Source organism: Centropristis striata, chromosome 14, assembly GCF_030273125.1.
Source record: "Centropristis striata isolate RG_2023a ecotype Rhode Island chromosome 14, C.striata_1.0, whole genome shotgun sequence".
Lineage (NCBI taxonomy): Eukaryota > Metazoa > Chordata > Actinopteri > Perciformes > Serranidae > Centropristis > Centropristis striata.
The window spans coordinates 28,573,455-28,698,777 of NC_081530.1; the positions used below are offsets into that span (position 1 = coordinate 28,573,455).

Genomic DNA, 125,323 nt, shown 5'->3' on the forward strand with positions numbered 1-125,323 from the left:
ATTTTACTGTAGTAGCTGGTCAGGGTGGAAGTCATTTTGAGCTCATAACTGATGATACATTTTTTTTATTGCAGATTCATCCATTGATTATTTCTACAATAATTGATTGATTGATTGATTGATTGATTGATTGATTGATTGATTGATTGATTGATTGATTGATTGATTGATTGATTGATTGATTGATTGATTGATTGATTGGGCTGTAAAAAATAGTGAAAATAGGGAGGAATACTGTCAAAAGAACCCAAACTGGCCCCTTTACAGTGGTTGTTTTGTACAACTAACAGTACAAATCCAAAATATTTAAACAACAACAACAACAACAACAACAACAACAACAACTGCATTAAAGTAATTAAAAGGAAATTAGAAAATATTTGCACTTGAGAAGTGGGAACCGAGAAATGTTTTATATTTCTATGTATGAAAAAGTAATTCGTTTGACCATACATTGGCTACATTTTTGCAGTTAAAATTTTCACATTTTCTGTGCAAAAAAATCTTTAATTTGTAACGTTTCTGGTAGCTAAAGCCGTCAGATAAATGTCATGAAGTAAAAAGTACAATATTTCCCTCTCAAATATAATGGAGTAGAAGTAGAAAGCTGCATGAAAAGAAAAGACTAATATAAGTACCTTAAAATTGTACTTAGCACTATGAAAGAGCACATTACAGTACTGTTCTTAAGAACAATTTTGAGGTACTTTGAGTATTTCCATTTTTAGCTACATTTTGAGGCAAATGTACTTTTTGGTGGACATTATTTTAATAACTTTAGTTTATTTTATGGATTAAGTTAAATACCAAATATATTAGAACTAAAACTTATTTATCCATAAGTGAAATTCTTTAGCTACCAGTTAGTATATTCAGAAAAAAAACACACTTATAGCAGGTGCAACATTAAAGTAACAAACATTATTAGTCAGTAATATACTTTATTCTAAAACAGGCCATTCTGAGTACTTTTACTTAATCCACTTAAAGTATATTTAGATAATATTTACTTAAGGAACAGTTTAAATTGCAGGATTTTGACTAAGTTTTGCATATAAATTAATTTGTATTTTATTTTATTTTACTCTGTAGATATTTTTAATGTTATATCAATGGTGCAAATATTTGTTGGTCGGTCTGTTGGTGTAAAGACTCCTGGCATAGAACAACCTCAGTGAATACAGCTGGATTAATGACATATTTCACATCTATATCTGACATGGACATTGAAATCTGCAAGACTAAAGTTGCAGCATACATATTTTTCAAGCATTCATTTCAGAGAAAGTAAGAATAAAGAGCAGAGGTTAATGGACTGAAAAGGTTTTATTTCAGAGAATCACATCGTAGGTGGAATAGAAATGTGAGGTATTTCAGATTTTGAACACATACTGTACATTGGACAGCTAATGGAAAACAGGCAGTACAAAACACAGCACATATATATTTAAAGTCCTGCTCTTGACAAAAAGTTGAAAAGTAACCTTTTAAAAACATATAGCCAGAGAAAGTATGAAAAGAAAATGTTAAGTCTTTCTGTACAGGTGTTCGGCAGAAGTGCCCCTTCAATGTAAACAGCAGCTGATGAGTCCCATTTTAGATGATAAATGCAAATATCATATCATATTCACTGTGCACAGTTTAAAAAAACATTTGCATGCACGTACAAAAATGACATATATACACCGTCAATCTGGACATGTTCAGCCAATGCCATACAAATTAATTTACACAGACACGTCTCCCCAGTGGAGAGGGCCAAAAAGTAAAGACATTAAATACATCAAATACAAAAGCGTACACATCAAGTAATACGAAATAGTTTCACAAGTATAATATAAGTGTATACATGTTGCTTTAGAAAAAAAATCCAAAATGGAGAAGGATATCGGCATGTAAACTAGATTGTCACGCCACAAACGCCGCCACAGGACACAGCTGGGTTTCCTGCCATGTTTCAGCCATTTGATAAATACTGAGTAATTCCTCAAACATTCCGCTTTAAATAACCACCCCAGTAGAGGAGATTACACGAGGCTTGTGCTAAAGTAGACAAAGAAACATTCTCCTCTCCAACTGGCTCAGCAGAAGATACCTGATTAATAGTTGGAATAGCGAGCCCCAGTGCTCCCAGTTGTTGCATTCAGAATAGCGGGAGTGCCATTCCAAACAGCCCGCCAATAGCTGTGTTGGTGGGCAAACTGTAACCCTTTCCACACCAGCTCGGAAACAAAAGTTTCCACTTAAGCCTTTGGTATGAACAGGTTACAAACATGGGTCTAAACCCTTGTATTTTTTTTTAAGAATTGACATACAGAGATACTCAAAGAGAGGAGAGAAAGTCTTTCAAGCCCCCCTTCTTGCTGCCCGGGCTGTCCTCTCGCATGAGGATCTTGCTGAGACGCTGGACGACCCAATTTTTAGCTTTGGGGGGGGGCTTGGAGGAAGATGGGCTCGACCCTGAAGTGTTGGAGGAGGTGGAGGACCTGAAGGGGCAAAGTTGGGAAAGGAGGAGACAGAGAGAGATGGATGAATATGCAGTAATTTGAGATTTTGTTGGGAGGCAGAACATTTTAAAAGTGTGCTATCAAGAAGTGTACGGTCCGTGAAGCATGGATACCAGCACGTAGCACTTATAAGAATTCAAACGCTGACATAACATCCTCTCGGATGTCTGTGACAAGTTTAGTCGAGGGAGGTTATATCTTACATTTTAGCTGAGGGGATATTAATACCAGCCACCTTAAAATAACTTACCTAGGTGCATGAGCAGGTGTCTTGTCCTTCCCAGGAGTCTTGGGGGTTGTCATGTTGGCTCTGTGGGCTGACTGTGGGGTCTTGTGTTTCCCGGCGCTCCCCGGTGTGCTGTGGGTCTTGCCGAAGGTAGCTATAAACTCCCTGTTCATTCCTTTATGTCTGGATGTCTTACTGCAAGTGTGGCAGGTGGCCATCTGGGATAGAGAGGCGAAAGGAACATATTCATTAATATTTCATGGCCTGCATCTATATTCCTCTCATACATAATGAGGTTTTGAGGTGAAGGCATGCAAGGTATCCTCCCCTGGGGATATTTTGCAACAAAAAGAACCTGCGGGTTCTCTAAAAGGTCCTTGAAACTCCTGATGTATAACACCCAATCTGTCTACCGGCTAATGTAAACCTGAATTAGGGAGGGTGAAGCTTTTGACATTTCAGTTATTATTTTCCATCAAACAGAGTATAGCCACAGATGTCTGAGTTTCTCTGGGACACACAGGAGTTTGTTGTGACTCAGTCAGGACATCGATTGCAGTGACAGAATGCCTCCAGGGACACGGGGAGCAGGAGTAGCCGCGGTGGTGGCAGGCAAGGGGGGCTGTAATGAGAGGTGCTCACATGCACTGGGTGACACCAGCCAGCCCAGAGCCTCACAGACACCAGACACATCTAATGACGTCTCACAGCGGAGGGGAAGTTCACAAAGGGGTCCGGGAAGCAAATTCATGACAGTGTGTGACAGTGATTCACTTAACAGCTGAGGATCTTCCTATTAGCCCTTCAAACATCCCCTAGATTACTGTACCCTTCGATGTTTGTGCAGACATGAAAATAACCGCATTAGTTAAAGCAGGAAGGGAAACATTGACTTAGCCTATGAGAGGGGAAGGTGGGGCTGTTGCCATGCAGTGCAGCAGCGTATGGGCACCCTACATACATCCATTCTCATTCAATCTCTATAAACAAATACTGTCGACTTTACTGTCCCATACATGACAAATTCTGAATTCCTGACACAGATTACACAAGAGCCTATATTAGGCAGACACTGAGAGTTACGAGACCCAGCTGCTGGCTCATAAGATCCACATGATTCAAGACAACAATTGGCAACTGCTGACTATGACTGTCCTATGTCCCAGTGAAAAGATGTAGTGCATGTGTGAGTGGAACAAGATAAGGAGCCGGCTGTCACGAGGTTAATGACGGACATTAGATGAAAAATTAGCAGCTAGGTTAACAGCCACAATCGGTCTTTTGCAATTTAAACACTTGGCTGATGCTTTTATACAGTATTCACAAGAAAGACACCACTATAAGATGATGACATACTTAGCACATCAGGAAATGTACTTAGTTACAATCCACCACTGAATATGACAGAGCACATAGTCCAGTACTTTTCTTAAGAACAATTTGAAGGTACTTTAGTTGAATATTTCCATTTTTAGCTACATTTTGAGGCAAATATTGTATTTTGTGCTGCACTACATTATTTTTCGATAACTTTAGTTTCTAGTTATTTTACAGATTTAGTTAAATAATGCATCACCAAATATATTAAAACCAAAACTTTATTTACCCATTAGTGGAATTCTTTAGCTGCCAGTTAGTATATACAGAAAAAAGCACACTTATAGCAGGTGCAACATTAGAGTAATGTACATTATTATGCAGTAATATAAATTATTCTTAAATGAGCCATTCCGGGTACTTTTACTTTATGCACTTTAAGTACATTTAGATGCTTATTTACTTAAGTAACACCTTGAATGCAGGACTTTGACTAACTAACTAACAGAATATGTTTAAAGTGAGGTAGTGCTGCTTTTTCTAAATTAAATTCTTTCACCTCTGCATTCCTGCTTTGCGCGGCCATTTCTTACAGCCTTTAAATCACTTAGTTTTACATATAAACGATAATGAAACTCTTGACAGACAGTTATACTTCACTATTTTAAAAAATTGTGTGAAATTTTGCGGCTGTAACAAAGAAATTTCCCCACTGTGGGATTAATAAAGTCTAATCTAATCTAATATCACTCTAGATAAGAAAGTACAAGAGTTAACTGCTTTTTAGTGTCGATTGAGGACTCTTCTTCAAATATTTCTCCCAACCTTCAACACCTTAAATCCCATTAATGACACGAGCCATCCAGAGTTACACAAACTGGTCAGAACAGACCACCACTGCAGAGGTCAGCAAGTCTGAGCCGAGCTGCTGACAGTCCTGAATGCTGAGGAGGTGGAAAACTCACCGACACGAAGGTAGCCATTTCAGATTCTGACAGGTGTCTGTTGGAGGGCGACGGAGAGTTGGGTTTCGATGCACCAGGAGTACAGAGTTCCTCTTTCTTTCTACGTGAGAAGTGTTTACAACGTGAGCCTGTATGTCCAGCTTTTTATACAGACCGGCTCAGCAGCTGACCCACCCATCTCTGCACAGGGGTGTGGCTCAAAGGAGGGCCGGCCAACGCACTGTCAACAGGGTGGTCTGCTCTGTGGGACAGCCAGCACTCTGCTGCTGCTTCGTCAGTGGTGACGCTTCAACACACACTGGACTCATATAGAAACATGACTGTTTGCAAACAAACCTTACAGGATAAAAGGTCAGACTTTATCGAAGCAGCTTCAAACATAGGAAGGTATGGCTGGAAGATAATGTTGGAATTTAGAAAGAAAAAACAAATTTTCCTATGCAGAGGATAATATGATATTGTCTCTGTATGCAAAATCATGTGATAAATGATTCCTATTGTACACAAAATGTACAAAGAGGATATTATTAATGGTGCAGCATGCAAACAAAAGATAATATTAAAAGCTGTGAGAAAATTGTCATCATGATGACAAATGACTGCTGGTGATAGTGTTGATTTACAGGTAGAGCTGCAATGATTCATCAGTTAGTTGTCAATTATTTCATTCAATTTTGATAATTCATTAATATGAAAGTTCTGATTCCAGCTTCTTAAATGTGATTATTTTCTGGTTTCTTTTCTCCTATAGGACAGTAAATTGAATATCTTTGAGTTATGGGCAAAACAAAACATTGGAGAACATCATCTTGGACTTTAGGAAACACTGATTGACATTTTTTAACCATTTTCTGACATTTTATAGACCAAACATTGAATCAATTATTATATAAATAATTGAAAAAGGGAAAAAACAAAAACACAAGCACTATTTGCAATCTCCTTATACACTGCCTGATAGCACCTACATCCTACTGGACTCAAACTTAACCCAGGGCACTTACACATGTGTTGTCTTTTGACTTGATCTTTGCTTGTGTTGTACAACCTCTCAAATGTATATTGATCTGGGTAAAAGCATCTGCTAAAAGACATTATGGAATTGTAGGAAATTATTGTTCCTTGCAGCCTTACTGCCAGTATATTTGAAATATTTTGTTCATGTTGTAAAGGTGAAGCTGAATATAAAAGTCATCACAAATACAGGCCAGTATGATGTAGCTCTCAATACCACCTATACAGGAGTTTCAGCAAAACAACAGTATGGATCATTAAAAAGCACTTTTTGTAACATAATTTGTGTTCCACAATCTAAACATCAAAGCATTTACTCTACACTGCAAAAAAGCTAACTTGTATTTTTTGGCCTAAAACAGTGATTTCAGTTGGTAAAACTTGGAAATATAAATTATTGACATTTAGGGCAATAATGTAAGTTAGCACAACAAAGGAAGCCAGTTGTCTGCTCAAAAACAAGTTGGTGAGTTGTTGTTGCTTATATCTTTAAGTTGGGGTTCACAACAAGGGACAATAGTTCTGCTAACTCTTATTTCTTTGTTGTGAAATGCGGGAAATCGGTGAAATTCGGTCATTAGCGAAAGCTAGCGGCTAACTGATGCTAGCGGCTAACCGATGCTAGCGGCTAACTGATGCTAGCGGCTAACCGATGCTAGCGGCGCTGCTTGTTACAGCTACAAGAGTAGCCATTAGCGTATCAATGCTAACTCAAAATTGTGGTCGCAACATTAGCTCACATCTAATAGCGGCGTTACAATGTCAATTCAGCACATTGCAGAAGTAAGGATTAAAAGTTATTACAATGTAAAATTATAAGTTAGTACAACTTACAGTTGAGTTGACATAAATCTGAATTCAGACTTGAGCAAACTCAAAAACAAAACTTAAAATATTTAGTTAAATTGTCCAACTTAAAATTTTATTTAAGTTTGTTGCTTTGAAATTTTGAGTTCACCCAACTTTTCTTTTCTTTTCTTTTTGCACTGTATGAATAACATGAATATTTTCTGTCTCCTGTATTGTTTCAGACTTATTGTGATCATACAAGTGGTTAAAAAAGTTCTCTTTCACTCCTAAATAGGCGACCCTGTATTTCAGCAGCTGAAGCTTCACATTAAACAGTAAAACGCCTTTAAATCAAACTGATTATCTCCCTGAAGTTGAAATAACTGGCACACTTCTAAACTTAGCAAAGCTCAAACCAAATGTGATAACAATCATCCTATAAAAAATAAGTCGTAATAACTCAGCTCTGTTGATGGTGCAGATAAAGCTGGAGCAGCTGTTTTTAATCCACTGAGGATGAATTTAGCTGGAGATCATAAAGCTGTTCTAACTTATCATTCAGGAGCACACTGTCTGCAGGCTCGTCTACACTCTTGATAACAATGATGATGATGTCTTCAGTGGAGGTTTCTGGGTTCACACATATAAGAGGAAATATCTACTTTGCTGCATCATCGAGTTTCTTATGCTTTCAGGATGTTCCAGCACTTACCTGGAGGATTAGTGAAGAATTAATACAACACGGTTCAATTACAGATAGAATAACATTTGGAAGTCGCAATCAGCTGGGGGAAAAGTTAATATTGTCATTTCTTTCATTGTGAAAATCTGAAACTGAGTCCCTGCATAGAACAACTTGAAGTTCAGAAATATTATTGCAGCCTGACAAAACTGACAAAAGTAATAATAATAATAATAATAATAATACTAATATATATAACATAAATTATAAAAATTACTTCAAATGTGATGGATAAATACTTACACATCTTGAGTAACTTTAAAAAAAAAAAGAAAAGAAAAAAAAATCAATGCAAGATGATTCCCAAGCTGCATTGAAATGAATGGAAACTCGTGACTCCAATGAAGAAACTTCAAACAATAATATGCTTTGGAAGTTTACTATTATTGTGGAAAGTAAAATGTATAGGTTACAAACTCAAATGCATGACTTGCGACATTAAACTTCTCAACACTGGAGTTTTTGTTTTAGAAAAGCTGACACCTGCCTCTTGCTCACATTTCATTTTTTAGCAGAGTCAGCAAAAAACAATGGGATACAGAACCACTAAATTCAAAGTTACATGCAAGTAATTTGCAAAACTGCACAGTGGAAGTGGAAAAAAAATACCTGCACTGAAAAGCGACATTTGTCATGCAAGCACATTTTTTGCACATGTATCATTCAATCAATTTTACCTTATCTTGTTTACATCTATCTATCTGTCCATCGCAACATATTTTAAAGTGTTATGATGAGCATTCTGATTATAACGTGCGCCTTTCACTTTATCACTACCGCCTGTCATATCCTGCTGCAATTATCCAATTTCCTGCTGTTGATCATTAAAGTTTCACCTAATGAATCGCAACAGGAACTTGTTTCGACTACTCAAACAAAAAACAGTCATAAATTGTGCTGTAGCCACGAGTGTAACGCATACTGTAGGTGATATGGGTTGTGGACAATTCAGACTGATGTCAAGGGGGAAAAAAAATATGTTGGCTCACAGTGAAGGGGCTCAAACGCAGACAGACAGCTGGCTGCAGAGGGATGTTTACAACTAGAGTGACCTGCTGCTGTTTATCCTCATGTCCTCTAGTTACCACCTTTGGCCTCGCTATCATCAGCTGCAGCACTGGTACAGCATGCTCTAAGAAAAGAAACCAGTGAAGGTGTGTGTGTACAGTAGATTGTATAAATTATATGTTGATTGTAATTCAATGATTGTAAATATTGCTTTCTTTTATTGTTATTAGTTTTTCTTTTCTTTTAAAATGAATAACAGAATTATAATAATTTATTGTAAATATTGCTTTCCTTATCTTGTTATCTTTTTTTCTGATGCTTGCTTTGGCAATATACACTTTGTTACGTCATGCCAATAAAGCCAATTGAATTGAATTGAATTGAATTGAATTGAATTGAATTGAATTGAATTGAATTGAATTGAATTGAATTGAATTGAATTGAATTGAATTGAATTGAATTGAATTGAATTGAAATGAATTGAATTGAATTGAATTGGAAATATATATATATACATTGTTACGTCATGCCAATAAAGCCAATTGAATTGAATTGAATTGAATTGAATTGGAAAAAAAAAGTGTGTGTGCACAAGAAAAGCAGTGGAGAGACTCAATAATACGAAGGTGCCACTCCAAAACAACGACAGTATGGCGGCTGTAGAGTGATGAAATCCCACCCATCACGTGTACTCGTCTAATTGCAGCTAAGCCTCAGACATGTAGTGTATGCACTTGGAAGGACACACGTGACTCGCTGCCACAGAGAGATTTGATTTCTTCTCTGTTGATCCTGCGAGCAGACAGCAGACAGTCCAGCATATGGTCAAAGCATCATGTTGGCGCTTCAGGCTAAGAAGAGAAACAATAAACACCTATACACAGCTGGGCGAATATTAAGGACAATGTTTTTTGTTGTTGCAGAAAGTTACATTTCTGCTTCTGAAAATCTAGGTTCACCATATGGTCACAGGAAGAAAGCACGGCTCGAATATTAAAATTAAATCCACCATACAGGACACATCCAACCCTCTAGCCTCTAAATATACTGAGACTGCACTGTAGCTTTTCACACTGCACCAACCTTGACATTTCCTCCCATCCAAACAAAAAGAAGAGCCCTTTGGTGTGTGCTATACACCTTATGCATGCTTGTTTTTAACATGAACTGACAGCCACAGTCACACATACACTTAACCTTTATGCCTTACACACATATCACAGCTATTTAGCTCTGGAAAATAATTCACGGTGCATGAAATATCAGTGCTGTTTAGCCTTTATATCATATATAAGTGTGCAATCATAATGACCCCACTAAGAGCACTTAAATAGCCATTATGAAGAATAATAATAAACTAATGTGCTTATTCCCATGGTGTCTGTCCAGTGAAGGGTTTGAAGGCAGTCAGAGATTCAATGCCAGCATGCTGACAACACATTAATCTATGAGCTTTGACCTGAGACAAGCATTCTGTGTAAGTTTACATCAATATATAGGAATAAAAGTGTGTTTAAATGAGCAAAACACTCAAAACATAACAGCTCTCTATGAGCTTTTGCAGCTTTGTGTCATGCAACTGAAGCTGTGTCCAGTTGTAACCTGATATTGTGGCAAATGAGAAGTCAGGAGTCATGGGTTTAACACTTCTGAGGTTGTGTTGAGGATAAAGCTGAACCTAATCAACACAAAATTTATTGTGTCTGCTGACAGGGACCTGCTGTGTTTCCCCCTCACATATAGAGTAGCAATCAAAATTTTGGCCAAGCCTTCTCAATCAGTGGTTTTTCTGTAGTTTTATTATTTTTAACATTGTAGATTTATATTGAAGCCATCAGAACTATGATGGAACAAAGAAGAGGATCAGGGCCAGGTAGGAGAAAAAAAATAATGAGAGGAGGAAAAACAAAATCTGTTATGCACTTTGAGAAAAAAAAGTCGAAATTACGAGAATAAAGTCAACTTTTTTAGTTAAAGTAGACTGCAACTACAACCTGATTTTCCTCAATATGTTTAATATATGCCAAAAAAATTCACACAAATTACATAAAAGCAGAATTTCCCAAAACCATAGTTGTGGTAGCCTACTACCAAGACTATCAGCTACACCCTTAAATATTGTGGTTATTTTTCAGTTTATGACATTGATGAAAATCAGGCTGTAGCTCGCAGTAAATGTTCGGATAGACACGTTGTTTCTCCTCTGGCGACTTAGTGACACAAGAACAACCAATCTGTGAATATCTTTCCAACTTTACCAAACTTTATTCTCAACATTTCAACTTAAAAAAAAAAAAATAATATATATATATATATATATATATATATTATCCTCCTCTCATTTTTTTTTCTACATGGCCCCATTTCTCTTCTGTATGGAAAACAAATGGAATTATGTAGTAAAAAAGTGTTAAACAAACCAGCATAATGTTTTTTATTTTAGATTCTTAAAAGTAGCCACCTTATGCTTTGATGGTGGGTGCACCTGTTAACTGAAAACCATCCAGGCGAGCAGCTCATGAATCTGACGTGTGCCAGAAGTGTGCGAAGCTGTCATCAAAACAAGAGGTGGATACTTCGAAGTATTTAAAATATGAAACACAATCTGTTCTGTTTCACATTTTTTTGTTTACCACATACTTCTATATGTGTTCCATCAAAGTTTTGATGTCTTGTATATGAATATACAATTTTAAAAAATAATAAAAATAAAGAAAAACCATAGCATGAGAAGGTGAGTCCAAACTTTTGACTGGTACTGAATCTATACTTCTGCCGCCATGTGACATGAATGCTTATATCCTGGGATTACTCAAACATCTACTATTGATTCTGGGAATTAGAAGTAAAATTGCATGTGAAATTGTGACACACAAACACATACAGACCCACATAAATCAATTCAACAGATGGACCCTTCCTTCTATTAATAGCCCCTGCTCCATAAATACCTCCCTTCCTGCCTTTCTCTCTCTGCTGCTAGAGGTCAACATGGGTGTGATTAATTCGACCTAGGCAGAAGGACACCACCCAAGAGGGAAAGATGAGTAGAGTGGCAGATGAGCGGCAGAGTTTGGTGCCTTTAAGCGTCTTTGAATTGAATATAAACCTGACAAAAGTGCTGAATGCTCATTGCGTGACAGCCTTTTTAAAATGCCTGTGTGTGTGTGTGTGTGTGTGTGTGTGTGCACTCGAAAGCACAAATATGTGAGCGCACTGTGTGTGAAAGTCATTTGAGAGCACATCAATACAACACAATAAAGCCGAAAGCAGAAGAGCAGTTGGGGGATCAATACGAGGCAGGCTGTGATGTTGCAGGCAGCCACTTAGTCACACTGTCTGGAGGCAGGCTGCCCGGTAAATACGGAGACACTCGATCTGAATGCAGAGGTACTGCCATTTTTAAAAAAAAAACAACATAATATCAGTTTCTCGCCCCCTTTCTGTCTTTGTTGTTGGTGATAAAGGTCACATTTTATCCTGCATCACACCAACAGGTTTGCTTCAAAACAAACTAGAGCAACATTTTAAATGATTTATCCTAAAGTCAAGGAGGATTTATCCAGTTAGTCAGATATTAAATTATATTATTCATGATGCTTAAGCAATTCGCATATGAATGAATTAAATGTTGAATGAGCATCTGGAACCCAAAGAATCAGCGATAACTCACTGTGTTCCTTCAGATAAAACATAAAAAATGTTTTAAGATATACTGAGAACAAATGCTTCTTGATATTATCTGTGGAACTTTCTCCAGGGGACGCTGTGATGGTTTGTTTTAAATCTGGCTTAAAGGCCAAGTAGTGTATTTTGCATTTATGACATTTCAAAATGCGAAGTTTAATGTTTCCAGTGACAAAATCTTTACATCCTATTTATTATGAGCAGAGAGACCACAGAGACTTCGGGCCTGAAGGTGAAGCCTGTGCAAAAGTGCTTTAACTCTGCATTCTTTCTAATGGCCAACACAGGGCGACTCCCCGTGACTGTATAGAAGTTGGGGACACTTTGGAAAATGTAAAGAAAAACAAAAAACAGAATGCATTAAATTCAGAATTTGCTAAAGAAAAAAAGTTTGCCAGTTTAAGCATTAGATAGCTTGTCTTTGTACTGTGTTAAATTGAACGAAGTCATTTCATTCTGTTTATATAACATTTCTCACAACGTTCCAATTTTTTGGGAATCTGGGTTGCAGTGTGGGAGTAGAAATAAGGCTTGTGCACATGCACGCAGTTCCACAATGAGTGAGATTTATAAAACAGAAGCAGGTGTATGTTTGGCTTTACAAATCTGACAATAGTCACAAATAAATCATGCATATGCATGTCTTTGTCTTTTTGCATACACACACATGCATACTGATGACTCTACACATAGTTTTGGACCAGCTGTGCTTCAGGATGTAGCTTCTCTGAGTGTATTTTTTTTTGTTTTGCGACTGAGGAATAAAATTATACAGTGTAAGAGACAGATCTGGATTAGGGATTTCACTGTTTCCAATATAAAACTTGAGTGATGGTGCATGTGGCTTTCTAACAGACATGCAGTGAATGCCATTAAAGTGCATGTGTTCTGTCAGAATCGGTTGCAATGTGCTGGCGGATCAAAAACAGAACAGTGGCTGTTTCCAAACCTTGACACTCGTGCCAACTTACAGTTGAGCCCCCAGTGGGGATTGCCAAGCACCAGAGTAGGCTTTTAATAGTGGTGAGGAAATGAAGAGTGCAACAGAGGCTCTGAGGCTAATTGACAGATGACATGTTGTTATGAAGCAGCATCAAGTTCTCTATACACTGCAAAAAAGGCAACTTGTATTTGCTGGCCTAAAACAGTGATTTAATTTGGTAAAAATTGGAAATATAAATTACTAACATTTAGGGCAATAATGTAAGTTAGCACAACAAATGAAGCCAGTTGTCTGCTCAAAAACAAGTTGGTGAGTTGTTGTTACTTATATATTTAAGTTGGGGTTCAAAACAAGGGACAATAGTTCTGCTAACTCTTATTTCTTTGTTGTGAAATTCGGTCATTAGCGAAAGCTAGCGGCTAACTGATGCTAGCCGTGCTGCTTGTTACAGCTACAAGAGTAGCCATTAGCGTATCAATGCTAACTCAAAATTGTGGTCGCAACATTGACATTTCATAGCGGCGTTACAATCGTGCCAGAGAAATTCAGAGTTGAGCAAACTCAAAAACAAAACTTAAAATATTTAGTTGAATTGTCCAACTTAAAATTTTATCGAAGTTTGTTGCCTTGAAATTTTGAGTTCAGCCAACTTTTCTTTTTTTGCAGTGTATGGAGTTGATCCTGTAAGCTGGCCTTCAAACATGGTGACACTGATCCTATCCGTGCCAGCAAAACAAACCAACATGCATGCATTCTGGATATGTGTGTGTTTCACTATGCAGGTATTCATGTGTGTATGGGTCCTCCAAGGTTTCCTGAGGACGTCAGTCACAAACTCAGCTGGCACCGACTCGCCGTGACTGCTGCTACATGTGTGTTAACTTGCTTAAAATACTTCACTCCACACTAAATCCCTCCACACGTGAGGCATGAGTGAGTGTTTCCCTTCCCCAGCACGTCTCCTGTGTTTGTATCTAAAAAGCTCAGAGCCACAACCAGTGTTGCTGCGGCAGAATCCCTCCTGGCCTTTCTCTTCCCAAACACGTCCCCCTCTTGTCATCCTGTCACTCGCTGCCCGACCACGAGGTGTCAAAACCCTCCGTGGAGCTTTTCTTGTTCCTTGAGAGCAAACAAAGGCAAAGCAGCAGCCAGACATCTCTGAGTTCTGTTTCCTGTCATCTCCTTATGAGGCACATTTTCCAGCGACGTTACTCTGGTTAAGATAAATACGAAAGAAGGATGTGGTGAAGAAATGGCCAGGAATGGAAAGGGGGTAAGAAGATGACGATAATGAGAGGGGGCAGGGGTGGTCAGGTAGAAGTGTTGAGGTAAAACACAAGAGAAAAAGAAGGGAAGGGCAAACAGAAGAATAGGGGATGAGAGGCCAGTGAGGTCAAGAAGAAGTGGTGACATAAATTACAAAGAGAGGCTGAACTCTTGTCAGATGGAAGTGGTCCTTCTGGGAAAAGGGAAAGATTTTTCAACCACTTATGTTCTGTCACTTTGTTTTTTTTATGCCTGGCTCATGTTTTATTCTGAAAGCAAGTGTTGTTCTCAGCATAAAAAAGTGTTACTTTCAGAGTAAAACAAGTGTTGTTCTACAACAAGTGTTGTTTTACAACAGAATCGTGACTCATCATTGACTAAAAGTTGCATATCTTGGAAAAAAAAAAGAGTAATTCTTTGAGTGAACTACGAGGTAGAATCACTTTATATTGTTCTCGTAAGTAACTGTTGAGTTTAGGCCCAAGGCATAAATTCACTGCACAAAACAAAATTAATGTACATGGCCAAGAAAAGCCTGATCTGAATTTTTTTTTCTTGTAACAAACAACTCTGCTGGGGAGTATAAATCTGGGCTCAAGGAGGCAGAACAGAAAAACGGAGGAGGAGGGGGAGGAGAATGCGTTATCCTTCGCTCCATTTAGGGTCTCTGCTTCTCTTGTAGGGCTACAATCCAACTTATTTCCATATCCATTGCAAGATAACCTGCCCAGCATGCATAAACATACCTGATTTATAACACCTATAAGACGCAGCCTCACAGAGCTAGGAAGCATATCATGCACTGGCATCCACCCACAGGGCGACACATAAATACATCCTGAAGGGAGAGCTATATGGTGTGAAATGAAGGGGACTTACACCCTGGGGTACAAATAATGTGCACCATCCATGTGTATGATTGTGAATATGAATCTACTGGTCATGTGAATGCCTGTGTTTTTGTCAAGACAGGGACATGTGTCCCTCTGAACCCTGTCTGGCAGGTTTGAAAGGCATGTTTTTTTTTTAATCACCAAAATTACATTAAATATAATACCAAGAAAGTATAAAAACTGAAAATATATTTAGGTTTTCAAATTTCCTATGATCCTAGAATGAATCATATGTGACATCATAGGTCGTATCAGGTTTTCATCAGGCAAAATGACCAAATCTAAGATTAAAATTGTGATACTTCATTAAAATCACTTTATTTCTACATGTGTCATTTAAAATTTCATAAGAATAAATGAAAACTGTTTGCACTAGCCAGATCCTTTAAAAAAATTCTGCGATCTTCAGCACAACTGGGAAGCTGACTGAGACCAACAGTCAGGTGACAAAAAATCAGCAAATCATTGACTGAGCTGCAGGCTGTTTACACAGAGCAGAGGGAAGAGGACAAGAGAGGTTGGAAGTCAAGTTGGTAAACATGTAAACAGTTCAATATGTAAAACTTGTAGAGCAACATATTTATTTTCCAATATTGGTTAACACTTGTTGGCATTAGAAGGATGTTGCATGTATATATTGCATTTTTCACAATTTTTGTAAAATAAAATTCAACTTGTTTTTTTCTCTCTTTTTTTTTAATCATGATTGTGTTTTACGGCACCACAGACATTTTTATGTTGTTCCTTCTTTTCCCACGTTTGTGCTGTTTCCATAAAGGTGATAGACTTATGTATTGCAGTAAATAAAGAGGCCACAGTGAGTAAAATTGTGACAGAAGCAAAAATGCCTGAAACTGCTCGAGGTTGTAGAGCTGGAAAGATTTTATGAATGTAATTTAGCCTGGAGAAATCACTTAAACAAATATAAATATAAGATTAAAAAAAAAGCAGTCATAAAACCAGTTAGTGCTACAAAATGTTACACAACACCAATCATCCAGAGCAAGATCCGGGAATAGATCTGACTGAGAACATAAGCAAATATAGATTTCTGCGTCTGCAAACACTCTCACCTTGTTTTAAAAGTCTGTTTAAAGCTGCACGCGAGAAGCACCGTGTGACAATAAATTTATACGACAGCATGTTTTGATTATTCCTCCGATAAATCCTCCGCTTCTTCCTGTGGGTGTCACACGACTTACAGGAAGAAGAGCAGAATACACAGAGCAAATGGTCATAACACTCGACTCGGCCGACTGAAATAAAACAATAAAATGATGGAACACTAACAAAAAGCAAATTAAGGCTTCATGGTCACTGTGGCACATTATCTCACTCTGTCTGTGGACATTGTTTCCAAAATAAACAGCAGCATCTTCTGAAAAGTGTAAAAAAACGCTTCTTCTATTCCATCTATTTATCCTGTTATCCTAACTACGCCTTGCTCCTATCTTTAAAGAGGAGACGAGTGGATGCTAATCTCATTATTCAGGCTCTCATGCTGAGCCCCTCTGTTCATCAGCATGGAGACAGGGAGGCAAAGACAGACAGCAGTCCACATTCCTCCTCTTATCTCTCCGCTCCACCACTCTGCATTTTAAGGGTATCGACTCGCTATCGCCCCTCTGCCAAGCACAGGTGTCTGCTGTCTCGCAAATGAGCCCCGACTTGTCGCCCCTTGAACCGCCGCTATATGACAGGGCGAGTGGCCATGAAAACAGAGGGTAAAAATACCTTGGAGGACACGCTTGCGGCGCATTGCTTTACGAGGAAGTCACGAGATGAACGAGCATCAACATTCCCCATCTGACCAAAACATTGTTCACAAAATGAGTGAGAGTAGAGGTAGTCACGGCTGAGGCCTTCACTGCAAAAAAAGAAAAGTTGGGTGAACTCAAAATTTCAAGGCAACAAACTTCGATAAAATTTTAAGTTGGACGATTAAACTAAATATTTTAAGTTTTGTTTTTGAGTTTGCTCAACTCTGAATTTCTCTGGCACGATTGTAACGCCGCTATGAAATGTCAGCTAATGTTGTGACCACAATTTTGAGTTAGCATTGATACGCTAATGGCTACTCTAGTAGCTGTAACAAGCAGCGCCGCTAGCGTCAGTTAGCCACTAGCGTCAGTTAGCCACTAGCGTCAGTTAGCCACTAGCGTCAGTTAGCCGCTAGCATCAGTTAGCCGCTAGCTTTCGCTAATGACCAAATTTCACATCAAAGAAATAAGAGTTAGCAGAACTATTGTCCCTTGTTTTGAACCCCAACATAAAGACATCAGTAACAACAACTCACCAACTTGTTTTTGAGCATACAACTGGCTTCCTTTGTTGTGCTAACTTACATTATTGCCCTAAATGTCAATAATTTATATTTCCAAGTTTTACCAAATTAAATCACTGTTTTAGGCAAAAAAAATACAAGTTGGCTTTTTTTGCAGTGTTCAGGGGACAACACAAAACATGGTTACGTTTGAGTAAAAGTGTGTGTGATGAGGTTCAAACCCCCTGTCCAGTCAGTATTACCTCCTCTTTAAGGGGCTTTTTTTTTTTCAGAGAATGGTGGTGTGATTAATAGTAACAGGTAATCCACTACTAATTGTCAAAATGAAAAGAAAAAAGTAAAAGTCACATGAAAAGAGTCAAAATGACAAAAAAAGTCTAAATCATGAAAAAAAGGCCAAAATGAGAAAAAAAAAGTTGGAGTCACTTGATAACAGTAAAAATCGCGTAAAAAGGTTGTAATCATGAAAAAAGGTAAAAATGACAAAAATGTTGAAATCACTTTTTCCAACCAACCAGCTAACTTGTTGGAAAACAGCGATATGACACTTGTAATTTCATTTAAAGTGACATATATCGCCTCCTGGAGAGGAGAAGCATCGCTGCACGCCCCTGTACAGTGCACAGCAGGACGGATACACATGTTGCTGAGGTCAGCTGCTTGAAATGTGATTTTGAAAAGTTTTGAAGGGTTTACACCGTCTACCAACAATTTAATTCTCTGTTTTGCACCATTTTCCTGGTCGTCTTTGCAAATGTTTAATTCATCTGCAAATTATTTTCGTTTAATTTCCTGCAAATGTTTAATTTCACAGTAATGTTTAAATATTTTAGCCTAGGTTTTAATGTAAATTCGTATTTATCATAGGTTATTTATAGGTTTTATTTTTATTTTATTATTTTATAGTTTATTTTTAATCTATGTATCGTGCATGTTCATTGTATGTTTGAATGCTGCTACTGGATGCTTGAATTTCCCTCTGGATAAATAAAGTCTCTAACAGGACTTTTCTCTTGTCATTGGACAGAAGTTGTACGCCCAAAGCCGTTGTGTCCTGGTAAAGACTGGTCGTTGACTGTATGACACTAACAGGCTCGGATGATGAATACATGTAGAAGTATTGTGGTCAAGCGTCCTCTTCCCGTTTTGCAATAACCATCTTTTTGCAACTTTGAGCACAAAATGAAGTTATTAAGAGGAAAAAAAATTGGCAAACAGTGTGGCTTGTCAACATTGTAAGGAAGGGACTCAGTAAAAAAGGAAATATCCTCAAAATTAAAAAAAAAAACGGTCGCCCAATAAAGTTGGAGTATTTTTCTACCTCTTACCATGCAATGATTGTGACAATGTGATTTATTATTGGCAGATAAAGTGTATATTTTCTCAAACCATTTTCAATCAATCTCTTCCAAACATATCACAATGAAAATAAAACCACCATTAACAGAGGATTGTCTGAAAACAAAATTATTCCAACTTTATGGGCAACCATGTACACTGAAGGGGGGCTTTAAGTTTACTAATTTAAAGTCCATCATCAAGTCGGTGTGTAAAGTCCTACACAAGACTTAGGCCCCGTTCACACGAGGACGCTTGCGGGTAAAAACGACAAAATATTTTATCGGAAGTGCCTTTCGTTTAGACGGTGACGGCGTTTTGGGGGCTTAAAGACGCAAAAATCTGAAACCACCTTCCAAAGTGGAAAAGTTAAATCCGCTCCGCCGTAGCGTGTCCGTCTACACTGACAAGATGCAAAACTCTGCTCAGATCTGCTCACGTCACGTATGTGTTTACGTCACATACATGCTCCAGTAGAGGAAAATAAACAAACGTGGGATTATTTCCATGCCTCGGACCTTCAAGCTGCTCTGGCAGCTCTAATAAACTTACAGGAGTCTTTCCACCAAATGTTCAGGATATGTACAGATAGTATTAGTGAACAGAGAAGGATCTGGAATTACCTCTATCACATTTTGGATGCAGCAATTCGTCGGAGGCGAGCCAGACGGCTGTGAACGAGACCTGGGAGATCTAGTGATGGTGGAGAACTTTGTGGAAGAAGCTGATGAAAATGTGTGGCGTGAAAACTTCTGCATGCCCAAAGATGCTCTTATGGCTTTAAGTGATGCTGCCTGGCTGCATACAATCGAATTTCACACACTTTTGCGTCATCGTATGCAGCAGATTTCCTCCCGAAAATGCTCGTCCAAACGAGGAATAAAAAGTGAAGACGCGTCGCCACTTTTGCGTCTTCTGTTGAGACCGTCCTCGTGTGAACGGGGCCTTAGAAGCTACTAGCTAGTTATGAACTAGTGATCTGAGTGGGGCTTTTTCTAATGAAGTGTTTCCACTCTATGTGCGGCTCTGCTCGAACTATATATTTTTCCCACAAAATGGATCAAATGCAGGTATTGTGTGACTGGGGAAGTTTCAGCACTGATTGGTATCGAGTTATTTGAATCCTTCAGGCATTGAGCACTGATATCCAACCCTAATTATTAATAAAATCACTGAAAAACCACAATAACATACTTCTAGAGTTTCACAAGTCTCCCTCTCTTTTGCCATAAACTTCCCTGTCAGGCCCTGATTGTGACCTTCCCCACAGTCCACAGAGGTAGAACAGAAAGGAGCTCACAGCTTCTTTATGTTACAAGATGACAACTTTTTCCTCTTGCAGTCCATCATTTGACTTGTTCACCTTCCTTACTTATCTGCCTTCCACCGTCTTACTTTTATCCACCTTTTCTGTTGTTCTCTCCTGTGTTTTTCTCTCGCTAACCTTTTTATTACCGCTCTCTCTATCCATCTCTGTCTTCCTCTTTGCCCTCAGAGTCAAATGATATAGGGATACAGTGGGTTCAGAGTGCTTTGCGCGGTGAATACCTGCATATTAAATGAACGCGACCACATTTTAATGAGGCTGCAGCATTTCCACCAGAGCTGCTCTTCATCATGGCTGCTGTCAGATCACCAGAGGGGCTCTCTGATGCAGGAGGGAGATGACCCTTTAGCAACAAGCCCCACCAGCGGTTTCCTCTTCTAAATGGGCTTATTAGTAGAGTGGGAGGGTGCTGGCCAAAATAAGATTTCCATTCTGTCTATGCCTGGTGCCGTCCATTACGAGCAAAGTTAAAGGGCCACTATGACAGTTTAGGGGGGCCGTGGGAGGGAACAGGGCAAGTGTTGACAAGCACTGTCTGGCTACATTAGTTCTCTTACAGTTAAGCTTAATGGGAGCACTGTAACGTCTGTAATGATGAGTGCAGGACCATAATGAAACCTGACACTTTCTGTGGAATGACTACAAATGACTTCATAAATCTTAATGGCAACAACTGCTGGAGACAATACATTAAGAGACAACGCAGGGCTTGTCATGTTATCATAAATGATGATGTAATACATTTTAACGTCCCTGGGAAGTCCTTTTGTGTCTCTCCTACTTCATAGATCAGAGGTCAACACCAGTGACAGAATAATGCAACATTGGGTCTGTGATTTCCACACTTCTCATTCATTGTGTATGTGAGCAGCCGCGCAATGCATTCTGGTAGTGCTGCAGTAGGACTGGACAATATGCCCAAAAGTTTCTATCCTGATATCAGTCATTTCACATCTTGATTATGATATATATCATGATAATGCATTTTTCTGGTAATTCAATAAATATAGTCTATATCAGGCATGTCCAAACTATTCCACAAAGGGCCGTGTGGCTGCAGGTTTTTGTCCCTGGTCTATATGAAAGAATCAAGCCTATTTTAGTATACTCCATACTACATTTTAGCCTGTTATGGCTCTCTCTAGCCTCACTCCCACATGCAGGATCAAAATGTAAAATGTAGGGTTAAAAGACATTTATATTGACGTAAAGCAGTTCTGCTACTTTTTCTTTTTGATATCACAATTGAGAAAAACATAGAAATATACGGTCATGGAAAAAATTATTAGACCACCCTTATTCCGGAATGATATAATATAAGAGAAAGTCTCCTAATGAGTCTCTGTATTGGTCTGGTTTGTAATTCTGGAGCACACAGCCTTAAGTGAAAGTGTTTTTCCAATCAGGTGCAGCTATGCTAGCTAAGTGTTTGCATTGTTGTGTTAGAGTGTTGCCTGTATGTTTAATGTTTTAGTCAGAAATCACAGAAGAGAAATGAAGAACTAAATTTAAAATGCTTCAAATAAAGCCAGGAAAACACTTCGGTGCCTATAATGCACATAAAAATCAACTGTGACATTACAGTTTTCGGTAACGCTTTATAATAAGGTCCTTAATAACCATTAATTAACAAGTAATAAGGCATTGTTCTCACTTTAGATCCGGTAGTTGCAAAAAGCATAGTTAACTTATAGTTAACTTATAATAGATGAGCAATAAAGTATATTTTAATATCAATAAGCAAACAAAATAAGATTAATAAAGAAATGGCAAAGACATAATGGGTGGGTCATAGGCGTTTGTAATGCCATTATTAACACTTATATAAGCTTATATACACACAATAATGTTAATAAGCATCTTGTAAGGACTTACAAGGGCCTTATTACTTGTTAATTAATGGTTATTACAAGGACTTTAATATAAAGCATTACCCAGTTTTCCAGCAGACATTATCCCTAAATAATAATATCAGCATCTGTCCCGCTATCGTAAAAAACAACCCCTTAGTTTAACCCCACTTTAGCTGAGGACACAGTCCAGGTGTATGCCCCTGGTGTTTTTTTTCTGCAAGGACAATATACTGCAGTGCAGTACAATACATAACCAGTCTGTGGGGTTGTAGTGTTTCATCTTCTCACCAGTACGGAGGAGGACTTTTGGAAGCGCTGCAGCAGTTTTTTCTGCACCAGGCTGAGTCGTTTGCCCCTGGCCTGCCGGCGCAGGACACTCTGCACCCGCGCTGATGGTCGCTGCTTTGGACGCAGCCTCATCCGGTGATTGCCGGGCTGCAGCCACTGATAACAGTACGGACACATCAAGGCGCTCTGCAGCGGACTGGAGGATTTCTGATTCGCTGGTGATGAGAATGGGAGAGAGACAGTGAGAATACTGAATGGCACCACTAACTATTGATGTGGTTTTGGCTGGCATGGACCTGTGTGTGTGTGTGTGTGTGTGTGTGTGTGTGTGTGTGTGTGTGTTTGATCCCACCAGGCAGTCTGCTGCACACAGCTGGCTGGCTCGGTGTGTTTGGCTGAGGGTTTAGTGAGGTTTATCAACCTTGACAAGCCTGTGACAAGGTCCTACTTACTACTGCATTCAACTCTTTGTGGCTATTACACTCTAGGACATCACTGATGAAAACATGAAGAAATTAAAGTAGAACAAAAACCTGCCATCCAAAAATTACAATTTGTCAAGGATGTGCAACTCACCCTTAGCCGTCATCGGCCGCTGCCTGTGAACGAGAAAGAGGAGACAGGATCAGACATTTTGAACAGATACTTATATCAGATTATAATGAAATCAAACAGTAACTGAGTTTAATGTTAAAAAACCATTAGCGCAAGATAATAACAAAGCAAAACTTTAATGATTACAGCCTCTTTTGAATAGATAACATTTGTGGTTCTCTGAAGTCATTTTCATTTATTTCAAAGTGCCCTTTTCAGTCTGCATTAGAACAGCTCATTTCACACTGCAACAATGTAGCTGATAGGGAAAGGACAATCTGAATAATTATGCTCCACATACATAGTTTTCAATTTAATTGATTCGGTAAAAGAAACTGTCAGTTAACCGTTCTGTCAAAATGCATGCAAATAGACACATTACACAATGGAAACACCAGTTCGGAAAAAGAAAAGTTGGTCACCGAGGGCTTTTCCCTTTATGCATATTGGAAAATGTGCAAGCGGAAAACAGTTGCATGTTTTCCAATATGCATACAAGGCTCTTCCAAACAATATAGGGCAAATCTCCACATGATTTAAATGCCTCCCCCTCCTCTGTGACCGCTCGGCTTCTTCCAACTTTGGAACGCTCGCAATGAGATATTTGAGCAAACATTTTAACTAAGCCACTGTAAAGTCCAACTAAAATTAGCCTTGGGCTTAAATTGATGAAGGGGAAATTTACTGTCCAGCTGCACGTGCGGCAGGGCGAGTTATAAACAGAGCTGGCTGTTTGAGGGAGAGGAGGAGGGGTCGCGGGGCCGACTGTAATCTGGAGCTGACCCGCCGGCTGCTGCTGCGTCTGGCGGTTTGTTGACGCTCTCCGCTTGCATTCTTAGATGGTGCATTATGTTGCTGAATGCGAAGAGAGATTTGCAACATATCTGCCACCACTCATCCCACATCTGAGTCACTGTCCCCTGCCCCTCCCACCCCACTACGCCCAATTTAATAATCAGGGACTGGATTAAAGTGTCAGATTATAAAGAAGCCCTGTCATAAAATACTGGAAATGAGGAGAAGTTGCTTGAGGCCGGCGTGGCGGATTGTGACTCTGCAGAGGACGGATAATGACTCACAGGGCTGGACTGAATAGTCTGAAGTTTCATTCATAATGTTCACATTCAAATCCTAAAATCAACATTTGAATGCTGGCCAGATTTTTGACTCATTTCTGCCCAGTTGCAGATAAAGATTTGGTGACACTAATAGTATTACTATGATACTATTTGTAGAATAAATGAACAGTGATGGCATTATAGGATTGTTTCTGACTCAAGTGATCCAAACATTTGGAACAAAACTCCACATTTATTGAAAAAAAGATAAATGTTATCATGCCCGCAACACAGATGTTTTTATCTCATGAAATATTCTGCTCTTTTCTGTATTTGTTGGTGTTTGGACTTTCAAAAAAAACAACACATTTTCACTGTGGTCAAGAAACTGTTTGCTCCCCTGCTTACTGCACACAAAGGGACCATGCACCCTTATTAACAATCTAACAGCACCATAAATTACATCAGAGAAAAATCAATTTAGACTCCAACACTATTACAGCAAATTATGTCAGTCATGACAAAGAAGGGAAATACTATGTTTCTGCATTCATAGTTATATTCAGTGTTCATAACGCTTTTTAAGAGTAAAACTCAATAACTTTTTAAGCACCTTCAAGTAGAGATGTGAACCAGCAGAGGCCCCACGATTTGATTTTATCCCGATACTTGAGTCACGATATGATATATTTGAAGCATTTTTTACGATATGGTGAGCATTGCGATACAATATATTGCAATTTTACTGTTTAACTGCATTTTGTGTCCACAAAGTTAAATTCAATCAAGAATTTTTTTGTCAAATGAGAGATAATTCTCAGTCTCTTCATCTCACTTCAGCCTTTTTATTTCTCCACAATGAGACTGACCAACAAAGTATTCAGTCAAACTGAACTGAACTGATATCAAACATGTATGGACGACAACAACTGCAGCATTGTCTCAAACTTTCCTCAACTTTAAGATTCACTGCTCTGAACTTTTTTTTTGAAAGAAACATAAAAAAGCCTTACTTTGCAGCGTTATTTCAACAACTTCCCGACATGATATCCTGGCGTATATGGTGCTTATAGATTCTTTCGATCTTCCAGTTTCATATGATACCAGTAGTATCTCCAGTATATTCCTAAATAGCGATAGTTGGCGGCCACGAATCGATATAATATTGACACGCAAAATATCGCGATACTATGCTGTATCGATTTCCCCCCCACCTCAACCTTCAAGGTACATAAACCAAACATTTCCCGACTCTTAACTCTTTATCAGGCAAAGAACTATATTTGGTAACTTCAGGTAATATTTCGAGAAAAAAGTTGCAAATTTACTAGATTAAAGTGGCAAATCTACAAGAAAAAAAGTCGCAAATTTAAGAGATTTAAAGTGGCCAATCTGTGTGAAAAAAGTCGCAGATTTACGAGAAAAAAGTGAGAAAAAAGCAACTTTTTTCTCCCAGATTCACCACTTTAACCCTTAATAGGACACTCATTGAAATACTTGCAAATTCCAAATTTCAACCCTAGAGAATATTGGAGGATATTACATACTGCCAGAATGTTTAAAAAAAAACATACAAAAATAATATTTTGAGAAAAAAGTTTACGAGATTAAAGTGGCAAATCCACGGGAAAAAAATGCGTAGATTTATGAGATTTAAAGTGGTGAATCTGGGAGAAAAAAGTAGCTTTTTTCCCACTTTTTTCTCGTAAATCTGCAACTTTTTTTTGCACAGATTTGCCACTTTAAATCTCTTAAATCTGCGACTTTTTTCCTTGTAGATTTGCCACTTAAATCTAGTAAATTTGCAATTTTTTTCTCGAAATATTACCTGAAGTTACCAAATATAGTTCTTTGCCTGATAAAGGGTTAAACCTTTATAATCACATCTAAATTGTTATGCAGGTTTATTTAATTCCTTTATACCCACAGCGATCACTGTATACTGTCATTTTGTTTATTTCACCAGCTGTTCATGTTAACTTTGATTGTATGTTTGACGTCATAAAATGTGCCGACAGACATTCAAGGTTCATTCAAAAAGATTGAAATGAATTTAATAACTGACATTTTTGTACATACAGCCCTACGCTCAATGTCCTTGAATGACTCCCCCAAAAACAATTTTGTTAGTTGCTTAAAAAGCCTTTTATTTTCATTCTCAGCTGATATAAAAGTCCTCTTTTGAAAGTTAGCAGGTTTGGAATGCATTTCATGACTCAGTGATCGTTAGATGTACTTGAAACCACTGTCAAATACATTCTGGCTAAATAAAACGACACATTCTTCGAGCACATTCTTTGACTATGAACGGATTCTCAATCTCTCTTCCCACTGCTCCCTGATGAGCCAGCTCTGAGAAATGGCACACCACAGAAAGACCTCTACCACTGCACTAATCTTATTATCATACTTGTCATGCATCTCCTTTTAAGTGCACTCTTGGTTGTGGTGATGAACACTGAAGATATCGAGCCCTACACATGAACTGCTGACAACTGGGAGATGCAATCAAGATGCAAAGGGTTGGCTATACTGTAATAATGTAATTAGAGACAGAAGTGCTGGCTGAGGCAAGGCGCATAAAATGAAAAGCGCTGTGAACATTTTATTGCTACCGTCAGGGGAAACGGTGCTTGTAACTCATAGATATTTAGACACAACAGTCTCAAGTAGCGATGTGGTCAGCGTTCATTAAGGAACACTTCAGATATTGTCTCCTTCTACAGAGGCTGCTGCTTGCTAGAGACACTAAACATCATTGCCAGTTAGTGGTGATGTTGAAGTTATGTGGCCGTGGTGTAGTTCGTTTATAGCCTATAACGTAGGGCTGGGCGATATGGCCCTAAAAGAATATCACGATATTGCAGGCTTTTTTTGCGATAACGATATTCGTGACGATATTAGGAAATACTTAAAAGATAAAAAAAATATGATTTTTTTTGTAGTCTGTATAAATCATTAAAAATCTAAAATGTAGTGTAAAGTGCAAATCTCAACAGTTGCCAAATACAAAAAAATGTACTCTTGACTCTTGAGTATGAGCAAATAATAAAAATAACCATTTAGGGGTTCCGGGGGCATATTCTAATGACATTTTGTAAAGAAGAATAAAGGTTTTTGTATGTTTTATTTTAGACATCTTATTTTGACAGTCTTCTTGTAAATTCTGTGGTGGATTCTGTTAACACACTGTGCTCTTATTTTGAAAGCTGCATGTGTTTAGTGACAGGGAGTAAGTAGCTTTTTGTGATTAAAACAACTTTAACCACTACATCAAGAAGTAGGAACGTTGCCAATATCATGATATGCATTTTTTTTTAACCATAAAAAAAATATACCGATATTATTGTGAACGATATGATATGGCACACCCCTACTATAACGGCAGCTTTTTAACACTGGTGAATGCATTTACGCTTCAAAAATCACATAAGTGGTGTTCACTTGAGAAGATTATCCTGCTGAACAAATTATTAAAGTATGATTGGCCCATTGGCTCTTTGTCCAAGGTACAAAACACGTCATCCCTTCAGCACTCTGGAAGGGTTCCCATTTATCAGCCGGACATGACACAGAAGGAGGCCAGCAGGTGCTTCCTCGTCTACAGCTCACTTATATGTGGAGACGTCTGCCGGCTCCTGCTGAGAGGGGCCGTAAGACGAGAGATATAGTAGAGGGGGAGATGAGAGCAAGTAGATCATGGGTGAGGGCAAAGAGGCTTCAACAGGAGGTGACAGTAGGACGGAAATATGAAGTCACTGATATGGACAAAAAAATCACAAAGTTAGTAACAATGACTGCCCCACTAAGGATGAGGTCTTTCAGGTCAAATATTGAATTGGTTCAATACTGAAACAAAACAAAAACCTAATTAGGGCCTCGGGGCAATCGCACCGAGCACTGGTCCCATACAGCAATAGCTGTTATACTGTGGATTTCTTCTTCTTCCTCTTCCGGACGCAATTTCGTCCCGCTACTAGTCCTACAACTTGAAGAGTTGCAGGATAAATTATATATCAAAAAGTGCGGTTTGATCAGGATCGGTGTGCTATTACTTTTCTCTACAGATCATGAATTTTTCGCGACGTAAGTCTACTACGTCTACTTCTCCGGCAAAATTTCACCTAGAGACTCCATTTAAACTTTAAACAGTAGACACAAGTCTTGTGTATCGGTGTATTAATCCACGTTTCGATAGGTCATATAGTTTTTTATCAATCCCTGTTCAATGACCATGATCACTTTTGGAGAAATTCTGAGATTATAATGGGTGTGTATTGCACGTAATGTTCGTGTCACAGTGTGTGACATCATCGCCAGAGTGTAGAGGGAGAGAAAAAACTGTCAGAAAATAAATTTGAAAACTGCGCTCCAGGCCGCAAATTCCACTCTACAGAAATAATTTATACATAGAAACGTAGGAAAATTTGTCTTCTCACTCACAATCCTCTGGTAAAGCTGTCAGAGTTATAGTTTGGGCGTAGGACGCACAGATGCACCACCAACACGCACCAACAGACTCATTGGCTCCCATTTTAAAAACGCAGGGAGATTTCTAAAAGAAGGGAGATGTAACAGTTTTTTTTAGATCGCTCTAACAAAGCTATTTTTTAATTTTTCTTAAAAAGAACACGTAGACGTTCAGGAAGAACTCAGGACGCTCAAAGTGAAGTCGGATCAATGATAGGTATTATGGTTCTGCCAAAAATGCTTTCTGTTCAAGGCCAGAAATTCCAGTCCACCTCTGGCTGCTGTCACTCTTTCATTAACAGCTGTCAGTTAATTCAGTTGATTGCTTTGATCTGATTGCCTTTGATCTTTGATGTGATTACAGTTACAGATACACACACACATGCACGTAAGCACGAACACTCCTCACACATGCATACACATGCTTCAAACACACACACACACACACACACACACACACACACACATATTTTGAGGTTAAAGGGCATAGTTTGAAATCTCTGAAGAATCTCATCATAGTGTACACACACCGGCAGTAGCCCCCGTGGCCCTTTCAGAATTTCCCCAGAGGAAATTTTCTAGTTATTATATACTGTCTAGTCACTATAGCATTGTTGCCATCATATCATCAGTATAATTACCATCATCTTGCCAACCTACCAACTGATCTTCTTTTTTTTAACTTCTTAAGTGTCCTTGTTCTATTCTGTGTTTTTTTCTATTTATGCTACCTCAGTATTTTATTCTATTGTATTTTATTGTACTTGAATACCGGACTGTTGTGACAACCGAATTTCCCTTCGGGGATGAATGAGGTAATCAATCAATCAATCAATCAATCAATCAATCAATCAATCAATCAATCTATCTATCTATCTATCTATCTATCTATCTATCTATCTATCTATCTATCTATCTATCTATCTATCTATCTATCTATCTATCTAATTACATTCTCATTGACCTTAGTTAATTATAGCATGCTAACACACTAAACCAAGATGCTAAACCATAAACTGTATAAAAGGATGGATAACAGGGTTAGGCAGATGAACGATGGCTGACAGTCATCAACCACTGCAACCAACATCACGATTTAAAAACCCTCACAACTCGTTCACACCAACACCTGGACGCAGGTTTGCTTCCATTTCGTGTTTAAAAAGTACCAAATTCTGATTAACCAGCAGCGCACAGATTGATTTTGTGAACACAACTGAAGGTGAAAACTAAGTTTCAACAAATCCAAATTAAAACTGAAATTGCTCAAACTAATTCAAACTCACAAACTAACTTGTTTTTAAGGTCTACAGTTACAGGTTTTGGCTTCACTTTTGTAAAGCTGTCATGTTGTCCATCTTTATATACAGTCAATGTGGTACACACGCTAAACATTATACCTAAACATAAGCCGTGTTTTCGTTAAAGTTGAAGCGAATGGTATAGAGCGAATCAAAGCTGCATGAACATACTTTGGTCAGAAGCAGTGTAATGTATTGCTGAATGGTAATTATTAAACAGTAGAAGAAGCAGAGATATCGCAAGAGAGAAAAAACGACAAAAAATAGGTTGTTTATCAGACAACTTTGGCCACGCACTAGAGAGTCTTCAGGAATTGGATTCAATTTAATTAAACTGGACACAGCAGAAACTGCTGATCAGTCATGTGAGTTAAATGTTCGCTACGGCAGAATCAAGAGAAAAAACGTTTTCATCTCTTGTTTAGCCCATAAACTATTGAAAAAACAACACCTCAAGCAAACATAAAAAACGCACATTTTCAAAACTTTAATCGAATTCTGTTGTTTCCATCAAGCTTTTCTCATGCAAATCTTCAAAATGTAAATAGAAATTTGTTGATGGAAACACAGCTATGGTCATGTTTGCATTGCTGCTGCATGCTAATGAATAAAAAGAAACACTGTACCAGCCTAACAGAGCTATTAGCCCTTGGACATTCTTTTGGATAAACAAGCTGTTTCAACAGGTCTTCTTAGGGTCATAATCATGGAGGTATTTTTTCAGCATTTTAGAAAAACTTAAATTGATTAATTGAGAAAGAAGTGTTGCCAAATAATGAAAATGTTATTTGCAGCCTTACTTGCCTGCCCAACACAGACCTCAAGTGATACATCAAATATCCATTACCACTGGCTGATATTTGATTATCACTGATATATTGCCATCAACATAAACTGTTCATCTCCTGGTCATCTCTCTTTTTTTTAGCAGCTCTTATTTATACGTTTTATTGATTGATTTTATATGTTGCGCAGATGAGATGGCATTTTTAAATCTCATTGTACTTGTTGTACATTGTACAATGACAATAAAGATATACTATTATATTCGTCTATTCTATTAGAAGAGAAAAACAATGCAGAACACATGACGTTATTTACCAGCAGAGTCACTGTGTCACTGTTTATCCGGCAGACATCCTGCATATTTTGGTTATCAGAACAATCAGTCAGGCTCCAGTTACCAAACACACAACTATGACTATGGACTTACTGGAAAACGGCTTCACTAGTGCGGCAACATGAGCCCCAATTAAATGACGTCAGTTTACATTGAAGAACAACAACACAGATGAAACGAGCCACATTCACTGAACACATTCCTAGAAACACAAACAAATAAACCGCTATTATTTGACTGGAATAAGTGCGTGAAAGCCTTTTCTACAAGCCAATACTGATCAAATTGTACTGAAAGCAAAAGTGACAACACTGTCACATTCAGTCATCATCATCCTGACAGAAGGTGAAGACAGTGGCAGGAGGCGGTAACACGATCACCAACAAACGTGTAGTAGTATGTATGAGCACTGACACAAACACTCCAGTGACGCATGGGCCAAAACCAGAACTGGAGAAAGCGAAGAAACTGGAAACCCCGAGATAATATAGAGAGTCAGTTGTGGTTCATTTGGACTAGAAACATCATCAGCACACACTGACCACCACTGAATGCCAGCTATGTGAGTGGATGCTGACAAAAACATTTTAATTTCCTCTCAGTTATAACTGATAAACTGGGTCCAAGATCTCGATCTGAGACATTAACTCTTAGCAGTAATTTCCCTCCTGATATGCCATCCATATTATCACTCTGGCCGAAGATCAAATTCAGTAGTCAATTAGCTCATCAGGGTGAGTTTTGGCTGTGGCCGCTAATTGTGTCTTCTCTGCCAGCCACTTTGGCACCAAACCAGCCAGGTCTTTCAGACAGTGCTCCACACATTCAGATCCGTGTCTCGACTGCAGGACAGCTGGTCATAGTTAAATGCGGTCAAATTGTTCTCTGCAACCACTGCTCATCATAGCCAGGGAATCTGTGGAACAGATCAATGTATTAAAATAGCAGTGGGCTTACACACATCCGTAAAACGACCGTGACTTGGGGTTTTCACTATTAAAACCCATGTTTTGATTTCCATTCATGGTTCTGCCCACAGATTTCCTGGCTCAGGTGAAAGTGAAAACAAGCTGGAGGATACGGGGACATGGCTGCATCCCAACTCAAACACGAGCCACAAGAGTCCACACACACACACACACACACACACACACACACACACACACACATCACTGACACACTTTAAATGCATTAATACCAGTATAAACTATGAGTGAGAAAATGTGAGCACACAGAGGGTACACCTGTAAGTGTGCAGGGCTACACACACACACACACACACACACACACACACACTAAAGCTTAAGAGGATTTCTCCTAAAATGATTTTCAGCTTTCTCTTTCCACACAATAAGGCAATCACCACCGTGTGGGACACGCCATCAGAGGAGAATGGAATAAATTCCTCTGTTGGCAAAAGCAACAAAACCGAAGCAGTGAACTGTAAATGAGGATGCAAATTAGACACTGGCATTAATTACTATTGTGTTTTATTCTAATCGGGATGAAAAGACTTTGTCTACCGGAGGCTAATTAGATAAAGACAGTTGGGAAATACTCTGTATGAGCCCTTTTGACAACCCTGCAAAAGATACAAGAAACAAGGCGAGGTTTACAGACAGTCTGGCTCTCCTTCCACATGATTAGAGGGATCGTCTTTAGTTGCAGTACTCTGTGTTGTTCTGCTTGTTAGGGAAGTGCTGCGACCTCACCAACGAAATCTACTTCACTCTGCAAATGCATACGACTGTGTGAGGACTGTATGAAGTTTGAATGAAGTTAAACTGAATTAATTAGTTGCAGTAGCCAGGATTCGTACAGCTTTATTTCAAACACTTCTGAAGCCCTTTCATACCCAAGCCAAACATTTCCACACTCTCGAAGCCTTTATCAACACATCTAAATCTACAGCAATCAAGCATTTTACCATCTGTTTATATAAACTTTGATTCTATGTTTTGATCATGATTTTTTAATTCTTGCTAATTTGCAGCATTGGGATCAACAGAGGGCTATTAACCAGCTTAGCTCGTCTGAGGATGGGACTGATTCATTTCAAATATAAAATGAATATGTTTTACATGAGTGATTTTAGAGGTGAATACATAATGGCCAAAATTAAATACTTTCCAATATTTTAAAGACTTTGTACAATCCTGATTAGCTCTCACTTGCTGCACAAACTCTCCCACTACACCTGCACATGAGCAGAGCAGCCACTGGACACAGCTAGCTCATGTAATAGGACTGGAACTATCCAAACCGTCATGCTTCTCAATAAGAAGCACAATTCAATGTTCAAATAAACAACATGATTGTGATCGTGTCATCACTGAAAACACAAGCAAGCAGCAGCCAACTCTTACTCATAGACTCGGTTGTTGTCGGGTTTGTTTTTTTTTAGGTACAAACACAATGATAATCCAAGCTGTGAATGTACATCAGTCACTGATGATCTGTCAACAAGATGGATATAACACATCCTCATATGGGCACATTTACAAAAGGAGTGAAAATATGAGCGTGAGCAACACTGTAAACAACTACAGCCAAATCTCAAACAACAATATGCAGCCATTTGAACAGTGGCTCAATGCTAAAAGAACAATCTCATAAACAAGAGCCTATTTATGGCTGAGACCTTAACCTTTAATTTGCTGCTACTAAGAATCATGCATCCTGGTTTATATTATATTTTTGATTTTTGATTCAGAATTTATATCGTGACACCCCTTTTTTGCAATTTATATAAATTACTGACTGGGTCATTAACAACTGTACTACTACTGTATGCCACTAGAGAATTTAAGCATTGTTGCTGTCATATTTCAGCACTAACGCCAATATCGGCAAAGCTAGTATTTATTGTTTAATGGAAAAATTCAATAAAGCTCCCTGTAGGCACAGGAAAGGAATCAAAAGTGAAATCTGAGCAGTCTTTTTTCCCCCCACTGCCTCTTTGTACTAACATCTATAGAATGTGTCTAAAAAATGTGTTTTTTATTATTATTGGACTATTGAAATTAAGTGGACACCACTCTGGGACAAACTAATGTTAGAAAATAAAGTTTTAGAATATTGTTACTACCATCAGTCTGCTATATAAAGACAGTCATAAGTCAACAGCTAACACTGGTCGAGCTCCGCCACCTGGCGTCCACACGCTGCTATTACAACAATAAAGACACTCTGCTGTAAAAGTGAAATTCATGAAGGGTTTTAAGAAAATTTTCTTACAGTAGGAATCGTGATAGCTCCGGGCACGTTTCTTTATACAACAAGGAAGCGTCCATCAGAAAGTTGGCTGCGTTTCCTTGAACGTAGCTCTTCATTTTCACACAAGATAGCAGGCTACTGGAGAGACTGGTGGGAAATTGGACTTCCGCAGAACCACGATGCTAAAACTTCTTCCGGAAATATCAAAGTGGCCTGTGAGGTGGAAATGGGAGTTGAAAGAGCGTTCGCACACGCAATGCTGTAGCAGGAGCGGCAAATAAGTGACGAAAAGGCGCTAATTTTAATCTAGATAAAGCTATTGCTGCTGCGCTGCTGCAAATCCACGTTTTGTCGCAAGATTCTGACGATGGTCGCAATGCATTGTGGGAGTTTGAGTAAATCAGAGGTACACTGCGGAGCGGCTCTAGTGTTCGGTAGCATACTGGTATTTGCTGTAACAGATCCGTAGTCTTTAAAAATGGACTACAATAAGATAAAAAATAAAATAAAATAATTGAAAATAAATTCTGCTTTTAGGCCTTTTCCTTCATAAATCAAATGAATCAAATTTAACATTAACTTAAAAAAATGTATCAGGAATCAGGTTCCAAACAGCCCCAGTCTGGAGTCTATATATATATATATATATATATATATATATATAGAAGTAATGTTACCTACAGCCAAAGTTAAAGTTAAATATTCTACTCACACAATCACTGCATTTCTGAGATACCTTAAGTTATTAATTTACCGCAATCTAGCTCTATTGAACAGATACCCTTTGATGTCATCATTCCTTAGATCTTATTGGACAATAAGAATTACCTATGTTCGACGACAGCGGGCTATATTGACATCATTATTGCTGTATCCTGCGCACTAACAACCACGTTTCTTCCAAGTCCAAGAGCACATAACTTAGCCGTGCCACTCGAGTTATCACACGAGTGTATAAACTCCTGCAGGATTCTGTGTATTTATTGCATCGGGGCTAAAAGGGGGGATTCTTCTGGGAGGAAAAAAGAGCTACAATGTGAAATTGTATATCTTGAAGCAGCAGCAGCAGCAGCAGCAGCACGGAGAGACAGCCTCCTGAGTGCGCATCGATGGGTACCCTCTGGGGTGCGGATATCAAATGAAGCAACCCGGTCAGACACACGCCCGGCGAATAGAGACGTGAGATGACAAGACACAAGTTCCAAAGAGGTTTTGCTCGACACAAAGAGGTGATTTCATTCAGCACCAGCGACCAATGCATACAGCTCCTGCTCTGCTCGTCTCAGGGTGCCCAAGGAGGGATCGATGGACCGGTGCGTTTTACGCACATCTTTTTCCCGGAATACCCACCCTTCCCTAACGGTAGGTTAATCGCATCCATTTATGAAAATGCTCCAATTTTATACAAATGCAGACAATAAAGCATAATCATAACCCTTTTTAATTTATCAGGGAAAACAAAAATAGCATCTGATGCCATCATTTCAATTGTTAAGTGATCGTTTTCATCACATTGTATTCCTTTTGGAACTTTGGCACACTAAAGTACAGGTAATTATAATATAATAATACAAACTGTACAGTATGCCCTTTTGATAGTTGATTTATAAATTAATGAGCATTTATGGTTCATATATTTGCATCCAATATGGTTTGATTATATTAATATGTAGTTTTATATACAAGGTTTTGCTTCTGAGGAACCTGAAGAATTCTAAATATTAGTTTTTCACAGGTTATACTTATATCTTTGTAATGCGTGTGTGCTTGTGTGTGTGTGTGTGTGTGTGTCCGTTTATGGATGGAAGGAGGGGCTGCCACTAGACACTGAGGAGATATTAAATCACCGGGCCAGTATAGAGCGCACAGAAACTGATGGAGTAAGCTAAAGTGTGAGGGATTGCTCCTCACTTTGTCCGCGAGTAAATCTTCACTTTATCAGGCGCTGTCAGGCAGCCGCTTCCTCACAAGATTGAAATAGCCGAGCGGTGCAGCTCCTCGTGTAGTGTAGTCCGCGGATAAACGGATTTACCCTCACTACCAGGACTAAATTGACTCGCGATTCCCAAGGAAAGTCAGACAGAGGGGACAGACAGACAGATAGACAGACAGGCAGACAGGCGGAGAGGTTGATATTGTGCTGAAAGTGCGACCACATCCTCATCCCGTCGTGCTGCTGCTGCTGCTGCTGAAATGAAAAAGAGCCAGGACAGTGATGGAAAGGTAGGCTGACTATTATTCACTCGTCCAGAGGTCTCACAGTAAATTGGCACAAATGAATGTTGTTGTGGTGGTGAGATGATGAAAATGCATGATCAAAGACTTGTAGTATACTTCTCCACTGATCTGTGCAGTTATAAATTAACCTAATTTCCCTGCAGGGCACAGGAACTCTGCAGCCCATGGAGATCAATCATTTAACTGTTAGGCAGGATTGTAACGTTAGGAAGTCTTTGAAGGCTATGTGGAGATGTGAGGAAATCCACTGGAAATTCAATGCATGCCTTTGAGTCCACATTTTTTTACATTTACCAGTGGGACCCTAAAATTGCCGTGCTCTGCACTGACTCACAGATGATGGAACCTGCAGCCCTGACTGTAATAATGCACCACTTATTGAGCCAAGGACCACACTTGTCTCCATTGTGCCGCGGTGAGACAGGTGTGGTGCCAAGCAGGATTCTTCTTTCACCTATGGAGGACCTCACAAGGGAGCAGAGACATCCCCAAAGTGTCATGTCAGCATCTGCAGGGAAAAGCCAATCCCAGCAGGGAGAAGCCAATCCCAGCAGCCATCGAGCCAGCTATCACTTCTGAAACGCAACACCAACTCCAATACTGCTGAGAAAGCTCAGGAGAAAAAGGCACAATGCCCTGTATTGCTGTATGTGTGTGTGTGCACGCTCAAGTGTATGATTACAGTGGGTTGTGTGTGCGCTGTACATCTTTGTGATGACTTTTCGTTGTCGTGCAGCTATAACAACTCGAGGGTCCACTTCAATCAGTTTCCTCCTGCATACTGATGTGAATCGCAGATATGCATTTGTCTGCGGCTGTTATCTGAGGTCATTCCCCTGCAGAATTCCCTGACTTCACACATCTGCAGCTGGAACATTGCTGAGCTTAATAGTCTATACTCTATAATGAGTGTAATTATCCTCTTGAATTAAAAATTAATAGCGATAAGGTCATTCAATGAATCAGTTTTTATGCGGTGTCCTTATAACTGGCTGCATTTGTTTTAGTCCTTAGTGCATAAACATCTTGTTAATGCAGTCTTGCTAATCCTGAGCTTATTTATTACTGATTTCCTCAGTGCAAACGTGTGTGCTTGTGCACATGTGTATGCATGTTTTTCCTCCAGACATTTGCTTCTTAGTTATGGAAGCATTTATCATTTTAATGCATCATTTAAGGCCGCTTAAAGCACCCCCTGCTCGTGATGCATTTATCACAGCCATTCTTCGAATCACAGTGTGGATGAATGGTCAGATGCAAGAACACAGAGTAGAAGAAAACCAAGGTCACACCATTGCTCAAATGACTTCTTCCTTTCTGTACGTAGGTTGGAAGTTGTCATTGCTTCTTTGGGAGTTAATACACATTTATATAAAATGACTTCAAGGACTTTACATTCAGCTTCATTTACAATCACTTGTGTTCAGGCTTTGAAATGCTGGTTCACAAAGCCTTGGTGAGATAAATGTGATTTAATATTCAACATTTGAAGTGATTACCCCTCCTTGGAGATTGTTTGTGAAGAGGGCTGAATCACTCAACTGTTACTGGAAGCTGAACGGGCCAAGTTCAGTATTCTCTCTCTATTTTAAACAAAACCTTCCTGCATGTACTGTACTTCTTGATGGATGAACATTTGAAAACATAAGAGGAGGTGATCTGGTTTTCCACCCTTGTTAAATATTCTTCCTTCATCACAGTCTTTTTTTAACCAACCTCTGAACAGAATTCTTTATAGATCTCAGTATCAAAGCACATTTTTAGGCAATGATAGAGCGTGTGTTTGTGCGCCTCCGAACAAGGCAGAGTGTGTACATTCCTGCGTGAACATATGCACTGGCTTGTGTGTGTGCCTGAGCTGCTGGTACAGACTACTTTGCTACTCCGTGCATAATCAGGTTTAGGAGAACAAAGATGTTGGTTCTACAAACAGTGTTTGTTTGGATCAGGATGATTCCTGCATCCAGAACCAAAGAGAACAGTGGCTCTTTCACAAGACACCAAGGGAAGGGACCCAGCGGAGGGACCAGCACAGTCTTTGTAAAAGGTTGTGTATCCCCGGAGAATAACAAGGAGAGGGATAGCGAGGAATAGTAAAGCCTTCTTCCATTATGTGCTTTTCGCAAATAATAGACGGTTATTGTTCAAAGACCTGAAAAGCATTAAAAAGCTATTAGTTCACAACTTCAAGCTCTTTGCACATTAGTAATGGGAAAGTGCAACTTCTGTGCCAACCTTGGGTTTACCTCAACATCTGGCCCATGAGCTGATTTATACAATAGCTGCCATTTAAAATCAGCGTCAAAAGCGAAGAGTTATGTCTAAGACTATGGTGTAAAGTCTTGTGTAGAAATGATGTTGCCAGTTTGTTTGTTTGTTTGTTAGCTCCCTGTGGCCTTGCTTAAAGAGGGAAAGAATGGCCACAGAGCCTTACATCCTAAGTGGCTGCCAGACATTTCTTTTCTCTCTTAAATCCCAGACAGCTAACGGATTGTTGTTGAGCCAATCTGCAAGGCTCAACAACCTCGAGTATACAGAAGCATTTCAATACATGTATGGATTCACATGCAAATGAATGCATCGAAGTTTTATACTATCATTATTGTTAAAGGGACAATTCATTCCCAAAATACACATTTTTCTTCTTACCTGCAGTGCTGTCAGTAATGGTACTCGGTTGACATTTGAAAAATGTATAAGCGAAATTTCTTTTGATGTCCGGTTATGATCCGGTTACTCAAGATAATCCACGTCTTGTTTCATATAGGAACTATTTTCGGTAACGCTTTATATTAAGGTCCTTGTAATAACCATTAATTAACAAGTAATAAGGGATTGTTCTCACTTTAGATCCCTTTAGCTGCAAAAAGCATAGTTAACTGTTAACAAGTGCATAGTTAACTTATAATAGATGAGCAATAAAGTATATTTTAATATCAATAAGCAAAAAAAAAAGATTAATAAAGGCATGGCAAAGACATAATGGGTGGGTTATGGGTGTTTGTAATGCTATTATGAAGAATTATAAGATACTCATGAGGCTTTTATTAATGTCCTTATTATACATCTCTTATAGCCTGCTATTAGCTGTATTATAATGCCATTATTAACACTTATATAGGCTTATAAACACACAGTAATGTTAATAAGCATATTGTAAGGACTTACAAGGGCCTTATTACTTGTTAATTAATGGTTATTACAAGGACCTTAATATAAAGCGTTACCCTATTTTCTTTCTTCTTTTCTACCAAACTCACCTGCCAGCTGTATCACCACACATTAATGGTGTTCATCCTCAGCTAAGCTAAAACATTATTAAGCTCAGTAGATGCACGCTTCCTTCTGCATGGTGAATTGGTTGGCGGGTATAGTTTGGTAGAAAGAAGATAGTTACTACTCATAACAAGGTCTGTGGATTATCTAGCCCAGTTGGCATCAAAAATTTTGGCACTGTACAATTCAACAAACCAAAGATATGTTTAATCATTTTTCTTGCCCAATCAGGACGCAATGTGACGTTAAAAGCCATGTAGGTCCTCCGTCCAGGTGGGTGTGTGTTAGGGGAGGTGGGTGGGACCAACCAAGCCAGGGCCTAAACCAGGACACCGCTGTAGAAAGTGGTGTCCAGAGGTAGTGTTTTTGCATCCCATTGTTGGAAGTTATATGTGGAATAAGTAGTTTTTATGTCTAGCCTGTTATATTTTTAAATTGTTTTCAAAGACAGTTTAAATCAGCAATCGTCACATCTTGAAAGCAGCAAGTTCACGATTTGTTGTGGTCGTCACATTTTCAACTCATTTGCACTGTGTTCAAACCCGTGTCACTATGAGACCAGTTTGCAGTGGTTCAGAAATGTTCATATTCAACATATTTGCCATTAAATATTAAACATAGTTTGTAGAAAAATAAAACGCCAACATTTATTCTGGTGACTGGGTTGGGATTATTTTGAGTAACCAGATCGTGATTTCTGGGCAATGTTTCTCTTTGTTCTTGGTGCTTTGAGCATCACAACCCAAGTCAACAACACACACCAACACAATCTAGACTGACAACAAAGCTCTACAGGTAAGAGGAAAAATATGTATTTTTGATTTGGGGTGGATGATTTAATTTGGATGGACCCAGTGATGTGTTTTGCCTTAATGAACAGCCTGTTTTTTTCACTTCGGCCTTTTACTCTAGAGTTGATCTCATTATGGACATGTTTATACAACAGTGATATTAATAAACATAAACTACGGATGAAGTTGGGGCAAGATAGGGGCACCGCATTATGTAAATTTAGGAATCTGGTATGCTGATTTCCTTTTGTCTCCTTCAACCATTTCCTTGTGAATGAAGAATCCTGCCATGAGTATTTTCTCTCCTGCCAGCAAAGTAAAATCTGCCTGCATATCACAAACTGATCAGAGGAGCCACACCACTGTTACAGCTTGCACAATGCACCATTGTTGAGTCTTCCATTGTGCAAATTTTTCAATAGGGGAGGATCTTTTCAACTGATAAGGTTCGGTTAAAGGGATGCTCGGCACGTATCCATTACACTGTGTGATCATTGTCGTGATTATGGAGAATGAGTGGGACTTATTACTCAACATCAATACTTCAATTACAAGTCCCATTAATTGCACGCTGTGTCTGCGGCAATTTTCGTCTGGCAAAGTCATTTCAATTCTGTCAAAAACCCATTGTTGCCGCGGTAATGAAAGGCAATTCACGTAAACGATTAAATGTACAATCTGGGTGGCCTCTTTCTCTCCGCAGCCAAGTCGCCTAGAGCAGTTTCCAGTAGTGTGCCATCCATTATTAGTCACTGTTTTTTTCAAGTGTCCTATATGAAAGGAGGAAAGGAGCCGACGCCCGGTGCTACCTCATGCACTTGATGTAGGAGATCAGCCATTCCTGACATCATACTTCAAAAGCATCATTCCCAAGTGTCAGGCAGTCAGGCTCTCCTCTCTGATAAAATACCTGTGCAGTTCTATCTGACATTGTTACCTTTAAAGTGTCCAAAGACTTCACTCTGACCCAAAACCTAATCAAAATCTGATCTGTATTTCATTTCTTTGTTCAGAATAGGAAAAAAGGGTTAAATGAATTGAAGTTTGCCCTTGGCTCTCCTCTACTCCAGTTTTTGCTTTCTTCGTCCTTCGGCTCCTTTCATCTGTCCTCTGAGTTCATATCCCTGAAGTCTCAAATCTAGGTTGGACCCATTTTCACACAAGGAACTAGGCGAGAGAAAAGACAGTCATGTAATTGCCTAACCGTACTGCAACACAAAAGCAGAAGTTTGGTTTAACCAGTGAAGCTGATGCAAGCGCCCCTGAAAGAAGTGAGAGATTGGAGAGCGATCCTGACGGGAATACACCACATCAAAAAAAATTGGGGTAAATGTCACAGGAGAAAAAAAGGGCGGTTGATTATTTTTTGTTGTTTTGTCTGTTGATGTTCCTTCAGCAGATACGAGGACATGTCTATGAAGCCATGACATTTCACAGACCTTTGTTTGTGATATGCGCAGCTTTGAGTTCACTCAGCTTTGACCTTTTAATGCCAGTTACATGGCAGACTCCCCGAGAGAGACGAGAAGAAAGCGGGAGAGAATAACTTGGGGATGGTTTGGGAATTGATTGCATGCTTTCTGCCTCTTTGATGACAAACTGCGTCCCCATGAGACAGCCGTTTGCCTGCAACCATTTCTGATTTCTACGCCCAAATTACCCCAACACAGATATTTCTTTCCAATATACAATGCACAAGCATAATAATGATTACATTTATTCCCAATGACATGCTCTAAATCTGCCTCAGGGCTCCTATATAAGGACATTTCAGACCGATCTTTTTCTGTGGACCCGTGGCACTTGTAGTCATTAACCTTCTAGTCAGGTTATTTGTGCCAGAGGAGCCTTTTTCTCTGGGTGTAAAGCAAGGTGGATATGAGATGTAGGTGGGAAGGCCAACCCCCTCTTCGCAAGGTGAAAAAGGCTATTTTCATTGGCCGCGTGATGAATGTGGTGTCTGTGGAGGTGCATCGCCCTTTTGGTGCTCTCTTTCTCGCCCTCATTCGCTCTCCATTAGTATTTTCCTTCATTCTATTACCCTTCTTGTTCATTTTCCTCTCCACTCCCTATTCTCTGGTCCCAACACTGTCACTTTTTTCCCTCTCATTTTCTCCCGCCCTCTCCCTCTGTCTCTCACACAAGAATCTATTGTAATTGACTTTATCTCTCTCTCTCTCTGCCCCCTCCCTCTCCCCCTCACTTCCTTCCTCTGTGTCTCTTCCTCTTCACAGTGGATCAGCTGTTCCCTTCCTGAGCTGAAGGTGACCTGTTGGCTGGGCCAGGGGCTGCAACACAGGACATGGGTCCTGCCTCTCCTCCCCGCTCGTGTCTTGTGTTGCAGCCAGTGGAGCAGCCTGTCTTCCTCTCTGCCGGTCTGTCTGCCCACCTCTGATGGACCGAGTCCCCGAGACCAGATGGACCCTTCTCCTCAATTTACAGCCAGCTTGTGCCTTATCACTGTCAAGTGTAGTTTTCAATATCGACATCTTGTCCCCTCCAACAGTTTATGGGCAATAAAGTACTTCAGAGACAAATGTTACTCCTGTTTTATGTGTAATGATAACAGTGGGATTCAAGGGCTATTTGTTTTGGACTATAATAGGATCTGCTCAGTGTTCCAAAGTTAACATTCAATACTTGTTTCAGGTCATGTCTTATCAAGCGTGTAGCTGCAGCCCTGCAGGAACAACTCCCCAGTGACATTTGCACTGTGACATTTAAAGCAAAGTTAGCACCATTGAGGATTATGACTCTTTTGAAACTATAAACACAAGGCAAGCCATATAGGTTTTTAATGAGCCTTGTCTTGCGCCAAATGAAGCAGCACATCTGACTTTCCCAGGGAGCAAAAATCATTGTGAAGCAATAGCTCCCGACAAGGTCAACAGTGATGTTCCTCTGGGCAAGACAGGCAGGTGCTGTGGAGGCACATGTGGACTGTCTGAGACACTTTTTAATGCCTCCTCATCCTCCCCCCAGGTTTTAAACGAAAAGAGGTTGGAGCATGACATGAGATAGCCTTTGTCTTTGTTTCCATCTCAATAATAAGAGGAGAGATGACGGGGCGACTGGAAAGAGTTGAGACATGGTGGGGTGAGAAGAAGTGGCTGCATGTTCATGCACATCAGGTGTTTTTTTGTTTGTGTGTATCTATGTTATAATGGAGTGGGTGGGAGTGTGTGTGAGCGCTTTATAGAGGAGAAAATGAAGCCATTTTCTGACAAGGGTGTCACTTGATTGGAATGTAAATCCGGGTGCCGGTGCTTGCTGGTTTCAATCTCCCCCCACCAAGATTGTTTACCAGAGGGATTGAAAGGAGGCTGTGTGCTGAATGCTGTGTGAGCTGATATTGGCTGACTGTGTTTACCCTGTGTTGGTGCAGATGTCTCCGAAGCAATATTATTTATTTACTACTATACAGCCCAGAGCGCCACCAAATATATTTTTTGACATACCTCCTGGAGCGTTCCATAACCTGATCTTAAGGCAGGCTCGAGATGAAATAAATCTGGTATGGCATGTTATGATAGGTGTACATCTTTTCGGGGCCTCCGCAAGATTAACCTCAACCACTTCAGGGTAATTTATTTTTAGATAAAGTTTTCTCTTCCACTTGGGTTGGATGTTTACAGTTGATATTTGGAATGCAAGGGATCTCAGTGGTCTCTTTTTGGTGATTGGGAAGGAATGGTCTGAAATTCTTTCAAATACACTTATTCACTTTCCTTCCTATCTCGAGTTAGAAGAGACAATTTATGCCTCATGTCTGTATGCTAAATATTAAGCTACACCCAGAAGCTAGTTAGCTTAGGATAAAGACTTGGGGGAAACAGCTAGTCTGCCTCTGCCCAAAGCGAACAAAATCTTCCAGCACCTCTGAAGCTCTATAATTAACACAAATCTGAAGGAACATAAGGCTAAGGGAACATAGGGCTGAGGGAACATAGGGCTGAGGGAACAGGGTTGAGGGAACATAAGGCTGAGGGAACATAGAGCTGAGGGAACAGGGTTGAGGGAACATAAGGCTGAGGGAACATAGGGTTGAGGGAACATAGAGCTGAGGGAATATAGAAATTAGTGAACATAGGGTTGAGGGATCATAGGGCAGAGGGAACATATGCTTGAGGAAACAGGGTTGAGGGAACATAAAACTAGGCAACATAGGGTTGAGGGAACATAGAGCTGAGGGAACATAGGGCTGAGGGAACAGGGTTGAGGGAACATAAGGCTGAGGGAACATAGGGTTGAGGGAACATAGAAATAGGCAACATAGGGTTGACGGAACATAAAACTAGGCAACATAGGGTTGAGGGAACATAGAGCTGTGGGAACATAGAGCTGAGGGAACAGGGTTGAGGGAACATAAGTTGAGGGAACATAGAGATGAGTGAACATAGGGTTGAGGGATCATAGGGCAGAGGGAACATATGCTTGAGGAAACAGGGCTGAGGAAACAGGGTTGAGGGAACATAAAACTAGGCAACATAGGGTTGAGGGAACATAGAGCTAAGGGAACATAGGGCTGAGAGAACAAGGTTGAGGGAATATATGGTTGAGAGAACATAAGTCTGAGGAAACATAGGATCAAAAGAATTCAAGTGTGAAGGAACTTCATAGGGTTGGGTTATAGGGCACTGCTGGCACTAGCTTCTAATGCTGTCCAAACTTGAGAGTAGTATCATTTTCTCATCCCTCCAGATGAAAGTGTATTTCAGAAAATGTTGGATTACGTCTTTAATTAAATCTTTACACAGTGATTCTTCCCTGCTATCATCCCCTGACACTGTATATCCCCTCCCTCAGCCTGCTGTCCATAAAGAAACAATTACCTTGAATCTCACACAAACAAAAGCCCAACCCTGTCAAGTAACCAATTAGCTAAATGAAACGCTTGCATCCTACACCCAGAGAGGTGAGCAGGACTGATCAGTCTGAGATCTAACAGACTGCTGGGTCTTAACAAGGATTTGCTGTGCCGCATATTTTTCCGCTCCAGTGCACTTTGTGTCTGCAATCAGCAGCTACATATTGAGGGAGAGAGAGCTATCCCTCTATGCTACTGCAGTTTTAATCCCCCACCCCCATCCCCAAACTATGGTAATGCTACAGCAACAATATCAAGTCATGGAATTTATTCAGTTCACAGCGGGGGAGATGAAGAAAGAGACTGACGGCAGGGTCGGGAGTGGGAGGGTGTCAAAAGCAAAGTCCTTGTGTTACAGGTGTCGCATCACTTTCAGTTAGATTGGAAATGTGTGTGGTGCATGACATCGCGGGCACCTCCGGGCAGAATGTCACACCAACAGGTTAAAAGGCTGACGCTTGTTTGATAATGACATGTGGTGAAATATAGTCAGTGTTGTGCTCTGAATAACAGAAGATAAAATTAGAGCTGTAAAGATAAACTGAGGGAAAGTTACAAGACATCCGGGCTAATCAACTTTTATTTACGTGCAGTCATTCATGCTGAAGTGCACGTATAGACAAAGGAATAAACGATAGTCTGGCTGGATGCTCATAATCAATTACAGCATATTAAATGTAATCAAAGACAAAGACTGGATGGCAAGGCCTCATAGAGTCATAGAGACTTCTTGTGATGAAGGATTGTCAATATATTGGGCTCTTTCAAGGGATGGCAGCAAAATCAATTCCTCATTTTATTCCAGTGGCTGTATATCCAATCACACTTGCATATACTGTATATGCACATATAATGTGTGTTGGTTCCTATTATAAAGAGTGAAATGGCCAAAGATTGGGATACTGGGAGCATATGTGCAATAAAAGGAGAGAAAACATGCTAATGAAGTCCTTCTCCATTAATTATACCTCTGCAATCACTTTGCCAAAGTGAGGAGCCCACAGTACCTGATTTCATCCAAGGACCCGGAGCTTTTAGAACAAGCTCAGTACCAGCACTCCCACAGGAGATGACAGAGGAAGCAGCTCTTTTTGAGCAACTTAGCAATGATAACAGCTTCTAAAGAGAGACCGGAAAGGAGAGAGTGAGTGAAAGAGAGGGAAGAGGAAGCTAAGTATTAAAGGGTGTGAGTTGGAAATGGTAGGAGAGGGACGAAGAGATTGGCAGCTGGGAGAGATAAAAACAGACAAACAGAGAGAGGAGAAAGTGAAAGGGAGGGAAAGAGAACAGAGATAGAGAGTGGCGAGGAGAGAAAGGCAGCAGGCTTAGATAAGTAGTGAAAGGGACGAAGCTGGAGAAGCAGGGGATAGCGAGGGAGAGAGTGGAGAATAGAGTGACTGGGGATGATTTATTAAAACTGAGTAAGGCTGCACTTCAGAGACAGCTGCCACTTTTCACAGAGTTTCAGACAGGGTGAGTGACAGTGACACATCAGTCAATAGAAACAAGAACTTGCCAAAGTGTTCAGCAAAAAAAGTTCGGAATAATGTTTCATAATCTGGCCATGGAGGTCACTGAGGTTGGAGATATGCAGAAAACACTAATAAGAAAATTCTTTAAACATACCAGTGGTTTGGTAGTGTCAGTGTCATTCTTTTTACCTGCAGCACAGCAAACACTGACAAAATATTTCCAATAGCATGCAAGAATGACAGGAGCACACAATACAGCCACTACTAGCATTATAATGTGTGCAAACAACTAGGTACTTAATGAGAATTATAAACACTACTACCTGGTAGGTCATATGAGGTTCAATGCCAGCATTTGTCTGCTTTAAAAGCCCCCAGAACACTATTTTGTTAGCTTTCAAAGCACTATGAGATGAGTTAGAGAGCCTGAGAGAAAGCAGATCATCTCCAAGTTTCAAGTGCATTCATATGCCGAGAGTCACAGAAATAATTACAACCTACGCCAAACACAAAATGCATTGCCAATTTGGATGTGTTACAGGTGACCTTATTAAAGTCTCATTAAATATTTGTGCACAGTCTGTATGACCATGTGTGGTTGTATGTGCATGTGTGTATGTGTGTAGGTCCTTGCACTGGGAGACGCCCTTGAAAGGTTCATCGAGTTGATGTAGGGATACGGATCACAGATTTCCTGTAAAACCATCGAGCCATGTCACAGGAACAGGCAGTCAGACATTTTGCGACGCAGATGGAAGCACTTGTAAGCTGCTGAAGTGTGACTTTGATAATGCAAACGTCAACATATGCTAAGCCTCACCGGGTGGATTGCCTTTAGTTTGTGGGAATTTGCTTGTGATTTTAATGAAATCCCATATTTCATCATCGTGTTGATACCTGAGGTGAAATCGATTTGACGATCCCTTTAGTTGTGGGGGACGGATTAAAAATCACAACAGGTGAAGTTTCTTTGCAGAGAAAATAGACTTGAACTTCATTTCCCAAAGCTAAAGCAATTTATGCTAAGTAAACACTAATCTAAGCTTGTCTTTTGGATGTCATATTCAGAGCAGAATGGTATTCGCTGATGGGAGGAAACTGGATCAGAGGAAAATGTTCTTTCTCATCTCCTGTGTTGGATTGGATGACCACCATCTCTCTCCATGTCAGCTCCCATGAGCCCCACTGTTCCAGCTCCAGGGCTCATGCTGGTGCAGGGTGGGGAGGAGTGTGTGTGTGTAAAGATAGACGGAGGCAGATAAAGAGACAGACAGGGGAAGGAACGGCTCTCATCTTTCTATAAGAGAGGTAGACAGAAAAAAGAGCTAAAGTTATATAAAAACAGACAAATGGAACGCTAACATTCAGAGACAGTCATGGAGGTAGAATAAATTAAAGAGAACAAAACAAAAAAGGGTGTGTTAGAGAAAAAGAGAACAGAGTAATTAGAAAGAATGAGAAACGGAGATGAAACAAGAAGGAAAGGCAGAGGATAAAAAAAAAGCAAAAAAAAAAAAAGTCAGTCACTGCTGGAGATGAAGTATGAAAAAAACAGACAAAAAGTTCCCGAGGTAGCAAATGTGAGAGAGACAGAGGGAGGGAGACAGGACACAGGAGGAGAAACAGAGGACAGAGGGAGTGATACGAGCTTCAAAAGATGAGAAATGAATCTCTAGTTGACAGCAGATAGGGGTCAGTTATGATAAGTGTCCCCCTCTCTATCCTCAGTGGGAGTATAGTCCAGTGCTGACTTATCAGCTGCCAGTCCCCTCAGCTCAGGTCCTACAGACACAAGGTGACCTTCTGTGAATCAGCCGGTCCGTGGCAGGAAGCTGCTGACAGTGACAGGTGTTCACTTTCAGCTCCCAGCTCCCTGCTCCCAACGGCACACTGTCATTATGGTTTATTCATTCATTCTGAATACGCACACAACTTTAAAGGGTAAAGAGGTCCCCTGCAGGGCAGATATGAATCAAGGATTCTTGCGCATATCCTTGCTTTGTTGTAAAAAAGGGCTGTGATGTACATACAATGAGGGAAATCACACCAGATGGGACAGGGAATGCGGAAATGTTGACACCCTGTCAGATTCACTCAGAAATGATGAGAGGCCAATTATGAGGGTGTTTCTTAAAGGGCCAGAGCTTTAAAATGGGTTAAGATGGACGAAAACTAAAGTGATGAATTGCTGCATTTCCTGACTGCCTGGGATAATGTGTTTTCAACAGAGCCTGCTTCACCACTGAAAGTGATAACGATTGTAATACATCAGTGAAATGTGAATTTAATGTGCTCAGGTTCCAAAAAGATCCAGAGGGTAAAAGAGAGTTTTTCCTTTTAATTTACTGCCAAGACACAATTTTCCGTTCCATTATCAACACATTTTTAGTTTATCGCAAGCCACATGAAAAGTTCACCTCACAGTACACGCAGCCTTGCAAAAAAAGAAGAAAAGATTCGAGCTCATCCTGATGGAAATAACTCACGCGTGTCTTTAAAAAGAGTGGTAGACAAAGGTGTAAGATATTTTCGGGTGCAGTTACAACTGGAGCGGAAAGGAGGATATTAAAAATCTTCAGTCATGTGTTGCCAGTCGCTCATTCAGACGCAGGACTTTGGTGGCTCTGGTGATGAACATTATTTGCAGCTGGTGGGGTGAGGATGCTTTTATGAGTCCGGCAGCCATGGAAGCACCATTGTGGGGACCAGCTCTGAAGAATTGTATTGTCCCAGGGCTTTTGATTAATGTGAAGGGTGGCTGAGGAACAATTCCAGCAGTGTTATCAGGAGCAAACAGAGGGAGACAGGGGGTCCTCAAGCTCAGCAGGGGCCCCATCAGTGGTCCCCATGCCGCATGGCTGTGATTCATACAGCTGGATTGATGGCGCCTGATGTTGTTTCTGTTTACCTTTGTGTGTGTGTGTGTGTGTGTGTGTGTGTGTGTGTGTGCTAGATGAAATGGAGAGAATTGTGTTTCTGTGTGTGATTGAAAATCTCTCTTCCACTACACTTAACTGCTGATTGGTTTGACCTTGCAGACACAATCCTCTCATTTTACCAGCTACCTCAGAAAAACAACTTCCATCATGCTGCATTTCAAAGCCAAAACTCATTATGGCGTAAATATTTTGAACTGAAATTAAAACTATCGGATGAGGGCAGATACTTATTTGCCTGATGTTGGAGGTTCCTTTGAAGGCTAAGCAAAAGCAAATACTATCGTTATTTAAAGTCTAGACATGCACTTTTATCTTTGGCAGCTGTGGGATAATTCCCTATGATGATTATCTGTCTTGCTTCTAATTACAAATATTACACTGTTTCCCTACAAATGAGGCTGATATATGAACAGCTCACTCTTCCGGTCTGCCAATCCTTCGGGTGTTTGCTACCTAAATGATGTCCCAAATGAAAACGAGCTACCCCCTCTCTGGAAGAAACCATCAGCAGCTGTCACACTCATTTAAAAAGGAGCCAATTATAGCAATTTGACAGTTGTGCTCATTTTTGAACAGATCCTGTTTCAAAGTGGCAGACCTGGCGTTCTGCCTGGCTCTCAGAACTTCATGCCTGTTCAGGCGAAGCAGCTTCGTTTGCATGCCACCCTCTTTCCCTCACCCCTTTTCTGTCCAGCTCTCTCGCTCCATCTCTCCCTCACCAACCCTTCCCCTCCAGTTGTGAATCAGAAGTGAAACAAACAAGTTAGATGCTCGCTGGACTGAATGTGATGTGAAGCCTGGATGAAGGAGGGATAGGCCTGGGGAGTCTGGTGCTGGATGAGAGATTGGAGAGAGTGAGGAGGTGGATGTGTGTGTCTTTTAGACACTCCCACTGGGCCCCCTGGCTGGCGAGGACTGACTGCTGAGTGGGCTGACTGGCACATAGACAACAGAGCCCCAACCTTCACGTCTCTCTCTCTTCCCTTCTCCCGCTCATCTCCCCTCTCGTCTTTCTCCTCCCTCGCTCTGTAACGCTTATGATACGTTCTGCTCTGGGTCTACTTCCACTGCATATAAACAAGTGGAGTACGCTTTGTCCTGCAACCTTGGTCATCCAACATACACACTACAACAAAAGACAAGCACACACACAATCAGCCTTGGTTGGCAACCGCTTAATAGAGCACACAATGATCAGACTCTTCTCCATACACAATTAGCATGCAGGGAGAATACAGCCAAGCACACTGACCTTAACAACCAGAACTCTTACTTAAAAGCTTTTATTCACTGCTTTTGATATTCTAGGTTACAGTAGGTATTTTTTGCTGCAGACATCTTGGTTTCGCATTGATTTGTAGTAGAAGTTATAACAGTGAGAGAGCCAGTGGGCACAATACAAGAAATTTTAAAGAAAAGTAGCTGAATGGAGTGTAGCCACATCATCATTTTACGGTTTACACCTTCCAACTGTGACATGTCAAAATGTATTCAGTAAAAAGGGCCTAATATAACACTGCTACAAAGGTGCTAATTAGCAGCCACATCTGTCAACATCAGTCAGCTTTGATGTCATTAGACAGCTCATAATACTGCAGAAAGAACAAATCACTTGCGACAGCAGTAACAGCAGTGATCACAAGTTGAAAGTTGCAGACAGGAATTTGACAGAAGCGTACGCCATCAAAAATATTGGCTGCTAACTTGTACAACCCCAGCATGACTCAACTTTGTGGCAGTGCTTGCAATAGTGACTGGTGATTAAGTTACTTCAAAGTTAAAGTTTTATGAAGTGGTTGTATTATTTATCAACTTCCTTTACACATGCTCTTGCACATTAGAATTCCACTCTCTAATATAACTCTCGGCACTTTATCTCGCCAAATTGATCCATCAAATTACCAGAGTTGGATTTATATTCAGTGTTGGCTTAGTTGCTCACAGCTCTCACCTCTAATGTCACAAGCTAATAAGTAGTTGGCTGAACCAAGATAGTGGCAACTTTAATATTTGTGATAATGTTGCTAACAGCGCTAACAACATCAACAGATGACAGAGCCAACATGATGGAGGGTTAGCTTCTACCTCTCTCATTGGGGCAACATGGCTTAAAATGCCATACTGCAGGTGAGGACGGTGTTATCAGAGGTGCTGATCAGACAGTGCTTATAATAGCAACAGTACTGACAGATCTTACTGTGTTATTTCAGGTTTATTCACACTCACAGAGCCAGATTTTACCACCACTGTGGGTGGGACAACAGTGCTATCAGTGGTGCTAACAGTGGTGCTAACAGCGCTAACAATGCAACAACTGACAGAGGTAACGATGTAAAGCAGGTTGGCTCACACTCACTGGGGTAACATGGACGACCTGACCAAATTGTTATCAGCTTTAACTGATGTATGAGTATGCTTTCCTGTGCATGCCTGGCGGAGGGTATTAGCTATCCAGTGGGACATGAAAATGGACAGAACCAACCGTTCCAGAGGGAAGACTTACATGCACTCACATGCATGCATGCTCGGCCCAGCTACAAAACAAAAAACAGAGAAACTCGGATTACAACAGTCAGAAGGAGTGGGACTTCATGTTCTACTCAGGCCGCCATAACTCCACTAATCCTAATTGTGCTGCTATATAAATGCTCCAAATATTGTATACACCATCTTTAAAAGCTCTAAAATACACTTTGTCAATCTACTTCTATGAGTGAGGGGGTACATACGCACAAAATGTTCTGCCAAAAACAATTTTAGCTATTTCAATTAAGAGATTTGTTTTGCCTAAGCATTTCTGAGTGGTTTGAAGTGGACAGGGCTCAGCTGGAAAAGAGTGATGTGACATATTTATCTGATTGCTTTGCTTATTTTGCCAGGCCATGCTCAATCAAAATCTGATCAAACCAACCACACAGTCCTGACGGAGCAGATTTTTAGTCTTTTTTTCTCAATAAATTTTACCTCATGATTTTATTTTTTCAATATCTGATCTGATTGTGAATAATGAATATTATTACATTTTATTTAAAAAATACACATTCTATTGGCTTTAAGCAATCTTTGCAAAAACTGTCCAGCACAAAGCACCACAAGCTCAGATTGATTGAAATGTCTCTCCCACTCTCTCTCACATACACACACAAACACTCGCAGCAGCAGTCCTTGGCACAGGATCAAAAGGGGCGTGCCAAACATCTTATCTCTGACCATTCAACACACTGTAAATGCTGTGCACAACTCAGCTTACAAGGTGAAAAGTGTCAGATTGACAACAGGATCTGAGCAGAATGGATGGGTGTTTTCTATCCATCATGTCCTTTGGGCCATAAAGATTAAAGGTGCTTTTTTTCTTGTTCATCCAGAACATTACATTCCCTTTCTTTCTCCCTGTGTGGCTCAGTCCAAGCCACTCATGTGTACACCCACTTCCCAAACAGACTGCAGACTTGTCAACCACTCTGAGGGATAAAATGTAAAATATTAACCAGCACTGTGAGCATAATGATGTATGGATATGCACACCCGTCAGCCGAGGGACACGTGGTTCAATGAGTGAGATCTGACTGGTCTAAGTAATAATAGACCATTCATTCATATTGTGACCAAGGTCATAAAAGAGGCCGAACCTTCACTATCAGACTCACTAATTGATAACCATATTCAGTCCTTATGGCTGAAGGTCATTATGTCTTCCGCTCTATGGGGAGCTAATAAGCTAAGGGAGAGTGTGGGCCAGAATCCATCTCCATTAAATTAAAGGAGCCTGGTCCCACAATGTGACCTCTATTCGCTATGATTTATTGCATGAACAGAGTAAATGAACATCAAGCACAAAGGACAACCAGCTAATGAAATCCATGGCCCAACAGTTAAGTCAGTTCAGATGTGAATAAAGCTGTAATTGAATAGAGTTGTCGATGAGACACACACTCCTTACATCACTATTGTGTAGCAGTTTATTGGTCCTTTGGCAAACTCAGCATGTATGACAGCTCTGTGATTCTAATTTTAGATGTGAGATGATTTGCTTAAATAAACTGGCATTCATCTGCGGGACACAAAAACCACAGTTGTGCTGCATTAATCTCACGCATGCTCAAGATATGAACCTTTCATCCAAACAGATTAGAAGACTATGAGTAATTGTGTACTAAAAAAGAAGGGTAGATGCTGTGCCTGAGTTTAGTATTTCATGTTATCTTATACTGCAGGACAGTGGAGAGGGAGACACAGTAGGGGTGACTCAGGACAGAGCAGGACAATTTTGCCGGGTCAGTTTGGGTCCAAATTGGCTCCAGAGGGATTTAACAACCATGCCATTTGAGGGCGCCACCCCTTTATGTCTGTTCAGGGCTGCCATCAGCTTGGATCAGATGGTTTTTTTTTTCCTTAAAGTGCTTAGGCATTACTCCAATGCTGGGTAAGGTGTAATTAAGTAGGATGTATTCAATGCAGTCACTAGATGGCGCTCTTTGCTTGAACTGTTTTCATCTGATCTTACTGCCTGTGGCACTGGGTCAAATACTGGCTGATGCGGTTCTTCCAAATCCGCTTGACTCGTGTTCTTCAAATCCATCAAATGGGAGTGATCTCAATCATAAACCCTGCAGCTGCTGAGCTGAGAGTCCAACTGCAGATTATCATAAAGGAAAGCAACAGGCTTAGTGGGTCGCTGACCAACAAATCAGGAGCCTCTACAGACCTATTTAAAAGGGTCAAAACCACTGGAATTGCTCTGGATTTCAATAAAACCTCTTAATAAATAGGTGACTTGTTTGTTTAATGTCAGTGCAATTTAGTAGGGATAAAGATTTTTTTGACAAATGATCCAATTGGGTTAAGCTTTAGTCTTAAGCCACATGTACTGTAGGTTAGATTAAAAGCTCTTTAATGCACACATCTGCTGTTCCCTCACAATGGAAAGAGTAAAAGATTGATTCGATTGATTTAGCCACTAATTTAGGAATGAAGAGCAAACAGGTCATGTTGCATCTTTACACTAATTAACAGTTTCAATGGGGGGAAAGGTTTAAATGCAAGACCTGTACAAGAGCCCCCCTTGTAGCTGTGAATGCTCCAGATCTCTATCATGGAAAGGGGACCCTTTTTAGTTCCGGATGGGGGCACATCAGCCGCACAGAGAGAGGTGTCAATTGGTTTCAACTGGGGAGAAGAAAAGGAGGAGGAAAGGCGAAGGAGAGAGGGAGGAATAAAAGACATTGGCAAGTTACCAAGAGGTGCAGGTGTCTGCCTGACAACAGGCTGCACCAGTGCACTGCGCACTCTAGACGAGTCTGGTCCGGAGTGAGCAGGACCTAGAGACTATAGGAAAACAAACCAAGCTTATAATGGCAAACACACAGAAGGAAGGGCTGTTTGTGTAAGAGGGTGTGTGTGTGTGTGTGTGTGTGTGGCTCATTGTCCATTCATGCAGTGGACGGATAGATCTTTTCAACACTCTTTTTGATTTAAGACGCTTTGTGATTTCCAATTTTGTCATTCCAAGCTCAAGTAAAGCTGCACAATATAAAAAGCTTCACTCACTAAATAATAGATTGTGAAAGCTGAAAACTCTGAAACTAACCCAAACATGCCTGAAAATAAAATGTCATCCCTTTTTTGATGTATCACACAAATTAATCTATTTTCTAAAATGAATACCTTAGTCAAAGCTCTTGACTGAGATTAAAGTGATTAACAGGCTATTCTGTAAAACACAAATATTTTTGAATTGTGCCTACCAAAATAAAAGTTGTATTACTTGGTGTGTTGTTATGCAATTTAGGAACACATGGAAAAAAATAATCAAGTGTTTTGTGAATACATGTAGGTTACTGTTATGCTGTCGGTATATCTATTCTGCTATAGAAGCTATGTTGACAATCCAGCGGTCATAGGGTGTGTTAACAGCGACACCCTTTATATACATAAAAGGAGTATTTAAGTCCATAATTATGACACAAATAGCTCTATAATTTAATCAATTACACATCTGAAAAGAAACCTCTTGGGGCTTTTGTTCACTAAAAACTTTGTACTTTGTTTTGTTTTTGTTGCCTCGCCTACCTTGGCCGGTACAGAGTACACTGTGATTGAACACCTCAATAAAAATGTTTGGAGTAGCAACTAGCCAGAGGCAAATCGCAGTGCAGCCAAATGACAGCTAACAGTGGTTAGCATTGGGTGCTGCGTCAAGCTGAATGTAGATGAAGCTACCAACCCCGGAAGTAAGTTACAATAAAGCATTTCCCTTTTTTTCTTTTGCACGTGGAAATGTGCATGAGAGAACAGTAAGAGGAAGCGATGAGCTAATGTAAGCTGTTGCATACTATTTCCTAGCCAAACGGAATTTCGTTTGCGCCCCAGCTGAATTGTATGCATTTTCAAAGTAATACGTTAAGTCAGAGTTATAAAGGCATTTAACATCTAAAATGTCAAATGCAAATAGGCCTATGTATTTCTAAATTTTTTTCAGTTTGTTTTAGTGACATGAGCGTGTCATAAACATGGCATGGGATATGTCATGAACATTAATGACACTTTGAAGTAACATTAATGCTACTTATACTTGTCATGTCATGTTTCTGACAGGCTTGTGTGACTCTTATGTAGACACCTTCAAAATAAAGTGTTCCCATATCTTGCTTAAGTCACAAAGGCATGTTCAAAAAAATTGCCTAAGTCATTTATTTCTCTTAAGTTACATAATGTACACACAGTGTTATTACTATGCCAATAGCCATCCTTTGTTACATCAGTTTGAGTGAAATGATCAATAAATGTCATATGCTGTTAGGGTATCTAGGGCTACAATGAGAGGTGACTGTTACACTACATTTAAAAAGACCACTTTTGGCCAATCAGCATTTTCATATCAAGCAACTAGAAAATGGAACTCAATCCCACTCCATATCAGAGACTCTTTAAGTTTTAAAAGTTTTAAAAAGTCTTTGAAGACATGGCTGAAAGACAATCAAGCTTGTGATCATTGATCTTTGTTTTTCACTTAGTTTTTTTTTTTTTTTTTTTTTCTTTTACTTGTAATGTTAATCCTGTTGTCTTTTTATCTTGTCTGTGTTTTTACTGTGCTTGAACATCCTGCCCAGGGACTACAGGTGAAAATTAGCTATTTAGCTAACCCTGGTATAGAAGCTATTCTATGCATGGTCCCTGTCAAACAAAACCAATAAATAAAATGCTACACTTTTGGTGAAGTTTTTTGAAAAAATGAGTTTGGCGATTATTTTAACAGGGTGACGAAGTGAACTTGCTGATGCTGTTCAAACGTTAAGCAGACCCGCGATGCTTTTATTGTGAAAGGTAATACCGGGACCTCTGTTGTTTGTGCAGCCGCTTCGACAGGTCAGGAGCCCAACGTGGAGGAGAGGATGTGGGTATGCTGACATCTGCAAGCCAGAGGTTTCCCTGGAAGACAACCGCAGTCAGGCTGACAAACAACGGCCAAAGCAACCTCGAAGACACGCCGAGATATGTAACTTGTTTTCAAGGTAACCCCTAACGAACTAACCTCGTACTTTCTTGAGAGAAAAGCGCTTTTCTAACTCTTGTTTACCGTGAAGTTACGGTTCAGTTGTTTGACAGCGAAGTTAATGCAGACGTAAAAATGAACACTTGGTGACTGTTTAGCTACTAATAGTCGTGAGTCGTGGGTGCTTGTTTGAAAAGTTGAGATTTGTCATTATTCTTGAGCCACTGCTGCGCTAATTTACATTTCTAATGCGACACGACGTTGATTTCTTCCATCCTGTCTGCCGACTATAGAACACATTGTAATCCTAACATGGGTTTGATGTAACAGAGGAGACCTGTTGCTCAACAGTGTGTTCTGACTGCAGCTATACTCGTGACAGGGATTCACTTATTGTCTCTTCAGTCTCTTCGTTTCTCCTTTAACACCTGTAAAGCATCTTTCCTCATAAACCTGAAGAGAAAATCTCCTAAAGATGAAAGTGAAAAATCAATTGATCTCTGTTGCCTGACATTTCATTCAATAGCCTGTAAATATGGAGGCGATTGAGTTTTAATTCTCTCTCTTACAGCTTTCTGTTTCAAAGCACAGTTTCAGTCTTGTGTGGTTTTATTTGGATGTGTGTCAGAGACATTGTGGTGAAAAACTCTCTACCGAGCTTTTAAATTAAGCCTGTCATCCCTCATCACAGCCCCAGCTGCTGTCAGTGCTGTATACACAGAATGTAAGCAGCAAAGAGATGTTTGTGTTGTAAAGAGGAGTCACTGATCCCCGTCTTGTCGGTCTTTTACAAACTTTTACAAAGCAAAAGCAAATCTTATCCCTCACCCACTTTTTTTTTTGTTTCATTACCTCTTAGCCAAAAAGAAGTGGGGCAGGATTTAAGCTGCATCTTAGGCCTCTGTCCTCTGCTGCTCGTTCCAATCGGCTCCCCAGTAAGGCTATCAGATTCAGAGAGAGAGTGGAAGGTGTGATGGACAGCCAATAAAAGGGGGTTTTGTCTGCCCGCGTCTCCATTTTGTAACCTCAGGACTCCTGAGTCCTCTGGCCAGGACCCAGACTGGAGTGAAAGGGCTCTGCTGCAGCCTTGAAGGACTCACAGTGGAAACTGATTCTGTAGCGTAGAGTCTCTCACACAGAACTTTGCACGTGCACGTACACAAACACATGTTTCACTTTTATTGGACAGTGTTTTCTCTCAAGCTACATAAAGTCACTCTGTTCCCAGAATTAACCATTGTTTCTCAGAATTAGGAAGTCATTGTGCTCTGGTTAAGGAGGCACTGTTGGTGTGTGGCAGTGTGCGCTTCAGGATTGCTGCTTAGCCTGTCTGGCACTGGCTGGCACTACTGTAAATGGCACCCTGCTTTAATATTAATGCAACATAATTATGTGATTACATTCAGTTCAGTGTCAACATAGCTAAGTGGTCTGTTTTTACCGCAACCCTCTCTTAAATCCTGGCGTGCTAAGCTCATCTGTCTGACACAAATGTCTAAATTGTCATCCTTGTGTACATACAAACCCTGGCGTAATCCTATTTCTAAATCAGCAAAAAAGGGATTCATCCCTGTGCAAATATTCCACCCAGGCTTTTGGGACAATTTGACTCAGTGGAAGGGAATGGAAATTCTAAAATGAAGAACCCTTCAAAATGTCTCATTCTTCATCTAATTACAAAGAAAAGGCTAGCTTAGACCTGACTCACTGTCACCATTCCTGTCAAGCTGCATTTTTGGCATTTAACCATGTATGTAAAGATATTGTGCAAGAGCTGGGAATGCTGTGGAACAGACTTTTTGTAGCATGAACATTGTGAAAGTTTGACGGAAAAAAGGCTTGTGCCAATAAGATCGGACAACAACCATTGAAGGGATGATAGTTGCTTTTTAATATGCCGAAATGAAGGCGATTTTGACCAAAGTAGTATCAGAACTAAGATTCTATATAAAGTAATCTCTAGAACATCATGTCCCTCCACTGAGTCCTGTTAATCAGCATTAGTGCATTTAAAATCCTTAATTACAAACCTGTTGTCCAACTCTTTTCCATCAACACCCATCGTCTCTTTTAATGTTATGGATATGATTTGGATTGGGATATTATAATGTTAAAGGGATGCTGTGATATTATTACACCAAGCACAGACACACTGACTTGTAAAGGGGATTTTCTGTTTGCTTTAATTGTGTTGTTTGCAGAAAGCTTTAAGGTGTAGCTATTTCAAAGTTCCACCACCACCACCACCCCCTACCCCTCTGTAATCTCAAGTAATCATGATTGGACAATATGAAAATAGATACGATCACCCAACCTTGGACTGAAATCTTAAAAAAATGTGATTCATCAAGTCCAAATTTTCCACAAGATATTTTAGCAACTTTTTCTTCTAGCGGTGTTGATAAACACGTGTGAATGTGCTGTTTATAAAACCTCACATGACATTTAAAAGCTGTAAAGACATGCAGCATCGCAGCAGCACACTTTCTCCTTATTTAAGATTACTGTGATGCAGTCAGCGTGACTAAAACTTCTTCGCTGTAATGAAGTTCATCAACACATCTCTCATCGGAGTGCATCACAGACTCAATTTATTCAGCACATTACTGTACTGTAAGCCATAATTTAGCCTCTTCCGTCTTTGCAATTTGTATTTGATGAGCATCTTAATGCAGCCTGGAGCATGCGATTATATTTATGATGTCGGTGTTGATTACTACGGGCCTGTTCTATTGGAGCTGTGTCCTCGGGGCACTTGCGAATGTAGAGGCAAGCACAATCTTACTTGGGTGTTAGCATTTAGGTGAATAACTTTTCTTAATTGGGAATGGGTTTGTTACTTGATTAAACCTGATTCTAATGAGGAGAGCTTTGATTAAACAGCTCAATCTTGTAAATCTCCTCCTGTCAGTGGTAGTTAGTTGGTGCCAAGGTTTTTCTCACTTTTTCTTCCCTCTCGGTTTTGTGTCTTAACAATCATGTTTTTTATTTAATTCTCTTTCTCTTTCTGGTCTCCAGAGTCCCGTGTCCTGTAGGGCACCCCGAAGCTCAGCCGGTCACGGTGCCTCCCCGGGCTTCCGTCATGAGGGGACGTTTCTCTCGAAAACTTGGTGTGCTGGCCAAGGCTGGCTTCCTGCTCTGGGTGCTGTGGCTGGGCTACCTTCTGTTGGAACGCTCCTCTTTTCCCTCACCTTCCTCATCGGAGGAGGAAGATGACGACCACAATGTTTTGGACAGACGGCTCGCCATAGAGGAGAACGGGGCTGATGGGCAGCTGGCTAGGCCCCTCTATGTGAAGCAAGCACCGGACAACAATGCACCGGGGGAGTGGGGTAGGGCCACACACCTCAATCTCAATCCTGATGAAAAGAAACTGGAGCAGGACAGTGTGGAGCGCTATGCTATCAATATCTATGTCAGCGATAAGATTTCCCTCCATCGACACATCAAGGATCACAGGATGAATGAGTGAGTAAAAGAAAACGGCATCCTAAACAACAATTAGAGCCTGACAGATATATCGGTTGACAGATATATTGGTTGACAAATATTATTGGCCGATATTGGCCTATTAAAGGCCTTTCGGTATCGATGTACAGTAGTGTTCAAAATAATAGCAGTCCAATGTGACTAACCAGATTAATCCAGGTTTTTAGTATATTTTTTATTGCTACATGGCAAACAAGGTACCAGTAGGTGCAGTAGATTCTCTGAAAACCAACAAGACCCAGCATTCGTGATATGCAGCTCTTAAGGCTGTGCAATTGGGCAATTAGTTGAAAGGGGTGTGGCATTCAATCAGTGAGGTCATCAATTTTGTGAAAAAACAGGTGTGAATCAGGTGGCCTCTATTTAAGGATGAAGCCAGCACTTGTTGAACATGCATTTCTCTTTGAAAGCCTGAGGAAAATGGATCGTTCAAGACATTGTTCAGAAGAACAGCTTACTTTGATTAAAAAGTTGATTGGAGAGGGGAAAACCTATAAAGAGATGCAAACAATTATAGGCTGTTCAGCTAAAATGATCTCCAATGCTTTAAAATGGAGAACAAAACCAGAGACATGTGGCAGAAAACGGAAAACAACCATCAAAATGGATGGAAGAATAAGCAGAATGGCAAAGGCTCAGCCAATGATCAGCTCCAGGATGATCAAAGACAGTCTGGAGTTACCTGTTAGTACTGTGACAGTTAGAAGACGTCTGTGTGAAGCTAATCTATTTACAAGAATCCCCCACAAAGTCCCTAAAAAAAAAGCCATGTGCAGAAGAGGATACAATTTGCCAAAGAACACATCAACTGGCCTAAAGAGAAATGGATGTTTCTGAAGCAGAACCAAGAAATGTAAATTAATTGTGAATAATGTTAGATAATCTTGGAGTGGAATAACAGCTGAAAGGTGCCACAAGTTGGTTGACTCCATGCCACACAGATGTGAAGCAGTTATAAAAAACGGTGGTCATACAACTAAATATTAGTTTAGTGATCACAGGATTGCTAAGTCAACGGCAGACACTGCTATATTTTTGAACACACCCCTTTCAACTAATTGCCCTATTTCACAGCCTTAAGAGCTGCATATCACGAATGCTGGGTCTTGTTGGTTTCTAAAAACCTGGATTAATTAGTCAGTCACATTGGACTGCTATTATTTTGAACACTACTGTATATGCTGTCTGACGTGCTGCAATTTATTTTATTTTTTTTAATATTCAGCTATGGACAGAAACTAAGCAGTTATGATTTATTTAGATATTTATATTTATACCAATGTTAAAGATTATTTAATTAAGTTTTATGTTAGAGAAAGTTCCCTGAGTACTTGGTGAAAAATCAGTGCACAATCCACACAAAAAAGGTCTATTTTCATTCCAGCTCAAAAAAAATTCTACATCGAGCACCATATCGGTTATCGATTAATTTTCACCCTCTCCAAAATTAAATCAGTCGGGCTCTGACAAGAATGACCAATTTGTTTTCTAGAAAATTGTTATTTCTTCTTGTTCTTGTTCTTCATCTTTTTCTTCTTCTTCTTCTTCTTTTTTTTTCTTTTTCTTTGAAAAGCTATATGAAGCTGATAGCCATGCTACAACTGCGTCAGGGATAAATGACTCAATAGAGATTAAGTTGAGCTCTTTACTGGGATCAGTTTTCCACTGACAGCTAGAAACAAGGATGAAAGCTCTCAGGATGCATTGTGGGGCTTATTGAAGCTGGTGTAAGCAGAGCAGCGGCGTGCCTGAATGGATTTATTCCAGTTGTTGTCCACCTCTATTCTCAGCCCAGCCTCTGCGATGACACAAAGAGTATGATGTCTCTTATTAATAGTTCCTCCTTCGGCCTTCTCCTTACTGGCTCCCATCCTAATGAAACCCAGATGTGGTGTGGTGAGAACCATTATTTGGATAAAAGCCATGTATTTGTTTTATTATGCTCTGGACTGTCCCAGTTAAACATTGATTCTCTTAAAGCGGCCCTGTGATTACATCTAAGGATAAATCTTCTAAAGTGTTGGCATTAAAAGTGTTATGCTAAATCTTCTTAATTGGAATTAAAACGACAGCCACGGAGAAATTAATCTTGCCCCGGTGAAAGTGGAATAAACCAATTTTTCCAGCGAGACGACTGCGTATCCAAAGATAGACTGATAAGATGCTTTGATCTTCTCACTGGGCTGAGGGAACTGCCAGGAAGGTTGAAAGTCAACCCCTGTGCTTACGCAAGGATAACGTTCAAACAAGAGATATCTTTATCAGTCCTGCAGCATAATCACATTCCGTGGCAGCATTTTGTGGAGATTTTAAGACTGAGTCACTGCACTGCACAGACTGTCCCTTTTATGACACGCATGATGGGTACTCGCGCTGGCAGAGTGACAGTCTTGACAAGTGCACAATTGAAAAGGCACAGTGAGGAATGAGCTCGCGCGGATGAAGCAGTGTGTAGTTTTAAGTGTCATGGAGCTCATGTGCTTCACTGTCTGCCTGCTTATAGCATGACAGAGGTGCATGACTCAAGACACAGTGGTGCTCTGTGCTATTGCTGCCTGAACATATTCCACTCATAAGCTTACAGGCTTCTTTGCTTTATGATGTGTCAGCAAGCATTGCTTAAATATTGCGAGGAAGAACATGTTTAATAAGTACACACGTAGCTGTTGCAGAGATGTGGACTTAAGTCATTAGTCATGTTTCTATCAGTGAATTTGCATGAGAAAAGCTTAATGAAAACACCAAGCTTTTATAAAACTTTCAAAAATGCACATAAAAGTTTTAACACTCACTTGTTGGTTTTCTGAGAATCTACTGCACCTACTGGTACCTTGTTTGCCATGTAGCAATAAAAAATATACTAAAAACCTGGATTAATCTGGTTAGTCACATTGGACTGCTATTATTCTGATGTGTCAGCAAGCATTGCTTAAATATTGCGAGGAAGAACATGTTTAATAAGTACACACGTAGCTGTTGCAGAGATGTGGACTTAAGTCATTAGTCATGTTTCTATCAGTGAATTTGCATGAGAAAAGCTTAATGAAAACACCAAACTTTTATAAAACTTTCAAAAATGCACATAAAAGTTTTAACACTCACTTGAGGTGGTCTTTGTTGTTTTTTTGTCAGCTGTTTCTGCTTGGCCGGTCAAGGTCAACTGACATAAAAGAACAATTATAAGTTGCCCAATTGAGTCCAATTCCTGAAGACTTCTCTCCATTTTCTCTCGTGGATGGCTCAAGTTGTCCGATTACGAACCTCTTTTTTGTGTTTTTTCTTCTCTCGTTCACAATCTCTACTTCTTCTACTGTTTACTGATGGATTAGCCTTCAGCAAAACATTACACTGCCCTCTTCTGACGAAAGTACGTTTATGAAGCTTTGTTTATTCGCTCTAAACCATTTTTCTTTAATTTAACATTTAAATAATCTGTTTCAAAATTCGCTTAGACTTTAATGGAAACAAGGCTATTGTGACTTGGACTCAAGTCGACTTAAGTCACTTTTTGATTACTTGCAACTTGACTTGACAGAAAATAAATTACTTGAGACTCGACTTGGACCTTGAAGTTGAATACCCCTGACATGACATGACATTTTCTCTTGCTCAGTGGGTGTTACCCTACAGCAGTGACGTGCTTATAAACTTCAGTACTTTACAAGCAGTTTGAAGACATGCCATTCCTACATTCATTTTCCGAATTAATGACTCTGAAAATGAAATCCTCCTAGGCTCATCAGACGTAAGTTTCGATGAAACCCTGCTAATTAAAAAGGTAGTGCGCTTGCATAACACAACAAGATGATGAAACTCACCACAGCTTCTATATAAATAAACGAGGGTTGAACAAGCCCCAGGTACAACCTGTTCTTTCACAACTCCCCAGGTAGCTAATGTTACCTGATAACAATATCACTCATCAGCCCAATTGCCAGAATTAGTTTCTTAATGTTACATTTTTGCTAAACCACAGGCACATTCAATCCCAATCTCTAAAATATGTTTCATTATTGAATGCATACAATGCATAACATTCTCGCACATCATTTAATGCTGCAATAAATGGCCGTTATTAGTTGAATAAGTACGTTTTATGTTGCAACTTGACTTGAGACTTGATTTGCATAATTGGTGAATCCGTCTGTGCTACTTTTCCAGTTTAGCTTCGTGCCTAGCAACCCTGTCAGCAAATATGCAATGTCAGATTTTTTTTAAAGTGGTGTGTGTACGCTGGGAACAGGTTTTGTAGCAAATCCACTTTGGAATACTCTCTCCATCATGAAACTGCTGCCAGTGCTTTTGAAGGAAGGGAAAAAAAGAGTTTGTTTCATTGGTTGCGAACAATGCTCGGGTGAACATATTTGTACTAATCCTAATAAAAACAACATTGTCATAGTTGTGGATTTAGCCTTTGGATGCAGAATTACCAGAAGGCATTTAGCCTGTGCCTGTGGTTACTCGCTGTGTTGTATGCCACTGATTCATAAATAATAGAGCTCTTTGAAAAGAACAGTTTGCCCTTTCTCACGTTTTTCTCTCTCTGTCATGCCTCTTTTTGTTCTCATTGCCTCAAGTTATTAGTTCTCAGTTTTTCACTTTGATTTTCATCCAGCGTTGCCTCTGTCCCCTCTCTGTGTTCTGCACTTTTTGTCTCTGTTTGCTCAAGTTTCTGTGGTCTCTCCCAGAGCACTGCTGTGGTATGTTGCTCACTGGTGTGATACCCTCCCCACCCCCATCCATATTTCTGCAGCTCTTTATTGTTTTAATGACTGCCATCTGGATTAAGACCTCCTCCTGCCACAATAGTTGCTAAAGCTGCTATGGCCACATGGAAATTTCATTTATTGCTTGTATGAGTTCATTCAGAATGCTGTCTGTTTTTTTTTTAAATACATATTTGCTGTACATGTGTACTTATATCAACTCTGTCTGTCTCTACCCTCACCCACACACTCAAACATACCTCAGATGCCGAAGTAAGAAGTTTGACTACCGACGTTTACCCACAACCTCTGTGATAATAGCGTTCTACAACGAGGCCTGGTCCACCCTGCTGAGGACTATTCACAGTGTCCTGGAGACCACGCCTGCCATCCTGTTGAGAGAGATCATCCTCATTGATGACTACAGTGACCGAGGTCTGACACTCTACACTCATAAATAAACCAGAGTGGTTTTATTGTTTGTTAAAAATAAAACCGACAAAAAAGGCTTTCATGCTCAGAAGCAAAGAAAACTGACAGCCTTGGCCTAGATTAGTAAAGCGGACAAACTAAAGCTCAGTTGTGCTTTGATTTTTTTCACACTGACAGTGTACAAGAGAACAAGTCAAACAGAGCTCTGCTATATATAGAAAAAAGATGCTATCTAAGGAGTACTGAAAAGATTATGTTTCAGGATACATGCCACAAGCAATTAGGAAACTGTCCGAAACAAGTCTTGACACATTCTTTAATAATTAGATGAGGTGGAGAGTTACTTCATTGTGTACTGGAAGTAGTAGGCTTTATTTTGGGTCATTTGTTAAGGTTAGGATGCAACTGCTACCATCATTATGAGAAATGAGCAATTCTTGGCAAAGTGATTGCAAATCATTCTGTGTCGGTCTCCCTGCTTCCCTGCTCTAGCTTCTGTTTGTCCCATTTGTGTGTGTGTGTGTGTGTGTGTACTTGTACTTCGTACAAAGTGGGGATCGGAACAAGCTTTTTTCCCAACATAGTGAGGGCATTTTTAGGACGTGAGGACATTTCAGCCGGTCCTGAGTTGATACTTGGTTTTAAGATTAAGGTTTCATTTAGGTTTAGGTTAGGATTGGGATTAGGCATGTAGTTGTGATGGTAAAGATTAGTGGAAGATGCAAGGGAATGCATTATGTCAGTGAGTGTAGAAGATAAAAGTACAAAGTTGTGTGTCTGTGTGTGTATCTGTGTGTCTGTGTCCAGGCCATTTAAAAAAAAAAGAAAAAAGATTGAAATTGAAAACATGAAGTACTGTGTATCATTCGAGTATTGAATAGGGTAGGACTATTCTTCATGGAAATTAGTGGAATTTATAGGAATTAACAGGTTGTAATGTGAATGAAATGTAAATAAAGGGGTAAATTAAATGAGTTGACTTGTTTAACCCTGGTAAAGAGTTGCAAATTTACTAGATTAAAGTGGCAAATCTACAAGAAAAAAAGTTGCAGATTTACAAGAAAAAAGTGGAACAAAACAACTTGTTTTCTCCCAGATTCACCACTTTAACCCTTAATAGGACACTCATTGAAATACTTGCAAATTCCAAATTTCAACCCTAGAGAATATTGGAGGATATTACATACAAAAAGTTTACAAGATTAAAGTGGCAAATCTACGAGCAAATTTATGAGATTTAAAGTGGTGAATCTGGGAGATTTGCCACTTTAATCTAGTGAATTTGCAACTTTTTTCTCAAAATATTACCTGAAGTTACCAAATATAGTTCTTTGCCTGATAAAGGGTTAACATTGTATTGAACTTTAATTAAACAACAATAATCCACACTAAAAATGTAGGTAAACCCCCCCCCCCCCAATAAATCCCTCATCTTAATTCCCCTTAGAAACATTCCAGAATTCTCTGTAAAATTCCCAGAAATTTACAAATCCTTTGCAACCCTAATCTTGAATGTATCTCCATGCGTATGGCCTTTTACCATGGATTGTATATGTGAAAAAATAAAAGTCTTAACTCAAAGGTCAACTTATTAACTTTTCTGAGTTTTTAACCATGCCTCATGGTCTCCATCAGCGCACTCTGTGAATGATACTACTTGGTCTTAGAAACTGGATATAGGGGCAGCTTGATGTCTCTCTGTGCTAATGGAATTAGTATTTGGTCCCAGCTTGTCTAGTCTGTGTGTGTCGGAGACATTACACCATAATGATTACTTCAGTGTGCACTGAGCTGCCATGACATCATTTCCTCTCCTCTGACCACCCTGACCAAATGGAATGCTAGACATGCCACTCCCCAACCAGATGGGTTACTGCAGACAGACACACTGACACACAGACACACAGACAGACAGACACAGAGACAGACACACAGACAGACACATAGACAGACAGACAGTGACTGCAGGTCTGACAGCTTTCTTTCAGTATTCTAATCTGATTGAACAGTACATAACATACCAATCTTTCTTTTGACCTCAATTAGACCATCAAAGGTGTGTTTAGGCCACCCACCTGAAAACTGTGGAGAAGTACCGACTCATCGGAAACAGCTTTATTGTAATTTTTAAAGGTCTTTTAGGTTAAACCTCTATTTACCAATATATTTTTGGTTAACATTGAACCAAATGGCTCAACTCACAGATAATTGTGTATATTAAGATGTATCACTCCACTCTGCAGCATTTGACCAAATTTAAGCTAATTTTTAGCCATAACAAGCCTCACAAGCCACTGATTTGACAGTATCTATGTATTTCTCAGCTGTTTTCTTTCCATATTTTATATCCTCTAGTGTAAAAAAAAAAAAAGTTACATGCCAGACAAAGAAATAAATGTAATGTTAAATGCTGATTATGTGTGTTTGTGTCTGTTTGTTATGAAAAACAGGCTACCTGAAATCCAAACTGGCTGAATACATCAGTAATCTGAATCGTGTGCGGCTCATTCGCACCAACAAGAGGGAAGGTCTGGTCCGGGCACGTCTCATTGGTGCCACCTACGCCACGGGTGATGTACTGACATTTCTTGATTGTCACTGTGAGTGTGTCCCCGGCTGGATTGAGCCTCTGCTGGAAAGGTGGGTTCACCAAATTAGAAGAGCTTTCTGAAAGTTTTAACCTGCATATAAAATAAAACTGAAAATCAAAATACTAAACCACCCTTTCTTATTATCTTTAATTGTTTTTAATGCTTTGTGTTTAGGATCGGTGAGAATGCCAGCACCATTGTGTGTCCTGTGATCGACACCATCGACTGGAACACCTTTGAGTTTTACATGCAAACGGACGAGCCGATGATCGGAGGTTTTGACTGGAGGCTCACCTTTCAGTGGCACTCAGTTCCCGAAGTGGAACGCAGGAGGCGCAAGTCTCGCATTGACCCCATCAGGTGACTATGATACTTCACAAGGTCTACTCTCATGGGAGATCTCTTTATCAGATTGGCACGTACCAACGTAGAGCTCTGCTCTAAAAAATGTAATACACCACTCACTGCTAATTTGTCACTGTGCGTGTTATATTTCTGTATTACTTACTTCAACATCTCTGCTTCTACACCCTTAGAATGTTTGACTGATCTCTGAAACACTGAGATCAATTAACATCTCAATTAAAAAGGCATCTATTTTATTATTTGTTTGGTATTTTTAACACCACTAATTATTTGTTTTACTGTTTTGTATGTGGACCCCAAAAACTAATGAGGATGCTAAATAAAATTTAAATAAATAAATAAATTACTGTTTGGTCATATAAACTCTCCTACGGTACAATTTTTTGAAATCTTAAAACTTTTAGTCAACCCTGCCTCAAGTTGCAGTTGGTACTTTTAACCCTTTATCAGGCAAAGAACTATATTTGGTAACTTCAGGTAATATTTCGAGAAAAAAGTTGCAAATTTACTAGATTAAAGTGGCAAATCTACAAGAAAAAAAGTCGCAGATTTAAGAGATTTAAAGTGGCAAATCTGCACGAAAAAAAGTAGCAGATTTACGCGAAAAAAGTGGGAAAGAAGCTACTTTTTTCTCCCAGATTCAACACTTTAACCCTTAATAGGGCACTCATTGAAATACTTGCAAATTCCAAATTTCAACCCTAGAGAATATTGGAGGATATTACATACAGCCAGAATGTGTAAAAACATATGAATGAAAATCTGTGTGTATCACATCAGCGGCTTGTGTCACTTTGACGTTATTGTCACTGTTTCTCCCAGGTCTCCGACAATGGCAGGTGGATTATTTGCTGTGAGCAAGGCCTACTTCGAGCATCTGGGCACATATGACATGGGCATGGAGGTGTGGGGAGGAGAAAACCTGGAGCTCTCCTTCAGGGTGAGTTTTCCTTCACTGGGGACTTTTCCATTGTGGTGCCACTTAGCAATATGAGACCAAAATATGAGTTTTAAAAACATTGGGTAAGACGGACTAAAGTGTCTTACTCACAGACCGAAAACATCCTTGTTTCACAGACAGAACAAGCTTGTTTGTTGCTGTGGTGAAGAGCAGACATCAGTGAGGTTGATTGACACTTAATTTCCATAGAGAATCTTTTTTTCATGGGGCATGCCCCTGATCCTTTGATTCATCCATCTAACAGCTGACAGTCAGTGGGTAGTTGGTGTGAGAGAGACACATGTCAGTGTCGGATCACAGTCAACCACGGCATCTGAAACTACATCCTGATATTGGCTGATACCTTGTTGTGACGTCGGTGTCGCTTTTCACTTGTTTGCGTCAATCAAATTGGCCCAGATTTTAGGCTACGTGTGAGTTTGTAGTTGGAGCATGCAAGGGTAGGCAATGTAAATTGTTTGTGCATGATTTATAGTGTGTATGTGGTTTCAGTGTGAAGACGAATGGGCCGCTCCCCTGAGTGATGTGTTATGCATGTGGAAATAAAAATGCCTCTCACTGGGACTTTTTGCCATACATAATTTATGTTTAGTGAATTGGTTTTCAACCCTGAGTGCTAAAAAAATATGGTGCGGGGGTAAAATGCCCGGTGAATTAAGATGGAAGGGACTATCAGGTAATGGCTTTGGATATATGATAATGATTTCTGCTTGCGTTATTGGTATATAGCTCAGCCAAGTATTAAGAAATACCGTGTTAACAACCTTTCATTCTTTAAGGGGTGTTGTTTTTTTTTTTGTTTCCTTTTGTTTTTCCATGGTGGAAGATCAGGCAATTATACAATGCAAATTTATACCATAAATCCAGGCTGTTTTCAAATGCAGCCTCATGACTCAGGAAGCAGGGGTTGAATTTTCACGGCGAGACTGAAGGTAAAGAGCCGAGTTTGTCATTCAGAAAGGATTTCCAGCATCAGTCACCACAATCAACACCCAACAGACAGATCTATTGCAAATTGCTCTTGTCAAAAATTTACTACTTGCTTCTTACAAATTTCCTGCTAGTTTATTGGCAGGTGAGTCTGACTTGAATGACACACAAAGTAATAAATGGCAGTAAATTTAAGTGCCTAAGTTCACCAGGTGTTGTGACACATCGCACATTGTGTGTAATAGACTATATACTGTTTGGTTAATGATAACCATATCCGTGTAACTAGTTCGCTGTCATTATATTTGAACAACACTGTAAGCGCCAGCATGGCACTCAGTGTGTGCTGCTATCCATTATAGTTCATTCATGCCTTCCATTATCCTCTATTAAGTGATATTTAATTTTGTAGTGGGTATATCAATATAAACTATGCACCAAGGGTTTGGTAAGCCTGCTTAAAAAGTTCATCATGAAGGTTATGATAAAACCTATTAGGGATGGGAATAATTACTCGATGATCGATTAATGGTCGTTAAGAATTTGGTGGATCACGATGGACTTTTTAATCGATCTGTGTATCTTTTCATTTTAATTGTATCTATGACTGCGTATCATTAATCACTGAACTGAAACACGGCAGAGCGTTCACTTTTGTGTCGTACATGAATAAGCCAATGAGCTGAGAATTAAGTTGAATAAAGTTACAGTTTGCAAACTGAAACTTGCAATAACAATTATAAATCACACAGAAATACAAGAGTATTAATTTGAGCAAAACTAGCTTACTGTATCCAACCTTGCTTGCATGAATTAGTGAGTTTAATTTGATCCAAAACTTATTTAAACCCAAAAACACACTTAAATATGCAGGATTACTGTGAAAACTAACCTCATGCCTCTTCGGGGGCTAAAACATAAAATATTGAACTCCTTGATGTTATCTTTACACTATAATCTCACTTTTTAGTATCGACAGGAAGTCTCTTTTCGTCCTTTCAAAATAAAAGCGTCTGTTATCAAGTCAGGGTTTTGCATAGTACTGTATATGCTTTTATTTTGCCTATGTATGTATGTTTTTATACATACTTGGGTAATGTGATTCATCGATTAATTGATCGTTAACGTTATTGATAATCGAGTTGGCAGGTTTCTTCCAAACGGCCATCACTAAAACCTATATAAATATAACAATTGTATATCACTTAATAACGAGGTGAATTATTGACATATGACTCATCATTTTAAGGGTGAAGTATTTCTTTAACCCATTGAAGCCTGGAAAGCGGATACGTCGTTTTGTAGTATTTGTATATGCTCTCAAATACTTTTTGAATTTCATTTCTATCTGCTACAGAGGCTGAAAAATCTATTATTTAGTAGAAGCATTGACACTGCTGTTGAATTTCCAGAAAAACTTCAGGTGTAAGGGGCTTATTTTAAAATCGCCCAGAGGTTTTACAGGAGTTTTAGGCGTCAATGGGTTAAAGGAAATTAAAAAAATATGTCATATATGTTATGCCATGTGTTTAACCCCCTCAGGTGTGGCAGTGCGGGGGCAGCCTGGAGATTCACCCCTGCTCTCACGTGGGCCACGTGTTCCCTAAAAAGGCCCCTTATGCACGGCCCAACTTCCTCCAGAATACCGTTCGAGCTGCAGAGGTTTGGATGGACTCTTATAAACAACACTTCTACAACAGGAATCCCCCTGCCAAAAAGGTAGGACAGTTACAAATGAAAGGAACACTATGTCTCGCTCGACAAACTCTTGTGAGGAATACAGGCTAACCTTAGAGTCCTCTGAATCATATTTGGACAAATAGATTCTCCAGGCGCTCAGAGCTGTCTTGTTACAGGCTTGTTTTTCATTCAGCTGCTACTAAATTGAAGACCTGCTGTGATGACATGTTACACCTAACAGCCTGACAATATGGTAGAGAGAGTGGCTAACATTTGATGTTAGATTTAGATGTTTTATATGATATGAAGCACCTGTCTAAGTGTCAACACATGATCAAACGCTGCCCGCCTGACTAGGTCAGGAGTATGTGTGAGTGTTTGTGCACGAGTGTGTGCGTGTGCCCTGTGCCTCTCATGTTCTGAGTACTGGGCACCATCAAAAATTCATGTATCTCAGTTTCACCTATCTGAAAAAAGTACATTATTAATGTCGGGGATCTTTGATCAAACAATAAATTACCTGGTCAGGGGGAGATTGAACACAGCACTGCCAGAGCAGTTCCAAGTATATGCTGCAGTCATAATTTGTTAACAGACTGTAGCGCAATGGACAATAATACAGTTTTAGAATACGGCTCAATTCTTTGATATTGTGCACATTTAGTAACTTTTTTGATTTCTATTCTGGTTTTTAAAGATCCTCAAACAGACAGATGACCACTTCACTGCGTCATCCAAGTTAAAAATTATAACCAGTTTCTGACTGTTTTCCACAACAACACTCAGCATTTACTGTGATTGGAAACTTGTATGCTAGATTTGGGGATTTATTTGGGAATGATTGAACTGTAAAAAGGATTAAAAGGAGGATTAAAATGATATTTATTTGTTTGTTTATTTATTTGAGAAACTGCATTTTTCCACTGTTTATCCCATCAGTATTCTGATCCTGAACATTTGTAACCGACAGAGTTCAGTGTATCCGTAAGGCCTTGTAGTTATATTCAGCCCTCGGGCAGTGCAAAGGTGTAAGGTGTGTGAATGTTGTGGACTTTGACTTTGGCGAAGCTGAGGAGTTCCCCGCCTTAGCAAACACAGCTATCTGACATTAGGGTGCAACCAGTCAACTGCTCTCCAGGATATAAATATTTACTTTAGTTGTAGCTGCTACTTTAAAAAAATGTCACACGGCCACAAAGAACAGTGTGACTATTATGATGAATGAAATAAAAGTCAAAGTGATGATATGATACTGTCATCTGTGTCCTCAAACGTCTTGGCATGTAATCCTTCCAGTGAAAGATGACTTATTCATTGTGTGCTTAATTTCCAGGAGACCTACGGGGATGTTGCAGAGCGCCTGCTGCTGAGGGAGAGGCTGAAATGCAACAGCTTTGACTGGTATCTGAAGAATATCTACCCTGACCTACATGTACCTGAGGACAGGCAGGGCTGGCATGGAGCGGTTAGTGTCTCCTATCTGTGTCTGTATTCCATTATTTGTCCTGTTACAGTTGAAGTGCAGCATCAGTGTTTCATTTAAACTAATCGCAGATCTTGAGCCGATTTGCGCCGGCCTAGTAACTGAAGTAACAAAGAAATATCATTGCAGTTTTGTCTTATTTTCTGATTTTTTTATTTTTTTTTTAAATCAAAATCTGTTTATTGAAGGATTTTCAGTATAACAAAAGTGCAATGCTGAATGGTAATTACAAAGACATGGGGTAGACATGAGTACAACAATTAGCACCAATGTGTTCAGATAGATATGGACTGGGTAATATAACTTAAAGAGAAACAAAACACAGAAAACAAACAAACAGAAAAAAACCAAAAAAAAACAACCAAATGTAACGATTTACCGAAAAGAAGGAAAATATAACAAATAAAATCTTCATATGTAAAATAACCCCTCCCTAGTCACTGCCAATACACTACAATAATATGAGCACATTGCCACAAAGCCTGCGCTAAAAATAAGCAGAGTACCTGAATTTATTTTATGTCTGAAACTGGGTGTTAGGCAGTGGCAGGATGAGGGAAAATCCTGTTGAAAGTGAGAAGTCTGGACTAAAGCAAACAAGGGCTTTGAAACCCATTTGGACTGGGCTCAAGACCGTAATAGTCCAGAAACCTGGTGAAGCTTTCTCTTGTAAAATGCTTTGGACCTAACATATAGGTGTTTGGATCTAAATTGATTCAATTTCAGCCACAATGATGTAACCATTGTGTGCAGGAAAAAACATGTAAAGGATATCTTAACATTCAAAAATGCACTACGTCAAGCCCCTTGTTTCACCTTGATAGCTGTGAAGTCACACGTTACATGTAACAATAGCATTATCCAAACATCTGGAATGATATTATTCTAATGAACACCCATGGTACCGATCAGGTTTGTAGTCAAGACCAACATAAATCAGTGCAAGTCAAGACTGAGTCCAGATCAAACTGAGTCCTGTTCAAGACCATATAAGGCTTAAGGGTAACACAATACAATAACCATCATTTATAAATGGTAAACAGATAGTTTATTAATGTTTAATCATCATTTATAAACCGTATTTAGAGCATTTAGAATGGGAGATACATCATTTATTAATGTTTAACTAACTAAATAATTTATAAATCGAAAATAGATGGTATATTAATGTAAGTTTATGGTTACTTTACCATTAACAAACAATTAAATGATAACTAATAGTTTATTTATAGTTTTAGTTGCACTCATTTTAACATTTTTAACACCATATTAAGTATGTTAATGATTTTGAAATGATTCATATACCTTTTAAGAAATTGGTTGAAAACATTTTAAGATTAAATATGTATAGCACTTTGTAAATGGTTAATAATTGGTTTAGAAACCATCTATAAACATCACTTAGTTGGTTATTGTAAAGTGTTACCAGCTTAAGTCTTTATCCAATGCTTATATAGTGGTTATGGTGTTAGGACGGACAGAGATAAGGTCAGTGTACTCTGCGGCCAACTGATTTTCATTTTAAAATAAAATATTTTTTTTATTGATATTTATTGTTCTTCTCCCGCCAGGTGCGTAGCTCAGGGATACACTCTGAGTGTCTGGACTACAACTCCCCAGAGCATAATCCCACAGGCGCCCACCTTTCTCTGTTTGGCTGCCACGGCCAGGGAGGCAACCAGGTACATTAAACATTTCACACCTCGTTTATTCTCTCTTTCTCCCTCCCTCTCATGCACATATTCTCTCTTGTCACAATCTCACAACCTCTCTGGGCCCAGTGGGAGATGTATCTTGAAATGTCAACGCTTTCTGCTAACCCCTAAAACGAGCTGCCACAGTTGATTCACACCAGAAAATTGCTCTCTGCTGGTGTGTCCAGCATGACTTGAATTTAATGAAGGGAAAAACTAAGTTTGGAATGGTATCCACATATACCTAGCTATATCACGCAATTGAATCACAGGTACTTTTAAAATGACTGCCTGCCAAATCCAGTGATGGATGGTTTAGCAACCAGCAGATTATTTGTCTGCGAGGATGTATATTTAATGTTGGAGTCAGACAATAGGCAGGGTTTCTTTCTGTGAATCTCCAATGTGCTCGATATCTCTGATTACTCAACTGATGCGCCGCATCAGGTGTCCCCAGTCACAAAAAAGCACCATGTGTGACTGAAAATCAATGTTTGAATGGCTCCCGGCTGAAACAAAACCTTGAGGGCCCTTCACCGCCTCCCTCCCGCTCCCCCCATCCCTGGCCCACATAAGAACCACATTCCATTTAAAAGATACATGAGCCTCGCCGGCAGAATGAATGGCCCAGCCTGGGTAAATAAGTTTGAAGCCAGACACAGGGGCCCTGAGTGAGTCTTTTATTAGAAACTACCATTATGGGCCCCGATGCAACTGAAAAATGCATGAGATGTAAAGAGAGGGATGGGGAAGTATGAAGATTGATTACCTGACCCTCCGTTTAACGAGGAGCCCACGGAGTGTTGCATCTTTGTCCCCGATGGGCCAGGACGTTGAAATGACACCAGAGAGGGGAGAGTTGGCTCTGCGCTCACGTCCGGTTGATTGAAAGGGCCAGGGCCCTGTCTTTACTGACGAGATCCCTCGACACACCTGCAGACACGCCAATTGCGGCTCAGCCAAGGATTGATCCCACAGTAGAGTAAGAGGAAAACATCCTGTAATCCTAGTAGGAAAAAAAACAGGCCAAATTGCACAGTTGTGTGTGTGTTGAAAGGATTTTATGGTAACACTTTACAATAACCATCATTTATAAATGGTAAACAGATAGTTTATTAATGTTTAATCATCATTTATAAACCGTATATAGGTTGTTTAGAATGGTAAATACATATTTTTATAATGTTGAACTAACTAAATAATTTATAAATTTATAGTTATTTTACCATTAACAAACCAATAAATTATAATTAATAGTTTAGTAATAGTTTTAGTTGCACTCAATTTAAAATTTTCAACACCATATTAAGTATGTTAATGATTTTGAAATGACTGATATACCTTTAAGGAATTGGTTGAAAACATTTAAAGATTAAATATGTATAGCACTTTGTAAATGGTTAATACTTGGTTTATAAACCATTTATAAACATTACTTAGTTGGTTATTGTAAAGTGTTACCGATTTTATAAATAAAGAAGGAAGATTAAGGTAAAAAGAGAAATGTTTCAAAACAATTGGAAAGGAAGCAGATAGTTTTGTGCTCGAACATGCTCATTATTTTGGTGAACTAAACTAGTCGACTCTCAAAGACTCAGCATCCAATCACTGTTTTTTTTTAGATATATATATATTTTTTTTATTGGAAATTAGCATTCACAAGCATCAGTACAAGACATAACTTATTCCACAGCTGTTTTCCACATTTTTGTTTTTTAAAGGGTACATTAGAACAAAGAACCACAAAAGAAAAATAAATACAAAACAAAACAAAAAACATAGTATTATAATAATATATAATAATATATAGGCAGGCAAAAAAGCAGAGAAACAGAAACATTAACAATTATGCTAATAATACCAATACATAAATAAACATAGGATGCCAAGTATGCTCATTAAAAAAATAAAAAATAAAAAAAGATTTAAAAAAATACCTTAATAAAATAAATGAAAATTGGATGCATCAGATCAACTCAGTTGGGGTCTGTTTTTTTTTTTAACTCATCGCTATCAGCTATTGGGCTTCGTTGAATCCATCCGATCCTTTGTCAGCTGCACAGCTGTTTTTAAATGCAAAGCTTTAATGCACCTGCAACATTGAGCTGCCGTCTCTCAATTCTCATCTGCTGTCTGCATCTCTCCTCCTCCTCAGTGTTTGTAACAATACGAATACTTTATTTTTGGATAGGGACAGTGCACATTAATGAACATCGATAAACATCTTTGTAAATATGCCGGATTATAGAAAGGCTGCTAGTTTGCATCCGTAGTCCCTAAAGAATTAAAAATAAATACAAATATAAAACACAGCAAGTACATAGGTAAGATACAAATAGAGGAGACAACACACACACAACACAACACATAGCAGACCCAGACAGGATATAACTGAGCAATAAAAAGTAATGTTCAAGTCCAGTTAGTGGTCACACTTTTGATGTGATTTGAGCCATTGTTTCAGAGCAGGGGCTGAAGCGGCAGAACATCATTCACAATAATCGGCAGCAAAATGCAGCATGAGGCTATTTATTTATTATTACTATTTATATTTTTATTTGCACTCGTTTCATTTCAGCTAAGTGGCTGTTGTGTTTGCTGGCGTCTATGGTGCACGATGTTCCCCAGCCTCTGCTCGGGCTCGGAGGAGAAACACACAAAAGAGCCAATAACTTGTAATGAGTAACTTGTAATCTGTGCAATAAATGTACAGACGATGAAAATAAACCCTCAATAGAATATAGTTTATTCAGACAACTGTACTGAAGCAACAAACACTGGATGACAGGAGAGAGGAGGAGAGAGAAATTCCCTTGAGATAATGACAAGGCCAAAGAGAGAGTTTGTTATTTTGTAAAAAAAAAAAAAAAAAAAAGAAAAGAATGAAATAGGAAAAAAACATTGAGGAACAGCTTGGATGCAGGCAGCTTTTTTTTCTAAATGCAAAGCAGTGGTATTCAGTTGTCAAGCATACACAATAGATAGATTTTCATAAATTGTGTGCAAAGTGAAGCTGTATTATCGAGCAAAATAGAAGTTTCAGATACTCAATAATGTATTACTCTGATCCTGATCAGGGGTGAAACAACTTGGGATTGGGACATCCCGAAACGAAATGAAATGAATCAGTTTGAATCTAATGAATGTTAACGTGAGCATTGTTAAGTCTCTTGATAACATTTATGTGATGCTTTTTACACACCAGAGGATTTACAGCACTGCATGCCGGTGTTGTGTAGAAGTCTGTCCCCCCATCAAATAGTGTTTCCGTCCTTTCAAACTGATGTTTGCTGTCGCGCCCCTTTGACGTTAGCTTGGGTTAGAAAGGGGGACTCACATATGGAAAGGGAAGCAGTCTTTGACACAACACCTCTGCTGATAATGCTGAAGCTAGAATATTTGAAGGACTTTTAAAAAAAAATCTGTACAGTTTCCAACTAAAACAATCTCACATTTTTAAGGCAATTGTGCCCCCTGAGTCTGAAAAAACAAGTAAGAGCGTCAGCCATATGGTCAACAGATTTGAAATGACACATTGAGAGTTGAAGCATTTTTTAAAAAACAGAAAAAAAACAAACATGAACTAGTTCATTTTTTGGGACTCAATTCAAAGCTGGGAAATGAACACGAGCTAGTTCATTTTAATCTGTGTGTGAACTGAACTTTGACAAACACTGGAGGCTGAGCAGCGTTTCACTCTGTTTCTGCTGGTTTTTGCAGTCGGATTTCTTTCCAAAGTAATTTCCATTTCATGGCAAGAAAACACTGAATATGCAGAGCAAATAACCACATAACTGGCTCTTTTCTTCTGCTCCAGTACTTTGAATACACAACTGAAAGGGAGATCCGTTTCAACTCGGTGACGGAGCTGTGTGCTGAAGTGCTGGATGGACAGATCTCCATCGGTATGAGGCACTGCCCTCATGACGGGGAGATCAGACCTCCCAGTGTCATCTGGGACTTCAGAAAGGTATTTTACATTTTTTCCAACACCCAAGTTCCCATTATTCCGCAAGACTAGTATTATAGGAGCTCAGTCTTATACTGAGTTACTGAGGTATTTGAGTCCCAGAATAACCTGGTTGACACGCCTCGCCTCGGCCGATGCTCTGATGCCATATTGAATAAAATGTTCACGCTGTTCCACAACACAGTGTGTTTATTGCCGTGCCATGTAAACAAAGAAAAACATACAAACAAACTACCGGCATGATGAGATACAGTATTACAGCGGTACAGCGCTACAGCGGTACAGCACTACAGCGGTCAAAAAAACTGTTTTTTTTTAATTTTTTTTATTTAATTTAATTTATTTAATTTAATTTTTTTTATTTAATTTTATTTTATTTATTTATTTATTTTTTTTCTTCCTGTCTGTTTTTGGTGTCTGTCTCGGTTGTTTGTAAGTGTCTGTATTATATGTTGAAAAATTAAAAATTAAATAAATACTTTAATAAAAAAAAACAAAAAAAAAAACGTTTGCCCTTCCGGGTCAAACCCTGCCCAAAGAGGGTGAACAATCACACCTATATACACCTGAGCTCCCCAGGTTACAGCATAGCGTCCCCACATACAGTACAGGCCAAAAGTTTGGACATACTTTCTCTTTCAATGTTTTTCCTTTATTTGACATTGACATTGTAAATTCATCAAAACTATTAATGAACACATGTGGAATTATGTACTTAACAAAAAAGTGTGAAATAACTGAAAACATGTCTTATATTCTAGTAAGCAAAGGGTGGCTACTTTGAGGAATCTAAAATACAAGACATGTTTTCAGTTATTTCACACTTTTCTTGTTAAGTACATAATTCCATATGTGTTTATTCATAGTTTTGATGCCTTCAGTGAGAATCTACAATGTAAATAGTCATGAAAATAAAGAAAAACGCATTGAATGAGATGGGTGTGTCCAAACTTTTGGCCTGTACTGTATACATTGAGTGAATTACACCACAGATCAAACTCAACCAAACACATTCAGCTCCTACAACTAGTTTTCACTCGCATTCTCATCCTACGTCTAATCTAAACATTCTCCCTCTCACCTCTTAGGATGGAACCATCCACCACCCTCACTCAGACATGTGTGTGACGTCCTACCGCACACCTGAGGGCCGCACAGACACCCAGATGAGGCGGTGCACGCCGGGGGACAAAAACCAGCAGTGGAAGTTTGAGTGGTAGTAGGAGAGGAGAGAGAAAATAGCAAGAAAAACCTCAAGTGACCTTCTTTTACCATAGTGCAATTACTACAGTGGATGTCTTCTCTCCAAGACTGCTCTCCATTTGAATGGGAATGGCGAGCAAATGAAAGGTGGTGAAACAGTCACTTTAAGCCAATGAATCACCCAATTCAGAGCTTTTATACCCATGTGAATGAGCGAATAAGAGCGGATTGCGGCGGAGTGAATGGGAATTGCAAGGCGAGGTTTATTTGGTCTTTTTAAGGAGACCGGCTGAACTGGAGACTTTTTTTTTTTTCGTGTTGCTTTCATCCAAGTGCCTCTGCAACCAAAATGGAGTTCAGCGCACCTCTGAAGTGTCATCATCTTCACTTGTTCTTTCATCTAAAGCAAAGACTTGAAAGCAGTGAAAATTCATTTGACTGTCCAGCGCAGGAAGAAGTGCCTTTAAAAAAAAGAATGAAGAATCTCCTAAAAAAGTTTGGTAACGCTTTATATTAAGGTCCTTGTAATAACCATTAATTAACAAGTAATAAGGCCCTTGTAAATCCTTACAAGATGCTTATTAACATTATTGTGTGTTTATAAGTGTTTATTTAAGTGTTAATAATGGCATTACAAACACCCATGACCCACCCATTATGTCTTTGCCATGCCTTTATTAATCTTATTTTGTTTGCTTATTGATATTAAAATATACTTTATTGCTCATCTATTATAAGTTAACTATAAGTTAACTATGCTTTTTGCAACTACCGGATCTAAAGCGAGAACAATGCCTTATTACTAGCACTTTGAGATTTCCTGTAATGTAAAGTGCACTACAAATAAAATGTATTATTATTATTATTATTTATTACTTGTCAATTAATGGTTATTAAGGACCTTATTATTAAGCGTTACCAAAGTTTTTTAATGACACGCAAAATTCTGATGCACTACAAAATAAGACCTGGATGTGCAATTAATATTAATAATTATTGTTAAATCGTGCTTATTTGTTGAGTTGTCAAAACACACATTTTCAAAGAATTGCTGCTCAAAGAAGACATGCCAGGAATGTAAGGTCAGCAGCTTTCTGCCCCAAACCAGCTACTTCCTAACATGCTCCGTCATGTGAGAGGAAAATGTGGAGAGAGAGCTGCGGTCATACTAGACTTCCTCTCAATTCTGTCTCGTATCCGTAGCAAGTTTCATGGTGGAAAGCTGCCTGAACAAGACTTGAAGCATTTGTTAAGGACGTGTTCTAAGTGCAATTTGCCCCAGAGGGCCTGGTGAGTTGACAGGAGTGTTGTAATCTATTCTTCCCCCGTTGTGTAAAATTAAGAATACCCTCTAAACTCATCCGTCACTGTGCCTTTGAAAGGTTGTCGTCCTTAAAAGAACTTGTTTGTGCCGAAATGAAATGTGCCAGCGGATGTCAAATGTATTTTAGAAATGTGTTTAAATGCAAAAAAAAAAAACAACACTGGCTTGATGCACTTGATTTTATTTAGACACAAAAAGCCTTAAAGGGAGCGCCTGTTTAATTTAATCCTTCAACTTGACAGTGCCAGAGTGTTTTGTTAAGACTCCTGTGTTTAAACTGTACTTGAAACGGCATCAAAAAACGCTCCTGTATTGTTTTGTTTTTCCACTGAAGACCTGTTGGTGTTTCCACTGGCATTCAGTCACCAAGAGATGCAGTGTAACTGTTTTAAAATGTTGAATAGCAGCTGTATTTGCCCAAGACTGCTTATCACTAAGCAATGTTTGGTGTCTGTGGTCCTTTGAAATCATGAATATGAGATATTCATACTAGTTATTGGATACAGTAGGTAAACATGTTCAGTGACTCCAGTTTTTTTGTGTTACCTTTGTAAATAATGTTTGGTTTAAGGGACCAGAGTGGGACAGTGCTGTCGTAAAGCACCTTTTAAAACTACTGATAATGCAAAAGGGATGGTGAAGATGATTACTTGATATGAAGTAGAGGGTGACTGACATGGGATGGATGTTTCAGTGATGATTGGAAGAATAAAAAACTAACCACAGATGCACTCTGTACTTCTCGTTGTTTCTATGTCAGCTCTGCACAAGGTATAATTTATTCTTTATTGTGCAGTTAAAGGCGTACTTCACTCATCACGATCATTTGTGTTTCAGGTAGAAAATGTTATTTTTGTCTAGCATGCTTCCACATGTAAACAAAAATCCAAAGACACTGGAAATATGAATGAATTGAAATAAACAATAATCAATCTCATGCTTGCACAGGCTCACTACTAGTCAACAGACCTGCACAAGCATGGGATTGATAGTGCTCAAGTGTTTTTAAAAAGAGAAAATGTGTCTGGGAGGTTCGTGATTTACAAATAATCATGCTGGGGCTGAAGTATTCCTTTAAACTGCCAATAGGGATGACAATTTTCACAGTCATTTGGCACCACCTACTGGTAGGAAAGCAAATGACACAGACTACTAATGGAAGGCATGTACCGGCCTCGGGGTTATGGCCGGGAGAGGAATTTAAATTGATGATGATGGAGACCAAAGAGGGTTAGATTTTATTAATGCTTTAGCTAAGCTGAATATTTTTTTATATGGTAAGAGAGAGAGAGTGGGAAAAAGTCAAAAGGCATATAGTTTGTTCACTCTGTTTTTTCAATTTTAAATCATAAAATTAACTGGTTTCCAGTAACCTATATAAACAGACTTCAATGGATGTGAATGGAAACAGTTAAACCATTTTTTATGCTGTATAAGGTCCTGTAATAGTTCAATAGAGGCCAGTATTAAACATAGAAGAAGCCAACCGTTTTACAGATTCCATATCTGAAAGGGGATATAATTCAGTGCTGGAGGGAGAGGAATCCAGTGAAGGAGATGGGGAAGATAAACTTAATGCACCCTGTCAAACGAGGACAGCTGCAACGACATCAAGAAGACACAGTAGTCAACAATTACCACATGCTATTTATAGAATAAGTACAGATTTGTGCAGTGCGATTCAGTTCCGCTGCAGCAAAACTAAAACAAACAATTGATCCTCTGAATAAATCATTGCAAATAATACTGGGTGCCTTTATGTGCTTGCTCTTTTGTTTTGCTGTGCTCCTCTCCCTGGCTCATTAGTCGGGCCTCATCCATCTTTATGCAAGAGGCCACACTCTGACCCTCCTCTGAAAAAAAGTTCCTGTTTTCCCAACTTTCTCTCTCAATCTCACCTCAGACCACTAATCTATACACCTTTTACTTTGAACATAAAATGATGATGTAGATTCCATGAAAAGATAACACTTTTATGATTTACCATATTATCATTTATTTCTCCTTTGGGATCAGCTACTTTCCTATTGTGTCAGAGAAAAGTTAAAGAAGGACTTGAGAGTGAATAAAAGCTCTCCATCATCATGTCATTGGTGAGCAAGACTGGTCCAGTAAATTTTTCCAAATGGCCTTTTCACTGCCTGGGTTGGTTTTTCTATTATTTATTAAATGTTTCCTTGTTTTTCTGGTATTAGATTATTGATGAAAAGGCTAAGTATTTATTTATTTATTGTTAATGCCAGAACACCATAGACCTGCTTGTAGTGGAGTTACAACAGAGATAATCATAGCCCAAAGGTGCATATACAGTTCACCTTTGTTTCATTTTCCTGTTAATATATTTGCACCAAATATCTGTTGCATGGAAAATGTTATCCATCATTCGGCCCCAAATGAAAACGCCCTCATGCATTAACATTAATATTGTGTCTCTGACAGACACGACAAGCCCAGTCTACCGTGATATATTACAACACTCCGGCTGACTTGTTGCCTTCCTGTGTCTCTTTGTAGTTTTCACAATATGAGTACTCGATCAAACACTATGCCACTCAAATTACCTTCTCGTCGTGAAAGATCGCCTTAATTATTTAGCATTTTAATTTGCTTAAACATACATTTTGTGTCAGATTTCATCTTTGGTGTCAAGAGTTTTCATATCAGTTTCATATGAGTGACAACTGGCTGCTTATGAAATGAGACCACCGAGGTAGCTTTAATGGTTTCTAAACTTGGGCGCTGGGTTCTCCCAGGGTCAGTGAAGAGGCTTCAGAGTTTAAGGGGTTTGGCGTAAACCAATATGAAAAAAGTCTCTTATCTGGGGTCGTGTAATTAATATCAGCTCATGGATACATGTTAGGGATGGTGCACTTACAGTAGACTAAACAAGGATGAAAATGAGACTGAGTCACATGGCCCACAGGTTAGTACATGTTTCCTTTCCCTAAGGAAAAGCTCAAAAACCAACTCTCTTCATCCTGATATTTTCGAAAACACTAATCCAATACTATGTCAAAATGTATTTTCGTAATTTAATATTGCTGGCCTTAATATTTGCCCCTTCTATAAGATTTACCTGCCGCTTGAACTGTAACTCAACTTTGTAAAATTGTAGGAACTTGCACTTTTTACTTCCGGTTTCTCTATTTCGCCTTCAAGTTAAAAGTGCGTTGACAAACGAGGGAGAATCGCAGGACCAGAAGAGCTAAGTAAAAAAAAATGTTCTTATTGAACTAACTATGAAAACAAAAACTTCCTAGCAACCATGTTACAGCACAATGCTGTATACGGTACATGATGGCAGCTAGGCTCTTCATCAAATATTGAAACACTGTAATCTGTATGAAAAGCGGCAGGGCATTTTGGTTGGAATTTGCCTACATTCATTCATTTTCTGTGGAATATATATTTTAGGAATGCAACTGGTGAATAATTTCATTATCAATTAGTCATATTTTTGATTTTTTCCCCCAATGCTTTATTGAAAATCACAAAAATAAACATTTCTGGCACTTTTTTCACAGTACATACCTTGCAAGTGTTGAAAGAATGCTAGGTGAACATCAATCAACAGTAAAAATCAACAGTAAAACTTATAATAATAACATCAATATTGTAAATTCAGAGCAGTTGAAATAAAATAAAAATAAATACAAAAATAAATAGACAAAAATAAAATGCATATAAAACAGTCTAAATGTTGTTTTCAATAAGGGGGGTTCAAATTAGTTTTAACTGTTCATTTCAGTGGGAAATTTTTTCAAGATATATCATTTTTGTGCCTTTGTTATTGTTAGAATTTTTTTTAGATATTTTAAATACAATTTCAATTCATTCATGAAGACAATACATTTGGGGGATGATTTCATAACTCTATTCTTGTGGATGAAATGATGAATTTTGCCAAACAAAAGATAACGTTGCAACATAGTTAATCGTTTTCGCTCATATTTTTGATTATTCTCTTCAAATATTTTGTGTCATTGTAGCTCTGCATTTGGATAACAACTGTATTGTTTGCCTTATAATATGCCTCTAATATAGATTTTTGATTTACTCAAAGAAAAAGAATAATTATTGCATTTAAGATGTTGATGTCGATTAAATTGTATTAAAGTATAATGTAGGTACGCTGCAGAATTTTATTTTGATACTTACAAACCGGAAACGTAGTTGCTAATTTGACTCACTTGACAGCAGGTTTAACTTCAACTCAAGTTCAGGTAACGGGGATGCAAACTTCAGCCTGTTTACAGACAACTCTAGGTCAAACCGAGAAGTTTAGCTAGAAAGTATTTCGACACACGTCACTGACGATGACGAGTCGAAAAGTTAATTGTAACATTTCATTTCCTTAATGAACACTGAAGGAAACAGTGGACGGGTTTTTGATTTGACCTAGATTTGTTTTGTTCGCAGCGCGTGCCCACAGGTTAGTTAATCCGAGGAGATAACTAGTTTAATCCGAGTTTGATAATCCCGTCACTCTTCCATTCGGCACACGGTTAAAGAGAGCCGAGGAGGAGTGTCCTACACCAACAAGATAAAGTCCTCTAGGTTTCGCTCAACAAGTACCCACAACTCACAAGTTTGGAAACAGCTAGTATGACTTTTCTCACACCGAGTAAAAACTTAATTTAACGTCAAATCACTTTTATTGCGGCTCAAAGAATGCGAACTAAAGTTGAAGTCGTAAAACGGAAACGTGCCGAGGCTGGTGAGAGGAAGAGGGTCACTGCTGCAGCGGGTGCCAGCGGAGTGCAGGAGCTCCTCAGGGCATGAAACTCCAACACAAGTCTGCAACGAGGAAGGAAGCGACACGATGGCACTCTGCGGAAGAAGGAACCGACCCAAGTTACTTTTCTTCATCTTTGGTGCCACTTTTGTGGGGTATCTAATATTTTTTAGACACAACTCCGGGGACGTGAGCGCGACAAATCGACGAGAGGCCCCCGGAGAGCGAGAGGTGGCAAATGAAGACCTAAAGAAGCCCGTCTGCGAGAGGCCCCCCTTGGATTTAAATGCCTTGGGTGAAATGGGGAGAGCCGTCAAGCTGAATCTGAACGCAGAGGAGAAAAGAAAAGAGGAGGAAAGCTTAAAAAAGCACCAGATTAACATTTATGTCAGTGATAAAGTGTCGCTACACCGCAGGCTGCCAGAGAGATGGAACCCCCTGTAAGTAACTATATGAGAGGTGTCAACCATGACACCAAAGAAACACTAGTATCACTGTAATGAACTTCAGGGGTATTGTATACACTGTAGATGCCAAGCAGAGCTAAAATCCAGTTGCCATTGTAGTTCCTAAAATTTTTAAAAGTCATCTTAAAACCTATTTTTATTCCTTGGCTTTTAACCACGCATGAGACTCTGCTCTTGTTTTTAGTGTTTTATGGTTTGCTTTTATTTATTGTTTTTTAAATTGTCTTTTAAAAAGCAATAAATCTATTTATTTTAGTGTTTATTTCCTGTTTTATTTATTTTATTGTCTCTTGTTCTGTTTGTTTATGTACAGCACTTTGTTGCGGCTGTTGTTGTTTTAAAGTGCTTTACAAATAAAGTTGAGTTGAGAGTTGAGTTGAGTTCCTAAATGAGTCCTAGTGAGCCGTTTGCTGTTGGGAGTAACTGCTGCTTGTCTTATCTGATTGTTTTCCATTGTGGTCAGTTTCTTTATGGTTATGCATATTTACATAGAGAACCAACTCTAGGTTCTATTCAAATTTTTCTTTCCAGGATAATGTGTGCAGTCTTAACCCAGTTATCCAGCTCCACCTCCTTCCTTTTTTAAAATATATCCACTTTTCCATTCACTGCAGCTGCAGAGAGCTGAAGTATGACTACCGGTCCCTGCCAACAACCTCTGTGGTCATCGCCTTCTACAACGAGGCCTGGTCCACGCTGTTGAGGACAGTCCACAGCGTGCTGGAGACGTCGCCCGACATCCTGCTAAAAGAGGTGGTGCTGGTGGACGACTATAGCGATAGAGGTACGAGCACACGGTAATGGAGGAGACACACAGAGGGACTGTGGGGACACAGGGTGCGTAATTGACAAATCAGAAGGCAAAAGGTGGAGGCACACAGAAAGGTGGCACTAGTTTGTCAGGTAGATAGAGAGATGGGAGGACAGACTGTCAATTGCCGCAATTAGGGAAGTTAAACAGAGATACAGGAACTTAGTGACAGGTGGTGGATCGAAGATTTCGATAAAGGACAATAACAGTACACACCAGTACGCTGGTATATTGTACATCACCCAGGTCTATTTATCAGCACAGCCGTTATATTAAACAGACACAAAAAAGGATCACACCATTCTATGACTTATTGAAAATTATTTGCAATAGGATTGTTTTCTTTTCTCGAGGGCATCAGTTTGTTCTTGTTTGAAGTCATTCAATGTTTTTTTTTTGCACACACTTTAAGGGAGTGGTTCGAAACTGTTTTGGCTCATGTCCATACAAATGAAGCAATGCCTGCCTCTCCCTTTGCCCCGACATTGGCTGCAAACACAGAGTGGTGAACAAATCAACCACATAATGATGATTCTGTTTCAGATTACTTCATTTGAGGAGGAGGTGTGAGGACTAAAAAGTATTTGCAGTCGGATTCTAAAGGACAGGCACAGACAAATAAACCTAGCAGATTTGTAAAGTACAGATCTATTTGTAAGCTTTTCCATAAATCAAGCACACAAACAGTGCTGAGAGTCTGTTTAAGAAGCACAAATTAATGAGATAACTTACTGTTGTTGTTTCAGTGTCTAGACACATGATGGATGATCTGAATCTATTAATTGTGTATCAAATGCTTTGAAACACTATTTTCCTTTTTTTCTTAATCAGCTCTCCCAGCTGCTATCAAAAGCTGGCGGCAGATTCTAATTGTTTTGTGGTACTTGTTCCGTTTAATCATTTAATGTTTAATTTCTTGAAGATCATCTGAAGGAGCCATTGGAGAGGCACATAGCAGGTTTGAGGAAGGTGCGTCTGATCCGGGCCACCAAGAGGGAAGGGTTGGTGCGAGCCCGTTTGCTCGGGGCGTCCATTACCACAGGCGACGTGCTGACCTTCCTGGACTGTCACTGCGAGTGTCACGACGGCTGGTTAGAGCCCCTGCTCCACAGGTTTGAAAACGCTGCGCAGGAAAATTGACTGCTATTCTGAGTATTTTGTCAAAGTGTGGCCCTGTGGTTTAAAAAGCTGTCTTATAGCACAACTGAAGTGTCACAGAGTCGAGCACTGACTCACCAGCCGCCTTCTAAAGGAGCGCTGTGATGTAGCACACTCTCTGTGCTCAGTAACTGGGCTCTCTTTAGAGCAAGGGCAGCATAAAAAGTTGACACAGACATTTGAGATGAGCAATTTTCTTCTTGCTTTGTAGCACTGCTTCTTCCTGTCAACAGCTTTTCTCTCCTTTCTCCCCCAGGATCAAAGAGGAGCCTTCGGCTGTGGTGTGTCCTGTCATTGATGTGATTGACTGGAACACCTTCCAGTACTTGGGGAACTCTGGGGAACCCCAGATCGGGGGGTTTGATTGGCGGTTGGTCTTTACCTGGCACACTGTTCCAGATTATGAACAGAAACGCAGACGATCGGCCATTGATGTCATCAGGTGGGTCTGTGGGACCTGCTGAGAAAACAATCGCATACAAACACATTTTAAGGATAACTTTATAGAAAAGGCTCTTGATTAATACGTGTAGTACTATTATCAGCTGGCACCAAAGCTGATTGATCACTTGTCTCATCAAGATGCAGGAAACACAAAACTTGCCAGGCTGGTAACCAGGTATTATCTTTTGGTTGCCAAAATGGCAAATATGATTGCCATTTTTAGCCACCTGATATTTAGAGTAATTCAGATACTATGGAGTAAACTATATGTCAGTTTACTGATAAAAAATATGACACAAGCGAATTAAAGCTATATTACAGTAACTCAACAACAGTTTTTACAGTCTATGTTTCATCTGATCTTGGTCTCTTAACCCTTTGATGCACAACATGAACATGAATATTACAACAGATCATTATATCCATTTTTCCTTTCATACTTTATGAAGAAAAATTGTTTTTGTATTATTACATCAAGTTTACATACATGGGTCAAAAATGACCTTGTGCATTAGAAGAGTAGTGATACAAAAAGTGATACACTTAATTAACAATTTGACTATATGTGTAACTATGTTTGTCTTATTTTTAAGGTTTTGTTGTAACCACCAGATTACATTGGAAAATCACATATTTTAACATTTGAGACTTATGAGAGCCACCAAATACTAATTTCCATTGGAAAAACACCAATTTAACAATATAGGATAGTTAATATTTACGTCTTCTTCATCAAGTTTTAAATTGGTGACAACATATAAACACCAACATGGGTCAAAAATGACCTTGTACATTAGAAGCGTAGTGTTAAAAAAAAGGGGTTTTATCCAAAAAGTAAGAAATGAAAAGAAAAAATTAGGATGTATGATGATCAAAAACAAGTTATTTGAGGAAAACCTGCAATACTGAATGATGAAATTAATTTATTGCAAAGATATAGAAAATTAAAACTTAGTCGGGTCACTTTAGACCCATGTTGTGCATCAAAGGGTTAAACAGATGCTTTTGTGCACGTTAGTAAAGGCACACACACAAGTGAGGTGTTGTCTGGTCCCAGTCGTGACTCTAATGGCAATATTTAAATATCATTAATGCAACAAATATCTATTCAGTGATTCATGTTTTGCTGTATGCTGACCTGATTATTTTCTATGTTTAAAAGTGATTGCAACTGATTGAAGCCTGGTAACCGTTACTGTCAAGCCCTGCATCTGAATATTTTTTTGTCCTCAGGTCTCCTACAATGGCAGGCGGTCTGTTTGCTGTGAGCAAGAACTACTTCCATTACCTGGGGACATACGACACGGGGATGGAGGTGTGGGGAGGAGAGAACCTGGAATTCTCCTTCAGGGTGAGAAATTATGTTGTTTCTTTGTCATATGTACATTTATTCTGCATGTTTAAGGAACCAATTTTATGCAAAATAGGAACAATTCATATACTGTCTCCATTCAGACGTTCATATTTTAGCACTACAGCATTTAAAACGCAGGCCAGATCTGGCTTCAATTTACCAAGAATTGCATCATGTGATGACTCTTTATTCCCTGTGAAAACCACCATGAAAGAATTATAACTAAACAGTGTAAACAAGCCAAAGATTTTAATACTTTAATTGCAGTGAAGAATTTGAACATCCCTTTTTTTTTTCCAATAACCGCAATTTCCCAGAGGGAAATTTTTCCCTTCAACAACAAAACAGCTTTTCTACTTCCAAGTTCCTCCCCAACAAGACAGTGCTTTGTGCTGCATGATTGAATCATTGCGGAGAGGCTAACCAAATCCTCGTGGTGTTGCTGTGGATGTCTCTTAGATTTGGCAGTGTGGGGGCAGCCTGGAGATCCACCCCTGCTCCCATGTGGGGCATGTGTTCCCTAAAAAGGCCCCTTACTCGCGGAGCAAAGCTCTGGCAAACAGCGTGAGAGCTGCTGAGGTCTGGATGGATGAATACAAAGACGTCTACTACCATCGAAACCCCCACGCACGACTGGTGAGTGTGCACAGATGGACTGTGTGTGTATGTGCTAGTGGTATCAAACGCAACCAGTTTTTTAAGCAAGCAATCTGGCATATTAATGACTGAATGATTTGTATTGGGAAGATGGTGTGCACTCATCACAAAGCTGTTATTGATCATTCATTTCACTGATGTATACACTCTCAGTCCCACACGTACACAAATGTACATGTTCACACACTAGGAGTGTGCCATATCGTATCGTTCACGATAATATCGGTATATTTTTTTTATGGTTAAAAAAAAATGCATATCATGATATTAGCAACATTCCTACCGAATTAAATACTATGAACTAGTACGGGCATTATGCCGCTTGTTAGCCGCGAGCTAACATTAGCTAACAATTAAAGTTGTTTTAATCACAAAAAGCTACTTACGCCCTGTTGCTAAACACATGCAACTTTCAAAATAAGAGCACAGTATGTTAAGAGAATCCACCACAGAATTTACGAGAAGACTGTCAAAATAAAATGCCTTAAATAAAACATACAAGAACCTTTATTCTCCTTTACAAAATTTCATTAAAATATGCCCCGGGAACCCCTGAATGCTTATTTTTATTATTTGCTCATACTCAAGAGTCAAGAGTAAATTTTTTGTATTTGGCAACTGTTGAGATTTTGCACTTTAAACAAAATTTTTGATTTTTATTTATTTATACAGACGGAAAAAAAAATCATATTTTCTATATCTTTTTAAGCATTTCCTAATATCGTCTAGAATATCGTTATCGCAAAAATAGCCTGAAATATCGTGATATTCTTTTAGGGCCATATCGCCCAGCCCTATCACACACACACACACATACACACACACACACACACACACACACACACACACACACATACACATACACATACACATACACATGCACATGCACATACACAGACACAGCACTCCCGCAGCGGTGTAAAAGCTCCCGCTGATTAAGTGACACTTGGGATACATGAGCGGCAGACACTCAAGGTGACAGGGGTGTCAGGGCGTTCCGGTGTGTGATTACCACCTTTCCGTGTCACTCTGTGCCAACGGGTGTCACCCACCTGTCCTTGACAGGGTGAGAGCAGCGCTAACCCATGGGGTGCCCTGCTTTGGTGTGGGTGCGTGTGTGGCAGTGTAGTTAAGAGGAGAAGCTCTCTAAACACAGATCAGGTGGTGCTCATCTCCCTGAGAGGAGGCAGGCCTGCAAACACCGCAGTGGCTCTTCAAACCCAATACAGCAAAGCCTCTAAACAAACACTTCTGCTGCCCTTCTCACAGGTAGACGTGCTCACACATACAAAACAAAACTTTGCAGCATGTTATATTGAATAAGATTTCATTCCTATGATACTGTAAGGTTATGGCAGCCTTATCTCACTTTTCATTTTCTGTTTTTTTTGTGTGGTTTTTTTACATTTCCAGAGATTTTATGTGTTTCAGGTACCTGGGTGCAGATTTAGTCGAACCTTATGAGAAAGGAAAACTTGAATATATTTCTCAAGATATTCCTATTTAAAGGGATAGTTTGGAAGTTTTAGATTAGATTTTATTTGTCATTGCACAGAAATACAATGAAATTCAATGCACTCACGTACTGGACTCATAAAAAAGCATAATAAATAGTAAATGACAAGATACATTCTTATCATCTCATCTCAATAAATAGTAAATAGAAAAGATACATTCTCATCATCTCAGCACTTAGTATATTCATGTCATTCATTCACTGTACCATCAAATTAGTGCCATTGTATGCATTAAAACAATAGTGTAAATATATAAATATATAAAGTGCAGAGCATTGTGTTAGGTGTGGATGTCCCTGGTTAGTGCTGTCGGACCAGTGAGTTTGTTTTCAGGTCTGAGTTGAGTATGGTTTTGAAATGGGGTTGTATAAGGTAACCATAGTGTGTGTATTACTTATGTTATATGGTGGTGGCACTCCCAGTTTGGAGAAGCAGACAGAAGAACCGACACAGAAGTTAAATAATGTACTATGGCTACTAAAAAAGAAATAAATTTTAATTGAAGCGTATGCTATCTTAAAAACATTTTCACCATTTGATCGAGGCATACAGGGCTGTCTGACAGCAAGGGAAAGCGGTAAAAATATTCTAAATATAGCGTACACTTAAACTGATGTTTCTAGGTAGGCCTTTTTTTAGGTGGCTGAAATACATTTTGTATGTTTCACTGCTCCTGGTGGCGTGCCAACCATAATCTCCTGTACTTAACACACTCACCGTGGATAAGTACCTCATACAACCCCACTTCAAAAAATCCAAACTACCAATTTAATCTCTTGGAGCTAGCAGACATTGTCAAAGCAGAAGCTACACACACAACGTTCTCTTTTTTGTCACTTCAGGATCAATTGACTTCCTTCTGTTAACTCAGGCAGCAATATATTTACTTGTGCAAATTAGTACTTGAGGTCCGGTTTGAATAATTGACATATTCACCTTTAGTCTCGGTTTAAAACCAAGCCCACAGTCCAGGTAACTGGAGACAGTCTAATGCAAACATTGATGGCTAATTTTAACATACACTACCGGTCAAAAGTTTTAGAACACCCCAATTTTTCCATTTTTTTATTGAATTTCAAGCAGTTCAAGTCAAATGAACAGCTTGAAAGGGTACAAAGGTAAGTGGTGAACTGCCAGAGGTAAATAAAAAAGGTAAGCTTAACTAAAACTGAAAAATAATGTACATTTCAGAATTATACAAGTAGGCCTTTTTCAGGGAACAAGAAATGGGTTAACAACTTAACTCTATGGAGTCTTGGGCTATTTTGTCCATTTTTGAATTCTTTTCATGTCTTTGTAAGTCATTTTGTGCCTTTTTTTGGTCATTTTGTGTCTTTTTTTAGTCCTTTAGTCCAACATAAAATGTGATTTTGAATCTTTTTTTTACTTTCAAAACACTATCATGCTCAATAAAGAATTTTAAATGTTGCAAATGTGCATTAATTTCAGAGTACACTGAGACATTAAACTGCATAATTTTCAATTAAATTCTGGAAAAGTTGGTGTGTTCTAAAACTTTTGACCAGTAGTGTATATATATACAGTCACTCTGGTAGGTAATGACATTGAAATATAACCGTACAGTAGTACTGCCGGATGCTGGGCCACTGAACCTGCCAAGTTGAGTCACCTGTCAGTCCATGTGAGTTATGTTTACAACTCTTGGTTAAAAAGTAATAAGGCAGAGTGACACCTAAATAAACTACATTCAAAATGCAACAGTGTATCATTTACATGGATGACAAAGACAAATGAGTGAATCTGTAAGCATGAGTTTGTTGTTTTACCCCCGTCTTTTTACTCTTCCCTGATTGGCTCCTCTATGTTTACATCAAATTGACCTCTAACTGCTGCTTAAATGTAGTCAGTGATCCTTTACTGACCTATATACTTGATTGGACTGCTAGTCACTCTTACATTTGCTCTTTATTGCCATTTAAGAAGCACCTGTAATGATCCTTAATGTTCCTCTTATTGGCCTCGTTCTGTAGTGGCCCTCAGTCTCTTCTAATGGTCCTTACTGGTCCCCTGATTGAGGATGGACTTTGGGAATCCGTTTGCTGAGCAAATAAATTGAACGTCCAGTTAAAGCTGTGTTTGGGTAAATCAGAAAACCCTTCCTCGAACTACACCCACTTCACACACAAATCAGTCTCCCTGCACTGGCTCCCAGTATGCTTTAGAATAGATTTTACTGATTACTTAAAAGGCTTTTCATGGCTCTCTCCCTGCTATATCTCTGACCTCATAACTATATGTGCCGCTACATACTTTGAATTTCTCGGGCAGTGGTCTTTTGTCTGTGTGGAAACAGAGCGTTTGCATTCAGGGCCCCGAGGCTCTGAATGATCTTTCTAAGGAAATCCGGTCAGCTGAGGCAGTGATCTCCTTGAAGTCTTTCCTTAAAACATACTTTAATCTAAGAGCCTTTCCTGATTTTACTTGAGTTCTAATTTCCTCTGAACTGTCTTTTATTTCCTTTAGAAAAATATTTTCCTAGTCTTACCTTTTCTTAAACTATATTGGTTTTTTAAAAATCAAATCGTTCTTTGCTTATTTAACGACTTGTCTGTTTTATTTTGTAATGGACTGGAATATTCAATATTCAAAGCAAACATTTCCATTCAGTGTGGTTTTCCCATCCATCCCTCTAAAGATGCTCTTTATGGCTTCATCCGTTGCTCAGCATTGACAAAATATCTTGTAAACAAGCTTTGTGTTGGATTTCAATTCAAACCTGATTTCTTTTTAGTTTAGATTTAAATCTTGTTTCATAATTATTCTCATTGTCACTGACCTAAGATCTTCGTCATTATTAGTCAGTGTTTCGGTTCATTTTGTAAGAATTACATTTAATGGAATCTTAAGATTAAGAGTAAAAAAAGAAACACCAAAGTAAAGTTTACATTTTGTACTACAAGTGCCTTCATCATTTCAAGTGTTAATTGTAAAAAAAAAAAAAAAAAAACGTAAAAAAAAAATTATTTATTTATTTTGTACCGTTGTCACACAATGCTCTGATCAATCAATCAATCAATCAAACTTTATTTATATAGCGCTTTTCATACATATAAATGCAACTCAAAGTGCTTTACAAAAGCCATCAGCCCGTCCAAACATATAAAACACCAACAAACAGTATGACAGAGGTAAACAGGACAGGAAGACAGAGTATGAAGAGAGAGAAATACAGCACAACATGAGGGGAGGAAAGGAGGAAAAAAATAACCTTGCAACATAAGCAAAATACATTTCACAAACATATAAAGAATATGTTTATATTAAGGTACTGATAAAGAATATGTTTATATTAAGGTACTGTATATCACTGTTCATAAACACTGTCCAGTGTATGCATATTATTATGTAAGCTTGAAGGTATTTATATGAGCACACACACATTGTTTGCATGTAGTGAGGTGTCTGTGTGTAAATAAGTTGATCCTCTTGCTCTTGTTTGATGAGGATGTAGGAGTTTGTTTTAGGGCATGTGGTTACTAAGGAAGTTACTGTGTAGAGTTATGGAACAACTATAGATGGTGCTGTTGTATACTATTTCAGTACAGAACTATGCAATGAATACGTCCTTTGACACTGCAGCTGTCTGACAATGACTGCATCAAGAGCGTACACACACATGCAAAGGGTTCTTTGAAAATAAGAAGCCATAATCTTGTCATCACTACATTTTTTACATTTTTTAATTATTTATTTGGCACAGTTTTCAAAGAAAGAAAATAACATAAAAACAACAACAATAATACAATTTATATATTCCATATGCATATTGAAATAAAATAAAGACATGCCAGGAAAACCCCAAAAAACCCTCATGGGGCTTGGATAGTGGGATTCCCTAATATAACATAAAAATAAAAAAGAACAAGGAACATAGAATTATACAGAGCAAGAAACTAGAAAAACAAAACAAAGGCACAATATAAATATACATAGCAATGAAACAAGAATTATAATAGGTTATTGAAATAGTAATAGGTTTTTACCATATTACAGCTTTTCTCAGGCATTGTTATTATTATGGCAGAAAGATGGAACTATAGTAATGTTTTTTTTGTGGCTTTTGTTATTAGGAGGCCTTTGGAGACGTGAGCGAGCGGAGGAACCTGAGAACAAAGCTCGGCTGTAAGAACTTCAGGTGGTATCTGGATAATATTTACCCTGATATTCACGTCCCAGAGGATCAGCCAGGCATGTTTGGAATGGTGAGAACACATCTGAGTTGCTAACTGTCAGGTTTAATTAGAGTGTGAATTTAAGAATGAATTAATTGAAAAACACGCCGTACAAATACAAAATGGTGGCCAGTGCAAACTCTGTTAAATTATTTTGTTTTTTTAATTTTATTTTTTATAACTGCCTTCAGTGTTTTGATTTGTTTGTTGTTTGTTTGTTCGTTTGTTTTCTTTGCGGGAGTAATAGAAATTCTCAGATCTAAGTTGTTTGATATACTATGGTTGACTAATAAGAAAATATGTAAATAAATAATAATAATAATAATAATAATAATACATATTTATTTGACATTAAGTGGCTATATATAGAGATACAATTTCTTATTTTGAAGTGTTGAGTACCAGGGGATAGGCCTAGATAAGCATTTTATACTTCAGCCTTCTCCCTTTTTTTTCGAACCAAAATGATATAAGGAAATGCGTAGTGAATATTAAGTTAACTGGTTCTTGTTTCTATCTTATTACTTAGACGGGGCAGATGCATTTATATGTATAGGGCTTTATAAACTATGTGTGTAAATGTTTATATGTTTATCTACATCTGTTTAATGGTGCCCATGTGAGTATGTGTATGAATATGTATATGCATCTAGCCTACGCTGTTGTAGTTTATGTTGTTTATTTTTTTCGGTTCGAAAAGAAGAATTAATAAAATTAAATGAAAAAAAATGAAGAATTGTCATGGTAAAAGTGATATTTCAATAGATTAAGAATAACTGTCCCCTCCCATGTATGAGCTTCTGTAAGCTATATTTCATCAATATCTAAAAAGATCTATTAACGCGGCTGCTTTTTGTCATTCTAGCTGAAGAACCGAGGCAAGACCAACTACTGCTTTGACTACAACCCTGTAGACGAACACGTCGTGGTGGGCCAAAGGGTCATCCTCTACCCATGTCACGGCATGGGTCAGAACCAGGTAACTGACGTCAGTCTTTCAGGCCGTTACCTATAAAATGATTCTTGATGTGCTGTCTGGTAAAACCTACCTGTCATCCTGTTGTAAGGGCCAATGAAATGTCTTAATTTTAACATTGGGAAATGTTTTAACAGTCTCAGGCTGTGATCGATTCAGTCATGTGATGCTTGATAATGCTTGAGTATGACATCCTACTTATTTGTTAATTTAAGCACTGTATACAGTACATAGGCCTGTCACGATAATTACTATATCGACTTAACATTTGATATATAAAAATGGGCATGATAATTTTTTCTGGACTCAATATATTGACTTTTTGTGCTTTTTTGTCTTCTTGTTTAACCCTTTATCAGGCGAAGAACTATATTTGGTAACTTCAGTGGATATCAAAACTGGGTCCCCATGTCTCTCTGTGAGGTCGTAGAACCACATGGATTTTTTTCCAGCTAATCAGCAAAGATCAGGCTAGATGCGAGATGTTACTAGATTAAAGTGGCAAATCTACAAGAAAAAAAGTTGCAGATTGAAGAGATTTAAAGTGGCAAATCTGCACAAAAATATTTGCAGATTTACAAGAAAAAAATTGGGGAACATTTTTTTTTTTTTGCAGATTCACCACTTTAAATTTCATCAATCTGCACATTTTTTTTCTTGTATATTTGCCACTTTAATCCTGTCAACTTTTTTACCATTAATTTGAGATTTTTTTCTCATAAATTTGTAACTTTTTTTTACCGTTAACTTTTTTCTCAAAATATTACCCCCCCCCCCGGGTCCGTATGTTTTTTTTTTTTACACATTCTGGCTGTATGTAATATCCTCCAATATTCTCTAGGGTTAAAATTTGGAATTTGCAAGTATTTCAATGAGTGCCCTATTAAGGGTTAAAGTAATGCTGCAAATGTTTGACGGGCAGTACGGTTGTAGTTTATTTAATTATGTTTGATTTATCTAGGATATTTTAATATTTCTTTTCCACATTTCAATTCCAATGTTTAATATTCTCAAGATAAAAAAGTTAATTAAATTAATTGCTGTGAAAAAGGATTCAATATGCTCTAATCGTTACAAAACAAACAACATCGATACAATGATACTATCGTTTATCATGATAGTTTCATCCTAAAGAATGCGTTATCATGACAGGCCTAACAGTACATACTGATAGTGTGTAGTATGCACTATATTGACTATAGTACTTATGTTTCCCGTCTAGTTTTCTGCATTACCACATAAAAATGTATTGGTAAAAACACAGCATAATGCATGTTTTCTTCTTAGCTTAGACATCAGTAATACTTACAGTAATACAGTCATCTTATTTCACATTACACCACAAGAGTTTGTAGTTGCGGTGTTTTTTTTCCCTCTGTGGTTGACAATAGTCCAGGAAATTTACCATTGTTATTCCAGCAGCCCCCTGTGGACACACACTGATGTCTCCTCTGGAGGAAGTGGGCTCAGAAGCGCTTGTGTTGTCTGCCTTATCACAGTGCTCTTCATGCTGCACAATCACTCTTTCCTTTATAGTCTGCACACACACCAGCAGCACACGTGTGTCTGTGTGTGTGAACAAACACACAAGACATCTCTCAGTACATCTCAATGTTTTTTCCTCTGAGTCATACATATACGTACATGCAGACATATATATGCATGTACAGATTCTCTGATGGTGACTCAATGCAAGTTGTGTTTCCATCAGTTGAGTTGAAGAGAAAAAATTGACACTTTAGTCTCATGCATAAAACATGGTCTTTCTCTTACTCCACAGTTTGATTGAAAAAAAATGAGTAGTTTGTTTTTATTCAGGTTTTATATGATGTAACGCAATTCGCATGAAACGATTTTAAGCTGTTTGTTCCCCACAGTTTTTTGAATACTCTTCGGATGGCGAGATCCGATACAACACTAGGGAACCTGCTGGCTGCGTCGTAGGCGACAACATCAGCACCTACCTGACTCTCCAGCTGTGTCGGAAACGAGGGCAGTCTGTACCTGTAGACCAGAAATTTATCCTCAGAAAGGTAAGGACTATATTTCTGTTTAAGTGTATTTAATACTATTTTTCTTTATGAAACAGGATGGGTAACACTTTACAATAACCAACTAAGTGATGTTTATAGATGGTTTATAAACCAATTATTAACCATTTACAAAGTGCTATACATATTTAATAGTTAAATGCATTCAACTTATTTCTTAGAAGATATATGAATAATTTCAAAATCATTAACATACTGTTATGAGTGCAATTAAAACTATTAATTATAATTTAATTGTTTGTTTATGGTAAAGTAACTATAGACTTACATTAATATGCCACCTATTTGCCATTTATAAATGATTTGGTTAGTTAAACATTAATAAATTATGTATTTACCATTCTAAATGGTTTATATACGGTTTATAAATGATGATTAAATATTAATAAACTATCTGTTTACATTTATAAATGATGGTTATTGTAAAGTGTTACCACAGGATGAATTGTGAGCAGTTGTGGAGTGTAACTAAGTACATTTACTCAAGTACTATACTTAAGTACAATTTAGAGATGCTTGGATTTTACTTGAGTATTTGTATTTTATGTACCTTTAAACTTCTACTCCACTACATTTACAGCTTTAGTTACTTTACAGGTCAAGGCTTACCATGATGAACATCATCAATGTAAACTTCATAACGGTTAAAATGAGCCCTCCTTTAAAAAAATGAAAATGCTGCTTACATACATGCATCAATAATAACAATCCAATAACATACAGTGCTGTGCAAAGGTTTTAGGCAGGTGTGAAAGAATTATTTAAAATAAGAATGCTTTCAACTATAGAATTGTTAATAGTGTATTTTTGATCAATTAACAAAATGCAAAGTGAGTGAACAGAAGAAAAATTAAATCAGATCAATAATTGGTGTGGCCTTCAAACCAGCATCAGTTCTAGGCATTTTTCACACATTTTTGACTATTGCACAGTACTGTATTTGGATTTGTATAAAACTTTTGATACTTTAAACACATCTTGATGATGATGCTTTTGTACTTTTACTTAAGTACAGTAGTTTTGAATGCAGAACTTTCACTTGTAATGGAGTAAAACTGTGTGTTATTAGTAGTAGGATACTTAGGATAAGATAAGTATCCTAAGTATCCTACTTATAAGTAGGATAAGAAGTATTCCGCAATAGTAATGATGGAGGTAATGACTTTGTTCTTATCACCAATTAAACTTCGTATATTGATGTAAAATCAATTTTGTTATGTATTTCTTAAATAAAATTGAAATATTACTTCTGCTAGGACAAAGAAGAGAGACATTTCAGGATCAGTCTTGAATCCTTTCAAATTCACCAATTCTCTCCATTTGTTCATTGACCGACCAAGGTTGACTCATGTTTTATGAGTGCTCTATCATTCTCCCTTTTAACTATTTTTTTCTTTTTTTTTTGGTCTTCGGTCAATTCTTTTTCTCCTTGCCAATCCTGCCTCAGTATCAGCCATAACCACAAAATAAAATGTCCAAAATAACATTTTGTTCAATAACACTGTGCTCACTCAGAGCACCATGAAGCTGGTTATGCACCACACAGTGCTGCAAGTAATTTAGCATGTGTTCAGTGTCTTCACACCACACTAATGTCAGTAGCTAAACTACTCTATCTAAATGTAAATGGCTCCAGCAAAGACACAATGGATGTTGACAGAATATCTGTGTTCTAATAGTAAGATTTGGTGTTCTTGAAACAGTAATAGCTGCTTTTTGTAACCACTTCTTGGCAATTTGAGTGATTAACTGGCATATAACTCTTGTGTTTTGTACTATTATGATATTAAGTTGTTCCCCACCTGGTTGTTTTCAGGACGGGAGCCTGTATCACGCGGTGAGCCAGAAGTGCGTTCAGGCGGTAGACAAGACAGACAACGGGACGCCAGCCCCCTCACTCCAACCGTGCTCTGACAGCCTCCACCAAAAGTGGTTCTTTGAGGAGAGAATTTAATGGTATCAACCTAAAATATATGCACATATATATATTTTTAATTCAGGGCCGATATCCTGAGGAGGGATATGGGTGGATTGAAAGTGTTTTTTGATATGTTTGCCTTCCCCTGAAAGGAACCCAAAGGAGGAAGCCTCAATGCTCCTTCCAAAACTTCAACCTTTGCACATTTTTGTGCCAGCTGGATTAAATGGACCGATCGTAAATTATACTGATAAGCACTTACGTTTTGAAGTACTTTGTAAATATTAATGGGAATATTTTTTTTCTTGAACGCTGTTGCTGGGAGACGGGAGCCGACTGGAATATTGTTTTTGTAATCAAGGAGGATTAGTGAGCACAATCGTACATGCTGACATTTTTTCTTGTTTTACATTCACCCACTCCACTTCTGGTGCAATCTTTGGGATCAGTTTAGCTCACATACTTGCTTTGTATACACATGGACAAACAGTGAAACAGGTGTGCGTGTGTCTAAATGAAAATAACTGTTTTATACCTCGATCAACAGTCTCTGAAGCTCTTATGAGTGAGTGGCTGACATTACAGTAATTTCCATAGCTGCATCATTATGAGGCATTTTTAAATGTTTGCGTATTCTCCTGTAGAGGGGGCCAACGCTCCTCTCTGCAAATTCCTCCTTTTCACTGTGTTCTCTATTTGTTGAGAGAAAGTGGGACAAATCTTCAGGTATATTGTAAAGAACCTTTTTGAGTGCTTTCTACTCTTATACACCAGTGGCTTAGAAAAAGCCTCAGATCCCAGGCATTATTGCAATTACCTAGTACCTCTTCAACATAATCACCTAACTACTGATAACAGGAGAAACTCCAGTCTTATTCCATTCTGCTTTGACTGAAGTCATTTTGCAATGCAAATTTAACTTAAAAGGTAAAATGACATGGGTCATTTATCTGGTTTGTTGTAATTTTTGTAACTTTTTTTCAGCTTAGCGCACTTGCCTTTTGTGCTTTTTAAATTATATGCAGCTTCAAAAGACTAAATCATAGCCATATTTTCTGAAATTACTTCATGTGGTGTCAACAATGTTTATTTGAAATGGTTTATTTCCTAGATAAGACTAAATTACTGTGTTTTTTAATTGCTTTGCTGCAGACATATCTCAACTATGGTCATAAATGAGTGAGGATTTATCACCTAATGCTAATAAGTGCAAATCACAAGAAAGACCCAAGAAAGTGGAAAATGAATCAAAATTAACTTTAGTTTTATTTATTTAAATCAAAGCAGTATCTGTGGAATTGGATATATGACCCTATTGCTTGTGTGTGCTACATTTCCCCTAAAAACTATGGCAGATATATAAAGCTTGATACCATGTAGTCTATCTTTTTAAAGACGAATATGAGCGTGTGAATGAAAGAGCTTAAAACCAATCATCTGTTAGTTCTTACGAATCAGAACTCCATTGTCTGAAAATGGCATAGCCTTTAGTGCTGAAAAAGAAATTTGAATTAAATTGCAACCATAAAAACTAAAGTATAATTGAATCATGGATCTGGTGAATTGTGACACGCCTACTTGGAGTCCATGGAAAGTGCCTAAATATAAAAAATGTATCTATTTAAAGATATCCCGTCATGAAGAGGATTTTGTACTGAATGTATATTATACTTTACCACACAATGCAACCTGGTCTCACAGGAATCCGTGAAATAGCCACGGATTTGCTTAACTCAAAATCCGTGGAATAGCCACGGAATCACTCAAATTCCGTGAAACTGACACGGATTTCACTACAATGCAATAATGAAAGTCATATCCCGTGGCTATTCCAACATACAAAGTGATTATGTACATTCACTGAGTGAATATTTAGAAAATAAAACTTATATTTCTCGCTAGAAATGTGATCAAAATCCATTTTTATGCAGAAACTAAGTCAAAATATTGATTTTTTTCACTAAAAATGAAAGAACTGTCCGCCATGTTTTTTGTTCTGACCGCCGGGACCTTGAAAGTCACGTGACTTGCAACAAACCAATAGGAAAAAATATCCATGGAATAGCCACGGGATATGACTGTCATTAACCTGCATTGTAGCGAAATCCATGTCAGTTTCACGGAAATTTGAGTGATTCCGTGGCTATTCCACGGATTTTGAGTTAAGCGAAATCTGTGGCTATTTCACGGATTCCTGTGAGACCAGGTTCCACAATGAGACAGAAAGAGGGCATTAGTTGGAGTTTTGAGAAAGTATCTGCACACCCAGAGTAAGTATGGTCCCCTGCTGAGAGTACAGCACACTCAGGCAAGATGTCATTCCCGTGAGTGCACGTTTTTACTCTGGTGGCTTGTAGTGATTTGTGCACACTGCCTCTGTTTCCATCCGTCAGAATCAGACGACTATAGATCTCTCTGTTGTTGTGGTCACTTGTGTGGCTGTCCCTCAGGCGATGCAGAGGGACTAAGGGAAACACAGCGGAGGAGTAGACAGTTGTTGGTGTCTCCAGAGTGCTGGGATGCCAGATGGCTTCCTGATTGATTTTCTGGTCCTCTCCCAATTCTTTATCACTACCTCTCTCTCTCTCTCTCTGGGTGTCAGAGGTGTGCAGCGCAGGACTTATCTATTGGACCGGCGCCAGCCAAATCCTCCTCAGATGAGCACTTGTTACTCATGTGCTTGAGGTTTGATTTATGAATGGAAGCCATCAAGAGTACAGTTTTTGGCAGCAGGAGCAGATAATGGAGGAGACTGAATGGAGCAATTTGTGACCCCTTCCTTACCATTAACCTTCACAGACTGTTGGCCTATTGGTCTCACAGGAGCTTTGTTAGGTGGACGATTGTACTGAAATAGATTTTTGCTATTGATTCAGAATGTATACTTGCAATAAGATAAATGGGCGGATGGAAAAAAGTTGATTTTGCCAGGACCACAAGAGGGACTTAAGTATAAGAACTCCTTAATTTGCCAAATGTAATTAATGTGCAGGAACATGGTAACATCTGTGCATCACATAGTCAAAGCCTAAAGGAACAGGTGTGCTTTACTTACTGCTCTGAACATATATTTATTATTTTATTTGAATGCATCATGAGATAGCTACCCTGTAGGATGACAGCACGGAAGATGTTCCAAGGAAACTGGAAGAAGGACATATATTTGTGTGGTTAAAGTTCCCAGTAATCCATCAAGGCTTTTTTTGGCAGTGTGAGTGGTACTTGATTGTGCAGACAAAGCTTGCTGATAAGTGGAATGGACTGAATGACCAGTAGGAAGAATATAGTCTGCTCCAGGGAGGAAGGGAATGGACTGCTGTCTAGGGATTCTATCAATGTTTGAGCAGTAAAGCTTGATCTCTGTCTTTATAGAAGAGCATTACATGCTTCAGAAGAGTCTGGGAACAGGCTGTTCTTTAGTGTTCATGGTTCCTGCATTGTAAAAAAAGATAAACAATAGCTACTCAATAAAAATGAGGCAACAGATTGCACTCAATATTATTTATTAAATCTAACTACGTTACAAGTTGAGTTAATAACAACTTAACAGGAAGTGTTAAGTGTCAATTAAAAACGGACTAATTCTATTGTGTTGGATTTATTCAAAATTATCTTGATTTAAAAATATATACACATAAAGATTATATTTAATTTTGGTCAAAATAAGTAGATTCTATCTCAAACATTTTATATTAAAGTTATTTAAACAACTGCCTCTAAATCAAGGATGCATTTACATTTAATACATTTTATCAAATATATTAAGTAAAATGAAATGACAACAGAATAATTTATCATAGAGAGGTGGGGCTGGGAAATATGATGGTGATATATCGTCAAAATTGTATAAAATGTCTGTCGTATAGACTTTTCTATATCTTTTTTGCAATATTAAAAACCAGCCAACAAACTGCGTTATGGCAATATTTAAATTTTCATTGCATGTTAAGTTTACTTGAAATTGTCATGCTCATTTTCACTAATGCGCTTGTTAAAATTAGAAAATAATTAGTACTTAAAGTTCGTCAAATATTAAATTCACACAAAATATAGGCTTTATCGGGTGTTTATTTCATATAGATTATTTATTTATTTAATTATCCGGGAAACACACCATATTGTACATTAGGGGATTGGGGCCAGGTAGGAGAAAAAAAAAGTGAGAGGAGGAATTATTTTTTCATTATGCAGTTCGGTAAAAAAGTCGAAAATGACAAGAATAAAGTCAACTTTTTGTGCTTGGTAAGTTGGAAAGATATTCACAGATGTTTTCGTGTCAATAAGTCATCAGAGCATTATTGTTTTAGAGAAACGGCGTCTATCTGAACAGTTACTGCGAGTGACAACCTGATTTTCATCAATGTCATAAAATGAGAAATAACAACAGTATTTAAGGGTGTAGTAGCATTCAAGTCCCCCTACACAAAAATTAGAGTTGCTACTACAACTATTGTTTTGGGAAAATCTGCTTTTATGCAATTTATGGGAATTTTATAGACGTATATTAATTGTATTGAGGAAAATCAGGTTGTAGCTTGCAGTCTACTATACCAAACTCAAAAAGTTGACTTTATTCTCGACATTTTGACTTTTTTCTTGACATTGTATTCAACTTTATTTTGTCATTGCAGCTTTTTTCTTGAAGTGCATAATTAATTTTCCCCCCCTCCTATCATTTTTTTTCCTACCTGACCCTAATCCTCTTCCATAATATTGTGATATATATCATCATCGAGATAAAAAAAAAACCCAACCTATAATTGGATTGAAGATTTTTGCTATATTGCCCAGCCCAGTCTCTCAGTCCTATAGACTCATGACTTTCCCTGCTGTCATTTAAGCAATCAGATTTTTTTTTTGCAGGTGAATTTGCCCTTTTAATACAGTGCTCATGCTTAATGTAACACACACTTAAGAAGTTACAGCTTTTCCATTTCTATCAGTTTGTGTCTTTAGACTGCGAGTACAGTATAATTATGCTACCCTGTTATTCAAAGGGTTATTTATTGTCCCCCGTGGGCATCTGTTATGCCAGACATGTCCTACATAGTAAAACATTTTTTATGCTGTGGTTTTATCGTATGCTAATTTGATACGGTACACGCAGCTGTAATAAAACTGATTTTCGCTAGTCGAGGATCATATCTCTCTGACAGGTCATATAGGGCCTCTATATCAACCAAACTCGTCATAAAGAGACGTGACATCCCGGGGATCCGTTGGAGCACTTGAACTTGTAAAGTGGCTGATTGCACTGTCACCCAACACTAATGGACCATGCAGTGCTGTTGACAATAGCATGCACATATCTTCTTTTATAATATATTGGCAAGGCATTTCCAGGGAAGGCATTTCAGTTATTTAAGTGGTAAATATGCACAAATAATAATGCTGGAATTTGACACCCTGTGTGGTGCATTAATGTGCTGTCTGTAACTCCAGTGGCCTTATATTGTTATTAGAAAGTGAAGGATATGATTAACAATATTTTTGTATTTGTTGGATCCAATAAATGGACCTTATCTGATGTTAATGTACCATGTTGTCAATTGTAAAGTAAGTAAACAGATGTAATGTTAAATTTGTCTGTTCTTGTTCATTAAGTCTTTCTTTTAATATTGAGTTTTATGTTTTTAAATGTGTAGCACCATTGGCAGGCACAATTTATTTAAAAAAAAAACTCCACAGTCCTAAAAATACTTTTGCTCTCACTGTACACCATTGCGTATCCATTAAAGTGTGACTCATCGGCAACCACAATGAGGAAAAACAGGCTATCATCCACATTTAACTGTGATGGAGACGTGAATCAAGATGCTTGGAGGGTAATGAGAGAAGAAAAAGAGAAATAGAAAGGAGGGTGGGGGTGTTGGTGGGGGTGAGTTTTCCAAGCATATCTGATTGGTTTGATCACCAGCTGCTGAGTGAGATGATGAAATGTGGCGCCCGCTCCAAGTCGCTCTGTTCCCCCTGGTGTTGACGCTCTGTCCTGCAGTCGCTCTCAATTACTCATTGATGATGCTCTGCTGTTTCATTTCATAGAATCTCGAGTGTGTGTGGGCCTCGTCTTTGAACGGTGGTTAAAATACAGCATGTTAAAAACACAAAAAAAGTTTCATGACATTAGAAAAGGTGAAATTCTTTACGTGTGAGTCTCTCAATTTCTGCTGTTAAAGTATGCCACGCTGCTGAAAATAATAGCGTGGAGCATTTGTACTCCACATGAGACGAGCTGGTTTCTCTCTCGCACAGGATGACATGCTCTGATGGAAAACTTGCCAGAAATCTTCACATTCTGACAAATGCTGCCGAGACACCACTCGGCTGCTTCCTAGGAAAATGAGAAGCGCTGCAGAAGGCTGTGATGCTGCTGTCTCTAGCAGTGTGTCTCATCCTAATCTTTTGGGTGCCTCCCTGTGAGATACGCAGTACAAAATAGCACCATAAAATATCCTGAAATTCAGCAAACGCGCCCACAGAAACGCCGCATGTTGCAATCTCTGCACACAGTGTAGGCCTAGTTTTTGATCCGGTGTGGCATACATGCAGCACTACAGTCCCCCACACCCCATATGTGTCTTTAATGATAATGCAAAACAAGGCTCCCCATGGTGCAGGTCTTTGGAGATGCTCAGGCTTCAGTTGTCAGGGAGCGTGAGGAACCATAGGAAGAGCGACACACACACACTGACAGGAGGCCATTTCCACACTGCATGTCTGTTTAGTTTATGTAATCCCCAATACCCAGAACAGCTCAGGAGCAGCGACTGCTGGCTGCATACATTAGATGACACACTTTCACTTTCAGGAGGGACTCCAGACGGTGCAGTAAACATATGAGGCCTAGATACAGAGATAGCATTGCATTTCTTATGCACCGCCGCTGCCTGGCATCTGATTAGATGGATCATGCAGTGGAGGAAGCAGCAAGGCTTCCATGAAGTCGCTCAGTCGGTAAATTAGTTAAAATAAATATAACCAACTATTCTACAGTTCATCAGTCGTGTCCGAGCAATTTTGCAGTTTTATTAGCTGGGTCGTGTGTCATTTCTATTCGGCAGTTTTTTCCATGGAGCAAAGGAAAACAAGGAAAAAAGAAATCGACCTTGCCAGCTTTCAACACGACAGACATTCAGAATTGTGAGTGTAAAGACAGGTACAATTTTGTTGTGAAGGAAACCAAGAGAGATGGTTTTTATAGTTTCACAGAAAGTTGCATCTGTACAGCAGTGATGTGAAACACAAACTACAAGAGCACAGTCTGTGAAAGGAGTAATCTGATACAAATGATACTCCCAAACACTTAAAGGGCCAGTTTCATAGGGGTGCCTCAACTTAAAGCCTTTATCATAGGCTCCAACTGATATGGGTTTATCTACACTGCAAAAAAAGAAAAGTTGGGTGAACTAAAAATTTCAAGGCAACAAACTTCGATAAAATTTTAAGTTGGACAATTAAACTAAATGTTTTAAGATTTGTTTTTGAGTTTGCTGAACTCTGAATTTCTCTGGCACGATTGTAACGCCGCTATGAAATGTCAGCTAATGTTGTGACCACAATTTTGAGTTAGCATTGATATGCTAATAGCTACTCTTGTAGCTGTAACAAGCAGCGCCACTAGCATCAGTTAGCCGCTAGCATCAGTTAGCCGCTAGCATCAGTTAGCCGCTACCTTTCGCTAATGATCAAATTTCACAACACAGAAATAAGAGTTAGAAGAACTATTGTCCCTTGTTTTAAACCCCAACTTAAAGATACAAGTAACAACAACTCACCAACTTGTTTTTGAGCAGACAACTGGCTTCATTTGTTGTGCTAACTTACATTATTACCCTAAATGTCAATAATTTATATTTCCAAGTTTTACCAAATGAAATCACTGTTTTAGGCCAAAAAATACAAGTTGGCTTTTTTGCAGTGTACGGCCGATATTTAGAGAGCAGAGCGTCTGATGGCTATGGATAAAGTACAGTTTTTTTTTGTTTTTCTTATGTTCAGCATAGTAGATTAATACAGAAGACAAAAACTATGATGGAACACATCTGGAATTATGCAAAAAAAAGGTGTTAAAAGAAAATATGTTGTATTTTAGATTCTTCGAAGACCTTGCCTTGATGACAGCTTTGTACACTTTCTCTCAGTCAGCTTCATGAGGTGATCACCTGGATGTTTTTCATTTAACAGATGCACCTTGTTAAGAGTTAATTTGTGGAATTTCTTGCCTTCTTAATGAGTTTGAGACCACCAAAACAAGAGGTGGCTAGTTTGAAATATCTAAAATATATAAAACATGTTCCGGTTTGTTTAACACTTTTTGTTAAATACATAATTCAGTATGTGTTCCATCATAGTTTTGAGGTATTTAACATTAATCTACAATGTAGAAAAGACCATAAAAATAAAGAAAAACCATTGAATGAGGTGTGCCCAAACTTTTGACTGGTACTGTACAACGCCAATATCACTGCATCTAATAAAATACAGTTACATAAATATATAATTAAAACAAAGTGGCTGAATCTATTTGAACATTTATTTAACACCGCTACTGTCTGCGTTGTTTCTGTTTGCTTAAGTAGAGCTGCACTCTGTCTGCTGTGCATTAAAAATGTATTAACTAAATATATTTCTACAGGTAATAAAAAAATAAACTAAAAAAAAGCAACTTATGAATAAAAAATTGTTTCAGTGCGCTTAACGACAACATTTTTCAGCAGTTAGTTGTATCTTCTTGTTTTTTAAAGAGAAAATTCAAATTGAAAATGTCTAGACTTGCATAAGTGAATGAGAAATGCATACAATGTAAGTGTAGTGGCGTTAGGTGGTGTAGGCTAACTTAATTGTCAGCCTCATCAGCGAAAGCCCATTATCTCAAAATGACATTCGGCAATCAATCGGCTGACTGAATAATTGGCCTATTACTACTTTTTCACTTGAGAGTCTACTTCAATGTAGGATCTGGATGATATAATCCACTTCTGTGAAACCAGCCGATGTCTCATCAAAGGCAGCTTGCTTGTTGCTTATTTGGCTTGAGTTAGCCCTGTTGTTTTTTCAGTAGAGTTGGACTTTACCAAGAAATATCAAGGAACATTGTCTCCCCTCTCCAAAATATGATTCAGCTTCACAGATCACAAGAAAAATTAGACTTTTCACTTTCTGCAGTGCAGTGATTTGATTCCAAAATTCATCCACACAGCGAAGGCATCACTAGAGCTAATTGATAATTTGCCAACTTTTCATTTTCTCATTAAAAAATGTTATGACCCCATTCTCAATCTAAGCAGTTTGAACATAAGTGTGAATGATTAAAAAGAGTAGATGGGAATGTTGGACTTTGATTGTAAAGGTGATTGTGGATAATATGTCACCCTTTTCAATTACTATCACTGCCAGCATAGCTGTAAATTAGCGGACCATAGCTTTGTTAATGACATCAATGAACTAGTCCTTGATAATGAGTCACTTGTCATTGCTCGGACTTGTTACGCAGATGATTTTGATTAGATGATTTTTTTTAATGTAAAACCATGCTATTTTTCTTTTAACCATCAAAACACAGACATTCAGATTACAGTATAGGTATTATTCACGGTAATAGCATGGCAATGATGGTTGGTTGGTTGGTTGGTTGGATGTTTTTCCATGAAATGGGGTACAGATATCAATGGTGGCCAGAGAATAAATCCTGATTGCTTTCGTGAATTCCCTGTCTTTTCCTGTAGTGCCGCCACACATAAGTTTCAGCCCAGCATTTAATTTATTTAAGAATTCTCACTCCACTGATTCTTATGTCTTCTATCTACCTTATTACATAAGAAAATAAACTGATGAAGGGAAACTGTGAAATGGTGACGTTAAAACACATTTGACACTGTTTTGGTGTCTCTATATTTGACATCACTCTATGGATAAAACTGAAAAGCCATACGGTTAAGTGAGTCAGTAGTTACATGGGTAGGTTCTTATCTCAAAGACAGAACACAAGTGATGGATGCAACCTGGTCTCACAGAAATCCGTGAAATAACCACGGATTTGCTTAACTCAAAATCCGTGGAATAACCACGAAATTACTCAAATTTCCGTGAAACTGACAACTGAAACTGTTTGTTTAATGAAGATATTTTAACTAAAACTGGAGAGCAGAGCCCGAGGCATTTACAGTGGAGCGCGATTCAATGAGATTGCACAACACATCCGGTAGATAACAAAATAAAACAGCGGACAAACGTAGATTGTAACTCGTAGATCGTAAGTCGTCACTTCGTTAACATTAGTGTCTCCCACTGCAACAGAATAATATGTTGATCAGCAAATCAACCTCAGACACAAGGCATGTAATGGGCGAAGGTTTGATCCGTTAGATACATAGAGGATCAGGGAGATTTCAAAATAAAACACAGCGGATCGTCTTTTTCTGGTGAGGTCTTCGCCACAAAGTGATTATGTACATTCACTGAGTGAATATTTAGAAAATAAAACATATATTTCTCGCTAGAAATGTAAACAAAATCCATTTTTATGCAGAAACAAAGTCAAAATATTAATTTTTTCACTAAAAATTTCTGTCCACCATGTTTTTTGTTCTGACCGCCGGAACCTTGAAAGTCATATGACTTGGACACAAACCAATAGGAAAATTAAATGAAATTTGAGTGATTCCGTGGCTATGCCACGGATTTTGAGTTAAGCAAATCCATGGCTATTTCACAGATTTCTGTGAGACCAGGTTGGATGGATGTTAATGGATTGCTTTCCAGTCTAGAGTGTGGAGTTCCCCAGCGTCCTGGGGCCCTTTTCCCCTGCTCTATGTAAATGATTTGAAACCGGTATGTTCATGTGATCTCTTTCTCTTCCTCTATGCAGATGATTCTGTCTTAATTATATCCCGCAGATATAATTGTGATTTTACTCTAACAACATCATCAGGCCAATTGGACAGAGGATTGGAGGACAGTGGAGGTGGAAGGTCCACTCGATCTTCCAATTTGCTTATTCCTCCATGTTAAATGCCAGGTGCTGGGTTAATCTGTCTACTAAATTGAAAAGGACATTACACTTTAATTGGGGTAATTCATGTCACACCCAAAACACGCCTATGACTCATTAAGAGACTTAATTAAGAGGTTAAATACAACCCCCATGCACTTTAGACCATCATTTAAATAGGGCAATTTGTCTTGTTACCCTCTATAATGAGATTACACCTTATATTTTTTGTCAGTTACTCAAAAATATGGTTCACAATGTATTATTTTTTAAACTTGTGTAAATAATTAAAGAAAAATGAGTTCAGGAACATCATTAATCTATTTAAGATGTAACAAACTCTTTCATGCAGTGAAAAATGGATTAAATGTTCTTAAGGTCACAGGGGAAGTTACACAATAAATTATAAAACAGATGCTACTGGCTTTGGAAAACAAAATCTGCTTCAGCTGTTTTTGTTTGTTTTTTTAGCTTGTAGTTTGGAAAATCAGCGACCACATTTTGTTAATCATGTTGGAGGTTTTTGCAATCGTGATTATCTGCGTGATGTGAAGTAGAAGTTCTGCTTAGAGATGCTGATCTTTATTTACAAGGGAGCAGTTTTGTTTCTTTAAGACTTGATCAACTGACAGGCACTTGCAAGCTTGTTGAACAGCGTATCATCTATTTTAAGGGCTTTGATTTTGCTTTTAGGACATCTAGACTGAAAACTGCAGTTGCATGTGGCAAATTTTACTCTAAATAGCTCCATTTTGATGTGCATTTAAAGACTTATTCTCGGTCCTTTTGCTGTTGTGATACGACAGAATCACAGAATGCACATCTTGTGTAATATTTATGGTGACACTGCTGATGTGTGTAATTATGAGATGCATTTATATGGTGAGAGGAGAACAGTCACAGCGCATATCACACTTGTCTGCTAAAAACTGGAGTCTGTCACTTCGCTCTCCCACAGCGAATGGACATGGCAGTGCCCGGAAATATTAAATATGTGTTATTTCTAATGTAGATGACATGAATTGGGATATAAATAGAAATCGAGACAATGCTTCATGTTGTATAGTATTTTATTTTGTGCTCATTTTGTTTTTTTCTCTTTCAGAGTCTGATTGATGTTGCTCCACTGGGATTTCTTCATACTTTATTTTCTTTCCCCGTCGGATGCAATGTTGAAACTTGTCTAAGCGCAAATCATATTTGGCAGAAATTATGTACTCTGCTAAAGAGAATGCCAGAGTCACATTGATTCACACTCCGGCAGACTGTGATTTTTCACAGCCTCCCCCAACATAGCCTACATTGACAGAATACCTCTTTAATGTGTTCCTACGAGATAAAATGCTTCCACAGGCGATTAACCATTCCACCCCACTCCCATTCATTTCCCTTCATCAGATTACTTGATTGCTTGCTAAATGGACTGCCTCTCCCCCAAGGGAAATCTACTGTATGTATTTCCTTTGGACAAAATGAGACATGGTTGATTTATTTTTCCTAGCACACTGTGTTTTTAAGACATTCGATCAGCTTTACTTCAGTTCAGTCAAGCGTACCTCAGGTTTTGAGATGTTATTAATCTTTTCTAACACATATTTTATATTCAGGTCTATATAGTGGCCCAGAGCTGTTTTCGTGACTAGATCGAGACTAGTGAAATAAGAAAGTATTACTGCTAGTCAGTACAAATTACGCTGACTAAATTAAAAAGGGAACCATGTCTCTGTTTGAATTTCCTTCTGCAATCAGATCTGACCACCATCTAACTAAAGGCTAATAATAATAATAATAATAATAATATATTTTATTTATAGAGTGCTTTTCATGTAACAAGTCAAAGTGCTTTACAATGAAAAATATTTCTATGCAACACAATAAAATGAGCAGACTATAAAAGTAGACAATAAGATATCAGTAAGTGATAAAATATGTGACTGTAAAAGATTAAAAAAAAACTAAAAAAATTAATTAGAGAATAAGTTAAAAGTGACATTATCTAAAGGCTAAATTAAATAGTTCATTAATTTAATAAGTAATTTCAGCTGTCATGTAAAAATGTTGACAGATGCCACATATATGCCTCTTATAGCTTTTGGATTTTTCCAGAATTTTGGTGCAGTGTTTAAAAAAAGATGCTCTGCCTACTGTATTGTGCATTATTTGCTTGTATTTAAAAACCAAGCAGTTGGTCAGCAATGTAGGCTGGCCCTTAACCATTAAGAGCTTTAAAAACAAGTAAAATAACCTTAAAAATGATTCTATAAGATACTGTAAGCCACTGCAGTGTTGCTAAAAATTGAGTCATGTTCCGTCTTCTTTGTTTTGGCTATAAATCCAGTAGCACAGTTCTGAATAAAGCCCTTTACATACTCCAGGAATTTGCTCTTGTTCTTGAGTTGGCAAGAACAAGAACAAAGTTCTTTTTTTCTGGTCACGCCATTTCATACTTAACAAAAAACTCCACTGTAGAACTCCTGGGAAGTCATCATAGGGCCCTCCCACTGTAGCACACGTCTCATTCAAATTCAAATTTCTGACCAATCGAAAAATAGTTACTGGACACCACACAAGAGCAAAGTTCTGCCAAGATGATGATGTGTCAAGATCAGAGAAATTTGTTCTCTCTGCCAGGACTGCAAGAAAAAAAAGACATCATTCTGTTCTTGCAGCCCTGGAAGAGAAAACAAATTTCTCTGTTCGTGCAGAGTATTTATTAGCCTTAATTCAAGGTTTATCAATTGACTGTTGTGGAGAACCTTTTAAAAGAGCATTGTAGTAATATAATCTACCTGAGATAAAAGTATGAATACACTTTTCAGGATCTTTATATCATAGGAACGGCAATGTTGAGAGTTATAGTAATTATTTCACCAGCCGGCCTCCTCTAGGTACTATTTGCCCTATCCGGTCACGTCAGCAAAATCGATTTCTGGTGATTCACAGGAATTTTCAAAAGATTGCCATCACCAGTGTAGGTAGAATAGATTTATCCAATCCAATCCAACTTTATTTATAGAGCACATATAAAAACAACAGAGTTGACCAAAGTGTATTACATTTGCGACATAGAAAGAGAAAAAAACCCCAAAATAACAATCTTTCAAACAAAGCAACACAAACTATTTTATACAGATAACACAGATTTATACATATTTAACAATCTACATGTGAAATTTAATTTATGCACATGGAGATTAACGTGTCTAATTACAATACGAAAGTAACTCTGATGGGGACGCCCATTGTGTTACAGCAAGGAGATGGAATTGGTCGATCCATGACAAAGATAGCAAACGGCTAATTCTCCTGTGCTAGCATCCTTAGCTGACTCTGGTAAACCCAAGGCTAACGTACATCCTTAAAACAATATATGGTTTGAAAGATAAGAAGTTAGCCAAAAGCCAACTTTGGATACATTGATGCTAGATGAGAAGATTTATACTGTTTGGACAGTTTGGACACAGCTGAGCTAGTGTCCCCATCACAGACCAGGGTCACCTAAAGTCAGAGGCTTCTACTGTAAATTTCTTTGGATACATCAGAGAAATGATGTGTGAGAAGATTCACTGCATGTGTTGTTTTTAGACACGGTGGAGATTTAATTTTAGATGTTCAGAAATAGCTGAGTGAGATCTCGTGGCCTGATGCTGATGTTTTCTCATCACTCTCCCAGGAGATGAAAGAAGTCCTACACCTTGATGTGCTGTTGATTTGGAGTGCCAAAGACATTGACATTGCTTTTCAAAGTGTATGATTAAATTGAATTCTGCCTTCTCTTGAGGGGATTTTTCACTTAAGGGGGGTACTGGTGCAGGTCAAATGAACAGATCCCTTGCTGTCTGGGTGTAGTCATGTGTGAATGAAACGCCTCATCACTTTGCAGAGGCAGTGTCAGCTGTGTGAGTTAATTGTGATGGTCTTCCCGGGTTTACAATACGCACACACGAGCATGCATGAGCCTGTATATCAAACACAACCTGACACACCAGCCTCAGAAGTCTATTGTCCGTGCTTTATTATACGCAGCAGTGAGCTTGAGATTACCATATTCTGAGTTTATTCTGGTTTTTTAAAATATCATTTTCCTGCCAGAGAATTAATTACTGTAGTCTATTAATCTTATCTGTTGGTGCAGAGGCACTGGATAAGAAAGTGGTGGTGGTGGGGGGAGAGAAGCAGGAAGCAGTCAAGCTCCAAACTCAAGCATCTGAGAACTGGCTAATGTTCTTTTAAAAGAGAGGCAGCACTTAGAGTTCTTTAGCAGTCGCCAAGTCTAGGGAGAGGAAAAAACTATTCCTGCCTCTGCATAATTCATTACCTATGTGATGATGATGTGCTTGGTCAGACAGACAACCAAGTACCCTGGCAATGGAAATTTAACTTAGATTGATGCAGTATACACATAGTATTAATCATCTAAGTCATTGAGCTGATGCCTTATCCAGTGTTGATAAAACATATTAATCAGGGGATGTCTCTCGATGTGGTTACACTCCAGACAGAATACATTTTACAAGTAGTTTTACTTTAAAAAAATGTACAGCAGCAGAAGTAAGCTGACGAAAATTCTAAACATGGGCTAGCCCATGCTAGTAGCCTGGGTATACCCATACTGCCTTGCGCGCTCAAATTTAATTTCAAACCTCCATCCAGTCTGGCAACCAGGCCCGTTTCTTAGCCCTGTTTTAGGGATCCAATCACAGAGCGGGGAGGGACGACAAGACGATGACGCGTAGCTGTAGACGGCGTTTTAAATAGTTTAGAGCGAAAGTTGAAAGGCGAAAGGTCTCTCGGCGGCTCCGCTGTCCCCAGGCTCGTAGCAAGATCACCGGTAGCGGGGCTATTAGCGCCGCTAGCAGCTATTAGCGCCGTTAGCGTAACGCCGGTGATCTCGTTACGAGCCGGGGGACAGCGGAGCCGCCGAGAGACCCGCAGCAGCTTGTTTATTGCCCATAAAATCAGTGGATGTGTGTGGCTGAATGACATGAGGGGGAATAAAGCGTGAAAATAAACAATCTTGCAGAAAGCGAGAACTGGAGAAGCAAAGCAGCAAGCAACACTCTCTCACAGACACACGCACAACAAACATCCATTTCTGTAGCTCTACTACGTCATCTGGTATAACTGATCTGATTGGCTAAGAGCTACCTACAGACGCTATAATAGACATTCTAAGTGCCCAATAAACGGCTCCGGAGGATCGTAAACCACACCTCCTCTACGGAGAAATGAATGGTTGGTTTCCAGACCAAATCTCATTTGAGATTTGTCTGGTGTTAGCCAGGCTACCATGCTAGCACAATTGGCCTTAATTGTGTTGAGGTTTGGTCAAGCTTCTGTACAGAAATGTGACTATTCACTTTCTTGGAAGAGAAGATGGTGCCACTCTCATGATTTTACTTTGAATAGGAAGCTACAGCTCACAGCTGATTTTCTTAGGTTAGAATAAAACTGCCTCCATTTATAGGTCCCATATTGTAAAAAGTGAGATTTCCATGTCTTTTTTAATATAAAGCAGGTCAAGGTGTTATATACATATTGTGAAAGTATCCAAAATGCTCAATTCACGGAGAAATTTACACAAGTCTGTATTTTGTAATAAGAATTGGAATTTTAAAAATGTATTGCTAAGTAGGTTTTCACAAACAAGGAATGTGCTGTGGTGTGTTAGTGCAAAAGAACAAAGTACTAAATATAGATATAGATATATATAGATGAAGGAAACAATTACTAAAAGTAAAAAAACCCAGCAGAATTAATAGAAAATATGAAGAATGGAAAAAGGCAAACATACAAACAATATTTAAAAATACCATATTTGTAGAATGTACAAATATGGTGTTATTTAAATGAGGGAAGGAGCTGTGCAGACAGCATGTGCTAGATAAGGTCAGGTGACTGTGCATTACGTTTACATAACATATTGAATGAATGGTTATGATATACTATATATAGAGAGGTAGAAAGTTACAATCATTCCCGAGCTGCAATGATGGTGCAGAGACTCCAAGAGCAGATGCAGAAGATTAAGAAAACTCAATCAAAGCTTCTCATCTAATTCTCAGCAAGAAAGGAAATCTAAGTGTACTTCCCAAAATGTCAAACCTCAAACAGTTAATCTTCAAGTTTTAGTGTTGGTCACTTCTCGATAATAGTGTTATCATAAACAACAGTGTTCAGGGCCTTACATAAGGTACACTGAATAAAGCCTCCTAAAGGTTAGGTATATGTTTCCCTACCCGAGCAGCAGGGTATTCCTTGCTACACACATAGTGGTGCCAAGCCTGGTTGGGCAGCAGAGCATTGTGGGTGCAGAGTTCCAGTGAATACCAGAGCATGGGGAGGTTCCGGCAGCGCGCCAAATCACTGACCTTTCCAGCATGCCGATCGATAAGGCTCAACATGGCAGGGCTCCGGAAATCTCTCAGCAGAGAGACAAGAAGCAGAAGACTCACACTGTCAGATGATGCGCTAATTGCTTGTGGTTGCTAACCTCACTTACCCCTGCTGGGTGGATCTCAGTGGTACGATCCAGGCCCCCTGCCTCCGGGCCCTTCTGTGGAGTGTGGAGCCCACAAATCACTGAGACGGGTCGCTGTGCATCTGTTTGGTCACATAAAGTGGCATACATTCATACATAGTGTATATGCACCATAGACTGATATGCACACATTGGGCCTCATTCACCAATATCTTCTTAAGAATCTTCAGATTCTTTTTTAAGTCCTTCTTAGGAAGATTTCTAAGAAGAAGAAGAAGAAGTTCTAAGAAAAAAAAACTTTAGCAGTTCAGAACTAGAAATTCTGCTGCAGGAGATCACTTGGAGGAAGAAAATTAAATTTAGCAGCCTTAGTGCAGGTTGCAACAACACAAACAATTTATTTTCTGGAAAAATACCATATATATATATATATATATATATATATATATATGTATATATGTATATATGTGGTATCAGTAATGGACGGCATGATTTCCAGTTTACTTGATTCATGTTAAAGTGTTGGCACATTTAATTTAATTTAATTAAAATGAAAAATGAAAAAAAAATGAAATGAATAAATAAGTAAATAAATAAATATGATGGAAATTTTCGTTCAATTGTATTTCATTGAACTTAACAAAAGAAGACAGCACAACCATGGCAACATGTCAGCACTGAAATGTGCTTAAGAGTACTCCTGAATGTTCCTAGGATTTGTTCTTACCTAAGAAAAATCCTGCATAAGAAAAAAATTCATGAATGCCACAATCTTTGTTTCTTTAATACTATTTTTTTTTGCATATGGAGGAGCATAGTTTAAACTAAGTTTTCATTAAAATCATGTTATAAATACGCAAAGCCTGCCTTGCTTACAAAATCTCAATTTATCATGATATATTGGATTTTAATTCACATCGTAAGGTGGTTCAATCCGATTCTTGCTAATACTAATGAGTATATAATACGTAAACCTAATTTAATGTACTTTTCCTAATGCTCTGTCACATAAGCCTCATGTACTCTATTTTCTGTGGTAGACATCTGTTTTTCAGGCTTGATTAATAGTGTAGTATAACGGTGTGATATGAAACTCAAATTTGAGCTGTTTTGTATGCTCCTGCACTCCTATATTGACATGATAAATGAAACGGAACATAAAACAGAAGCTACCCTGGATATCTGCTAAGTGCATAAAAAATGCACATTTCAGCCCCCTTTTCACCCTGAAAAGCTGAACTGCCAGCGCTCACACTGTTCTGTATAAATACCCAGCGCTCTAAATAATAATGCTCCAATGTGACAGGTGAGCAATGCTCAGCAGGTAGTGGTATGAAAACGGTGCATGTAGGACTGTGTTCATTGAGCCCACTCGCTGGTAATGAACCTGCAGACATGTGGAGGAGTGGCAGCGAGCAGGGCCAACTCCTCTTACTGCCTAACTCTGCTTTCATCGCCCTGCTTTCATCAAGCTCAAGTGCCACAGCCATTAGACCTTTGTGCGACGTTGAAGGGGGGGAAGCTGAATGTGCCAGCGCGGTTGGCTAGGTTACTTCCAAACTGCTTCCCACCGCAGCTCTTTGATTAACTACTCAAAATCATGATTAGCCTTAAACGTTTCTGATTTCTTAAACGGACTCTATGAGTATATGTGATCCTTTTTAATAAAAACATTTTTTGTGATATACTTATATCTTATACCTTTGACAATCTCATGTACACCTTCTGAATGGATTTATTTTGGTAGTTTTTAACAAAAATAACATGGTCAGACTTTGCAAGAAAATTTCTTTTCACCCACTATATATATTTGTAACCTGCATCTCTAAATTGTATTTTCTCAGTATGCAACTGGTGTATTTTATAAACTTGTGGAATTCACTGACATGAGCCACTGACAGAGAAGAAATCTCCATTCTCTTCCCTTTGAATGGATGAACTTATTCACCACCTGTGGATGCTTTCTAGAGTTCTAGAGTTGTATCTCTGTTTTTACCAGCTATGACCGTGTTGGTTGGAGTCGTTTTCACCTTTTCAGCAGTTTCGAGCACTTTGTCAGGTGTTTGACAGGAGTTTGTGCAAAATACATAGCAAACTTTACAGGTGTGTCGTCAAGATCAAAATGAAGGTCGAGGTTCAAGATGGGTTTGGTAAAAAGCAAGTGCGCCGGATATAGGGAGGTAGGAATTAGGAGAGAGAGGTCAGTGGCCCACCACTTAAACACTTAACCCACATTCATGTTTTAGTTGCAGACTGTTTCCCAGTTTCAGTCATTCCCATCCACTGTGTGCATGTTTAATGATGGCAAAATGTTGCACTGGAAAAGGACCTTAGGAAGTAATAAAAACACACCCAAATGTATGCTGTTTGTCTCCTCTGGGCCGAATCCAATTACCAACTATATATAAACTAGAGAGTATTTCATTAATTTATTCATTCATTATCCTTAACCGCTTATCCGCACTAGCGGGGGTCTGGAGCCGATCCCAGCTGACATTGGGCGAGAGGCGGGTACACCCTGGACAGGTCTCCAGACTATCACAGGGCTGACACATAGAGACAGACAATCACGCTCTCATTCACACCTACGGGAAATTTAGCCAATTTAACCTAAGTGCATGTTTTTGGACTGTTGGAGGAAGCCGGAGTACACATGCTGACACGGGGAGAACATGCAAACTCCACATAGAAGAGTCACAGGCTGAAGTGGAACCGGCGACCCTCTAGCTGTAGAGTAGTTATAGAGTATTTTCAGCAAAACACAAATATATTATATGTCAATACGAACATTTAAAGTTAAAAGTTGATCCTGCGAGGCAGTTAAGCATATTGAATAAATTCATCAGTTCACCTGTTTCACCAACCTCACTTCTCTTATGTCATCTGTTCCACTCACTAATTTGTCACGGCCGTCGTGACCCCATTGCAACACCAGTACACTTTTTCCCCATATTCTCTACTTTCATCTTTACTTATTTCTTTTTTCTGTCCTTCTTTCTTTCTGTCTTTCTTTCTTTCTTTCTTTCTTTCTTTCTTTCTTTCTTTCTTTCTTTCTTTCTTTCTTTCTTTCTTTCTTTCTTTCTTTCTTTCTTTCTTTCTTTCTTTCTTTCTGGCATGGCTATGGTACACTGTTTCTTGTGGAGAATCAGAGCACTTGATCCTATCCATCTTTGAGGTCCCTGCAGATCTGATCCACCGGATGCCAGAATATCAGCCGTGATGGGTGTCAGCAGCGTAGCAGGTACAATATGTAGTATTCTTTCTCTACCAACATGCTTTAATGAAGCGAACACACATGGAGACACAAAATCTATTGAGTGGAGGCGGCCAGAGGCAGACTATGAAGCTCCTGCCAGAGAGGAGCCGGTGAGTGAGTGGCAGGTGGCCTGGCCCCGGGGACTCCTAATGAAGAGAGTCTGCCTGCCTGCGTATCGATCCAGCCACATCAGCTGATCTGATGCCTGGCCGACTGGCAGACTTCAGGGGTGGTGGGGCACCTGGGGCCACACACACACACACACACACACACACACACACACACACACACACAGAGGATGCAAACCTTGTGCTCAACAGGTGTGTTTGCTTCAATCTTTATGTTTGGTGAGTGGTTTGTTTGGGACTTAATGTACTTTGTGTCTACTTGAGTGGGTGTATATATATATTTATAGGTGTGAGTCAGTTGTCTGTAGTGTTGAACATCTTCCTCATCTTTTGGTATAGCACATGAAAAGACGAGGCTGAAGAGACAACAGCTGTTCGCCTGTCACAAGGTAAAACAGCATTTCGAAGCCACTGTCCAGCATGATCTACTCACACAGACACACACACACACACACACACACACACACACACCTCTGCCATCACAGATGCTCCTTCAAGCTCATTATTTCTGGGACTGTCAGCTTGTGGCTTGTTGTGTTGGTTGGGTAATGCATCTTAAGCCCGGCCATCAAATATGAATAAAGCGCTGACTTCCTCATCTATCTTTCATGGCTTTCATTTGTTAAGCTATCTGCCTGCAAAAATATTTTGCATGTTCCCTTACTGCTGTGAATGTGCTTGAGCAGCAGTCAGTCTATTAAAAACTGAACATAGCGTTCTGCCTTGTGCGAATGTTATTGTACAGCGGGAATTAGGTTAAAATATTTGTGTGAATTGGGCTTTAGAATCATAATTGATATTATAAATTTTCATTTCATGGTTTTTATGACATCATGATTGAGATTGCATAATTCACAATGAGGCTATGTTGGAGAGTGTGAATGTGCAATTTCCTGAGTATTTATCTGTGTGTGTGTATGTGTGCTTGTCTTTTTCAATTATGGTCAACACTGTGTGTATGTGTGTGTGTGTGTGTGTGTGTGTGTGTGTGTGTGTGTGTGTGTGTGTGTTAGTATGTAAGCCCATGTGCCAGTTTGTGTGTGCATACATGTGTGTTTGTCTGTATGCATTTTTATCATTTTCCATGCATTAATGAGAGGGTATAAGAATACATACATTTTACATGTATTCTATATTTGAACGTGTTTGCATATACAGTCATATTTCATCCATTTTAAGAGCCTGGAACTAACTTAATATGTGCATATAAGAAAACGTCTTTTCCAAAGGGAAAATGAATACCTCAAACTAAACAAAATGCAAGCACAAGCTTCTCTAAGGTTTCTTACAGATAAAGAAGCACTTTCTGTTTCTGAGCAGCTAACACTTCTAAAGAACAAAGCTCAGGTGACTATAAAACTGGAAATACTCCTGAAAAGCCTTGTAATCACTGTCTAGTAACATTTGATAGGCCTGGCATCACAATGATAACCCAGATGTGAGTGCAGCTCTCTGAGGCCTACCTGTCTCCTAACAATTACGTTCCCACACAACGAAACTGAATACTCGATTACATTTCAAGGGAAACTTATAGAGTGCTGCAGGGATGATTTTGTTAAGCAAGAAAATCATAACAAATGAACACCACTTTTATGATTTTTGAAGTGTAAATGCGATCACCAGAAGTAAAAAGCATTAAACAAACTACACCATGATCGCATGACATCACCATCACTACCTTTGCGTTTAATGTCCCCTGCAGTCTCATAGCCACTTGTTAGCAACCACCTTTTTTAACAGAACAAAACATGAAAATGTCTTAAGCTTGTGTAAACCACAGACAATATATATATATATATATATATATATATATATTTATAAAATTACCAGCTTTTAGGACATTGTGAAATGAAACTACTTGGTTAGGTTAGGCAAAGATCATGGTTTGGGTTAAAAAAAAGTATGTTTGTAAGTAAAGTGCATTACTTATGTCACTTTTAAGTTGGTCTTTATAAGTTCACTTACATACATAAGTTAAAATAAGTCAATATTAACTTTTGGTTTCACATGGGACACAAACAGCGACTTCTGACAAGTATTCAGCTCTAAATACAAGTGTAAACAGGGTGCAAGACTC

At 38.8% G+C, this 125,323-nt stretch overlaps 3 protein-coding genes across 3 annotated transcripts; 2 read left to right on the forward strand and 1 right to left on the reverse strand.

The window, feature by feature from the left end:
* Positions 1-1,307: 1,307 nt before the first annotated feature.
* c14h18orf21 (chromosome 14 C18orf21 homolog) lies at positions 1,308-34,560 on the reverse strand. Its single transcript, XM_059349161.1, has 5 exons — positions 34,228-34,560; positions 23,024-23,046; positions 22,448-22,662; positions 2,758-2,951; positions 1,308-2,486 (listed from the first exon to the last, which is right to left on the reverse strand). Exons 1-5 carry the CDS (start codon positions 34,320-34,322, stop codon positions 2,324-2,326), a joined length of 690 nt encoding a protein of 229 aa, XP_059205144.1. The 5' UTR covers positions 34,323-34,560; the 3' UTR covers positions 1,308-2,323.
* A 22,260-nt stretch (positions 34,561-56,820) lies between these two features.
* On the forward strand, positions 56,821-81,244 carry poc1bl (POC1 centriolar protein homolog B (Chlamydomonas), like). Its single transcript, XM_059349159.1, has 11 exons — positions 56,821-57,300; positions 60,300-60,749; positions 65,742-65,911; positions 68,359-68,548; positions 68,674-68,859; positions 69,688-69,805; positions 72,299-72,475; positions 73,770-73,901; positions 75,491-75,601; positions 79,431-79,583; positions 80,672-81,244. The coding sequence occupies exons 2-11, from the start codon at positions 60,364-60,366 to the stop codon at positions 80,801-80,803; spliced, it is 1,755 nt and encodes a 584-aa protein (XP_059205142.1). The 5' UTR covers positions 56,821-57,300; positions 60,300-60,363; the 3' UTR covers positions 80,804-81,244.
* A 5,089-nt stretch (positions 81,245-86,333) lies between these two features.
* galnt12 (UDP-N-acetyl-alpha-D-galactosamine:polypeptide N-acetylgalactosaminyltransferase 12) lies at positions 86,334-115,038 on the forward strand. Its single transcript, XM_059349160.1, has 11 exons — positions 86,334-87,285; positions 87,927-88,096; positions 89,046-89,235; positions 89,538-89,723; positions 90,959-91,076; positions 91,539-91,715; positions 97,345-97,476; positions 98,312-98,425; positions 100,300-100,455; positions 102,290-102,429; positions 114,487-115,038. The coding sequence occupies exons 1-10, from the start codon at positions 86,933-86,935 to the stop codon at positions 102,425-102,427; spliced, it is 1,734 nt and encodes a 577-aa protein (XP_059205143.1). The 5' UTR covers positions 86,334-86,932; the 3' UTR covers positions 102,428-102,429; positions 114,487-115,038.
* Positions 115,039-125,323: the final 10,285 nt, after the last annotated feature.

What these genes read in the sequence shown, in the direction of transcription:
- c14h18orf21 (XM_059349161.1), bottom strand. Translation starts at nt 34,322, where the DNA reads ATGAAGAGCTACGTTCAAGGAAACGCAGCCAACTTTCTGATGGACGCT. An exon ending in GCGGCCGATGACGGCTAAGG is followed by an intron (nt 22,663 to 23,023) that starts GTGAGTTGCACA and finishes TCTCATCACCAG; the next exon opens with CGAATCAGAAATCCTCCAGT. An exon ending in AAAAGTCCTCCTCCGTACTG is followed by an intron (nt 2,952 to 22,447) that starts GTGAGAAGATGA and finishes TCTCTATCCCAG; the next exon opens with ATGGCCACCTGCCACACTTG.
- poc1bl (XM_059349159.1), top strand. Translation starts at nt 60,364, where the DNA reads ATGAGGGGACGTTTCTCTCGAAAACTTGGTGTGCTGGCCAAGGCTGGC. An exon ending in TCTCGCATTGACCCCATCAG is followed by an intron (nt 68,860 to 69,687) that starts GTGACTATGATA and finishes TGTTTCTCCCAG; the next exon opens with GTCTCCGACAATGGCAGGTG. An exon ending in GGCAGGGCTGGCATGGAGCG is followed by an intron (nt 73,902 to 75,490) that starts GTTAGTGTCTCC and finishes TTCTCCCGCCAG; the next exon opens with GTGCGTAGCTCAGGGATACA.
- galnt12 (XM_059349160.1), top strand. Translation starts at nt 86,933, where the DNA reads ATGGCACTCTGCGGAAGAAGGAACCGACCCAAGTTACTTTTCTTCATC. An exon ending in AGCCAGGCATGTTTGGAATG is followed by an intron (nt 97,477 to 98,311) that starts GTGAGAACACAT and finishes TTGTCATTCTAG; the next exon opens with CTGAAGAACCGAGGCAAGAC. An exon ending in AGAAATTTATCCTCAGAAAG is followed by an intron (nt 100,456 to 102,289) that starts GTAAGGACTATA and finishes GGTTGTTTTCAG; the next exon opens with GACGGGAGCCTGTATCACGC.